The 129,865-nt window shown below is 39.4% G+C and overlaps 6 protein-coding genes across 8 annotated transcripts in view; 2 read left to right on the forward strand and 4 right to left on the reverse strand.

The window, feature by feature from the left end:
• The window catches only part of ctnnd2a (catenin (cadherin-associated protein), delta 2a), a 239,891-nt gene extending 227,994 nt beyond the window's left edge, over positions 1 to 11,897 (reverse strand). For both annotated transcript variants that reach the window (XM_085362997.1, XM_085362996.1), the window contains exon 1: positions 11,769 to 11,897. In XM_085362997.1, the coding sequence (XP_085219123.1) occupies positions 11,769 to 11,897 (129 nt within the window). The remainder of the gene's footprint in view (positions 1 to 11,768) is intronic.
• A 50,244-nt stretch (positions 11,898 to 62,141) lies between these two features.
• LOC146625798 (uncharacterized) lies at positions 62,142 to 69,162 on the forward strand. The gene is made up of 5 exons (XM_085362210.1): positions 62,142 to 62,306; positions 65,136 to 65,261; positions 66,621 to 66,704; positions 66,956 to 67,078; positions 68,854 to 69,162. The coding sequence occupies exons 1-5, from the start codon at positions 62,304 to 62,306 to the stop codon at positions 69,010 to 69,012; spliced, it is 495 nt and encodes a 164-aa protein (XP_085218336.1). The 5' UTR covers positions 62,142 to 62,303; the 3' UTR covers positions 69,013 to 69,162.
• A 992-nt stretch (positions 69,163 to 70,154) lies between these two features.
• zc2hc1a (zinc finger, C2HC-type containing 1A) lies at positions 70,155 to 80,978 on the reverse strand. 2 transcript variants are annotated; one of them, XM_085362483.1, is made up of 10 exons: positions 80,918 to 80,978; positions 80,187 to 80,260; positions 78,339 to 78,455; positions 77,783 to 77,809; positions 75,235 to 75,376; positions 73,947 to 74,089; positions 73,003 to 73,108; positions 72,800 to 72,875; positions 72,288 to 72,386; positions 70,155 to 71,688 (listed from the first exon to the last, which is right to left on the reverse strand). In XM_085362483.1, the coding sequence occupies exons 1-10, from the start codon at positions 80,931 to 80,933 to the stop codon at positions 71,553 to 71,555; spliced, it is 936 nt and encodes a 311-aa protein (XP_085218609.1). In that variant the 5' UTR covers positions 80,934 to 80,978; the 3' UTR covers positions 70,155 to 71,552. The 2 variants fall into 2 exon arrangements, with proteins under 2 accessions (XP_085218609.1, XP_085218610.1); XM_085362484.1 differs by lacking the exon at positions 77,783 to 77,809.
• A 1,385-nt stretch (positions 80,979 to 82,363) lies between these two features.
• pkia (cAMP-dependent protein kinase inhibitor alpha) lies at positions 82,364 to 85,361 on the forward strand. The gene is made up of 3 exons (XM_085362485.1): positions 82,364 to 82,406; positions 84,496 to 84,673; positions 85,285 to 85,361. Exons 2-3 carry the CDS (start codon positions 84,523 to 84,525, stop codon positions 85,359 to 85,361), a joined length of 228 nt encoding a protein of 75 aa, XP_085218611.1. The 5' UTR covers positions 82,364 to 82,406; positions 84,496 to 84,522.
• Positions 85,362 to 89,622: 4,261 nt separating this feature from the next.
• Positions 89,623 to 101,089, reverse strand: bco1 (beta-carotene oxygenase 1). Its single transcript, XM_085362486.1, has 11 exons — positions 101,020 to 101,089; positions 100,805 to 100,933; positions 100,552 to 100,681; positions 92,692 to 92,839; positions 92,449 to 92,599; positions 92,131 to 92,351; positions 91,751 to 92,008; positions 91,559 to 91,664; positions 91,330 to 91,418; positions 90,139 to 90,250; positions 89,623 to 89,951 (listed from the first exon to the last, which is right to left on the reverse strand). The coding sequence occupies exons 1-11, from the start codon at positions 101,081 to 101,083 to the stop codon at positions 89,803 to 89,805; spliced, it is 1,557 nt and encodes a 518-aa protein (XP_085218612.1). The 5' UTR covers positions 101,084 to 101,089; the 3' UTR covers positions 89,623 to 89,802.
• Positions 101,090 to 105,191: 4,102 nt separating this feature from the next.
• Positions 105,192 to 121,465, reverse strand: LOC146625802 (TLC domain-containing protein 4-B-like). Its single transcript, XM_085362487.1, has 7 exons — positions 121,149 to 121,465; positions 115,806 to 115,975; positions 114,916 to 115,005; positions 113,735 to 113,793; positions 113,419 to 113,513; positions 108,058 to 108,131; positions 105,192 to 106,781 (listed from the first exon to the last, which is right to left on the reverse strand). The coding sequence occupies exons 2-7, from the start codon at positions 115,958 to 115,960 to the stop codon at positions 106,463 to 106,465; spliced, it is 792 nt and encodes a 263-aa protein (XP_085218613.1). The 5' UTR covers positions 115,961 to 115,975; positions 121,149 to 121,465; the 3' UTR covers positions 105,192 to 106,462.
• Positions 121,466 to 129,865: the final 8,400 nt, after the last annotated feature.

The following is a 129,865-nucleotide window of genomic DNA, read 5'->3' on the forward strand; positions in this document are numbered from 1 at the left end:
GCCAAAAAAAGCACATCAGCACACAAACCTCAAGCATAGTGGTGGAAAGCTAAAAATAGTTTTGCAGCCACAGAACCTGCACCTTGCAGTGATTGAGTCATCCATGAACTCCTTTGTGTACCAAAGTATTGTAGAGTCAAACAGGAAACCATCTGTCCAAAGGATGAAGCTTGGTTGAAACTAGGTCATGCAACAGGGCAATGACCCAAAACACAGCAGCGAAGTACAGGCCTCAGCCCCACTGAAATGCTGTGGCAGGACCTTAAGACAGCTGTGCAAAAACAAATGCCCCCAAACATCAGTGAACTCATGCAATGTTGTAAAGAACGTCCTTAATGATGTGACAGACTGATGAAGTCATACAGAAAATGATGTTCTCTGTAAGACTTTGTTCAGATTCTGTATGATTGAGTTATTGCTGTAAATGACACTTCTGCAAGCTATTGAATCATGGGGTGTACTTAGAGTTAAGAATGAGCATTAGCAAAAGCTATCTGTAAAATTTTAGAATCAACATTACAGTTGGGCGCACCCTGTGTTAATTACTAGAATTTTAAATCCACATTAGGCTTTTGGCTATTCCATTATCATTCAAGATATTGCTAACAAGACTGCAAGCAAGAGTGTTCAATAGCATGCAGGCAAAAGCAAGCGTGAGCAATTTGATGTTCAGGTAGCATTTTGCATGCAAATATTGGGGGTGGCGGGGTTAACGTTATTGTTGGGATTCAAGGTTCAGCTATGCGACTAACAGAAAGACCTCTTACTTCACACATAGGATCAGCACTGGGCTTTGCTGTAGCGTTAAAGGCTAATGAAACAGTGCCTGGTGAGGGAGAGGAAATGACTGGAAGTGAGAAGGTAGAGCTGGCATGGGGGCTCTGTTATTGTGATCCTTACAGGTGAGGCTTGATCACATGCTTATAATTGGGGTCTCACAATTCTGCTCACAATAAATTCATGCAAAGATACACACACGCAAAAAAATCCAAACAGCTTAATTTTTGTTTCATGCAGGTGCGGGCATATGGACGCTCAGTAAATTCAATTATGTAAAAAGTAATCACAGATACATAACCACAGCACACATCTCACAGGGTTGTGGGATTTTGGCAGGAACCAGTCTGTTTATTTGTGGATTTTCCAAGGTCTCTGTGATTAAAATAGCTCCAAAGCACTCCTGACACTCCATTACCCAGCATGCCCCGGGTGAGGCAGGATCGTACATATTGATTTCATGCCTCATTAGACTTCCTGTCTAACAATGCCATTGTTCTTCCTGGTTCTACAGGATTCTGCATCATTCAAAAATGGCCACATATAAATCTGGGTGGGGAGAGTGGGCACATAACAAATGAATACATTAATACTGAGTTAGGGCTCATTGGGAGCATCATGGAGCAACCCTTCACAGGTTATAGGCTTCTGGCCCAATTTTCAGTTAAAGTTGTTAACAAACTGTTTCTCCTGTCACAGTGCAGCCAGATACTGTTTCAAAATAATCTATCAGCACAAGTTCTTTCACTTTGTCTGTAGTTTTATGACCGAAGTCATCATGACCCAGGAAAATGGGCCAAGAATCCACTGTGTATCAAAATAATATGAAACAGATTCTTTCCATTTGTTTTTTAAACAAATATCTTGAGTCTTCTAACTCATTAAACCTCGTTTAGATACTCAAAAAAGCTACAGCTACACGGGAAATGCAAAGTGTCGTCTTGTCAGACACACACTGCCTTCGTGCTCTGTTAGTTCTGAGCATGACAATTTAAATGTAAATGAGATTACCTGATTGATTGTGAGATGAGATTTTTTTTAAAGTTGGGCTTCATGGTACATTGCTATCATTTTTGTTACGGCTACAGCTTAGCAGTTCTGACTGGGATCATACATGTATGTCGACAATCAACACTAAGTGCTCTCAGACTTGCGTTGTTGGAGTTTCCAGGTGTGAAAGAGCCATGCCTACATCCTTACTGTTAACAGACGAAGCAAGACAGTGCTCAGTCAAAAGTATTTCTTGTCTATTTTATGATCAACATGTTTATTTTTATAAAATATTATTACATTATTAATATATTATTACATTTAGTGTTTATTTTTGTGGCGTTGGTAGTCTGTACAGTGTCTTACAATATTTATTTATTTTATTTCCAACAAAAGAGATCGTTCCTTGCGTATTCAATGGCTGCCACTGAAAGGTAAGTCTGTCTATATTCAATCTTTCATATCCGCTCTTCTATTTTTTTCAGACTTTCTCCTTTATCTACCAGCAATAATATTCTCCAAGCCTTTGCATTTTCTCCTGTTGCTGTTTGTCTTTTCTTGTCTCTTTCTTGCAGCCCACATCTTACCTCTTCTCACACCCCTTCTGTTTGCACTCACAAACACACACTCTGCATGGTTTTCATGTTTCATCTGATATTTGTTGCTCATTCTTTTTGTTCTTTCTAGCTATCTCTCTCTCTGTCGCTCTCTCTTTGACCCAAAGCAAGGCTGCTGCAGTAGCATGCAGCCTGCCAGCTGCCAGTTACGATGATGGTGACAGTAGTGGGGTTGCTGGCTAAGTGACGTTGAATAAATGGAATATTCCACCTCAACTAGCAGACACAACCTGAACTCATGCACACACACATACAAGAGCCTACTTGGCCAACTTTTCCTATGGCTACAGTACTTATGAGTTAGTGTCAGGCAGCCGAACATTACCCTTTTTCTGCCCTAGTCTCCCACAAAGGCTCTTTCCATGAGTAAATGGCAAGGGGATATTGCTACTGTGACATACCTCCTACTCAAGCTTGCATCAAAATCTCTTCAAGTCATCTTGGCAGCTTTTAGCTTCATCTAAAAGCCACAAGTCATTGTCAGGAATAGGCCTTTCACATTAAAACTGCAGCTGGCATTTGTGAGTGTGTATTGAAAACACACACACACACACACACACACACACACACACACACACACACACACACAGTATCTGAATATGTGTTTCCCTTTCTTTTTTTGCTAAATATGTTTATTAGCAGAATTGAGACACTTTCCTTTCTACCTCTAACAATCATTTTGAAGACTGTAATATACTTATAAACATGATTTACACCGTTTACATGCACGCCGAAGCAGGCAGAAGCACATACACAGCCACACTGAATGCACCAATGAGCATATGCAATCCATGCAATCTATTACGTGCACTTAGTTCAGTCATAGATACAGTATTCACTCACCAAATGTATGCAGGCAAGCTAATGTACTGTTTTCACATGGCACTGTGACAGAGATAATGATCAAAGTGCAGGACATTAAAGGTACACATTAAAGTGAAACATGCATCAAATCTAGTTTTGAGAGTGAAAACAAGAGAGGTTTGAAGGTCACTTTAAGGCTAACTCTATTTAATTATATTACAGCAGTATACAGCTTTACTGTTTACATGTTTCTGAATTAGTTAAAAGGTTCTATAAGGTTATGATAACTTTATAATCAATATAAACCAGAATATGTTTTTTACCTCTGACTAATTACACCTTACAATTTCAGGAGACAGAAGGTTTTTAATCAGATGCTGCATTTGATAGTTTTGGGTGTGGAAGAGGAGTCATTCATTTCTTCCCCATCATTCTGCTTCTGAATGAGAGTTAATTTATACCATCTGCAAAATACAGCTGCCAACTTCAGCAGCAGACAGGGCATCGATAAGGGGAGAGAACATGGGGGACAGAGATGGAGGACAAGGAAGAGAAGCAGAGAAGTCTATTAGGATACACAAATGGCACACACCTACAGAAATTTGCTTTCAGAGAAAGTTGTAAAAGGCACACAGACACCTACACAAAATCTCTTTTCAAGGAACTTCTATAAGTGTTGGAGAGTGTCAAAGTGTAAAGAATATGCACAGTCAATATCCAGAGCCCTAGTCAAGCTTAGTGAGCACACACAAGCAAAAGGAAAGTTTTCAGCTCACTCTAAAGGCCAATGAAGTGCACTCAAACTGCAAAGAAAGGGAGTTTGGAGAATAACCATCAGTCTAGAGCAGGGCTGCCCAATCCCAGTCCTCGAGAGCTACTATCCTGCAGCTTTTAGATGCATCCCTACTCCAACACAGCTGAATCAAATGAATGGCTTGTTATCAGGCCTTTGCCAAACACGATGGCATGCTGAAGAGGTAATCAAACCATTTGATTCAGCTGTGTTGGAGTAGGGATGCATCTAAAAGCTGCAGGACGGTAGCTCTCGAGGACCGGGATTGGGCACCCCTGGTCTAGAGGATAGAATATATTACCCTCTCGGCTCTGTAAAAGACCTTGTTGCTTTCAAATACACAAACTGCTTCCATCAGTTGTGAACCTTTGATAACCCAAGTAGTTTATGGATACTTTCAGCTCAGATTCAACAAACTCAAAGCAAGATGCGCACGCCGTAGTTCAACAGCATGAGGGAAGAGGTGGTGTTGTGTTTTCTAGATGAGAAGGAGGAACAAAAGACAAAATGATAATGATGAGGACTATAACTACAACAAAGACTGGGAATATGCTATATATAGTTAGTCTACTATCTCATGTTTTCCATTCATTTACTATATGCTATGGAAGTTCAACCATTTGTCTCCACAAAAATGTCAAAGCAAAAAGTAGATCCACATTTTCAAATGGATTGCAGCCATATTAAATGTTCCTTGCATGCATTATTACAGTCTATTATTTTAAGTTAAGAAAAGAAAGAAAAGTAGGAGAATATCCAAAAAAATGTAATAAGTACTAAAAGCAATCAGAGTTCTCCATAGCAATAATAACTAAAGGGTAATAAAAGCACCAGGATAATTGCAAAATCAAGGTGAAAGATTGATCTAATTTCACTTTATTTAACCAGCATCCAGCAATCAGCTACAAATCAAAAGTTATGTTCATTTAAGTCTTGTCTTGACTTAAGTCAACCAGCAGGATCTCGGGAATATAGCACACTGGAATATTTAAAACATCCTCCCAGCTCCCATGAGATGTTTTTCTGTGACTGCAGAATCACTTAACATCATTTTAGCCTGTGGCTTTTGTTCTCACTCATTTTGTATTGTGTTTTTCTGGCTATAAGGAATATAAACTCCTTGCCAGCTCATTACACAAAAGACCGTAATCTATCACTGATAGAATGTAATTTGAAAAGATTAAATTGGCTAGATTCTAAACAGGCGGAATAGTACAAAGCAGAAAAGATTAATTGGCTACTGGTTGTTTAGAACAGCAAATATAATCAAACTCATTATTGGTGGAATCATTAAATCGGGACATCAATCAAGGATAAGGCAAAACATGATAAACCAGATTATAAATTAACAGGGAAAGTTGCATTTCCAGGGCTTTTTCCAGAAACAGAACAGGACATTAAATCCAGCTAAATGAAAATATGTGGGAAACTGATTTCAGAGCAACTCAGGAATAGGTAATTTGGTCTCTGTGGAGCCCTCCTGAGGCAAGTTAAGATATGATGCAACTCGGTGCAAAACATTGAGAGAAACTCAAATGGCTTCAACTGAGGCAGCCAGGGAGCCATCGAATCTAAAAATTTTAACATAAGATAGCCAGCTGACATCCTTCTCAGAATGCAAAAGAAATCTGCATGAAGAACATTTCCTGTTGAGCTTCCTCAATGACGTACATTCAGCTTTTTATCAACTTAAATAGGATAACTTAAAAAGGATGATCCCCAAAATGTAGCCCTCTGCTATTCAAATACTGAGTGTGGACTTAATTTGAGAAGGGTGTGACAGTAATAGAACATCGCGAAAAATTGAAAAGAATATTTCAACACTGGACACACATTTTTTAGAGTCAGCTTCATCCTGAAAATTTTTTTGAAAAGTTTTTGGACAGAGAAGTAACCTGGGATAAGAGAGAAGGTCGTATAATAAGAAGACCTTTCATTATATGCAGGTCTCAGGAGGAAAAGTTCACTTATGCTAAAACAGTATCAGGACTACAGGAATACAAGCTTTAATACTGTGTGTCTTAATGAAACCTCAGTGTCTTTAATAAATATTGCAGTGAATCTGCACCCGCAGTGAGTTTGGCTTTTTTAATGTATCTCTGTGGGGAAAGTTGCACCTACTTTTTTTCTGTGATCAACACACATGCGCTTCTAGCAGACCCCCGATGTTTTTAAAAAACAAACAAAAAAACTTATACAAAAAGTATACTGTATGTCCTCTAAGTTGAACTCAAGTTAGGTCATGCTAAATCTTTAACTTAATATGCACTCAAATTGTGACAGGAAGTGCTTTTTCAAGTCTGTAAGCATGTGGAATAAACCTCAAACCAATACTATTAAGAAAATGTTTAGATCCACCTTAAAGTTTTATTAAAGCTAATGATGCATTTTGTTCAACTTGTTGGTTTGAGTTAATGTGGACAAGTATTACAATTGTAATAATGATACTGACAGATGTAAAATGGACAGTGGGAGTCATTTTTGACTGATACATTTTAGGTCCTATATAATTTCTATGGGAATATAAAATTTGGGTCTTTATAGACACAGGGCAGGACACAGTTAGGTATATACAATGTGAATAAAAAATCCATAATTGTAATTAATTCTCTCATGTGTTGTTTGTATATTTGCTGTTTCGCAGCGAGTGGTAAATGATCTAATTTTTGCTGCCACTTAACCCTGGAGGGTCTTAGAAAAATGCATACACTATCGGTCTTAGAGCCACAAATCGACCACGCCCAAAAAAGTGCTATAAAAAATTTATATATTAATATTTTTTTCCACTTTAAATTAGCCAATCTTTTAGACCTACTTCTCCTTGAAATATTCATGTCAAGTTTTAATTACATTTCGCGGATTTTAACCCTTTATATCCCGGTTTCGTCACATGAGCGCACTGCTTTTTTTGCCCCAAAAAACAAAAAACTTGAATATTTTCCAAAAAAAACATTTGAGGTAATATTCAATTGTTATTATAATTAGGCCTTTAGATGGACTAAAGATTGGCACCAAGAGTCATTTCGATCGCCTTTTATTTTTTTTCCAGGAGCGCATTTCATAAAATGCACACTATCGACCACGCCCAAAAAGTGCTATAAAAAATTTATATATTAATATTTTATTCCACTTTAAATTAGCCAATCTTTTAGACCTACTTCTCCTTGAAATATTCATGTCAAGTTTTAATTACATTTCGCGGATTTTAACCCTTTATATCCCGGTTTCGTCACATGAGCGCACTGCTTTTTTTGCCCCAAAAACATAAAACATAAAACATAAAATATTTTCCAAAAAAAACATTTGAAGTAATATTTTATTGTTATTATAATTAGGCCTTTAGATGGACAAAAGATTGGCACCAACATTAATTTCGATCCGGTTTTAATTTTTTTTCCAGAAGCCAAAAATGTCCCCAGGCGGCGCTGCTGCTCCTGCTCCCCCGGGGAGGAGTGCCTCTGCCGCGGGTGTGTTTCGCGCAGCGCCGGAGCATATGGTTCGGTTCCCGTGTCTGCAGCACACACTTCCGCTACCACGTGAAAACAAATACGTCATTTCCTGTTGATTAAAAAAAATTAATGCACCCTCAAACGATCCTAAGGTCAGAAAATGGTCCGGAACGAGCAGCGGGCCAAGCTGCTGCTGTACGCGGGAAATTAGTCTGCCTTTTCCGGGTATCTGTCTCGAGCAGGCCGCTGGAGAACATGTGTATGTTCCAGCAGGCGTCACATGTGGAGCAAGGGCGCCACCCGGTGGACAAATAAAAAAATTACAACTCTAAGGCCAGTACTGCAAGCGGAAGCGGAAACATAACCGATCACGATCGATTTGACCGTAATTTTTTTGCCGTGAAAAATAGCGTTTATAATGGGTTTCAATGGGGCACAAATCGACCACTAGGACCAATAGCGTAAGTTTATCGCTAGCTTAGCCACTGAAGCTAATTTCCGGAAGTCATACTGAAATTTTAACAGTAAATGTGACCGAACTTTTTTTTGCAGACTTTCGCTATATTCCATTCAACACTGTGCAAATGGCATGTAATCGAAATTTGAAAATAGCCACAAATCGACCCAAGACTCTCCAGGGGTTTTAAGCATCAAATATTTCATTAAGCTACAGGTATCCTGCTATTTAGTGGTATTGTGTTGTGCGTTTAATGTGCTGTTTTGTTTCTTCCGTGTGTAAATAGGTAGCATTATAATTATATCAGCAACAGCTGTTGTTCTGTGAATATATACTTGAGAAAAATCACATGTTCACCCAGTTAGTTTCCTCTGGCAGCTTTCAGAGCATAAAGAGAACCATTAAATGTTCAGAAGCACCATCGGCTACAACTCAGATCATTGTGTTTCACAAATTTCCAATTTGTGGTGAACTAATTGGAACAGATAGCAGCAAGAAGACCTAACTAAGCATTTGAAAGTCTTTACGCTTACTTAATAGCATGTTATTCAACCTTCCAACTCCTTGCTGGTGTCTCCTAAATGAAACCTAAGCCAGAGTGAGAAACGTGTGTGTAAGGCATGAGGGTGGGTGTGCCATAATGGGAGCAAAACTGGTCAGTTACTGGAGCAAATTACAGGGGAAAAAAAACTTAGACAAACACGGGCATTGACACAGGCATGTCAACATAAAGCAGAGAGAGAGGGCGATCTCTAAAGAGTCATTCTGAATTAGTGCTAAAGTTTCCAGTACAGTACATAACTAGTACAGAGCTTTTTATGTAAATGCAATTGAGTGTGTACTGTGAGAACATTCAGCACTATGGAGATATAGTTCACCCCCACAGCTCTGCTAGGAATCAGTGTGAGCAGCTCTGCAGCAGGAGACTGTGTTCCTCTAAGCAGAAAATCTACAGCAAATCCAGCTGCATTAAAAACTGATAGCCAAGTGTTTTGATTATTTTTTGAAGGACTATATTTACTGGCAGTCTAATACAAGCACAAAACCTTCTTTTAGCTTTAAAAGACTACTGTTGGGATTTTCTAAACATTTATTTTTAACTGTACTGCACATGTACTTGCAGAAGTGCAACTTTCAGAGGCACAAAATGTTGGGAGGAGAGTATTTGAATGAATCACATACAAATTATTTAAGGTTTGAAGCGAGCGATTTATTGGCAACTGTATCAAATTTAACTCTGAAAATTGTCTTATTTTGTGTATGATGAGACGGTGTGATAATTTCTGCTAGAAGTGTCAACTCATCTGGATTGCCAGAGGGAGATGTTATCAGAACAAGTGTATGATTGGCATCAGCGGATTGCTCAAGCTGTGAGCACACCAAAACTCTAGGCTCTTCAGTGAGTTCTCCACTATTTAGAGCTCAGCCCTGCATGTTTCTGGTCCTCAGTAACGCTGATATGTTTATGAAACAGAGCAGAACTTAACTTCATGTGAAGCATCAGAGGGAGAGGGAGAATCCCAATACAAGATCCACGCAGAGCTGTGTGATGTTTTGGGTAACACACACAGCCATGTTACTTTTTAAAGTAGTGAATCGGTTTGTAGTGTTTTAGGCTTTTAGTCACAGAGATCCGCCATGGAGTGGTTTCTTTGTGTATTTTGATTTTTCTTCCTCTTATTTCTGATTATTTTAAAGCTCTCTATCTTGCTACTCGTGGACCAGATCGTGGACCAGTATGCTGGATTTAAGTCAAAATCTAACAATATGTAAAATTAACTTTAATTAAATACCTGCAGCCCTGCATGTCATGCAGATAAAAATACCAGTGTGCACACCTATGCATGTAGCAAAGCAGCAGTAACTTTATTAACACATGTACAGCTCAGGATCTGACGATGAATGAAGTTTTGTGTTGTTGTTGTTTTGTTTTTTTTTACAAATCCTACAGGACAGCTGTATACCGACAGTTTTCAGTTTTATGCAGTGAGATAGTTTGTTGAAAGCAGCGCTCTTCTGGATTAATCGTGCATTCCAACTGAGCTGTCAGATTTATCCAGCGATCACACACACTTATCCGTACAGAGTCCTCAGCTATTCCTAACAGAAGACTTCGCCTTTATATCAAAATATATCCATTCTCCTTCAGCTGCGTTTCCTTAATCTGAACTGCCATGTTGTTTTTCTGGAGAAAACCTATATTATAATGTATTATTTTGGTAACCAGATTGCCCTCACCCTTGTTATTTATTATTGAAATGAACTGCCTTTGTCTTTGCTTATTAATCTGGGCCCATGTATGTAAAAGGTCTAGGTAAAGAGTTGTATAGTGTAGGTATTTTTTTTAATCCATTGCACTTTATCAATGGTGCATTAGCATTTGTGCGTATTAGTGTGATTGCTGAGGTTTCTTTCTAATATTGTAGCATCTTTTTCTGCCTTGAGGCGACTGTTGTTGTGAATTGGCGCTATATAAATAACATTGAATTGAACTGAACTGGATCAGTAAAGATGAATGGATCTGACAAAATCAGGTGTGCTCCAATGAGTCAGCAATGAGAGCACAGAGATAAATGTAGTCAATCCAACTTCTATCTAATGTGCTGCTATGTAGCGCTGATTAGAGCTGTTGTCAGATAAAACTTATTGTTTCCTATTCCCTTTCAATGACTGAACAATTCATTTGTAAAACAATTGTTTTCCTCAGGGGAGGAGATTTTAGAAATGTCGCACTGCAGAAATAAGACTTCAACAACGGCTACAAGTCTGTGATTTATCCCTCTTATGGGTAACTTCTACTACATTTGCTCTCCCAATGGGAGGAGGAAGAGCTGGGTTCAAATCTAGTCTGCTGCAGGAATCTGACTAAACACTGCGCGCTTCACTGATTCAGTAATGTGAAAGCACTGAGAGGGTTTCTGGTCTAGCGAAAAAAACACACACACACACACACACACAAATGAATGCCATTTGCAAAGGGAAAAAAAGCTTAAATTGCTATCAGCACTTGTCCTTGACTCGGTAAGGGTAAATGGAATATTTTGTGGTATTAAATTAAGGAGAACTTCAGAGTCAATGCAGATTGGCAAAATGATAAATCTATGGTGTATTGCACTTGCTGATGAGCCAAATCCAAAGGAAACAGCATTCCATTACACAATGGAGTAAGTACAATTAGTATGAACTTCACTTCACTCAAGAATATCTTTCCATTGTGAAGAGAAACACATATTTTTGTGCCTTATAAGTTGCCTAAAACATAAATAAAGTGCTAAATATATAAATCAAGAGGTGTAAAGATCAATCTGTACAAAGCTACACAACATACGTACATAGCAAATCTCTTGTGTACTTCCTATTCTTGCTTTCTCTCACCTCTTCTTAATCTAACATATCAAAGACTAAAATATATTTGCATTGCACTTATTTCCCCTCATCATCACCTAAGCCAAACCTGGAGCTGTTTCGTCTACCATCCCCTACTTATATATTATTTTCTTATATATGATTTTCATGTTTGTTTGTTTTTTTAAACAAAACCATGCAGCATCATTGCCTGCCCTCCTGCAGCAATGCAGTTACCACTCCAGCCCTCCTTCGTCAAGTAACGGCCATGATTTTAATGATATTTTCCAGCTCTTGCTCCATAATCTCCATTACTTCCATCCATTAAACTCAACCAATCAATTGTTGCTTTCGTTTAAACATTTTATAACAGTGGGATGCTGCTATATAACAGCAACAACTTTATGAGCTGCCTTATATTAGAGCTGTTTATGGACAACAAAGTTACAATTTGGCCTTTTTAGCCAAAAGTTTTACATAAAAAAGGCTTATCATAGTTCAGCACATACATTTATGGTATATGGAGGACTTCCTACCTGCTCTTTGACAGAGGCAAGGATAGAGGAGGTTGTCTCTGTCTCAGATCTGTCTCCATTGGAGGATGGCATCACAGGGGGAACCATGGCCCCCTTCTCCTGCTCTGCAGGCTGATCCGGCACTGGCATGGCTAAAATTAACACACATATATAGAAAATGATGTGACAAAACAGTACGAAGAATATGTCTCATTTACATGTTCTTTTTTATTTTTAAATGTCTTGATTTTAAGTGTCAAGAAAGTCAACTTTACAACTTTACAAGGGCAATTCATTAAATAAAAAATCTATATATTGATTTTCGAAGTGACTTATTTCTTCACATAAAATGTTACTTAGATATTTTTATAGATGTAACACAGCAGAGGAAGAATACAGATTGTGCATTTTTTGATATAACCAAATAAAAAAATACAGATTGCAGACAGATTCTTTGGTTTTCTGTTTAGAATTTGTGTATAACTGCTTCTAAAACATTTTGCATTACATTGGAGATTAAGTATTGGAATTTCACGAGCGAGACCACCCCTCCAAACACGCTCCTTCCGGTTGTCATCTATATGGGTTCCCCCAGTTCTGCAAGCTGTTCATTCTCGTTTACGTGCCCCACCCTCCCTCCCTCCCTCCTTGTTCTCCATTCTTCAACTTCTTCACTTCTATTTAGTGCATGGGGATCTGCCAGGCCCGGGAGCCGTCGCCAGTCCCCTTCGAGGCCTTCCCCAAACCGCAGCTCATGTCCAAGCATTCACCTTTACCTACTAAAACGCTGTCATACCTAAAATGAGGACATGGGCCCAGCTAGTGAATGAACGTTTATGAACCACATAACCACAGTGCCATACCTTTTCACTGTTCATTGCTGAAAATAGGTTACTCAGTTTCTGTCTACACTGCTCAAAAATTTAGGATCAGGGATTAGGGAATCCTAATATCACACATCAGATCCTGAGGAACTAAATATTAAAGTAAAACATTTTTATTTATACATACTGTTCAATTTGTTAAAAACAAAGTTATATATGATCATTAGAAACCATTATTACCAACTGTTTGAATACAGGATTGAAAAATCACTTTAATAAGTAAAAAACTGAAATCACAGGCTGATTCAACTTGTATCCCAGTGTCGATCAGTAGTGTTCGTGGTTCTTCATAGACACTTTGGCAATGAGCCCAAGTGTTGTCCTTCAGGGTGAACCCAGAGCTCACTGCAACCATATAAGACAATAAGTCTGATGATCTTATCCTGGTACCTAAATGCAGTCAGGGCACTGTTGGCTATCACACGGAAGTCTATTTGACCCTACAAGTGAATGCCTCCCCACACAATCACTGATCCACCGTCAAACCAGCCATGCTTGTTACAGCATCCCCAGATTCGTTTACGTCCATCACATGTGTTCAGTGTGAAACTTCTCTCATCTGTAAAGAGAATGTGCACCAGTGCTGGACCTCCCAGTTCTGGTGTTCACTGGTGAAAGCCAATCAAGCTGCATGGTGTCCATAGTGAGCACCAATCCCACTAAAGGACATCAGGACCTCTAACCACCTTCATGCAGTGTGTTTCTTGAGATTTTGGTCAGAAAAGTGCACATGAGTAGCTTTCAGGAAGGTAACTTTGCAGGGTTCTGGTAGTCATTCTGTTCCTCCTCAGACAAAAGAGAAGATACCAGTCCTGCTCTTCCACCCTCTTGAGACTATTCTGGAAGACTCAGCAAACAATCTCCTGATGGCACATGCACATGGGTCATCCCAGAGGAGCTGAACTATTTGTGCAACCTCAATGGGCTTCAGGTAACCTCTCACCTGCTACCAGTAATCACGAAAACAGTAAAAGAGCAAAACACGGGAAAAAACAGTCAGGAGAGATAAGGAGTAGGCAACGGTCTGTGGCCACCACCTACAAAACCAATGTAGTTTTGAGGGTTGTCTTGTTATCTCTTCAATGCAACTGTTACCACTTTCATCAAAACAAGTGGAATGGATTCGCAATCATCTTTTGCTATATACAGACTTCAACTATCTATAAAATACTGTTGTTTTCTTCTCTTATAAGAAGATTGGAGAATCTAATTCAGTTAAAACATCACTTTGAACGTGCCAGCCAGTCAATCAGTCAGGGCGCCGATGAGCACAATACTGGAGGACAGACTGGATGTTTGTGGTGAGAGAATAAATACTAAAAGCAGACTTAATTTAAAAAAACAAAACATAAAGCAAATAAATCTCAAACAAGTACAAACACAGTGGGATTTGCCACTTCCACTATATTACTTCACAAACACAGGGTCTTGTAGACTGAGTAATGAATGTATTCAACTGGAAAAGACATGCATTGTTCATCAAACAGCACCTTGACAACTAGCTTGACAAAGTTAGCATGAGTCGTGCATGGGTTTTTTGGTTTGTTTGTTTTCAACCAGCATTCATCTTAATCCCAGGAAGTACTAATAGATGCATCAACATCACTTGATGCTTCTAAATGAAGCCATCTATAATATGAAAGCAATATTTTAACAACAACACCTTGCACTATTAACATGCTAATATGTTTTCTGTTCCATGCCCTAATAATTTAGCCTTGTATTTTACCTGAGCAGGAAAACGACAGGTTAAAGACTTCCTGTCATGCATTACTAACACTTTCTGTCACCATTTGTGTGACCACCATTTTCCATGAAAATCAGTGTCACAAAATCCATTTTCATTTTTTTTGTGCATGATATGAGAAACTATTCTTTGGTCTGTTCTGACTGGGCACTAACTGAAAAGAAACAAATTCACTTTCTGCATAAAGCACACAGTACTGCAGGCCAGGGTATACACAATATTGTGCCCAAACACCAGACACACAAATGTGAAAGAAAATTCAGGGACAGCTCAGTTTCAAGCAATACAAGCAAGCAGTAGAAAATCAATATCAAAAATGAAACACAATGAAATCACCTTATTTCTAATTAACTGTAAAGGTTTTAAATCATCAAACATCTGCACATTTTTCCTGTCTGAGCTGAAAGTACATGGCGAGAGAAAGAAAGAGAAAGTGTCTTAGAAATCAGGAAATTGGTTGGCAAGTTTTAGAGTGTTTTAGAGACCATAGGGACAGGATTTTGTCAATACAGAAGTAGAGATGGCACGATACCACTTTTTTATGTCCGATACCGATACCGATATCATAAATTTGGATATCTGCCGATACCGATATGAATCCGATATAGTGTTTTTTAATCAACAAAACTGTTTTTTAAAATATCTTGCTGCATTTTGCAAGTCTGCAAGTTCATACTCAAGTTTAAAACAACAACTACACTAAAGCTATTCTGTTATACCTGTATACAAAAAAAATATTTCATAGTTCAGCAATACTGATCAATCTAATAAACTTAAACCTACACCATCCTCCCTATTCTGGTATTTTAAAGAGTACTTAGCGTAAATATTAAGCAACCTAACTAATAGGGTTCCAACTCCCAGCAACAAAAATAAAAAAATAAAAAATAGGGAACCACCCCTCACGCTCCACCTCATGATGCTTAATCGACGTAATCAACCTTAATTTGATAAAGTGTGAAAAAAATGCACAGAAATCAATTATTTTTCAAGAAATATTAAATAGATTCAACATCTTTCTTCAACAAAATTGCAGACTGCACAGATGGTACCTTCCCAAAGGAAAAAGTACTATAGCTTACTAGGGTATATATATTAGACTTAATAGTCACTATATACAGTCATTGACTTCTATTCATTTTACATAAAATTAAAACTTTGGGTGTCAGATAATTATTTATTAAAAGCTCGACATTTTAAATGAGAATAAGAAAGAAAAGTATGTCTTTGTGCCCCCTTTTCCCTGTTCATGTCCTATCGGCCCCCCTGGCTAAACTTTGCTAGATCCGCCCCTGCACAGTTACAGCCGTAAGCTATGTAGAAAAAGATCCTCGAGTAGAAAGTAATATTAAATACATTCTAACAACAGCTGATCAAGCTTAAACGTGCTGCTGTTGTTCAGCCGCTGGTTTCCTCTTTCTGGTGCAAAGTGGGCCAAAAGCAAACTAGAGACACGGACTCGCGACAGAAAAGCCGATCAGCTGATCGTTAAGCAGTTTCATGATTGAAGTAGCAGCAGGAGAGGCAGTCGCTCCATATATCGCTTGTTAAGCTTAATGCAGGAATGCTTTACAAACATTCAGAGATGGACTTACACACTTGCTTTACTTCTCTCGGGGATAACTTTGTCGGAGATGAAATGCCGGGTTGCTAGCGAAGCTCCACATGCTATCCAGACCACCTACAGGTCCCGCATGCCACAGCCGCTCTATCACGTGATGCATACTGCTCCGACTGCTAACGTTCTGAGGTGAGTTACGGCGTGTTGCAAGTTTTGTGAGGTGCTTTCGTGATATTTAATGGATCGGATTACATTTTTTATTTTTCTCCGATATCCGATCCAGTAATTTAGGTCAGTATCGGACCGATACCGATACGTAATATCGGATCGGTCCATCTCTATACAGAAGCCCAGACTTCAGTAGGAGACTAAATAATGAACTGCCTGAGTGTGGGATTAAATCATGGAGTCTCTTACTTTACAGTTTCCTGCTAGTCTCAGGCATTTAACATTTGATCTGGGGATTTAAATTCATGCCTCTAATTTTAGTTACAGGGTCTGCACGTACATTTCTGCAGCTTGGATTCTGTCATAGATTTTTAAAATGTGTGATATGTTTTTTAGAAGTATTCATCCAAAAGATAGAATGAGACAGACAAAGAGAATTAGAGTCAAGCGCATCGGTTACCTTACAGAGACAGTACCTCAATGAGGATCTAGACAGTGTGCAAAGCAAACTTCCACTCATTCTATTAGCCAGTCAGCTAGCCATCAGACAGACAGCCGGCTAGACAGGGTGGTGTCTGTAAATAAAAGATGCTAGTGAGATGCCCTGCAGATGGTAATTTTCACTCTCACTGACAAATACCACTTCTGTGTCTGGCATCTCCCCTCCTGAGTGGAGATGAGTCACTGGAGTTTGGCTCCTGAGCAACCAGAACCCCAGCAAAGACCATTTTACACGCGCTGGCTGACTGCCGCAATTTCTCTTGAATGCGCCAGCCAAATGTGCAAGTCAGTGGGAAGAGGAAAGCCTCATCTCACCTTCTTTCTGAACTCATATAGATGTTTTTTCTGCTAGTAAACACCTTTTAAATTGGAGCTCCCAAATAACACAAAAGAATGAATATGTGTCCCATCAATAATTTGACATGTGGCTTCTTGGCCAACAGTTTGTGTGTTTGTGGTCAAGTTTTCGTTCCAAAAGCTATCCAGTTGTGTCTGTAGCAATATACTATAGTTTGAAATAGGCACAATACCCCTTTCTCATGGCAGGAAAATCACAGGTGTGACTAATAACATTAATGATGGTTTTATTCCATTTTGCTGTGCCAATAAGCAGAGCCAATGTGCCAACATGTATAATGCCAGAGGCGTGGCAGAGGCATACTGAAAAGAAATGCAGCTGCTATTAATTACACCTGTTTTTTTACAAGTAATAATGTCTGCACCCACTGGTTTTGTGCTTTGTAATACTTAGTACTAAGCCCGAATAAATGTACAGCAAAGGCTGATTGATTGTTTTTGCAGACAGAAAAGAGTGTTGCCTTGCGGCATTAGCTCATCAGATAATCTCTTTGCAGTTTTTGACATAATATTCCCAATATACAAGAAACTAGCATATACAAACAAGTGCAATTAAATTAAATAGGCAAACACGCTTCTGAGTGACTTTGATAAGTCGTTTCTCATACAGCTGAATGACTGAAGTAACGAAAAAAAAACAACTCTAAACAGCATACAGCACGGCACATAACAAAGACATTGCTGTGAACCTGTTATTGCCAGAGAAAGCCAGTAATCATGTATAGAGGAGGCACAAACTCTTTGTAATTAGTGTCCAGCAGGTGCTGTCTTTAGAAAATTGCAAAGGTGGCTCGCTGTATATTGGCTGCTGCAGAGATAATCCCAGAACACATTTGCCATCAAATGTCACAATACTCCAGCATCCTATTCTATTCTTTCCAGGTATTGTCGCCAAGCACAGTCGAGCTGCTACTGAATAGATGTGTGACACTCTGCAGGGTGGAATGTAACAGGAACCTCAGCTTAGAGGAGGCCTTTGTAGCTCTGGGGATGAATTTAATTGTAGTGCATTCTGACTGGTTTGAGCTGTGAGCTGTTTCACAAAGAACTCAGAAGGAATGATGGTATGACATTTCATTTGGCTCAGCCTGAGATAAGTAATGGCAAGCTCAGAAAAAGCCTTGTATGGTTGAGGACCCAGCATTTAATAATGATCCTTACAAAACAAAGTGTAAACAAGCTAAAGAAAAACTCAAAAAAAGTGCATCACATTTCATCTCGTCTATAATGTACGAGATGAATTTTGCGAAATCTCGCAAAAGTTTGTCTTAATTTTTTTTCTCCCATGTCCCTTGCGGGGCTCCGTAATAATGTACGGTGTGCAAAAAAGCAGCTATGGAATTACTCGATGTAAAACCATGATATGCAGTATGCTGGTGCATGCTACTCTCAAATACCCAGGTTACCAAATGCCATTTCACAACTTTTCAACTTTTCACACTGATTCCAAAGTGTCTGCGTGGGTAAATTTCCACTGTTATGTTCACAGACAAAATGTTGGCAAGTGTCTGAAAGTGGTGAATGGGTCCAAAGTGCATGCATCCTTGTTATACCCCTATCTGGTCTCTAAAAGGAGAATTTCATATATCTTCTCTTACTCCTGGGGATTTTTTTCTCTTCCCACTGTTGCCAAGTGTTTTCTCACAGGGGCAATCTAAATGTTGGGTTTCTTTCTTTTTACATTAGAAGGTAATGTGCCTTAAGGGAAATTTGGTGCTATATTTGGTGCTATATAAATACAACTGAATTGACCTTGGCCTTTACTGTTTGCTCACAATTTAAAAAAAAAAAAAACTCCATGCACAAGCAAAAAACACACCCATGCATATATAAAAACAGAGGTGACTCACATTCTATGCTAGAGGATTTTGCAGTTTAGGCACTTCTGAGCGCTTTTCACACCTGCTCTGACCAAACAAAACACACTTTACATGCCCATGCCTACAAAATGACACATAAAGAGACTCACACGTGTACTGTATGAACAAACCTTTCTCTGAGATCCTCCCCTCTATGACTTCACATTAGCTGACTCGCTGATTTCATGATGTGTTGTTACATCCACTCTGCTATGCTCTCACTCTGACCTTATTATGTTTCTTTATCCTATTTTCAAACTTTTTTCTCTTTTACTGTTACATTTAAAATTGTGCAAGTTTATCTGACCTGTAAATTGGATCGAGCAGTGTCAATTGCTCCCTGTACAAAATGAAAATACATTTTTCCTTAACACTAATCGATAATGTTAGGAGACCTACAAACCAGTTATTAATGTTTTCAGTGTATCTGAAGCAAAGTAATCACAGTATTTTTTTTTTTTCAGCTTTTTGGAAATTGCCTTTCGGCTTCAATCTTACCATTATCACTGTAAAAAAATACAATGAGATCATTTTTGCTAACAATGATGTTTTTCAAATTTCAGAACAAATTTTTTTATTTATTAACTTTTTTTCCTTTTTTAGGTTCTATCTCCTGTTAAATCTCCAATTCAGGTCCCAAATAATGCATTTTGAACAGGAAGCCATTATCCCCCTCCGCATGTTTGAGTGGGTGGCTCCCCTAAGGAGCACAATCAAAAGCGTATCTCCTTCTCACATAAAATTACATTGTTGAAATATTTAAAGGGGCTGAAAAGCAATCTGTGTGTGGTGGCTTTTATTTGGTAGAGCTTGAATCCTTCAGCAGATCCAAGCTAAGACATTTAACATCTATATTTCTCAGGGATGACATTGTATATATGCTAATAAAAAGCATTAGAAGTAATAAACTAATGAAGTTAATGCACCATATGGGACTGTGAGAGCTTCAAAATTAGATCAGAATATTCCAACAGAATTGGTAACAATGACATTTCTGACCAAAAAGTTCAAAATTTGTAAGCAACTTTTGAACTTTTTTTCCAATGCTTGCAGGCAAGAGCATTTATAAATGTAAGTAAAGCGTTTTTTCCATCCTTATTTTTCAATGTCCTCCTTGGTGACGACACACTACCTAGGTCAGGGGTCAGCAACCTTTAACACCCAAAGAGCCATTTGGACCCAGGTTCCACGTAAAAGACAACACTGGGAGCCGCAAATACTTTTTGACATCTAAAATCAAGATAACACTGTATATATTGTTTTCTACCTTTATGCTTTGTGTGAACAACTAAGGTGTGTTGCTTATGAAATCCATGAAGTGCTACAGAGAAAATGACATTTTATTTATGTAATTAACACATTTTGAACTCTTAAAGAAATATAACAAAAGGAAAGACACCCAGCTGAACTAAAATGATCCATGTAGCAAACAAAAACTGTTATATCTCCTTTGGGCTTTTGGAGCCTGACTTTTAAAAATAATTGGAAAAAAAGCACTATGTTGCTAAAAAATGAAAAATAGATATTTGCAAAATTCTGCCTAAATATGTATTTTACCTGGTTAATGTGTGTGGCGGGGTGTGGTCTGCAGCGCCGCTGCAGGGGGGGCGGATGCACCAGAGCAGCACCCGCAATCACGCCTCGCCGCCTTTACGTCTGTGCCATCTAAGCTGTTGTGATGGCGTGTGTCGGGCTGTGAGCTGTATGCGTACAGCAAGCGTGTGTGAAAAGTGGTCAATAAGCCGCAGGTTGCCGACCCCTGACCTAGGTGCATGCGGCAGCAGCATAATAGTCAAGTTATAGTGACATAACAATATACTCAATGAGCATAAGTCACATGTAAGTACAAAAGTATCCTGGGTAGTTTTTTCCTTTTAAATTTTAAGTAAAAGTATAACATAACTACTTTAATTTAACAATACCACTAAAGTAAGTTAACTGTGGAACTTTTCATCATTCTCTACAGTATTATCATTTGACAGCGATCACTACTATCACACTTTCTCAAGTTTTGCCCTCACTAAGTAACCTGACCCTTGGAATTAAACATTTCCATGGTAACAGAATCTCCACCAATCAGTTTATTTCAATTTGTAGGAAGATGGACACATGGCTGTTTAAACTTTTTAAAATCATGGTTATAATCTTATGGCTCATAACCAAAATTCCTATGGAATATGTTTGTGATTGTAACTTCCCTCTTTCACTGTATTATTTTATATTTCAACATGAAAACAAAGTAAAAACTGTAAAACCATATGAACCAAACAACCATGAATGAGAAATGCAGTATATCTGTTTTACTTATATCTGTTTTTTCCCCTCATTTTATATAACAGCAAGGAAACAATGTCAGTGAAGTTTCAAATTTGCAGCTGTGCCAAATGTAATGCACCAACAAATCTTACATATGTTTCAGCCAAAGTAGTAGTCGTCATTGGTCTCATCAGTGAATGTACCATGTTGCTTGGCAACAACTACAAATGACATCAAATGCACTTTTATAAGAAATACAACCAGAACACAGAATAGGAGGCTCTAGGGAGGAAGAAGTTATGAAGCAATTATTACTGTCAAGTAAAAGATTTCCAGTTTCTTCCCCACACTTAGGAATGCAACGTATTAATTTAACACTCAGTATCAGCAGATACATAAAGCTAATGTATCTTTTTTTTGTGACAGGAACAGATATACTGTGTCCCAGATACACAAAAAATGTGTTTGATTAAGCAAAATATTTTATAAAAATACATTTATTTATTCCCTGTTAGTGTTCTACTATTATATTTAATGTTCCTCTTATATTTAATCTTGCATTTTGTGTGTGTTGCATTTTACTGCTGTAGATGGTGAAAGTTGACCTCATTTTAACTGCTTTATGTGCTATTAGGCAGTACAGCAAGGCCATGTATTCCATCGCATAACAAGCAATTAAAGCTGTCAGACAAATATAGTTAGGTAAAAAGAAGAAAATGTGCCTCTGTATAAGTGTAGTCCGGGTTGCAAAAATGCAAAACCACAATTAGCCTACCTACAGTTTATGGTTAAGTACAGTACTTGAGAAACATAAAACTACTAAAACTAACTCACTTTAATGCTACCTACAGTAGCACACCTTCACCACTTGCTCAAAGTACTTTCTTCTAACATTCCTAGTGTTTGCACTGTCACACATGCACACAATCACTAATTAACAACCTGGATATAACCTGAAGACCAGCATAATTATGCTAGCACATATTTCTGCTTCACATAACCGTATTGATAATATCACTAACTAATAACAACTGGAACTTACTTCCACGAGACATCGCAGTAAGACCTGTTATCAACACAACAGCTTCACTATTTAATTTTTTTGAAAAATAGCAAAAGCCATTATAGCACAAGAAGCTAGCCATATCTGCTAGCCCTTCCAGGTCGAAACATTTAACAACAAATCATAGGCTACATTCATTTGAGCCCCACAGTGCTCAAATGCAAAACTGACACTACCTCGATCAATAGAACCTGCTGCAGTTTCAGCTAAAGTCAGTAAGTTATTTTTAAGCTTTAAGTTCTTTGGAGCATCTGACTTATGCTAATTACCTACTCAAAACAGCTTGTAAAGCAGATGTATTTAATGAGTAACAATCATGGCTTTTAATGAAGGCTATATAGAAATTTAGTCAGTAACAGTAGTAACAGACATGCACTCTATAAATATACACAAATAAAAAAAAAACACAAAAAAACAAAAGAAGTCCATGGAAAAAATGACAAGTGCAATATCACTGAGAGATACTTGATAGATCGACACATAGACACTATATATAGATAAACAGTGTCTACCGTACAATCAGAAGAAGATGATTTTACAATCTATATAATGTAATCAATATAGTCTCTATTATAATGAGTCTTTTGCGTAAGTTCAGTAAGCAAGATCTGTATTTACCCATCTGCCTGCTTTCCTAGGTGTTCAGGCTATTCAGTCTATTCTTTACATCACCTCCACTTTCCCCTGCTTTCAAAATGACATCATTACTCCAGTCCAGTCATTTTCTTGCACACCTTCTATGATCCAATCCAACTTATCTGTTAATCTGTCATTCAGGCATTCATGCAACCCGCCTCCTCCCCATCTTTGCCTCACCATGGACTCTCAGAGCCCCATCCAAGCATCCAACTTCATATTCACCCCCACCGGCGTCTACACCCTGGGGGGTCCTGTCCTGATTCCTATCATTTCTGGGTTTTCTTTCTGCTGCGATGTTTCATCTGGGTCTAATCCCCACATAGTTTTTATTCAAATTCTGCATCTCAATAAATCTTTTTCATTTTCATAATGTCATCTCATTTTTGAACTTCCATTCAAAAAGTGGTAACTTTAAGGGGTTGGGTTTTTTTTAGGTATAATGATGTAGTAATGCTAGTGGTAAATGATTTCCTAATTAGATATTTACTATTAGTCATTGAGGAGAGGTATGTATATATATATTAGTAGGTTAAAAATTGAATGCACTATTTAGGCAATTTTATTAATGTACACTAATTATACATTAGCTATTTGCATTCATTATTTTCCAAGTGTCACTTCACCTACTCTGCCTCACCATGCATCCATCCATCCATCCATTTTCTACCGCTTATCCGGGGCAGGGTTGCAGGGGCAGCAGCCCTAGCAGAGAAGCCCAGACCTCCATCTCCCCAGCCACCACCTCCAGCTTATCCAGGGGAACACCAAGGTCCTCACTCTAACTTTAAATATGGCATTTATTGACAATCCTCCATTAGCCCGGTCGTCATAGTGTGGGCAAAACACTGCTGGCGGTTTGCTAGAGTCTATTTGAGGCTGAGGAGCTAATAACTCATCAGAGATCCAGGTTTAATAAACTGCTACTTTATTGTGTTATCTATGATATAATAGTAACTTAAAAGGCAAGTTAAAGTAGAAAATTAGGTTACTCTAAAACAGTCCATATTCTGCAAACCTAAAGTAAGCTACAACACAAATGTGAATTTAATTATTTTAAAGAGTTAAAGTTCAGTCTTTTCTAAAGTATGCTTCATAAAATTTCCAATTTTAAATTGAGTGCAATAATTGCATCATGAAATTAGCACAAAAAATCATCTTACAGTATCCCTTGGAACAGTTTTTTTCTAGCAAAGACAAAGACATTGCTCAGATACAGTGAACACTGCACACCCTCTCTCTCGCCACGATCTGCCTGTAATCACCTCTGTTCGTTACACGTTTAATCTTGGGTGTAACCATCTGATCCATCGATAATTCATGCATGTTCCTGAGATACACGGATATAAGGGATTCACTAGAGTCAGGCTCACTTCAGTTGTTGTTTTTTGTATCGAATTATTCATGTCTGTAAAAAAAATAAAAAGCAATGCTCAAGATGCTAGAAAATGAGATTTTATTCTTAAGAATAAGTGAGAGTCTGTCTTTTCACGTAAAAGGTAACTTGCCTTGCGGCTGCATTAAACCGTTGAGCAAGGAGGACCTGCCAGCTTTCTGTCTTTTGTCACGGATTACTCCCGAGGCTGTTGTCAAAATCAGATCTTTACCGCTGATGGTTCAGATAGCTGACTTTTATTCTGCTCTCAAGCACAAACCTACTGTGCCGGATTTGAGATGTGCCATTTGAACCAGTCATTGTGAAACAGTGTCTAAAAAGCAACAAATACATCATAAGTGTAATTTTTTTAAATAAAGAAAAACAGTATTATTTTCCATCACACCATACTCCTGATAGGTGATTCTACGCCATTCTTTGGTTGCCTGTCACACGCATTTATCTACTGTATTTGGGTATGCACATATTAGTGTGAACAAAGAGCAGCTGTCAGAAGTAAGTGAATAATAACAATCCTCTTTTGAACTAATTCTTATTCAAAATGCTTTCTTGAGCCCACCCCCTGGAGGTAATAGCTTTAATAAGGAAAATAAACGTTAAAAGAAATCCTGTTGTGTACTGGATACCATCAGTATTCCGTCAGTACTTCCTTTGACATGCTTAAATTAGCCTGAGAGGAGCTAATACGCTGTGTCACATTTCAAAGACAAATATTTCTAAAGTGGCTCAGTGTAACACGGCCATTCATGCATATTAGGCACAAAGCCATTCTCTGAATATTATTGTTCCTCTGGGGAGTCTCTTGACCCTGCAAGCAATCAAGGATTCAAAGAAAGAAACACACATTTAACCCAACGCACGCACGCACGCACACCCACACAAACACAAACAGGCTCATATGGGCACGCAGCTGTTAATGACGTATTCCACTGGGTCTGTGTTTCATTGCTGTGAACCATGCACGTTTTATTAAAACTGACTTCTGCCAACCTGTTCATTCTTCTCAGAATTTTTAATACAACTATACGACTATGGGACCTGTAGCTCCGAAACTGTTACTCACAGTCTGAATGTCGAATATGTAAGTTAGACTTGACAGAAATGTCTGACTTTGGGTGGTTTGAATATGTTGTAACTCATTAGCTGTGTGCACCTTGCCAGCATCCTCAACAGCTCAAATAATAATCATCTCTAACATATGGCTAATAATGCTAATGTCATCAGAATGAGCCAAAGCTTGGAGAATGAAGAAAATGAAGAAATAATAATTATAATTTCCATACCCAATTTCCCCAGCCAATCACTCTTGACTTCCAAAGGCTGCTTTGCCTTTCAAAAATCATTCTCATAGTCTAGCACATATAAATGTCTTGGATGATTGATAGCTCTAATTTACCTCCATGTATCGTCTAATATGAAACTCTGAATAATGCATAATTCAGTTAGCAGCGCTCAGAGACGGAGGGAGTGCACGTGACGTTGCAGGCATCAGAGGAATGCACATGCACAGCTCATCACAACTGAGCGTAAACAGTTTTACAGGTTTAAATATGCAGACACTCGTGGCTAAAAATAGGTACAGTATTCTCTTGTAAAGAATATTCTGAACTGAAAACATGCACTTCAAAACAAGACTAACAAATATAAATGGATGGTGTTATACATACTTACAAAGGTTAACGTGAAAAATAAAATATAGAGAAAGAGAGTCTTTCCCGGCTATCACGGGGAAAGGGGCGGGGTACACCGTGGAAATGGTGCCAGTATAACATAGGCTTGTGCCTTATAAGTAAAACCCCAATTAATAAATCATAAAACATAAATCCATATTTTATTCACAATGGTATGTAGAAATATCAAATCTTTACACTTAGAAAAATGTACCATTTCATGAAAAATATTAGATCGTTTTCAAATTGATGGCAGCAAAAAGTTTCAAAAAAGCATCCTCGCTTCTTTTAACAGTAGCCTAAAAACATTTGGGAAATGAGGAGACCAGTTCTTGGACTTTTTGGGAAAGGAATGTTGTACCTGCTCAACAATCCTCGGTCTTCTTTGTCATGTTTGTTTTCTTTCATTATGCATCAAATTAATTCACTTGTTCAAAGGTCTGGTCTATAGTCAGGCCGGTTCAACACCTGTACTCTTCCACAATGAGGCAATACTGTTTTAATAGATGCAGTATGAGGGTTAACATTGTCTTGATCTTCTATGCTCGCGTCATCTTAACCTCCTAGGACCTGGTGTCCACATATGTGGACATCGCATTTTGGATTTTCTAGACCAAATTACAACATTTTGCTCTATAAAGGCCTGATATCTCTTACGAGGACATTATACTGCTGCTTTTCTATCAAAATTTAAAACAAATGTCCTCATATGTGGATATCCAGCCCTTGTAGAGCAAAATCAGGTAAAAACATAATTCTTTGTTTTTACATTCATCACGTCTCAATCAGCCCAAATAGCAAAGAGTAATTAAAAATGCATGCCATGAAATAGTTTGGATCTAAGGAGGTTAAAGGGAATCCTGGTGGCACAAAGACAATTATAAAAAACTGACTAATGACTGAAACACTGAGCTATCAACAATGGGTGATTGTGGTTCAGCAGATCCTGGTAATTGAAACACGCACATACAGACTGAAAGTGTCCCAGTCTACAGGAAATGATTATTATACAAAGTGAAGTAAGGACATGAGTAACTTAAAAAACATTTACGCTGACATTACTGGCTTGGGACTGTTCAAATGTTCATGTACTTGTTTTTCTACGTATAAACAAAAAAAAAGTAATATAGAAGCTCTTCCTTGAAAAATTGTCTAGCTGCTTTAAAATCTGTATATATTGTTCAACATGAATGGTGCCTTTCAGACGTGCAGGCTGCCAATTCCATAGGCACTTACACACCCCCACACCATCAGAAATGCAGGCTTTTGAACAGAGGGCAGATAACGAGCCAATTTTGATTGGCCTGACCACAGAACAGTTTTCCACTTTGCCTCAGTCCATTTTAAATGGGCTTTGGCCCAGCAGCGTTTCTGGATCATAGTCGCATATGGCTTGGTCTTTGCATGACAGCCCTTTAGCCTGCATTTGTGGAAGGCATGGCGAACTGTGTTCACAGACAATGATTTCTGGGAGTGTTCCTGAGCCTGTGCAATGATTTTCTTGACACAGTTATGCTTGTTTTTAATGTGGTGCGACCTGAGGGCCCAACGACCACAGGCTTTGATATCTGCTTGCATACAGAATTTTTTGATGTGACATAATGTATAGTAGATGATGCGATATTTAAATCCTTCATAATTTTAGATGAACATTAGGTAAATAAAGGAACATTATTCAGAAATCGCTCCACAGCAAACAGTGGCTCACTATTTTTGTCAATACAGTATATTTTTTGTATAACCTGTATATTACAGTTCCAGCTTTCCATGCAAAAAAAACTGTAATAAACTCAGCAAAGATTAAGGTAAGACTCCCAAGTGTGTTATGAAGACAAAAAAAATGTTAATTAGAAAACATTTATTCAAGTTAAGAATAAATATTAAGAACTCCATTAAACGTGTTGAATGAAATAAAAGTCTTATCCTGAAGATGGTTTGTCAAAATTATATTCCTCCCAGAGGAGTGGACAAGCGCAGATAACCCTCCAGGAGGCAATACCAAACCACAGAGTGAGACTGCGGTGGGTGTGGCTTATGGCTCCAGAGCCTCAGTGATTCAGGAAGCTGGTCACAGACAACTGTGATCTGATGCCTGAGGTCTGTTTTGCTTTCAAAAGCCCCAATGCAAGCAGTCAACAGAGACAGAGCCATTGATTATTTCAATCAATACGTAGAGCTATTGCAACTTTAGCACTTCTGTGACACAGACTAATGTATAACTCTACTGTAAGCACACCTATAACTTTGAAAACCTCTATGGAGGTAGCACAGCATGTATATTTAATGAATTTTTCTGTAAGGCGCAAGATATAAAAATGTATTTTACTTTTTTTTTTTTGTTGTAGCCTGGAGCGCTAAACATGCACACACATATATATGCACACAGTTCAGTCAAGCAGCTGGGAAGCAGCGAGATGGTTGACCTAGATTGGGTGCTGGGTTTGAAGACATGCGGGAGAAACCATCTGCATACAAAGTCAGAAATCTCTAGGCCAACAACCAGGGAAACCAAGAAAGAGGGTTAGAAATAATTACAACTTTTTCCTACTACAGAATACGGTAAAACTTCCTCCCTGTAACATGATTTTTTCTATATTTATAGCAGAGACAGGAAAGACAATGCTTAATAGCCAAGAAGAACACACGCCCTTTGAGGAGAAAATCTTATTTCAAAGTTTGTTTATTGCATAAAATCTTGGAATGTCTACTTTATACACATTATGACTGTTTTATTGTGAAGCATGCCTTTCCCACTAATTTCAGTCAGATATAAATCTGTCTCAAGCTTCATCAAATTTAAAAAGGAATAAAATAATTTTACTTTCAATTGTTTTGGCATTCTCATTAGATTGCTGGTAGCGCCCTTGACTTGAAAATCATTTGTATCCAAATCCCGATGATTGGATTACACAGTACACCAGTAAAAAGTCAGGTCAATGCGACACACAGGTAATGAAATAAAAGGTGAATTTGGTCATTAAAAACAGAATCAGCCTGGAAGGAATTAAGGCTTATGAGCAGATTTTATCACCTTGTCTAGCAAGCTTATACATACTTTGTATCATTAACACATCTGAAACAAAGATGTCACCTCACGGAACAGGAGCTGTCAGCAGAAAGCAGCAAGTAACAGATTCTACTGTCACCTCTGACAACCAGGATGTGAGACACAAAGGAAGCTACAGTAACTCAACCCTCTTAGCAACAAAGATGGAGACTATGCAGTGTGGAGAAAAAAATTCAATATGTGAGCAAGTGAAGGGAAAAAAAGAGCTCAAGAATAGAAGAAGTGAAGTAAAAACTGGTTTTAGACAAAAAGAAAGAGAATGAGAGGGAAGATCCAACGCAAAGGAACAAATAGGATACAAAGTGAAAGAACCCAGACATATTCTTTCCTGGGCTTCACTTCTGTCTTTGGTCTCACACCTCCCTCTGATTTTCTTCACACCTGTCAGAACAGTGTGATACCTGTTAATCACCAACCAGCACCGTGCTAACCGCACACAGCCACAAAGGATGCAACGAAAAAGACTAATCTGATGTAGAAAGTGGAAACTCTCAAGAGAAGTGAGCCAAAAGCTGTGACGACATGGATAAGTAACCATTTTTGTGTGAATTCAAGTTTAAATATGCCACACATCGCTAGAGTACCCAGTTTTTCAATGATTTGGACTTTTTACACTTCAGTGACTGAAATATGTGTAAGACATGGTTCATTGATGGTGTACAGTGTTCGTGGATTAGCTCTAAGTTCGATATTTTAACATCACACAAGTCACTCAGCCAGTGAACCACTCTGTTTCTTTTAATAAGTCACTTTCTTAAATCTAATCTAATCTTGAGCAGAAACCATATTCACTTTTGCAAAGACATAGTACAGACTTCTCCCACAAAAGCCTATATATTTCATTTCTGTCACCACTGTAAAGTAAGTACGCATAATAGTAGCCTGGATTCCAAGCCCACTCATTCATATATATATACAGTGAAGGAGTCAGAGCATTTGTAATGACATATTGCGTGAGCAAGAACCCAATCCTTCCCTGAAGTATGCAAATGCATGCATGTAATGATGTATGATATCCTAAACCCATTTATAACAAGAAAAATATACTGTAGTCTGCCTTTTAAGAAAAACAGAGATGAAGTCTGATATCTAACAGATGCCTGGGGGAAGGCTACTCGTGGTTCCCGCTGTTTCTCTACAGCCAAAGACAGCTCCCTGTAAATCTCAGAGGCATTGTCCTTCATAAACAATCCTGTATGGACACACAAAGCAATATGCATTTTAAAGTGTTTTTGAATCTTTATACATTTTCCAGTGAATAGAATCTGCCTTAACTGGCTTTAAAAGTTTGACTTTGCTTTCTGCTTTCTGCTTGACTTTTGTTTGAAGTCTTGACTTTGTGAAAATTGTAGCAGAGCAGCATAATGTATGGTTTTCTTCCAGCCCCTGGGGTGGTATATATTAATACCTATATAATTCATATTGCTATCAAAGTTAGTATTTTTCCCTGACTCGCCATGGGAAAAATATAACATAACATATTGTTATAAAACACACTGCTGCTCCTCTCTTCGATGTTAAGGATGTTAACAAGCTATAGAAACCACAGTCAGAACAATCCTGGTGGACCTCTCTGTAATAGCCTAATTACACAAAGTTTTTGCTAAAAAATTATTTCATTTTTCTATTGTGTGAAACTATACTTTTGAGCTTTTATTGGTTTCACAGAAACACAACACACACACACAGTTTAAAGTATTGCAGCAGTGTTTTTCAGTCTTCTTTTTATTGATTGGGTCCAGTTTCAGCCACCTGCCTTGATGGGTAACTGAAGCATCACTTGCCCAAAAGCACAGCTGAATGCCATTTGCTCAGGCAGAGGCCACGTTAAAACCTTCATTAATGTAATTGAAAGAAGAGTCTAGTTTTACCGCTGTGGGAACTTGTTCTAAAGACCAACTTGGTAACTTTGCTATTTGGAAAACTGACAGATGTTAATAATGAGCCTGTAGAGGAAATCAGGCTGGTGATAGCCAATGAAAATAGAAATTAAAAACTGCTATTACCAGCTATTTGCGCTGAAAGCAAATCTTGGAGCTGTCCATGGTGCTTAAAAAAAGGCTGCTCCCCCATTTTTTCTCTCCTTTTGCTCACAAAGTAGAGATATGTGACTATAAGTCAGTTTTTGCACTGTACATAGTGTTGCGCACATGAACACTATACACAGCTCAAGGTCATTCATTAACTATTTACTAAGTGAAAGGCATCTGTCTTTCTCTTCTGAATAGAGCCAAAGACCAAACAAAAAATGTAAAATGACCTTCTATATAAAGCTACTGTAAAGTCAAATACAGTCTGTGTGTTTGCATGTGTGTGTGTGTGCATATTATCCACTGAAAATCTTGTAATTTAGGAAGAAATAGCAGCATGGCTCATGGAAGTCATTGTTCACCCAAATCCGAGCCACTGCCTTTCATGATAACTAACCTGCTAATGCTAAAGACAGGCAGAGCAGAAGTGTGACTGACCTGAAAGTCATTCTTCTAAGAGCCACACAGACACAGCAGTTTGAAACACTTAGGGACACTTAGAGGAAGACAGAGGAGAAAATGTGAGGAAAAGGAAAAAAGGGAAGAAGGCGTTTCTCAGACAGAGAGCAATGGCGGTATGGTGGGTTCAGATGATAACCTTGACCACAGCTGTCATCACACGCTGTCTTGTGTGTGAAGATATGATTGGCATTCAAAGGGGCCAACATTTACCTGGCTGTTATCTCTGAGACAGCAGACCTGAGTCAGCCTGTGATCTAATGAAACAGTCCATTCCTCTGTGACAAGACCAAAGGGGAAAATGAGATATAGCAGGTGCAAAAGAAAAATGGGTGGCCATTTCATATCTGACTGTTTTCTTTGGCAGTTTTGTTTTACATACTGTCGCAAAAGTGAGAATGTTCAGAAACAAGCAGGAACTGTGACACACAAACAAAGGGATTCAATAAACCCATCCCTTTTGCTGATGCCTGACTCCTTTTGAGATAGCTGTTGGTGGCGGTTGGGGTTTTTTGTGGTTGTTCTTCTTATTTGCATTACAGTCTTCCACTTCCAATTTACAGTGTGACATCAGCCTCCCCCCCCCCCCGCCCCGATCCACCACCAAAAAAATAGGGCAGCTACTTGGAGAGTGGGAGATCGAAGCTCACAGGTCAGTATTCTAAATTCGCTGGATAGACGGAGAAAAATATAAAAAGATGCAAGACATGAAAAGAACAAAGAAACAAAGAAAGGACAGAGTGAGAAACACAGATGAGCAGTCTTATGATCTTGTGGGGGTTCTGTTGCTCATAGACTCAAACACACACACACAAAATGCACATTTAAATTGGTTACATAACTAGCTGTTTGACAAACAAAAATAGAGACATAGAGTATAAACTGCCTCACTGGTTTTAAATCAGCTACCAGTTAAAAAAGTATGGGTTGGAAGCTGAAAAGCTATTTTTACTTGCTTTTGAAGCAATGCTTTGTTGACTTTGTAGAGGCTCTGAGTAAAATATGATGTTTCATTGAAAAATAAATAAACCATTAAAGATTCAATTTTGTCATGTGAAATGAGTGCCAGGAGAAATGTTGACACATTTAAGGTTACTGTAACAGGCAGAATTTGATTACTCACAATATTTTTTTTCCTCTCAAGAAAAACCCCCCACTATCAGTGACATTTTAATACTACATGATTAATTCTCAGATGTCAACAACATGTTAAACCGCTTATATAAAAGATACTGTGTGTGCACTGACTCACAACTTGTATCTTGTGACACTACACTCCATCCATTCTGGTAGTTTCCCGTTTATAATGCAGCTTACCACAAGATAAAGTTTTATTATTTCCATCCATAGCAGAGGCTTCTGCTGGCTGTAGAGCTCACCGCAATATGAAACCTATAAAGCCACAATGCAGAGGCTGCGCTGTGGTGTGACAGGAAGAGTATACCCCTGAGACTGGGATAAGAGAGGCGAGGACTGTGGCCATCCGCACATCCTATCTCTCAGTCTCGACACTTCGTAGATTTATAATTTACATGAAGCAACAGCGCTTGCAAGGACCCACCACACGGGCTTCCATCCAGATTTTATTTCTTGAACGCTTTTCTGCACTTACAAAACCACTTGTTGAGTAAATATCTGACTGCAGTATGTTCCAGATTCACTGAATGCTTCTGTTAGACTAATAGATTTTTTTTTTTATATAAATTATCCAAAAATAATTAACTTATCCGGGGACTGATTTGAATAACAGCAAAAAGTTCTGAATGCGTGCATGATTAATGGGGAACTGACTGTTTCCCCTCCTTAAAGGTTTCTAATTCTGCCAGTTTGTAGACTGCACAACTTTGAGACTGGTATTAAAAAATACCAAAGTAATACTACCCACTTGCCTGGAGGGTTTCCTGGGAAACCGATATGGCTGAGCATTTGATTCCCATTGTGGCCAAGTCCAATAACAGGTAGAGTTTGCAGCATTATTAGAGGTTTGACACTTTTGGAAATCCAATACCTAACACATTATCCTTTTACGATCACTTATTACAATTATCATTATGTCACTTTATCAAATGCACCCTGCCTCTCGGTGCATCATTAATTAGCTTTTTAAATAGACACTCATCAAGTCGAATGTGACTGCCTTTTATACGTGAAATATGAAAAAAAAAAAACATCATTATCTTTACATTAATTGTTCTGAATGGATTCTGAATTGAGACCTTCTAATGGGTGACGCATCCATCTGAAGAGGTGACACCCATGCACACAAGCAAGGCTTAGATGTTATTTTAATGCTCTTCCAGCTGCTCCAAGTCTGAAAGTCTGCCTGTTGGTTGTGTTTGATCCCACTGAGATGCCGTACATCTGTCACAGGCACGGAGATCCCACTGGGACTCTGCTGCCTCGCTTCTGTCAGTATGATGTCATCCTCTGGCTCATTCACCTTGCCTTCTCTCTCACTGTCACTGCCACAATGGGTATTTTGTCCAGTATTCACCAGCCTGCATCTCTCCGCTGCCTTCCCTCTTAGTCCTCATTCTCCCTTTTTCCCTTTTTAAAAACTAATGTTTCCGTGAAGGCAGCTTTTAAACACCTTTCGCCATTTTGTAATGTAAATAAACTGCATTATAATTCTAATTTCTTTTGTGACATGTTTTTCTGCGTGTGTGTGTGTCTTTTGCTGCCACACCCATTATGCAGAGCGCGCTCCATCATTACCAGTAATAGAAAAGCTTGACTATTTAGTCTGACAAGAGAATGTGTGTGAGCATATGTGTGTGAAGTGTTTAAATGTGTGGGGCAAGCGTGAGTGTGAAAGAAATGTTGCTGTGCTGGCATTTCTGTTCTAATGTTGTTGTCATATTCTCCTCCTTATCAGCCACTGAACACATTCCTCCACACCAACAGATGCTTGGTGCATGCACCGCGTTTCGCCATAATTTCAACTGTTTGTTTGGTAGTGCCTAAATATGTGCGGCTTGTGTGCGTGTGTGTCAAAGAGACAGGGAAATAGAAGGAGATAGGGCAAAGAGAGTGAGATAAATGCATTCAGTGCTCATTCTCTCTGGGTCCAAAGCCCTTGGGTGGCACAGAACAGTTTCACTGTGTTAATCTCTGTGTAATAACTGAATCACAGCGAAAACAACAGCGCTCTCTGTCCCTTTTCACCAGCCAAAAGGCCTTGGGGGTGCTAGTTAGTCTGTCTAGTTGTGAATAAAGAAAGTGTCTGCATGTGCATGCGTGCGTGCATACACGTTTTTGGTTCAAAAATTGAAAGCCAGACACAGAGCGCTCTATCTGATCTGAATAAACTGAGCAAGGTTAAAAGATACTTCCGCAAAAAGAAAGACACGTAAACATAGACAGGACAGAGACAACATTGGATTCATTATAAACCCATTCCACTGTGGTGCAATGCAAAAAGGGAGACGAGTGAACTGTGTTCAGGATGACTTTCCGAGATGCTGTGTCAAGCCCAATCCATAACATTGTATCTTATTTTAAGGCATTCAGTCGCTCCTCTTTTATATCCACCGTTCCTCTGAGGTGTGATCAGGCACTTGGCATCAGCTGTTACTACAGGAGACATATGGGACGTCAGTGACTTCCCCTCCTGGCTTGATTGTGGCCTCTTACGGTGTATGTGCATGTGTGTGAAGGTAACAAATGGAATCTGGGGAAACCAAGTCATCAAGGTTATCTGAGGGTTGACTGTGTCTAATATATCAGGTCTTCTCAAGCATCTGATAGAAAGACAGCTTGAAGTTTTAACAAAAGGACTGATTGCAAAAGCACGATACCCTCATCTGAAGACCTCAATAACACTAAGCACAGTGCATTTTGTTACATTTGATGAACAACCGTTGAAGTGTGTAAAAAATGAAAGAGAAATTAAAGTCCAGATAAAAAATGTAAAAGGTCGATAAACTGGATAATGGAATTTAAGCAATGATAATTTAAGTAATGATTAATGATTCAATACCAGGAGCATAAAAAAGAAAATGCACAAACCTCAGTTCAGTTATTTCCACTGCAATCGAAAGCAGAATATGTTCGTCTGCAGTCTTTTGTATCTGACAGACGGCTCAGTTTTAAAACATCCCAGACTTCCCATGGGAAGCCACACAGGAGAGGCATCAGCAAGATCTCTACAGACCGACCATCAGCGGCAACAGACAAGACTCTAATTAGGTCAGACATAACATGAAAAGGAGGAGCTGGGATTGAGGTGGGTTGCGAACTGTCTTGCTGATGCAGCCACGGGCGATTGTAGCTCAAGAGTTGGGAGTTTGCCTTGTAATCGGAAGGTTGCCGCTTCGAGCCCCGGCTTGGACAGTCTCGATCGTTGTGTCTTTGGGCAAGACACTTCACCCGTTGCCTACTGGTGGTGGTCAGAGGGCCCGGTGGTGCCAGTGTCCGGCAGCCTCGCTTCTGTCAGTGTGCCCCAGGGTGGCTGTGGCTACAACATAGCTTACCATCACCAGTGTGTGAATGTGTGGATGACTGGATGTGTAAAGCGCTTTGTGGTCCTTAGGGACTAGTAAAGCGCTATACAAATTTACCATTTACCATTTACCACAGAGATCATCATACATGCTTCTATCTAGATTTGATTACTCAGATTCATTTAAACTTACCTGCTGGTCCAAAACGTCTCTCTATAACAAAAAAAGCAAACACATGACTTTTATTTAAGCTTCTCTGCAATGGTTACCTTAATTTTAGAATTGATTTTAAGATTATTGTTAACTTTTAAGGCCCTCAGTGAGCTCATGCCACAGTACATTTCAGATCCCCTGACACTGTATTCCATCCTGGTTGGGACCTGGGCTCCTCAGCCAAACCTCACAATCCCACAATCCCATCTGATCAGGGGGTTTTTTCTGTCAGTGCACCCATTCTCCCTGAGGAGATCAGATTGCTGAGTTATATCTATGATGTTCCATCCATCCATTTTCTCCTGCTTATCCTTTTCAGGGTCGCGGGAGAGCTGGAACCGATCCCAGCTGCCTTCTGGCAAAAGGCAGGGTACACCCTGGACAGGTTACCAGGCTGTCACGGGGCTAACATATAGACACAGACAACCATCCGCACCTATGAGCTATTTAGAGTTTCCAATTAACCTACTATCCCCACTAACTTCATGTCTTTGGACTATGGGAGGGAGCCGGAATACTCGCAGAGAACCCAGCAAACATGGGCAGAACATGCAAGCTCCACGCAGAAAGACTGATGATGGAATTAAACTCAGGACCTTCTTCCTGTGAGGCAACATGCTGCCCATTTCTGTGTTTTCCTTCAAAATAGTTGTATTACCTTTTCCTATTGTTCATTGTTACATAATTTTCTTTAATCCTCACTTTTAATCTCTTTTTGTTTCATATTAATAACTTTGTAACTTTGTTTTTTAAAGATTCTGTATTATTATTATTATTATTGAGGAAAGTTAAAGTAACTAAGTCCTTTATTGCATGCCATGCAAAGCGTATCAGCTGAGCTAAACGCTGATGTCACCTGGCACTGAGATCAGCTGCTAGCGGCTAATCTACGACGACTGTGGGCTGAGCTCAACTTCGTAGCCTGTCTGAAATAATGCCGTGCCAAATTTGTTACTATGGGTGCCATCTCGTACTTTCAGCCTTGCTGGGTTATAAACAGCATTACCGGGATGTATGAGAAAAGCAGTATGCATGAAATTTCAACAGAAACAGAAATATGTATTTGTCTATACAACTGTATAAAGATTTGATTATTTTCATATAATTGCACTGTTTATTTGTCTAGCTGTTTGCAATAATCCAAGGCAAATATTAATATGGATAATCCCAAACTTTTTTCCATTAATCACTGACCAACAGTAAGGCAATCTGTCATGTAAACTAAAATAATCAGATTGTAAGAGCTGCCAGGCAAGCATGAGAAAGATGTTTGTCTGATGGGAGAGATTCAAACTAGGGGATGCTGACTGCCAAACCGCTCTTCAGCCATTTGTCTTTGTTTTTGCTTCTTCTTGTCAACAGGACTGAACTGCAGCTGGTAAATATCTCTGCACATTATGAGATCTAGAAGAACCATTTATTTTTAGGAGCCATTCTGCAAATGTTTAGAAAGTCACGCTACTTTGTTGGCATTCGCAAACACACTGAGGCACACAAGCATGCAACAATGCGCTGACTAAAATATTACCAGCCACTACAGGAAAAAAAAGGTAGCAGAGAGGCAGCAGAAATAACCTAGAGCAAAAATTAACAACATGATGAATTTTTCACAAACTGTGATGCAATTTTAATAATGTAAGAGTTGTGGATTGACTTTGACTGGCTACATGGTGTTCATTAGATTTGTTTAACGTCAGGTTAAACTGGATACCTCTGAATTAATGCATTTGCAAGATTTACATCAAGTAGCAGATTTTATGTCAGTCTATACAATATAAATGGCAAGCACGGACATAATTGTACTTCAGCGATAAATTAATCAAATTCATATTTTGTTTACTGGCCCTGCATCAGAAATTTTAGGAGACTGCATCACAATCGGTTATATCTTAAAGCCACCGTTATTCCCACACCAGGATGTTAATGGCAGCTACACACACAAAAAAAAACAGCATTTTAAATTCACATTCCCTTTGCGGGAGATGAAAATGATGCGTATAGATACAAAGTTAATGAGTCTGCATATTTGCATAAAAGAATACCTGAAAAAAGTAATTTATTGATTAGTGACTACCATGAAAAACAGTTATGAGAAGCTATGAAAATGAGACAAAAGAAAGGAGATTAATAATAAATTCCTATCTTGTTGTGTAGAAGAGCAGTTTGCTCTGCAAATTCTACTCCAAAGCCACTTCACTACACCTGCACTACCACTCCATCCAGCATCTGAAGCCTTATTAGTCTATTCTTGATCAAACAGAATTGGTACTTTTTCTCCCCGTACTTTGATGTACACTTCACAAAGTCTAATCCCCTCCCTCTACCATCCCATTATATTACTTCATGCCTGCAGTCAGCCGGTAATATCTGCGCTGTCATAGCAACCAAACCAACAGAGCTAATAGTTACCATGGTTTCTTGACAACTGGACCTTGATGGTGCCATAATTCTTGCCTGTAACCTGCTGACCCTCAATTTACCCTGCAGTGTTTGGGACAAAGGCAGAAAAAATGGAAAATGGGTGTATGTTTTCTTAACTGACTCCTCTGGGAGACTTTTTGTGTGCATGTGTGTGTTTGTCTGTGCATGTCTGTATATCATAACTACACCTACAGTAGGTGTATGAGCGAGACACAGCATGGTGCCATCTCCATTCAGCCCCCACCAGCCAGCCAGCCAGCCAACAAAGAGTGTCCGCTGCTGGGCATGAGGCTGAGGGTGGCAAGCCTCCTCTGGAGAAGCTGGTGGAGACCTCTATGCTTCTCTGGCCGCCTGCTGTCTTACTGAATGTGCCATAATGGCAGAAAGAGTAACACTGCCTGACTAACCATGAGAGAATGAAAATTCAATTCGCTGCACAGTGTGAGAGCAGAACATCCCACGCTGTATACAAAACAGAAAAGTGTGCATTTGTGTGTATACACGCATATCCACGTGTGAGGTCCCGATGTATGACACGACTCCCTCGCAAAATTTCCCATCACTGACCCATCAAAATACCTCAATATGAGGGGAAAAACAGGAATTGACTGCTCTTAAAGCAGGGTTTGTTGCAATACTCTCCTGGAGGAAGACATGGAAGTGATGTAAGACTTTGAAACACTTGACGAGATCTAAAAAACTTCCACTCCTGGCTCCCCCTCATGTCGCAACAGTTTAAGGCTTGGCGCGCTGGCGGGTTAAGAGCCTCCAAAAGATCAAAGTCAGACACCTCACTGCCTGTGGTTTCATTAGACCCTGTGATCCCAGATTATTCAACAGTTCAACTTGCATCAATGAAGAAGAGGTCGAAGCCTTTAGTTCGTTTTTTTCTCCTTTTTTTTTGCAGAATAAAATTAACAAAAACAATTTAAAATTATTCTTTCTTTTCTTTGGACAAGAGATGTCATTTCTTTATAAAGACGCCATTGGGTGTGTGGGTTAGAATAAAAAATAAACCAAGCAGTGTGCCTCAGTCTTCTGACATTCTCAAATCATAACCTGTGCAATGGGATTCATAAATGGTAAATGCCATACTGTAAAAATCACAACTATCATTTATATGTGACCTTTCGCGTCTGGAAACAATAACAGTGCCCATCTGCAGAAAGTAGGTGGGCAGGTGAGGTAGCTTTCCTCTAATAAATGTAATTTTGCTCTTTGCTTGCCATGTCTGTGAAATCAATATCATTTTATTTTTTCTATTGGAGAGAAATACACAGTCTCTTTTTCGGTATGAAAACCTCTGAGAGCCAAAGGTTCCGCTGAGAAAACATCTTCCATCATCCCATGTCTGCAGTGCAGGTCAAATTATCAGAAGTAATGTCACATAGGCAAACTGGAAGCAGTGCAGCAGGGAGGTACTGACCCAAGTCTCCCTCCTCCACAGTTTTCTGGCAGTGGCTTCCTCTTCACTGCAGCCTATGTCTGCACACACGTGCGTGTGTTTTTGTATGTGTGTGTGCAGAATTCCCTGGTTGCAAAGTGGAAGTCTGTTGCGAATATAGAGTATAAAATCAACTGTTTGTCTTTTGGCTTTCTTGTCTTGCCTATCAGTAGCCCACAGAGAAAAGGGAGGAAAGAAAAGAGAAATGAGAGTGACAGAAACTGTGTGTGTGTGTGTGTGTGTGTGTGTGTGTGTGTGTGTGTGTGTGTGTGTGTGTGTGTGTGTGTGTGTGTGTTCTTCTGTTAATTTAAAAGAGAACATTTTGTTGACAGGGATACTGTATAACAAAGGATGCCCCCAAGAGGAACTGGGCATAAATAAAAATGCTGAATATCAGAATAGAGCACACGCAGCTTACTTGGAACAAGTACAATGTGTAGCTAGACAGAAAACCTGCCTTTGTTAGCTCTGGGACTGTGAAATGAAATCGAATAATGTGGACAGCAGGGGCTAGGGCTTGACTGTGGATGTAGCTCTCCAGTGTCAACACACATCAATAAACAACCTAATAAAACGCCCCATGGTCAAAACATTATTTCAGCTGCTGTTCTACTCTTAGAAATGCTCACAGCTAAATCCTCCATCTTCTTTACAAATCATGCTATGTGGTCTGCGTTGTGCAGGTGGCTGCTGCCTCTGCTGATGATGTCACCGGCCATTTTTGTTTTTCTCCAAAGTACCTCTAACCTTCTTTCTTCTTAATGTCAGCCTCCTCCTTTCACTCTCCTTCTTTTCTCTCCATTGATCCAAGGGGACACAAATGCACACACACATAAGCCCTGCACACCATAGCAATAAACTGAGAAGTACCAATCTATAAAGGGGTCATATTTTTCTGATTACTATCTCCTTATGTCTCTGTCTTTCCTGTCATTTCCATCACATCCCTTTCTACAGATGTAAGAAAGTGCTTGACGGACGGATGGAAGTAGCCACAGCAATGCACAGCTGATAAGGATCAGTATAGGCTGCTGATGGGCTGTCTGCTGATCCCACCACAGGCATCAGGCATGGCATTTATACCACTTGGCTGCCCTCAAGCTTTTAAGAAACACTACTGTGTGTGTGTGTGTGTGTGTGTGTGTGTGTGTGTGTGTGTGTGTGTGTGTGTGTGTGTGTGTGTGTGTGTGTGAGTTTACCATTTCTGTGCATTTCTGGAAATCAGCAAGCATTTTTTTTCTTTCAGTCCTTTTCAAAGCCATCTTTCTGACACATAAAGACTTTCATTCTAAATCCCTGGCACAAGCCCAGAGCCAGCAGATTTTGAGCCTAATTGGCCTAAACAACAGCGAGGGGTATCTTGTCTTTGCAAATGACTTTAGTTTTTCATAAAGAACGTGCGGGTGGAATTTGTCTGGCTTGTTTAAAATGTTCCCCCAAAGCAAGCGAGTCTCAAAACTAGAAGAAAAGGCACATGCTGCACAAGCCAACAAAAGTTAAGCGTTATTACAAAATTGCAGACAGAACAAGTTAAAGACCAGATGGCATTTTAAAATACCAAGTCACCATTACTTTGTTACATTTTATTAAATAATTGTTGTCAGCAACCCACACATTTTCAGTTTCCTTATCTGAGTGCAAAGCTAGCTGTTGGTGAGAACAATCAAACCTCCTCTGCATTTCTGTTCTTCTCTGCATCAATGGAGCTTCTGTCAAATCTGTACCATCAAACAGATGCACCCAGTGTTTTTTTTTTTTTGGTTTTGTTTTGTGTGTGTGTGCGTGTGTGTGTGTCTGCTACCGAGATACAGTACCTGACAAATCTCTAAACACACCCAGCAGATTCCATCCGTAATTGGTACACTCAACAGTGAGGGGCGGCTCTGCTTCAGGAACATTTCACGAATAGCCTGTGGGCCACTTTTAAATCCATTTCATGACTTAGAACATTCCAACACACAAAATGTTTTTCACTCCATTTCTCGCAAGCAAGAGACAGCGGAGCTGATGTACTGCTGCGACGCCACTGTGTACATACATCGTTAGAAATTCATGAGCTGCACAATATCTAAGTTAATTTATATGCGGATATCACCAGAGAGTTACTTGATGAATTATACATCGCAGATGCAACCCACAGAAGACAGATGAGTGAAATTAATGTGCACTTGCATTTCCAGAGCTGTGCAGATCATAGCTGCGATCTGCACAGTACAGGAGACATCAGAGAGAATAAAGAAGTAACGACAAACGCTATTTATAAAGCAATTTGATGCCAAATGCGCAACAACAACAGTCCCCTTGCTGTGGTTTTTGGTTTCTTCTCTATACATTTTGAAGAAAACCAAAAACAAGATTTCAGAGTGAATCTGAGTGTGGTCTGCCGGAGGGAGTACAAGCCTCCAGTCAGCCTATGAATATCATTCTCCAGTTTTTCCTAAGGAAGTTTTAGCTGGCTCCACTGGAAATCTATTAACGCTATTATAATAGTAAGTTTACCCCTTCAAATCGTGTAATTAATAGTAAGGTGTGAATTCCTAAATTTTCTAAGTTACACCCTCTAATTATTCTTCTTATATATTTATATTTTGCTTTAAATCTGTAACTGCTTTCCACAAAATAACACTGTGAAATTACCATTATCTCCTGAACAATTTGGCTTTGAACTGCCTTTCATTTATTTTCATCTTGGACTGAGCTGCATGTGCATACTTTGGTTGCTAATAGAACAGTGTGTTGTTGAACATTCGAAAGCGTTCGGAGAAGGTGTGTTGCTCATCCTTTGGAAGACAGAAGGGGCAAATTAAGGCGCGTGAGAACATAACTCTTTAATCAAAAAAATTTTAATGATTAAACTGACATAATAATTAATAATAATTATGCACCCAGCTCTTAATCGCTTAATTTGGAAGTAAAACTTATAATTTGGGACATTTTTTTTCAGCACTTTTGCACTGATGATCTGCACATTTTTGCAGAAGATGTTTGGAGTTCAATCAATCAATCAATCTTTATCCCATTATCCATCTTGGAAAACTCCAGCTCCTGCTTACTTAAAAACCTGATTAAGAAAAACTCCTCTGTAAGAGTGGGGCTTACAGGCCACGTCCAGCAACACAGGAAGACATGCACCTCCATCTTCATCGACGTGCCCTTTGCAGGCAACGAGAGATTCACTCTTGTTTTAATCGAAAAACACCCAACATACACAGCCACTCTGTATACTGTTAATTTAAAAGAGAACATTTTGTTGACAGGGATACTGTATAACAAAGGATGCCCCCAAGAGGAACTGGGCATAAATAAAAATGCTGAATATCAGAATAGAGCACACGCAGCTTACTTGGAACAAGTACAATGTGTAGCTAGACAGAAAACCTGCCTTTGTTAGCTCTGGGACTGTGAAATGAAATCGAATAATGTGGACAGCAGGGGCTAGGGCTTGACTGTGGATGTAGCTCTCCAGTGTCAACACACATCAATAAACAACCTAATAAAACGCCCCATGGTCAAAACATTATTTCAGCTGCTGTTCTACTCTTAGAAATGCTCACAGCTAAATCCTCCATCTTCTTTACAAATCATGCTATGTGGTCTGCGTTGTGCAGGTGGCTGCTGCCTCTGCTGATGATGTCACCGGCCATTTTTGTTTTTCTCCAAAGTACCTCTAACCTTCTTTCTTCTTAATGCTGCTGTCTTAGTAACCCTGGACCTGACAGCAGCCTTCGACACTGTTGATCACAACATACTGCTATCCCGCCTTCAACATTGTGTCGGTTTAAAGGGCACTGTCTTAAAGTTTTTCCAGTCCTATTTGAATAATAGGAGTTTTTCTGTTCACCTTGGTGAACTGTCATCTCCCAGAGCTCCTTTAACCTGTGGCGTACCTCAGGGGTCCATACTAGGCCCCCTGTTGTTTATTCTGTACTTGCTCCCTCTGGGCGATGTGCTCCGTAAACATAATGTGTCCTTCCACATCTTTGCCGATGATATTCAGATCTACCTCCCTCTGAGGTTGAACTGCAATGTTTCTTTGCAGCCGCTACTCTCCTGCTTGTCTGACATTAAGACTTGGATGACTCTTAACTTCTTACACCTTAATGAAAGCAAAACTGAAGTCATTGTGTTTGGGCTTCCTAAAGATCCCAACTTCTCTCTTGACTTTTTGGGACCCCTAACCTCCGATTGCACTTCTTCCATTAAGAGTCTTGGTGTTATTTTTGACAATGCTTTTAAACTTGATAAACAAATTAGCTCTGTAGTTAAGGGATCTTTTTATCATTTGCGGATTTTAGCCAAAGTCAAGTCTTACCTTTGCAGGAACGATCTAGAAAGAGTGGTCCATGCTTTTATTACTTCACGGCTAGACTACTGCAATTCCCTCTATGCTGGCCTAGATCGTTCCTGTCTACATCGCCTTCAACTGGTGCAGAACGCTGCCGCTCGCCTGTTGACCGGTTCAAAAAAAAGAGACCACATCACTCCGGTTCTCTGCTCTCTCCACTGGCTCCCAGTTGCCTTTAGGATTGATTTTAAAATCTTATTGCTGGCTTTTAAGGTTTTAAATGGCACTGCACCTTCTTACCTGTCAGAACTCCTTAGTACTTATCGCCCCAGGAGATCTTTGAGGTCAGCCGACCTGATGCTTTTAGATGTTCCCAGGTATAAATTAAAGACAAAGGGAGAGAGGGCGTTTGCTGTGGCTGCACCCAGACTGTGGAACAGTTTACCTCCTCACGTCAGACTCTCCAAAAGCCTAGAAACTTTTAAAACCGCTCTTAAAACTCACCTCTTTTCATTGGCTTTTAGAAAGGTTTAATTTATTTGTTTTATATATTTTTATTTTATTTTTATCAGCGAGGTGTTATTACGAAATTGTGTTCTATTGTATTTTTATCTGTATTTACTGTACAGCACTTTGGTCAGCCTTGGTTGTTTTTAAATGTGCTCTATAAATAAACTTGACTTGACTTGACTTGACTAATGTCAGCCTCCTCCTTTCACTCTCCTTCTTTTCTCTCCATTGATCCAAGGGGACACAAATGCACACACACATAAGCCCTGCACACCATAGCAATAAACTGAGAAGTACCAATCTATAAAGGGGTCATATTTTTCTGATTACTATCTCCTTATGTCTCTGTCTTTCCTGTCATTTCCATCACATCCCTTTCTACAGATGTAAGAAAGTGCTTGACGGACGGATGGAAGTAGCCACAGCAATGCACAGCTGATAAGGATCAGTATAGGCTGCTGATGGGCTGTCTGCTGATCCCACCACAGGCATCAGGCATGGCATTTATACCACTTGGCTGCCCTCAAGCTTTTAAGAAACACTACTGTGTGTGTGTGTGTGTGTGTGTGTGTGTGTGTGTGTGTGTGTGTGTGTGTGTGTGTGTGTGTGTGTGTGTGTGTGGCATCAGGATTACTCAAGACGAGAAAGTAAGAAAAATCTATATGTTTTTTGGAAAGGACAGTATCTAGTTTATTACACAGTTAAATATGATGTTACAGCTGCAGCTGTTATACAGATGTAGGACAGCTGTGAAATAAAGAAAAGTGCATTTAAATTAATATCAAATATTATTCTTGCATACTTCAGTAACGCTTTTTCTGCCTTGCTAGTGATTCTAGAAAATCAATATAAAATATTTAACGCTTGATTTCTCAAACATCTGCACTGCTGTTAGAGTGTCAGTGTTGTGTTTATAGTAAAACTACTGAAGAGCACACAACTGTGAGAAAGAGACTTTTTTCACGCTGTATTTGACAAGCAGCTGCCATGAAAAAATGAAAGTGATGTGCAAACTGATTGTGACGTAAGTTCCCGTAATTACAGTAAATATGAAACCCTGACAATAAGCAACAACATGAACCTTTGATGTTTTGAAAGAACTTACTTACCTTCCCTCATCTGCCCTGCGATCCTCTCTTTACTTGTAAAACTTCTGCAGGCCAGCCAGATGTGTATGCCATTGAGAGTGCCTTAAAGTTACAGTGTGGAATATCTCACCGCTAGATGTCAGCAGACTGCAGTCAACCTCTTTTTTTCTCATCCCTCCCAATTTAAGTGCATAATCCTAAATACAGTGGCTGCTACAGGACAGAATTCTGGCTGCTGTTCATCTGTAGTGAGTATAGGCTGTCAGACTGCTGTTTACCTCAGCTATCAATATGTGTCCAGGACTTTTTATTATGGAGGAGCCTGTTGGACTTTGTGAAAGGATTCTGATGCTATTCAATGACTCAGTGAAGCTTCTGTAAGGTGACAGTGATACTGAGGTCAGTTGTTGAGGATATCCTGAAACTTTCTGTAGATAAGCACTGCTGATTTTGCCGCTGTTAGCTCCTGTCAGCCGGCGTTAGGTACTTTCTTTTAAGTGGATCTAACACTGTTGGACTCAGGTAGTTAAACCCTCATACACTATGAGAATGTAATCAAACTGTTTATCAGAGGGAAATTGTGATTTTGCATATGATACCATCTGTAGCCACATACATTAAAATCCAATTACAATGACTGGCGATGTTCATCTCAGTCACTAGATTCAATATTCACAATATAATTTTTTTTCCATTAAATAACTGAAAAATTGACTGACTCTAAATTTAAGTTTACAATGTTTCCAATATCTTTTGCTAACCTATAAATCTACCAATCCCAAATGAAGGAAATTAAAGAAAGTTTCATCCCGGAAACAAATAATAAATCAAATTAAAGCAATAAAGTATTTTCTTTTAATCCAATATTGTTTTATGTTGATGTATGTTGATGTGTTTCTATTCAACAGATAATAGTTTTCTGCTTGCTGCACATACACAGACAATTTCACAATTTGCTTAACTTTGCATAGACTAATTTAGAAACCAGGTGATTGCTAGTCCTTGACATTCACAACCAACATTTGCTTAAATGTTGCTTAAAATGAATTTCATGAGATGAAGGTTAAAAGAACAGATGAGAAAACACACACACACCTAACTCTTGCAATCAGGCACAGGTGTTCATATCCCATCAAACATGTTATTTCCCACTTGACAAGCAAGAAAGATAATAGTATGTTGCTGTGCAGAGAAACTATAGATGAAGCCAACAACAATATACCTCCCTGCTTCCTGCCACGCAACATGTCATTATCCTAAGTCTTTTTCTCTCCAGTGAGGCGCCACATATGCTCTTAACAACTGCCGCACTTGTTGCAAAGTGCATCTCTTGATATCAGACCAATATATGTCTCTCATCCTAATTTCACACCATGATTTTACCCACAGGTTCAAAGTGCAGGTCTCTCCAGGAACAAAGCTACAATTCAGTGTTTTAGTCAATAACAAGCCAGCAGAAAGGACCAGGCAGGTGGTGAAACTGTAATGCAGGCAACCTCATTAAAAGAATGTCAAGGAGCTGAACAAAACAACAACAACACACACATATGCACCCAAGGACACGCAGCAACAATGAGGCATACACTCTCCACCCTCTGAACAAATACGAATCCTAATGACAAACCCCCATACATGTAATAAAGGTCACAATCACACACGCTGACACACTTGTCATACATGCACAAGCCAGCTCCGGGCTTCATTTTGGCCCAGGGAAATCAGGATGATCTGGGCTCCAGCTTCTCTTTGATGCTCAATTACCTCTGGCAGACCTGGCTAGCTGAGCCAATTAATTATTCAGCCTAGCACAGTAAAGTGTGGTAGGCACAAACACGATGTCACAGCAAGGTAACCGCTGACATACGGCTCACTGTAGGGCCCGCGCTAAACACACATCGTTAGGTTTTAATATGCAGCATTTTCATTTTTGACACTAAGAAGTACAGCACGGTGCCGTCATGTGGCTTTCCTTGTCATCCTGTCATTCTGCTGGGCATTTTTTTCTTCACACTATCTGTCACTTCTTACATTTGATGATTCCCGGTCTCAGCTTCCCTGCTTCTTCCTCGTCTCAGTGCTTATAATCCTCTTTCGCTCTTCAAGCTATGCCACTAGTTCTCAATTTTTTCCACCACGTCATCTTTTCACCCACCTCACCTATCTTTTTTTTAATCTCTTTATCTTTTTGCCACTTCCCTCTTCCCTAACCTGCATGCTTGACCCCCCACGTCTTTGTGCTTTTTTCTTGTCACATCACCCATTTCTTTTATCTTCCCTTTGGCTTTTTGACTTCTTAATTTAATTTCTTTACTACTCTTTTGTTTTCTCATAGTAAAGAGTAAAGGAAAAGAGGGAGGATAATGGAGTTGAGGGGAAGAAGGAGGGCAGTGGGCTGACAGAGGGAGTCCCATATGCAGCGGGCTCATTAGAAGATGGGAGGAGAGTCAGCGGCAGAGACACACTAGCAGGTATCCATACCCACCCACCCCCCTCTCTCTCTGTCTGTCTCCCTCACACATATTGCTGGCTTCCTGGACTCATTCCAACACTGACATATCACTATCTTCTCTCTCCCTCCCTGTCTCCTTCCTGCTGCGCTTCTGAAAGTCCTGCTCTCATTAATCACCACCGCGTACAATACACAGCAATTGGTGAATGATTTTACCTTTTACCACCTACCTGCACTATGAGGCCATATATTTTTACTATATGTGGCATCAGTGGAAATCGAGCCATAAATCCGAGGCATTGTTAAAATTGCACGTTTTTTTTCCCCTCTTCTTTTACAGCAAAAAGAGAAGTGTGTGATTGAGGAAGACAAAATGCTCAAGGGCACTTAAGAAGCCTCCATGCCTATCTGCTGCATGAGCTTGGCCCAGCTTTCGTAGGTAATTCTCTAGTCTCAACACCCATCTCCCAAAACGGGGAGAAGCCCCTACCCCACCCCACATTCACCTTTTTTGTCAAAATGAAACTTTTCCATATGGAGTCAGAGAAATGCTAAGTAGCTATGAGAAGGTTGAAACAGGCAGATTATGTCAGTTACTCGGTCCAGCCAAAGCTGTAGCGGCTTAATGACACTGTCCAGTCCACTCACCTCCAAACTGCAAATTTTCTCCATCTTTTCCCAGCTTTAATGCGAAGGTCAGCAGATGGTGAGGATACATTAACCGTGCAGGCAGGCGTGGAAAAAAAAGGAGGCCGCGTCACACCATCAGAGTCTGGTGATACTATCTCAAAAAATGCTATTCCCTGGGTAACCATTGATTTCCCGTGTTTAATAGTTGTTTTGTTTTCAACAGAAAACACTGTCAGTACCTTCCTTTCTTTATAAAAAGGCCAAAGCCTCAGTGACAAACTGAGGTCCTTCGAGCTGTGAGGTACTCTGTGTCCTCTCTGTCCTTGTCAAGGACACCCGAAGTAAGAAGAACAAGGTCTTGAAGTCAGACCTTTTAGACCGTGCACACCTACATTTAAACACGAATCGCCTCTTGTTTGCTTTTGTTGTACTCAATCGGTTGCAGCCTAAGATCAAAGGTGCATTAATACATTAATTGTATTAATTAACTCCTTCCTTTAGAAATATTCCATCTTTAGAAATAAACTTCCAAGTCCACACTTTGTGTTTAAAGAAAACAAGAAATGACTTACTGACCAGCTCAATAACACAGCATTACAGGCAAAGGTGATCCTCTTCCTGATGGGGCAAACTGCCAATGTCACGCTGATTGATGATGAAAAAAAAAATTCTACTTTATGACTGACTTAAATGTATAAACTTAACTGCAAAGTATCATTTCTAGAACATCCATCAGAAAGCCATGTTGGGTGCACAGCATTGCACCCTTGAGGGAAAGAAGAGTTATGTTTTAAAGAGGAGTGAAAGTTTAATGGTGCGGAACATGTATGTGATCTTGTAACAATCCCACTGTAATGGCGACACAGTAAAATTGTCCATTAGCGGAGGCCCATCGGTGTTTTTTATGTTATTAAACGAGCTCATAAGCATCAAGTCGCCACCACGAGCATCAAGTTATCTGATCGATGAGCACAGTGTGGCTGCCAATTAGCACCGACCCTATTCCCATGAATATGCAAATGAATCGATGCCAAGTGTATATCAACTGTCAGCTAATTGCCTGAGGCCTGAAAGGTTCTGAATTTAAGGGGACGTATGCATGTTTTTTTCCTTCATGTTCCATATTTATCTGTCTTTTGCTTTTCTTTTCTTTTTTTGCAGAATGTATAGGTGTAAACCACACGCACAACACAGCTGCCATTCAGCATCGGGGCTTTTGTTACACCTCAAAGAGGGACCACCTTTAGTATGAAGCTATATTTATTCAGCAGGAGGAATGAAGGAGAAAGGAAACAAGCATTTAATCTCACTTTCAGTCATGTATGTAAGCAGTTCCCTGTTGAGGAGACAAACACTGTCTACTACTGTGAGGAAATGTTTTGACAGCTTTTTCATCTTGCCTACTTTAATATGGAGGTCAAAGGTCAGATTTAAGTGTAGAACAGAACCCCTGGACCTCTAACAGATTCATTTTCTTGTGAGTTGACAGGTGCTGTAGGTACTACTGGTGTCAGACAGTGTCTGAGCTCAGTACGCTGTCTCGCTGCCCGAGTCACATGAATTATGAAAGGTTCTGAAGCAGGTGAAGGAAAAAAAGATGGAAAGTGTCATCCTACTCAGACACCTCTGTCTCAATATTTATTTTAAAGTAAGAATAGAAAGCAACATTTTATTGCTGACACCAAAATTTTACATTGCAAAGTCAACAGACAACACTCGTTATATCGCGTCCTGTTAGACTTGACACACTTGGTCAAATATCAAAGCACATGCCACTGAGAGTTCCTTTCTGCTTGTCTTGATCCTGGTCTTCACTCATTTCATGTGCACAGAATTGACCTCGGGCACACCATGTGGGGAAAAAAACATACCTGATGTGGTTTACAATAGCCTGTTTGCTGTGCTTAGTGAATGCCCAAGTCTGAAAGTCTCAATATGGCAATATGGCACCTGTTCACCTGTTTATCTGTTGCATTATCACTGCTTTGCACAACCAACTTGCACATTCTGATGATAAAAAAAAACAAACTCTTAACACATACACTCTTTTCCAATCTTCCCTGACCCAGCTCTGCTAAAGAGAGCATAACTATAATTCAAACTCTTCCATTCACATCAGCACTACGTATAAGGCCAGCTCATCGTGGCAGCTTGTTGGACTGTCGTCAGCACTTCATCCTGTGGACGCCTGCCAGACAGAAGCCCTTCCGTCCGATCAATAGGCACCGGCGGCTAGCTTCCCCCCTTTGCTCTCTTTCGCTGTCTTTCCCTCCCTCTCTGGGCGACCACAGTATAAAGACTGTTCTGTTCTGCCAGCGCAGCATAGTGATTAGGCATTAGGCCTGTGCTGCTGTGTGAATTAGCCTAATCTGTGTCCGCGATGAAGGACGAGGCTTTTCATGGCCACTGGAGACATTCACTGGACATAAAAGAAGCTAATCTTTAGAAAACTTAGAGGGGATGGAGCATGTGTCAGTATCTGTGTGTATGTGAAGGATGGAGATTGCGCAGGAACTGTTGAGAGAGTTCCCACAGTGATAGATCATTTCTAATGCTTCTTATCCTTCAACAGTAAAAATAAATAAATACATTTAAAAAAATCTACTTCCTGAGGATGTGCAGCTCATGGGGAAGAGGAATGTTGTATTGTCATTTCTTAAAGTACTGGAAAAGTGGATAAAGTGCTGGCTGAAACAGATTGAGGCTGCCATCCATGTAGGGCGTATGTGAGGAAAAATATATTCCTTTATTCTTCAGTCAGTTTGAGGGGAATTAGAGGAGACTGAATTGTCACAAGGCTGCTTACCTGGCCACAGAGGAAGCTGCCTAAACCTGCAGATCTCAAAAGTTTTTTTGTTTCTTTTTTTTTGTACTTTTGCAGCAACGGGGGCTTTGATGCGACAGAGCAAATACTAGCACTTTTTCAATCCTTGTACATCCTTATGTTAGTTGTCCATCATGCACCTGCCCAAGAGTTGACTTGCAGCAGCCTGAACATGCATCCACAGCATGCCTACCAGCAGCCCAGCCCTCCTCCTGCTCTCCTCCACATCATCTGCTTGATATATTGTATGCCCTTGACAAACTGCCAGCGCCCAATCCCCCTCCTGCAAATGTCTATTGATCAAAGCACAAGTATGGCTGTGGAAAAGGTATATAGTCTCACCCATACTCTTATCTTTTTATTACCTCTGGTGAGCCAGAAACTTACAGAAAAGGGGGAGTTCCAAAAAAGAAGGGAAAAAAAGTCGATTGATTTAGAAGTAAAACGCAGTAAAGTCCAGACAGCATGAAGAATATAAAAACTTTATTTCTGGTTTTGACTTTCAGCAGTCTAGCAAATAAAGAGCACCTCTATCTCTTTTGCCTTTTTGCACCTTTGGAGTACTTTTACGCACAACCAGTGGTGAATTTAGGTCAGCAGCCAGCTGGTGCCAAATATCTGTTATGTGTTGGGTGATCTTTGCACAGCAGGAGTCTTGTTCCTGCGATGAGCTTCACAGTAAGCTCGCTGTTAAAAGCAGGACATCATATTTAACTCAGCCAACCAGTTTCATAAAAACATACACGAAGGAACCCAAAAGTCATCTTCACACCCCCTGCGCATTCCTCCAATATGCAAGTCGTACTAAAATGAAGGACCAGAAAGCACGGGCGTCTGTGGACCCGACAGCTTCCACCTCTCTGCCCGATACTGTAAAGGGGAAAATAACGCGATGACTTACCGAAATGAGATCCTGGCCACTGTCAGGCGTCTCCTCGTTTCCCTACTGTCCCTGGTCCGCCCCTCTTTCAAGTCAATCCGCAGTGTGCTCAAATCAGAACGGAGCTGTGAGCCTTTTCGCTGCGTCCTGCGTCCAGAGTTGCCGGGGATGGAACAACCATTTGCCGGGATGCTGGGGCGGGGGTGCAAGGCTGAGGCATCCGCAGGGAGGAGGATGAGAGGGATGTGGAAGAGACGGGTGAGAAGGAGGAAGAGGCGAGGTACAAAAGCGAGGAAGGAAGAGAGAGAGAGAGAGAGAGAGAGAGGGCGAGCGAGCAGCAATGCACTGCAGCGACAGGGAGGCAACACCACCGGAGAGGAGAGGAGGCAGACAGCAGCCCTCCGTCTCGGTCTCGCGCTCACTCGCACATGCGCGCGCACGTGCAGTTCTCTGTTAATAGACAGATATAGAGCGCCATCTTCAGGTTGACGTGTGGTAGGAAGGTGTTGGGAATCGAAATCTCGTATTAAAAATCATCTCTTGCGTCAAGTGTACCATTCAGTTGAAACCTCCTCCATAAAACGCCCTTTATTCCCTCGTCTCTTGTGTCCCACCATCTCCGATCATATGTATGCCCAAAACCAACTCTTATCCTAAAGCAACCCAAAATCTAAATGAGACCCTTAATCCCACTGCTGCTGCACACACACGCTCCATGGCAACCAGGTCCCTTTGGGGGTTATGATGATGATCACCTCGCGTCGGTCCCCTTTTCCTTTCCTGCTGTTGCGTCGTATAAGTTTCCCAACGCCAGAAAAAACGGAGTATTTCTCAGATGTGTAGTTGTATCATGAGTTAATTGTCCTGGATTGACTGAGATGAGGACTGAACCTTTTATTTCATCTTTGTTCTTTATCTGGCTTCTAATTAACTTCCACCTTCTTCCTTTCATTCTTTTGATTTTTTTTCTCTGTCTGTTTAAGAAGTCAGTTGTGAGAAATAGCTCTAATTAGCCGACGTGATCCTAATTTCTTTTTCAGTGTTGAAATGTCAAAACTGTATTAATAGATGTATACCACCACATCACTATTCATAAGTAAAGGCTTTTGCATTTATTTCCATATTATAAGTTTATTTTAGATCGCATAAGTTTAATGTGTGGCAGTATCGTAACTCTCCAGTTCATAATATTTTATATTAAATACAATTTTTTCTTCAACAACAGTTGTGGCATAAGTTCCTTTTTTCAGAAGAAGTGCAAAGAAATTAAACTACCCACATTAGTTTAATGACTGTAATGTTTGGGTCAGGATGCTGTTTTGGTGGTGAGATAAAAATAAAAATGCAGATTTAAAACTCACTCTAATGAGCTGTGGGGCTTTAATGCCTGTTTTTGGTCTTTTGAATGGCTTTAGAATAGACAACATTATATATATATATATATATATATATATATATATATATATATATATATATATATATATATATATATATATATATATATATATATATATATATATATAATGACAATCTGTTGTGCAGTAGTATCATTATGTATTTATTGTGATTATTATTTTTTTAAATGTCTTGTACTTTTCCCCTGAAGACAAATAAGCAGTTACAAATTGAACTGAACTCAACAAATAAGAGCTTATCTACCAATACCAGACACATTTACTTCTTTAATTCTTTTATTTGAATTTAATCAGATGGCAGAGCAATAGTCAACATTGCTCAGTGAAAGTAAGTAGTAAATACAGTTTGAGATTCATCCCCATGACAAATGCAGGTAAGCCTGACATCATGTAAGGTGCTCTTTTATTTTATTTTATTTTTTAAATTAATTGTCAATCAAAGTGAAGGATTTTGGCCAAACGGTGACTCGGGATATCGATCCCAAATATCTATTTTTTTGTTTATTTATTGTCAGTATGTGTGTGTGTGTGTGTGTGTGTGGGGGGGGGGGGGGGGGGGGGGGTGTTAATAGCATCTGAGCAAGATTTTTTGAAATTATTAACAAGCACAGCCACTGACTCACCTCTCATTAGCTTCATCTCGCAGCTACGTCAGAAAGACAGGGAGGATGGTGTTCTCTCGTCACTGCAGACAGCCACATTTCTCCCAGACAGCAGCTGGTGTCATCATAAACAGGCAGAGTTGGGAAATTCAATACTGGAAACTGTTCTGTTCTTTTCAATCCATTTTAATATTTTTAACAACTTTATTTGCTGAACTTCAGTCAAGTCTATGTTTAATTAAAAGCATAGATCAACTTTCTATTGTAGCTACTGGTCTGCATATGTGTTCCACTTTTGTCAAGTTACCACAAAATGTTTTAATATTTCACTTCCTATGCCTGTTCGCATGCTTTTCTTTTTTGTGTGTTCTTTATGCGCTCTAACGCCATATGGAATCGTTTTGAATTTGTTGTCTTCATCTTGCACATATGGGCAAAACTAAGTTGCACTATCATCCCATGCTGTAAGCCAAAATGGAATTTAAACGCTAAACACTAAAATCTCTTACATATTGCAAAAGATTTGCCTTTATTCTTCTGAATATCTCTGCCTGCTGCTTACCAGTCTGTTTAAAGACCAGAAACCGATTTTGGTGAAGCTGGAGAAGTTAAAAAATATATATATAAAAAAACAAAAACAAGGTGAATAGGGTGAGTTCAGTTTGTCTTCTGCCTCTTACTTCCGCTCCCAGAGGATCACGAATGGAACGCAGAAATGCAGGTTTAAAGATTTACCACTAGGTGGAGCCAGTGAACTTATTTGTCACCCAAATAAGTTAAAAACCATTCATATTCAAATGTTTGCGTCTCTGATATAGATTTGTGAAAGATAACGACACGTGTTAATGTTGCAAATTTAAACAGATTCATATTTTGGAGGATTAAATTGGCTGATTGAGTGGCCAGCTGTGGATTGAAGGAATGACATTGCTTTAAGCATTACGTTTGCAGCTTAAAGGTCATGCTGGCTCTGTTAACAGAGGCTTAGAAGTAGTTTGTCAATTACATGCAAAATATTTACCACGGTTGTGTCCCTAGAGATGTTTTACATAAAACATTGCATAATTCTTTCTTCTTTTTTTTGGGTGGCGTGCCACAGTGTACAGTCATGTCCCTGGCATGCCCGCGAAGTGTGTTAAAGTCCACTCGTTGCAGGAAGTGCTGATTTGCCCTGTGTTGAAATACATTTCACCTACAGTGGACTCTCACAGTTACCATCAAACAGGCATATTTTAAACCATGTATCCAATGCCATTATTGTCTTTTATTCGGTCAAAAATGTGACCAAAGTAACCCACCAGCATTTGTTGGGAGAGAAAAACCCACACAGTGTTTTAACAATGCCTGACTTTATTAATGCACGGGAAGCTCAGAGACAAACAGGTTTTATTCAAATGGACTATGAGGTACAAGGAAACAGCTTTATTGGAACTAAAACCAAACAGCGTGCCCTCTTCTTGCTGATCTTGGAAAAGAACTCGCATAGTCTGTGCTGAGTTACGAGAAGGACAAGTTTGGCATCACGTTCTTGAAGTTGGCTACGAAAAAACTGCAATGACTTCCTTAAAAAGATGATGACACGGATTGGTCCCTGCCCATCCGCCTCTTGAGAGCTGAAAGAACACGGACCTGAAGGGGATCCTGAAGACCGAGGTGGAGCATGTATTTAGCACACTGCAGAAGTGAAGAAAGCAGGATGAGGGGACTAAAGTGAAGAAATTTAGAGATGAGACTTAAGTTGGAAGTAAACAGGCCGAGATGATGCCAGCGGCGTGTCTAAAGTAGTGCACAAGCATTAATTGTATTGTTCAGCCCATTTGCTGCTCCCTCTCTAGTGTTTGAAGATAGGTGACAAATAAAAGGAAAATCTGAAGCCTGGTGATTCAGTGACTCTGCTATGCAGTTTGGAGGCATGCTTTTATCCTGATGCGGGTGTTCTCTTGGATGTAAACGCTCCCATTGCCAGTATGAAAATGATGTGACGTCACTGGATTTGTCTGGAACACAACCGAAAACCTGTGAGGGATTTTGGATCGACTCTCCACCACTATCATCAGGAAATATTCTCATGTGGCATCAAATACATACGAGAAACAAATCTGCACATAGATCATAGAAAAAAAAGAACTTTGACAAAACTACAGACTAAACCACTGTGGATGCAGCTGTGCTGTTAAGCTGAAGTTGTTTACGTGTGTGTGTGTGTGTGTGTTAGAGATTTTCTACATTATACATTATAACCAAATCTCTATAATACAATATAATCAAGTAAGCCTTATATTTTAACCAAGTATGCCTTATATTTTGTGTGTTCATATATTTTCACATAACCAAGTCTATTGTTAAAGGAAAACTGATGCATTCCTTACCTCAGTGTCTGAGATGTTTGACAGCATGATATAATGATGCATTCTTTTCCTTCAGTGTCTGTGATGTCAGATAAAGCATGATATACTTCTGTATTCTTATCCCAGTGTGTGAAAGATCAGATAAGCTGATTTAATGTTTAACCTCTTCCCTGACAGTTAAAAGAGGAAGTACTATGTAACCCATTTTTGCCTTATAAATAAAGCAAGCGAGCCTGTGCTCGGTGTGTGTGTCTTCTCAGAGAGACATTCACCCGTGCGCACGTTTTCTAATTACACTCTGAGTCGGTCTGCAGTTGTCTCATTTCTCTTACTTGTGTTTGAACAAATGTCTACCCCTGACAGTGTGTGTTTGCAAGTGTGTGTCTGGGTGTGTGTGGTATTTCTGGTATTTTTGCTATGACAACAACGATATCAATAACAACTTATTCATTACATTAATGAAAAACTGCAATATAGAGAGAACAGATAATCCATCTGATCTCTCCATATTACAGGCCTCAGCGAGTGCAGGCCTGGCAGGACCAGGTCAGGTAACCAGAATCCAACTAGCACCCTCTGCATGTTACCTGTACACTGTTTTCCCGTGGAGGGCTTTTGTTTTCTTCTCTTCCTACTGAGCAAGTAATGCATTAAAAGAAGCAGGATGTCCAGTATTGCTGAAAACTATGACAGAGGTTTCAGGGGACAAGTGGCCACAACCCAGGATGTTGTGCCAAAAATTCTTGTCTGCCTGCTGAGACCACAGGGCGAGTCCAGAAGTAGCAACAGTAGCAGTCCACCTACAGTAATACTGATCATAACAGACACAAACAAAGAAGGCTAGAAAAAGGAGAGAAAGGAAGAGAGTCCGAGAGGTGAATCAGAACCGAGACATATTTCCCATCTGTATGTCTAAAATGTAGATGGGAGCATTAATAAAATGAAAAAAAGAAAGAAATATGCCAACATGTCTCTATTTACTTCTAACAAAAGACTGAGTAATATTCACGGCAATATTTGTGAATATACTTTTAAAATTATTAAAATAACAACAACAACAACAACAACAACAATAATAATTTGAGTTTTGTAAAATGAATATAATATGAAATACTAAAAAGTTCCACACATATTACCTTAACCTTGTTTATATGTATAGGGCTACAATAAACCTAAATAATCCTGACACATGCACAGCGAGCTGTTTGATGTGCAGCTAAAAGTAAGACACTTTCTATTAATTATGATTTAAATTTATTACCCATGTGAAGGCAGCTGGAACCGGTTTTAACATGCGTGTTCATTGTCATGTCACACATTTCTAGCACTCTCTGCACTCTTTACAAGTGACACATAAACTCTACACAAATGCATTACACTTTCATGTAATCTGTAAAATAATGGCCCTAGAATTCTAACTCGTGTTTTTTCTTGTTACTGTTTTGCTGGAGAACTGAAGAAGCAAAGAGTTGCCTCGGTTAGTGAGAGTGCTATAATCAAAGAACTTCCCTAAAACGGAGGATGTAAAAATGTAGCATACGGTAACAGAAAACCCCACAAGATGAGTCTTTCAGACAAGTTAAACCAAGTTCCTGTTTTTAGTTCTCTCTTCTTTTTTTTCCTTTTCTTTTTTTAAAAAAAGAAAAAATCACAACTCTATAGTCTGTCTGCACTTTCATTCATAAAATGTGTTGCGACACAGTTTTACAAGAAATGCTGTCAGTAATCGGTTTTCATTTAGGAATATTAAGCAACCGTGTATTCCAGGATGTGTGTGAAAGTCACACCCTCATGTCAGTCTTTCACTGTGAAAACTGGCCACAGTACATGCGGGTATGCATGCAAAAAGAGACTGAGACTGCAATAAAGAGCAAAATGGAATAAATGACTCTGATGTTTACATTAAATTTGTTTAATGGTGCAGTAACTGCAGCAATTCATCAATAGTTGTCAGACGGAGATAGCGGCATAAACACAGAATGACTAGATAAGATTGCATGCAACAGGTCACGTAATATTCGCATGTACACATCATGAGAGACAAAAGCAAAAGCATTAGGTCCAATTAGCATGCAGCCTTATTGCATTTTTAAAAATATGCGTTACAATTAAAGAGGAAACACAACCAAAATGATCCCCAAAATCTGACAAGAAAATAATAAAGCAACAATCTAACTACCAGACTCAGAGTTTACCTTAAGCCTTATGTTTGCTAACAATGCTGAATAAAAATTGAAAATTTTATTTACCTAAACATGGAGAATGCAACGTTCCTTACTCCACCTTGGTTTCTGTTTGGTGACTGACAGTGTGTGACACATCCATTCTTTCATCTGGGCAAGGCCACACGTGAACTTCAGCAAAAGGATCACAGTGTTCCCTTAGCTTTCCCACGGACGCTTTATACTTCAGTGATGTGATGCCAAAAATATGCATATCGTACAATAAAGCAAATCTATCAAGGTCAGCATACAGTGCATGCTGTGAAGTGAGCTAAAACAAGCAAAAACACTGGTGTGGACCTTTGATGATCCAAATCAGGTAAACGACAACACAGAGAAAAAGCCACTATCTCCCCGCAGATCTGACAGGTGTGGAAATATTTTTTTAAGAAGAACGTGATTAATTACTTCTAGTGACTAACCTACCCCTTTTTACGAGGCAGATTTCAACAGCACACTTTAAGCACATTAAGCCACATGCAGTATTGTAAGAACAAGATCTTGCATTTTATGCACTTTTTTTGCAAAGGCCTTGAGTGCAACACTTTGAAACTCCCCCACTACGCTTGTTGATATTTTTCATTGTACTCTAAGACATCAGCCTGAAAAACTAATTGCAAAAAAAAATTTTTTTAAATTAAAACTCGCTAATCCTGAGGAGTATTTTCTTTAACATTTATATAACTCTTTTCTTATTCTCACACTATGATTTACTCACAAAAGCTGCCACCTTTGTATTTTTCTAAGACAGCTTTATCTTTGCTCCAAGATCCTAGAAGGCCTGAATCATGCTTGATTAGCTTTTTTCCATTTTACCAGTAAACAATTTCCCGTAAGAAGGAAGTGATTTGGTCTAGTTGGGTGCAGGTGTCTAAAAGGACAGTAAATAAATCCTGTCCAGCATGCATGAAATACTTGACTGCATTCCTCAAGCAGTAAGAACGTCATTGTAGCCACAACAAACACCCGAAGTCCTTAATGCACTTGCTGCAGTGCTTGATGTGCAACCTTAATGTAAATGAAGGATTCGTAAAATGAAACGCTTCGACTTGCAGCTGACTGCAGGCGACGACTTTAAGCAACTTTATTGACGGAAACGTAATGATTTAAAAACATATGACATTGTGTGTCTCGGTTTATCCCACACATAGTTTGTCAGTGAATCAACAGAAACAAGATGAATCTTGCTGCGGAACATCATCAGCGTCTTTGATTGCTGTCTTGGATGCACTGGTGAGGTCCCACGATGCATTGCTGCCTGGCAACACTGTCATAATCTGATGGATGTCTTTAATTAGTGTCAATTCCACCACTGTAGCAGACACGTGCACCCACACATATTTTCCTTTACTTTAAAAAAGCCAGAAAAACACTATTACTGGGGCTAGATAAACTCTTACTGGTAACAGGCAGCGCCACTGTCAAAATAGAGTCAAGTGAAAGAGTTTGCAAGAAATTCAGTCCTTTTTCTTTTAAGTGTTTCTGCAATTCATCCTTAAAAAAAACAAAAAAAAAACAAAAAAAAACAAAAAACTCAACAAACCAAACCCAACTGGTTAGGAAGTGGAGCATTGTTAAGGTTGCAGCAAAAAACACAAAACAAAACTGTGGGAATTGATTGTGCAAGTAGTTTTTTCCCACAGTTTTTGCCATGCTTTGTTATATAAAGAGATTTGTTTGCAACAATTCCGAATAAGTTGGGTGCGTGACCTGAAATGCTACATATTACAGAGTTAACCTTTGACCTGGCTGCATTAGAAAAAAATAAATCATCATTGCAGAGATCTAATCTTAGACAGAGTGAAAGATGCTACCCCCCAACGAGTTTAAACAAGTTCTGTGTTAAAATTGTTTTGTGTGGTAAATCCATTTTGAGCCTCAGCTGTTGCCCCCTCCCACCTGTTTACAATGGAACAAAGCATCTCAGGTGGATTATATATTGGGGTGCATATGGCAAAATGTGCTTTTGTTTTTTATTATTTAGCTTATTCAGAACTGCTGTGTGTCACGTGGCCTTACCAAATCTTTAATCCTGACAGTATATTTTTGGGGAAATCCATGACAGTACCTTTAATATCTGCTTTTCACAGATCGTATTTAGTCTTCTACTTCTTGGCCACGCAGGCTTGAAGGGTAGGAGAATAATTGTTTGACAATACTATGCCTATCTTCTCTGTCTTTTTGCAAAATCAATCTATTCACATGCATTATGCGGTATGTCCATATAGGTTATAATGGACTGGATGTGCATTTGAAAGCTCTAAAAGCATATTAAGTTTAAAAAAAGAGAGAGAAATGGGAAAAAAGAAAATATAGTTTTGACTTTAGCAAAAAGGGAAATGTCTGTTCCAGAAAGTTCACTTGTAATTGACTACACTGAGAATTATGTAGGGAGGTAGCATAACTACTGTAGATACTTTTAATAGATACATTTAAAAAGTAGTCGACCATGAAAATCAACGCGCATATAGCCTCTGGGAACATTTGTGACACAGCAGATTCTTCTCAGTAACATTTTCTGCATAGTGCTTTCATAGTACATGAATGAATGAATGGACAAAGTGGAAACGTTTAAAGATGAACACGTGTGACATTTGGGTACAGAAGGTAATGACTAACATGCCATAGACGCAAGAAATAAGGAGGGCAAATTACTGATAGCGTGCACTACTCGGATTTGCCAGATTAAATATTAGGTCCATCAGCTTGGAGCTATATTTGGCAGTTTCACGAAAACATGAAAGCCTGCCCACAGCATGAGCTAAACAACGTGCACGCATCCTGCACTCTTTACCTCCACTCTGTCACAGCAACCTTTGGCGTCAGCGTACATTTTGCTATTTCGAGGTTGAATCTTTTTTTTTTTTTTACACGTTAATTTATGTTGAAGTAAAGTGAAACCTTAGCGAGGACGGAAGTAATGTCACATGCTGCGTAAGGCAGGACGTGATTCCTGCGTGATTCCTTCGCTCAAAAGCCACAAGAACCGCGGGAATAGAGGGAGGACGAACACGTATAGTTTCAAACTGTAAAGCCATAACTTTGAAGAATTTCAGCAGCAATGAAGACGCACTCGATACTGCCCGCTTCCAACATTAGCCCGAGGTGAATATGAATGAAGAATGACCAATGGTAAGTAATAAAGCATGCCACTTAGGTACACGCAAATGGCCTACGATGGTGACGCACTGAATTAAACTCACTTAAAACCATTAAATCGGTGACAAGTTAGCGCTGATATCAGGTCAGTGTTAATGCATGAATGAAAATGCAAACATGCAAAGCCAGTACCAGGTAAAGCAGCGTAGTCTAGCGTATTCGAAACTTACCGGGAGCTGACTACACGCGCATCCGTCTCACTGCCTTCTCCGACGAGCGACTGGCGCATTTACTGTTTAGAGACTTCAGAGTTTTCCACATAGGGGAATTCCGTGCTAATAACTTCCCATGTGCCAGTAATAAGGAAACTGAAATAGAAATAGGATTTACGGGAATTAGCTCATGGCTTACAGGAATTGGTAGATTAATGAAAGACTTCTTGAAATCCCACTCAAGTTTAAGTTCAGTAAGATACCAAATCATGCATTCGTATAAACACGCGCAAACCTATACATATGTTAATAAACTCCATACAGAAAGAACACATTGACTGCGCTAGAACCCAAGTCAAAAACAAGATTTCAGTTAGAGTACAGGTGACTAAAAAAGTAAAGTGATCCTACTGAATAGAGTGTGGAGTTCAGTACTTGACTAGTACCTGCTCATTTTAATTGTTTGGTTAGTTAAAAGTGTGTCAATTTCTAACTTCTTAATAGTATGTGGAGCAGTTGCTTTGCATTGTATTAAATAGCATTAACATGATTTGTTTTCTTTAAAAAAAAAAAAGTACATAGACATGTATAGTCAAGTAAAATGTGCAAACTCCTCTCTGAAATCGAGGGAAGTTTAAAGTAGTGTTGAATGAAAACTTTTGAGTACAGTCACAGTAACTCAGAATTGCACTTGCGTCAATGTACTATCAATATTTCAGTTCGAGGAAAAACTTCTGTGAACCTACTGGAATTACCAGGAGTTTTGCTTTCGTGACTTGTAAAATGTAGTTGGATCATCGTCAAAGTCTCTGACTAAATGGGAAATAAAGAAACTTTTTGTGTCCACTCATGGCTGCTTCTAAAGGTACTTCGTCATAGTTATTCCAGTCAAGGAGATAAGATTTGGAGCATAGTTGTGGAGGTGCCCCTCCCTATTAATCGAGGGATACAAAGTCTATAATGTCAGTGTGGCTCTTCTGAAAAACTATTGGTGTGTCACCATTCACAGGACCTTTGAGGAACTGCATTGAAAAGATGCAAAAAGATGAAAAATGTCTCAAAGGTTTTTAAAGTCCTGCGTTTCAACAGTAAAAATAAATTACCTGTAAAATACAGAAAATTCATGATTTGTTACTACTTGAAAGGATCATTTCAAGAAAATGATCTACAATCCTGAACAGGTGAACTAAAACACAAGGGCAATAGTAGAAGACGTGCAGAAATCTTTACAATTTGCTAAAGCATGTGTTCACGTGTGAGAGAAATGCTAGTGCTATTTCCTTACTACTTCTACGGCTCACCTCTGAGGAGAGGTGAAACTGAAGCTAAAATCCCAGCGCTACACTTGGAGCAAAGCCTCATCTGAGTTGTGAAGCACGGTGGAGGGACCATCATGTTTTAGGGTTGCTTTTCTACTTCAGGGTCTCAGTGGCTTGTACTCCCTGAAGAGATCTCAAAATAGTACAAAGAAATTTTACAGGTGGAAATATCGACAAAGTTCTATGACCAGAAGCATAGGAATGTTATAATTAAATAGATCAAATTTTAGAAATATTTCATTAAGTAATGCTGGTAATTCAACAGGTTCACAAATCTTTACTTGCAACTCTGTGTAGTAGGTTTATGTGTAACATTATGACAATTATTTGATCGTTGCTTTTGCTTTTTTTGCAGTGTTTGGCTGTGGTTTAAAAATGTTAGGTGCATTAGTATGAACTGAAAAATGTATATAGTATTTTCTTTGTCTATCATGCAACCAGAGCTGTAAGCAGAATAAGAATGATCTCAGCTTTGGAGACACTAAATCGTGGTGCCTGGGAACCAAATTGTCCTAAATGTAATTTATTGTCAAGTGTGACGGAGGTTCCTCATTTGCTGTTAAAATGTCAAGACTGAATGAACATTTAAGCATTTCATTCATTGCTGGAAGGGTTGGCCACAAATTTCGGAACTGAACTGAACTCTGTCCGAAAACAACAGAAACCTGTTTTGAAGAAATACTTAATCCATGAGAAAACTTCTGCCACCGAGTGTCAGTGTTACAAACTCCTCAAGGCTTCATTTAAGACTGTGTCATTTTAGCTCATTACGTTTAATGTGACACTTTGGTAAATATACTTAAATCTGGAGAGATTAAGATTTGCTCATAAAACACTAACAGGCGGGACATGTTTTACAAAATTCAGCGAAAGATTCCATCCGTGACACACACAAATCTAATTCGACTATAAAAGAACTTGTTACCTTTTTAATCATTAATCCTAACAGTAGTAATCGCTCTTCTGTGATCAAAGGGACATTGTCATGCACCCACATATACTTGATTAGAAACCCTATTGCTACACATGTAGTGCAACGTATCTTCAACCTCATTTGGAAAAAAAAAATGTAACTCTTCTGTCTCCTACACATAGTCGAGACATATCGGGTTAAGTAATCAGCAGCATGCATTGTTTTTCTTGTGCATAACTCACGATGTGCAGTCTTTCCAGATTTGAAAGTCACCTGTGCATTTCACAGAGGAGGGCACAGCTGGTTGTTTAAAATGCTTTTTATGCAAATATGTTTTAGATTTTTTTGGCTGACCGCTATGTTTCTGTCTCACTCTTTCTCTCCCTATATCCCCCACACTCTGACCCTAAACCTTAAGCCTCTTTTTTGCATCAGTTTCCTTGTTCTCCTTCTTCTACCTCTCTCTCTGTCCTGTGGTAGTGTACAACTTGATAACATCAGAAGTGATTATATCACCATCATTCAAACGGAACTGCAGAGGACAGTAAGTAAGACACTGATTCTATTTTTATGCCAAGTTTGTTTTAGATAACTATTTGAACTTACCATGTAGACACGCTGCTTAACCCCAAACATTGTGTGCTCAGTTGTGACTCTGTATGTATACAGATATATATCAGCTGGGCTAAAGGTCTTTGTTGTAATCTAAGAAAAAAGCATTAAATCTCAGTTACAGCTCAAAGGCTAATTCCCCTCTAATACAGATGGATTGATGTATCCCAGGATTTCAGTATAGATCATATTAACTGTACAAAAATCATATAGGTGTATATATGACATATGATCACCAAGGACGAGATGGAAAAAGTGTAATAGGAAGCAGCCAGGTTACAGCAAAAAATTTAGACACTGGAGGTGGGAATGGTGCAAAAGGAGCTGCAACCTAATATTTGGCATCAGATGTTGGACTTTCACCTAATCCTTTTTAAGTACTGGCAAGAAATATCTGGAGGCAGCTGTACAGGGAGAAGGAAACTAAGGCAAAACAAGGAAAAGAAGCTGGTTTGCGTGTTTGGCGTGAAACATGAAGTTAGAAAGAGTCACTCACATGCTATTTTAAGGTCAGCTGTGCAATTAAAAATACACGTTTAAGCCAGCTCACACTTCCTGTCAGTCTATAAATCTAACAAGTGGTCTCTGGAAACTTCTTTTCATACAGTGCAAGGTTACTACAGATATGCACTGTAAATAACTGCCATTTACTGTAACTACCTACTATTTACAGTATATTACAGTATTTACACACACATATATATATAGCCTCAAGCTCCCAGGCCTCTGGTAGAGGACCCGAGCTTGAAGGATAAACCGCCCGCAGGGGCGTGCTGGGTGCTTATATATATATATATATATATATATATATATATATATATATATATATATATATATATATATATATATATATATATATATATATATATATATATATATATATATATATATATATATATATATATAGACACAGTGCAAACCCACAACTACAGTTGCCTCTCTGTTACAATAATAGAAAACCCCAACAATCAGACACCCCTTGAAAGCAAGCACTCGGCGACAGTGGGAAGTAAAGCAATTCCTTTTAACAGAAAGAAACCTCAGTATTTACAATTAAGCAAAGTTTGGGGGGGGGGGTTGCCTTTAGTTGTTGTAAGGTTTTGATCGGAAGAAATATTGCTCAGCATCAACATTTTTCTCTTCTATCTATGGACACCACCAAAAATATTAAAAGCAATATGTCCTTCCAACATTCTGAAAAATAACAAAAAACACTAGTTGCTTTTTGAATGTTTGAACAATCTTTAGTGGTATGACTAACATTGACTACTTCATGTTTTGTTCATTCAAGACAGAAGAAATCACAAGCTTGCTGCAAAACTCAGACTGTTCAGTATTCTCACACAAGCTACGCAACTGCACACCAGGCAACGCAGTGAGTCATAATTATTCTGTATCTATCAGATAAAATGCATAATGATGATACATTTAGAAGGTAGCCCTTTTTAACATGCACCTGTTCACCACTGCTCTAAACAGTCAGGCATTGCATTACCATAATCATAATCGTAGCTGGACCCAGGTGTTTAGCTATGCAGCTTAATAATCATTTCAGATTTTGTAGTCGCTGTTTGTACTGCATAGAGTTCATTGTTAAGTTTAAAAGGTCTCACCTCTCTTCTGCAGACGTCTGTGCGTACCTTACATAACCTAACCTGCAAAATGCGGAGTTTACCGTTTCTCCAGATGACTCTACAACTGATCACGTCCGTCGAAATTTCGATGAGTTGCCATTGTCGTGAGAAATCAGTAAGTCTTGACTTTTTACACATTATCTGATGTTAAGAAATTTACCCCAAGCCTAACCCAGCCACACTATTAAAACCACCTGCATGATATTTTGAAGGTCGCCCTCATCTCGCCTCATGTTACAGCTCTTACCATTCAGTATGTGCACCTGTCCTCTGAGGGTGTCTGGCACTGAGGTGCTCTGGGTTGCAAAGTAGGTCCTCTGTGGATCAAGTTTATTCTGTACATGAATGCTCAGTTGGATTGGCCTTAGATAGTCAACACCTTGGACTATTTGGCCCATTTTTCAAACTCTTTCTGGTAGGGAAGATTACTGCTATGATTTTTGTTTCTATTGCAGTCATATTGCAGTGCTTTGCACTCTATGAGTTATTCACTTCATCTGACATCAGCCTAAATGTTGTAGCTGATTGGTGGAAACATGCAGTTTAAGTTCACGTTTGTACTTTAAACCTTGGAAGTGACCAGCTTAGGAAAGTATTTCTTTCAGTTTCTCTGACTGAGATGCAACATTTAACATTGACAACTGACGGAATGGAATGTTGGCTGGCTGAAGCGTTTTATCTTGCCAGACAGTGGATGACTCACTGACAGGTGATGAAGCTGCCCGGCTTTAAGAGTTAATTCAAACAGAAGACTGTTTGTTTCTTAAACTACTTTACCTGGTAACAGGGTATAAGAGTAGGAGAGACTCGAAAGAGGCAGGAACTGCAGATTGGTCTCTCATTGGTTATGCTTGTGGTAATCTCTCCTCACCTTACTGAGGGAGATAATTCAAAGAATGCTATAGAAGGTTTTTACACAAACTATCATGGGAAAAAACAGCCCAAGTAGTTCTAGATCAGTGACGCACCGTGTTGTTCACCCAAATTAAATTTTAAGAGTTGGATCAGAATCAGATTATATGATTCAGATTCATTGCTGAAGTCTGAGTCACACAGCAGAGCAAACCGCGGACTCGCAGAGTGCACCTAGTCTGACCAGACAAGCTCATGCTTAAACATAGTGGCTCACATTGTGACATATTTGATTTGATTTATTTTAAACAAACTTGCATTGTGCAGAGATCAGCCACTTTTCACTCAGTTCTTCATGATGCAGAAGCAGGGAAACGGGCACACACACAGCAGCTCTTGTGGAGTGTTCCCAGCATGCAGTGGTTATATACCTCACAAAACGTGGAAACATTGGGTCCTGGCATTTAAGCCGGTGTTACTTAATACTTGCCTAAACAGTTTAACATGGCAACAATAATACAGGAATACCACAGTAAATCTTCGAGATGTTGACTTGGGCTCCAAATCCCTTGGATGTGAATCCAACTGAGAATCGTACTGAAAGTTTTTCCAAATGAGTGAGCCTCACATTTCAGGACTATAAGGACCTGATGTTATCATCTTGATGTCTGATACTATGAAACGCCTTCAAAGGATTTGTGAAATCATCTCCGTGATAGAGCTGCCTTAGAAGTGAGGGAGACCTATGTAGGTGTTCGTAATGTTGTGACTGATGTGCTTTGAGTAAACCTCACATACATACTGTGGCATTGTATGGTGATTGTAATCTACGCTTCAGTTTTCTGTGCAAAGAGTTAAGTTGGTGTGTTTCAGTTCACAATAAGGGATAAATAGTCCTCAATAACGTGCAGGCTACGTTGCTGTGACAGTACATATTTGCTAAGAATGCCTTCATAATTTATCATTGTAATGCTAATTCCTTACCTTTATCCACTTGACTCAACAATAATTAGCATGTGTCTGTGTTTTACTGACTAGATCAAAATGCCCACTGAGAGTTTAAAGAGGAGAAGGGGAGCAACAAGACGAAGGAGGAACGAGGGGACGAAAAACAGAAAGCAGACTAAAAAACTGTGCAAAGCCAAGGCAATTCTTTCCGCCATGACTGAATGCTACCAGATGCTAAACTCTCTATAAATGGATACCTGAATCCAAACTCAATCACAGCATGAAGCTCAAAACTTGCATGCGCTGTCAGTTCCTCTGCAGTATGCATTGCTTCGGTGGATTATGCGAGGAGGAGCTTCCACTTCATTTAGGCTTTCCTGTCAAGTACCAGTATATTTCTGTAGCAGCTGTTTCAGGTGTTGTATGACTACTGACTCTTCAGATAAGTTTCCCAGCCACACAGAAGCAAAATATTCAGTCAAGCGGAAATGAAATTCCTAAGTCTTCCTAATATCCTGATTTCCCACACACTAAGGACCAGCTGCATATACAACCTTTTATGCAGCATCATGTGGACTACAAACAGTTTAAGGTGCATGTTTTCTTTTTTTATTATCACAGCAAAGCGTTTTAATAGCTGAAGTTGTGTTTAGCTATAAAAAGTGGATATGATTAACTTTAAAGGTGCTTAAACTGAAACTTTGTTTTCGAAGCACTTGCTACGACATTAACTTGCACTTAGTAGTGGCTGCTGAAGCATGACTAGGAAATATTAAGGTGCTCAGATATAGTTTTGCTTTCACTTTGGATTGGAATAACTAGCCCTGGCAGATCTTTTTTATCTTGGTTATCTAAAGCTCCTCAATTTTTGTTTTTACTTTTCCTGTCCGGGGAGTTGTTTTAGGCTGTGTGTCAAGGTACGGTCTGAGATGACACTGTGTTGATTACTCATTGACAATGATTTATATATTAAAAGCATGCTTTGCCACAGTTATTTAAGCTCAGGTCACAGACCTTTTTTTTCCTATCCTGGGATATAGCTACAGTACGAGCTTTTACTGTCACAATCAGTTGGTGCTCTGATTAATGTTATCTACCTAAAAACTTTTTTCCCTTTTTACACAATTATAGAAAATATAAGCATGCAACCTTTGCTACATTTTGCAGCTATTTTCAGCACAGCAGCTATTTGTTTCCCGTCATGTAGCATACATTATGTACTACATAACATTATGTTGTTATGTAGCTAACTTCTGTCTTTAAACTGTATATTTAAGCTGATGACTAACATTGTATATAACATGGCATACTATTCAAAAAATATATTTATATCCCAAACAAAGATAAGGTGTGTGTTACTTATTAGTCAGACTCACAATTACAGCTGTCTTCAAAGAGGTTTATTGATGGTGGATGTACACGGCATTTGGTGCACAATCATATCCAGTCTAACAGCTGACGTTATCATTACAGGAAAACGCAGCCCTCCAGTAGGCTTAAACCTTTCTCGTGACGTAACGTGAATATAGTTTGTTACCGGGAATAAATGCCCTACTTAGATAATTAATCATGCACCTCAAGGAGAGATTTGTCCCCGCTCTTCCAAGTCCCACCATAAAATAACCTATGTGGGGGTCATCAAGCAAAGGTCGACAGCAAAATTACTTTAGTGTTGATTCTAAATACCTTAATGCACTGAACACTGACTCAGTAGAAACACTGTTGAGAAAGGGGAAGAAAAAAAAAAGCAATTTCAACACACTGAGGTGTGTTTTGGTTTCACACAATTCCAAATGAAACCTATTTTAATTCTGTAGAACATAAAAGAACAAACAAAAACCATACAATCACTGTTCAGTCAGTAAAAATGAAAAGGAATAAGAAAATAAATAAATGTATAAACCTAGTGGGAATAAAGGGAATGAGTAAATGCTACATTTGGGTATAATGTATATGGGATAACAGGTTTTTCCTGTTAAGTGACCTTAAAGGGAGCACTGACCTGTAACCACTCAACCTTTTTTGGATTGGTTCCTAAGAAAACAGGGTGATAAGATAAAAATTTGAAGCTATTTTCTTTTTTTTAAAAAATAAAAAAAATCACACTGCTTTCTTCAGTAGTCGTTATTATTGCACATCAATGTGGAGACAGGTGGGGTTGAGGAATGCACTTCAAATCAAGGGCTGAAGAGCGATAATGATGCAGGGCAGTTAATCTCACCTCTAATCAGCCACCCAACATGTTTCCTTTCTTTTTTTCCAAACCCACTTTTAATTCATCTTTCCTCTACTCCCTTCTAAAGATGCATAATATTTAATAGCTTCCTTCCAATGACCAACCACCTCTCCTTTGCTGGAAATATTTATTTCTCACAAATTCTTAAACCCTCTATGACCTGTAGTTTCATGGCAGTAATGCTCATTTTATAAGTGCATGGAAACAGCAGCAATGCTGTGAGCAAATGAAGCAGTGAAAGAGAAGCTACTTACGGGATGTGCTTGTAAAAGCCACATCATGATTTAAACCGATTAATCTGTGTACCAAATCTGTTCGGCACAGAGATCAACCGGTCACTAGTCAACGCAAAACACAGTAGCTAAGTGCACTCCTTATTGTAAGTTATGCAATGAAATTTGGATAATATTCAGTGTGACTGCACACACCATCTTTACTGCCAGGAAATAAAATCAGTGTGGGAAAATAAAGATGGAATTAATTACTCTTTCACCTTTCCCTCAATTCTTATTACCTAAATCCTAACCCTGCTTTCGTTTTCTTCTGACTGCTATCAAATACACATCCTCCTGACCCCACACTCGCAGCAGAATTTGGCAGATTCAACAGGGTACTTTGTCCCACAAGCGTGACAAAACTTGCTCTTCATTCCGCCGTTCCCAACATCGTTCGCGCCATCTATATCATTCCTGAGAAAACAGAAAAGACAGCAGCAACTTTAGAATTTGTGCAGACAAAGTTGCAACTAGTGAAACGTCAGGGCAAAGATCTATTTGGATTTTACACGTCTTTATACGAATGTCAATGCCACTTAAGCCGATGCCAAGTAAGCTGGATTATCCCATATTTCCCCTCAGCTTGATTAAATGGGAAATTGTTTTGCTCCAAAGCAATAACGATAATCAAAGCAACCAGAAGCTAGAGACGTATGGGTGGCAAGGTTGATATAACTGTGCATGCAAGTTTCTTTTGTTTAAATGAATGTGCAGGTAAGACTCATCCCTAATTTTTTTTTTTTTTAAACTTTCTTAAAGTAAAATTGAAATTTGCACATTCTTAGTCAAATTAGAGGTAGTATATGTAATATGTCTGTGAAGGTTCTCAGTCATCCAGGTCATCGTAGTCAAAGGAGCTTGCAAAGAAAAGCGTCTGGACTTCTTTAAGTTGCTTGAAGACGTTTCACCTCTCATCCGGTAATACTTCACCAAGCCACCAGAGGTCAGGAGAGGTCACCAATTGATTTTCTCCACTCTTTCTGTGGAGGTTATGACTTAAGACGTTTATTCACCTAGATATGTAGGAGTCTACTTTCTTCTTGTTGAGTCCAGTCTGAGCGTTCCTCACAGATCCATAGCCAGAACTTGCTACTCGGGATTTACTTCCCACACTGACAGAGATATCAGAGAAAAACAAAAAGAAAACCAGGACAAGGATGTTTCAAAGTTATTCATTGAAATAAAGGCTCTCTGTCGAGACACCGCGTAGACATAATGTCTTGGATACTAAGAATAAAAGTGAGAAAGCGAAATGAAACTGTTGTTTTTTGGCAGCCTTGCTCTATTCTCGGTTCTGACGTTGCATTTTGTTTTGACTCACATTGTTCGAAATGACACTTCAATCAAAATAAATCCGGGCTGTAAAAACATGTACAAAGATTGACTGTTCCAACAGATATTTGAATAGACACAGCTGAATGCACAATAAAAGGTAAAAAAAACAGTACCCACTTGACATCAGTAAATAAAAACCTGTCTGGACTCGCCCACAGTATTTAAAACACATCTGCGTATGTGTACTAACCCTGACGGTGGGCTTGTGAGCCCGGAGGGATTATTCTTCACTGAACCTGTTGAGGAGGCCTTACTAGATGGGATTCCTTAAGTGAGAGAGAGGGTGACACAAATGAGGACAATGCACATATTAGTTTTGTTTGATGCAATGAAGTCAGTCACAAATTCACAATATGGGGGGGGTGATGAGGAGTACAGCACTGTGTCTCGTACCAGTGGGCTGTCCAAGGCCTGATCTTTGGGGTAAACGAGAGGAAGCTGAAGGGATGGTTGACACAACGGGAGTGTTGGCCTTCTTTGCAGCAGCAGGAGGCTTGTACTGAAGACAGAGAGAAGGCAATAAAAATAACTATTTGGTACAAAAGATCAGCTATGGATATCATGGCTGAAAAGTCATTAACATAGTTACATTAAAGATATACAAAAACATATATCATATCATATCACTATACGACCACATAAGCAGAACGGCTTGTGGTTGTAGTGTTTGTAATATGCACATTGTGTCAATGCTTGGCTCTAAAACGGGTTTTAAAACTGCGATCTGGAAGAAAATCTCAAAGCTATAAAAAAGAACTGCAACACATAACAAATCTAAAAACACGACACAGCAGGGAGGCTCAGTGACATAACGATTAACAACTGAAGGCTTTTTATTACAATGGGGAATCAGAGCTCTTAACCAGAAGGGTTTAAGCCCTGCTGTTTTTATTGGCTACCAAATTAACTCCCTAGCTATGCACCATAGCTGTTGCTAAGTAACTTGTAATTCTACATCTGCTGCAGAGTGGGAGTCCCACCATGGTAATAAAAGACAATGATTTAAAAGGAAAACTTCTTAATTATCAGCAATTAGCCATAACACAGAAGTGCCACACATATCGATCATCAGTATAGGTTTTGTAAACCTACCTATGAGCATTTTTTAACATTTTATGTTTAAAAAACTAACAACAAACTATTTTCTGTTTAGATCCATGCTCAATCATCCAGGTAAGGAAATCCCAAAAGACTGAAGAAGTCACTTGAATGAGTGATGAAATGTTTCTCCCACTTAAAATGCTATGTCCAGATGAACAGAATCAACTTTTTGGGAACTATTGTCTGTTTAATTTCAAATGCAGTCCCCTCTCCTATCCGTGCGTGCGTGCGTGTACCTGTGTGCGACCTGGAGGCTTTTTGGCATCTCCTGACTTGCTTTTGTTGGGCATTCGGGCAGCCTGCTCCTGGCAGAATTTGATGTGTCTGTCAGCTGCACTCTCGTTGAACCTCCGCTGACAGTAAGGACACTGGATATAGTCTAAAGGGAGACAAGGTAGTGGGAAAATATACATGTAGCTTTTGTAATTGAATCCTGTATACAGAAATACTACTATCTGATGAAGTGGTGACTTGAACTTTTCATTTGCAGCTGTCACCACAATTACAGCTCGACTTGTATAGGATTTATACGAGCAGTAATCGTGCTGATATTTAGTCATTTAAAATTATTTCTTTCCTTTTAGTGACACAAAACATTCTGAATATTTCTACATTAATGTTGTTATTCATGAGTCCTTACTACAATGACAGTATACTTTAAAAAGTAATATTGTTTGATGGTTGCAACAAGTTTTAGATTACTCATTTGGACTCTGCCCATGGTAATCCAACAGTGAAGTTGCAGCGTGCCCTCTGGTGGACAAACCATACATCCTCAGCACTCATCAACGCTTCAGTCATTGAAGGGTGTTTCTGTATTGCCTTCACGTTTTAAATTTTTACTTACAACATGTCAGTCAGCCTCTACATTACATTTCAGCATTTAGTAATAACTGTCTGCAGTGTCAAGTCCATTTTGCTAAAAATTTCATTGCAGCGACTCAACATGGTACTCAGTAGTTTCTATGGTCACCATGTGCTTGCATACAATGTTGGGGAATGCTCCTAATGAGATGACAGCTGGTGTCCTGAGGGATCTCCTCCCAGATCTGGACAATGGGAGAGCCCCCGGACAGTGTTCGGTCCTCCAGCAACTGCCTCCATACTCTCGCTATGTGAGGCTGGATATTATCATGCACCAGGAGGAACCCAGGGCCCACAGCACCAGTGTAGGATCTGACATTAGGCCCAAAGATTTCATCCTGATACCTAACTGCCAGTTGAGCGCCACAGTGCCTTGCAGTGAGCACAGGGCCTACTAAAGGGGCCACAGGCCACCCTCATAGAATAACCGCCTGTCTCCTGGAATCTCCACTCTTCAGGCTGTGCTGGGAGCCACAGCCAACTTTCAAGGAATGACGTGTGGACGACCTGTGCAGGGTCCAGGTAATCACCTCATGAAATTGATTAAAAAGTGCTAATTTTTTCGAGCAGTGTATGAGACTTTTTCACAATTCTTTTATTAAGATACAAAATCTTTTTTTTTATAGTTTTTCCATTTGCTTCTAGATAACTAGATGTTACCTGGGTCATAAGTAGGAGGAGGAGGCGGGGGTAATGGTCCTCCATCTTTTATGACCTGACCGATGGTCTTTGCAGCCCGGATGGTGGCGATGAAGTCCTCGTGTTTCTTGCGCCAATTTGACGGCTTCTTCGGGGGTTCTGCCTGACACGACAACAACATGAGAAAAGAGATTCTCTGTTACAGCTGTTTGCTGCTATAGTTTGACAATCTAATATTAAGAAAATACGATTAAGCTACTCTCTTACCGAATGTTTTAACTCGACAGGTTTCACAGCGAATATGTAAAGATTGCATACGCTTATCTAAGCCTGCACTTCCCACTCTTACCCAAAAAAACCCCCAACAACTATGTTTCCATAACAAAAGTACAAGTCTTATCTAGAGCTGGGCGATAGAACGATAACGATATGTATGGCGATATAACTTTTACTCGATAGAGAAATTAAGCTATCGCGATAGACCTCGCCGCTCTTGTCCTCTTAGGTCAGCCAATCCAAATCAAGTAGCGCAGAGCCGAACCAATCACAGCCGCAGTGTCACGTCGCGTCACTTGTTACGTACAGCACAAGTGCCAAGCCGCACGTGTGTTTGTTTGGGAAGCAGCCAGCGGGTAATGGAGCCAGCGCGTAATGGAGGAAATGAGTGTGCCGACTAGAAAAATCAACCGAGCGTGACCGAAGAGAAAACAGATGATGGTTCCAATGCCGGAGAGATTGTCGAACGGAAGAGCCATAGAAGTTCCGTAGTTTGAAGGTATTTCGGCTATTTCAAGTCTGACAAAAAACAGAGTAGCGTGCACTGTAAATTGTGCCGAAAGCAAGTCTGGAAATACAATAAACTGGTGCATGCGTCACACTGTGCGCCACGTTATTGTTTCGGTGAAATGAATTTCTACAATACTGTTACTGTTAATTCTACTCTCTGCAGTGTTTAAATGCTTACATATACACACAGTTACTGTCCCTCCACACATACGACTCGGTTCTGCTTCTATGCCCCAGCTTTGTTTACTTTTTCCCACCGAGGCTTCTAGACTTCTGATTGGCCAACATTTCTGCACGGTTAGGAATCTAGCTCCACCTGCTGCTTTGGCATGTTCATAGCAGCGTTTTCCTTCATTTCTCCCTTTATGTGCGGACGGGATTATTTTTTAAAACGAAAACGGAAAATCTCCGTTTTCAAAAATACCCGTGTACGCGTGGACGTAGCCTCAGTCTCTGACTGGAAGCGCTAATTCGTCATTCGGCTTTTGTCAGACTAAAGTAACTGTTAAAACTGTTTGAAAAGCTCAGCTATACAACAAGGAGAGATTGAGAATTTCCTTTTAGTTCTCAGTTTATTTGATATTGACAAAGGTTAGTCAGTTTTGTCTGTTCTTCTGTAAAACAAACTAAGATTTATTTTTAGAATTAATATTTTGTTTCTAAGTGGAATTGACAATTTAGTCTGTTTCATTTGTTCTATTTTGAAACTTAAACGCTTTAGCGGCTGTCTTTTGTGTAGTTTGCAATATTTGCCTTTATTTATCTGAAAAAGTCTCATGTTCCTTAAGTACATCTACCCTGTTGAACTTATTATGGGAAATAAATATTTAAAAACAAGCTGCTGATTATTTCACATTTTACTTGTGAGCAACGGCACATTTAAATCTTACAAATATAGTTATTTGGCTTATATCGTGATAGATATCGTTATCGCCTGAAATGAAAAAAACATATCGTGATATGAAAAAAATCTCATATCGCCCAGCTCTAGTCTTATCTAAAGTTGATGATTAGCGACAGAAATAGTTCAGTGAGTTCAGTTGTCTAAAGTGGATCTGAGGCAACACGACAGCCTCTGTGACTTTCTATTTCTCCTGTGTAGTTAAAGCATTCAGACACGTTTGTCTGACAAACACAGGTGACTTGGAGAGAGCTAAAACTACATTTTATTATATTTTCCTCTTTCCTAAACTGCTGCCAAAGAAAAACTAAACAAAACAGAATTTGTCGCATAACTAGACGTTTGTCCTGTTCATATCACAAAGCTGAAAATTCCAGTGGGAGCACAGAGTGAGTACGCAGGAGTTAGTTGAAGCCAAGACCATCTGAACAACAGCCAGGCAACAGACTGGGCAAGATTACTTCACTGACTGATACTCATGAGACAGTTTCTCACAGAGAAGAAATAAACGAAACAAATACAGTTTTTAGTTGTTAAAGAGTAATCTGAAGGTTCAAAGCAACCGCAGCAGCTGAACTAGAAAATATAGCATTAAGGCTGTCACGTTAAATGAAAGAGAAAAGAACACTGGATACAGAAGGATGCCAGTTAAAGACAAGAGGTATGAAAGGATTTTTAAAATTAATATCATCAACATGACTTGGCACACCCACAGACTATTCAAGCCAATACTTCAAGGCAAACAAAGTTTTTGTGTAGCCAGAAAAACAGTGAGGGAAAGCCTCGCGGGCTTCAACAGATTATCTGTGCTGCTAAAAATAATATCTATGGAAAGGAGGGACAATTGAACAAAAAAAATAAAATAAAATAAAAGCAACTTACTCTTTCAGTAGCAGATGAACTTTGTGACTGAAATACAATTGAAAGTTGTTTACATTGTAAAAATAAACTGTCGACATAATACACTGAATGTGCTGCATGGAAATGAAAATTCATAGGCGCCACTCAACACCATAAGCGCCAAAATGCTGTGTACATTTCAAAGGCTGATTCTTTTCTGGGTCCTCCCTGGAAAGCCTTCATGTGACCTGGATTATAAAAGGTTTATCTGGATAACTTGTTTGCAGAGTAATATAGAGTTTTCGGATAATTAAGGAATATGAACAGCATTGTTTCCTTTAGGTGTTGTATTATTGGATACAACGCTGAATAAATAACCTCAGATTAAAAACAGGTCATTTTTTAATAATAAAAGCTGGACGTATTCATGAATGAATAGATTACCTAAAAAAATGAACAACAGCGTTTTAAGCAGCATGTGAGATCCAGCTAGTTTTCTGACTTTAGGCAATTTTTTTTCAATCCTGTCAATAGTCAAAATGAACCACTGCTGACAATTTATGTGGATTTCCATCGCTCTGCTTAGGTGAAGGCTTACCTTTGGTTTGATGGGTTTCAGTACGGGGATGTCTGTTCCCTCAGCTCTTTGTCTGCTGGAGTCAAAAACCTTCCTCTTTTTAGTTGCTGATTTTTGGCAGATTTTTGAGTGCTTCTCCTGTTGAAGGAGGACAATGTGCACAAAACATGACAAAACATTTTTATTTGTTTTTAACACCACTGGCATGGCATCACTTAAGATTTGTATCTGTCTTTTACTATAATTTAAGTTTTCAACTATGTTTTCCTAAATGAATTTCTTGAAAGAGGAGGAAACTTTCTTTCAAACATTTCAAGCTCAAATTTAAATGAGTAACATTAACAACACCAGTAACCTCCTCAAAGCTGCAGCCAACTCTCTGAAGCACACTAATGTCTTCCTGATGGAGACCCAAACCTATATTGCTATACATATCTAGAATAATACACCATGCTTTAATGCAGCCATTATCTACTAATGAGGCAAAGTGCTTGCATAAGAGCACATATTTGGTTGTTTACCAGAAGATTCTCTTCAAATTAAACACCAAAAACCTTTATAGCTTTGATGTATTAACTCTGTAGTATGTTTTAGTCATTTCAACACAATAAGCAAAGGAACAGAGGATTTTGGGGGAGTAAAAATCAACTCATATACACTCATTAGCGACTCTGTTAGGTACACATTAGTACCAGGTTGAACCCACTCTGCTGGAAGCATAATAACATGCCATGTTATAATCAGAATATCAGAACATGTCATGTTATCAGTAGATGGGTACACTGTGGTAATAAAGATCAGGAACAACACTCAGGTAGACGGCTGTATCAAAACTATGATATCCTCCACACCATTACCAGCAACCTGAACTGCTGACACAAGGCAGGATTGATCCATGCTTTCATGCTGTTTTAGTTACTGATGCCTTCCTATCCGGTTGAAGCAGCTGGGCCTTTCCCCTTTGATATCTGACATCAACGAGGCATTTTGACCCAGATAACTGCCACTCTGTGAATATTTTCTTTTTTTCTGTCGATTCTCTGTAAGCCCAAGAGATGGTTATATGAGAAAATCCCAGTAGATCAGCAGTTTCCGAAATACACAGATGTGTCTATCTGTCACCCATAACCATGACTCAAAACCAGTCTTTTCGCCTATGATGATGATAATAATAATAATAATAATAATAATAATAATAATAATAATAGATTGCATTTATATAGCGCTATGACACCACCCTTACCTGCATGTGCTGCAGACAGTGCTGAGAGTACTGTATTGCTGAACATGTGTGAAGCCATCCTTTCTAAACAATCTCCATTCACTGATTTAGACAATCAAGTGAAAGAAAATGCTTCACATGATACAGTCCAGTTGATACTTGTGCTGCAATTCATCTATATATAAAAAATGGCCCACTATGAAATTAATTAAATAATTAATTAATGACCAATATTTCCAACTCTGCTTTATGGGAGAGCAGTACTACTAGAGACGTTTCTTAGTGAAATTTTTAAATCAGAGTCTTGAATATCACAAATTTGTTCAAACAAAAAGCATTTCTGCTTTGATAAAACTTTCAACTCCCCTACAGAGCTCTTCACAGGACCCTGCTAGCTATCTGGATCATAGACACATTATTATTGAACAAACAGCTGATACCCTGTCAGCTGAGAATTAATGTGGTAAATACTGTCAGCCAGGCGGGTTAATCATAGTGCGTGATCAACACACCCCCAAACAAACACTTAAAGTGTCTGCGATTAAAATATTGTCCTCTTAAAACAGTGTTACACATTGTTTTGTTTTGTTTGTTTTTTGTATTAAGAAATGTCAGAAATGAGCAAGAGGTGGTTTGTTTTTTTTTACCAGGACTTTGGGGAAGAAAGATCTTTTACAGATATTACACTGAATCCGATCGTCAACCAGAGAAGCTTCGCCATCTGCAAGAATAACAGAACAAATTCGGTGAAGGTTTAAAGGTCAAAAATGGGCCACAACGGGACTAAACAAACATGGGAAGAAAAATAATGACCCAGTTAACATTTGATACAAGGTAAATACTTTCGCCGTCATAAATTGTGTTCTTCTGCCACAGTAAAGGCAACGATGTTTTATTGTTGCCTTTACTGCTCATTCTACACGGATACTTCAAATTTCCTGAAAATGGCTGGAGGAAAATAGTCAGATTTAGCTAAGTTTAACGTACAGAGTCAAACACTTCGAAGTATTACTGTACACATAGAAACGTATTTAATATTAAAGGTAAGCAGTCTCCGAAGATTCATTGATATACACGCTTTAAACCATTCATTTAAAAGTGTTATTTGTTAGGAGTTTGCTGGTTAGCCGGATAGCTCCTCTAGCTAGGAATCGCACCCATTCAGATAGGAGGAGCAGCTAGCTTCATCTTTGGCCCTGACGTTACCTAGCATTACTTGGGCTAAAACCCAAACAAAAAGGAGGTCGCTATACAAAACTGTTCATCTAAAGGAGCCGCGAACCCCAAAGCGTCCCCTTGGCAGATAAAAACGAAATGCTGAAATCCCAAATTTGCCATAAAAGGCTTAAGTAAACACACAAACAGCAATATCGCATACCTTCAAATTCTTCCATCCTTAGGTTATTCCTTATCTGGTCCTGTTGCCGTTGTTCGAAAACGGCCAGACGTAGACGGAAAATACAAGATGAAACCCCCTCTTCATTTCCGGCTTTGCTAAAACGGGAGAAATGTTTTGTTTTTACCCATTTATCCTGTAAGGAAAATTACTTTAATTTACATATAAATTTATTCTGCAGTGTATTGTGAATTACTGATGTCCTGTGTAGATCTACATTTTTGGTTTGTCATTTTTTTGTGTTTTGTTTGTTTCTCTGTGACTTATGTCGACACTACTGGGACGTCCTGTTCCAATTCCCAATGGCAGGTAATTATCTTGACACTACTGATCTTTGGCTACCGATAGCAACTGGGTTGTCCGATGCCGCTCGGTGAGCTAACATGCGAGTATTTCATTGGTTATTACTGCACTGTTTCTGATGGAGTGTTCAAGTATGCACTGTTTATTTTGGACAGCAGGTGGCGCGTGGGAGGGAACCTCTGTCATGTTTCCCAGTATTACTCCTAACCATCAATTTTTGGGGGAGTTTGCGTAGCTCAGTTTTCGCTGGAAACTAGCAAATGTTGCTGTTACTGGGACGAAATCTTTTTTTTTAATTTTAGCTATAGAAATAAATAAAAAATGAAATGCTATTAGTTATTAGTGCTGTTATTGATACAAAGTTATGTTAATGAATAAACGGGCTGGTAGCTTTACCTTGCATCTCAGCTTTGTTTGGGGATGGTCATTTACAGAAACTCATTATATCAACCAAACAACAAAACTAGTGTGCTCCTTTGCTGCTTTTGTTAGCTCAAACACTTGCGCAGAACAAACACTCGGAAGTTCCTCATTTGCCATACTGACAACATGTGTCATCTGAATGGAGGGATTCATGGACAGATGCTAAGAGGGCACAGCAAACATGTGCCTTTATCACAAGAGGGACGTTGTTTCAACACTGACTCCCTTTTGTGTGATCTCTCGCACCACACACACGCCCAAGCGCGATGCCTTTTCACCATTTCAAATTATAGCAATGGGATGATAACCATTCGCTAAGTCCTAATGTATCCTAACCTTTAAATAAGGTAATGATTTTACACACACATTCACGGTTAAACAATGCACTTGGCATTAAAGTTTATGGCTCTCACTTTGTCAGATATTAATTAATGAATGTGGTGCAAGTATTCCTATTAGTAATCCTATATGTGTATTTATTTATTTATATGTATATTTATCTATCTAATAAAATAAAGGAGTATAGGTAAAGTAGCTGGTAATGAAAAACTTTTCTGTTAAGCGTCCCTTCAAAGTAATGCGGTTTTATTCTGAAAGTAATACTCGGAAGTAGCTTTGGTGTGCTTGATTTGCTTGACGTTGGTAAATTCTCTTTCATGAGCGCATTGGGGAATACCGAAATGGCAAGATCCGAGCCGATGTGATTGACCCCTGCGAATATTCGGAAGCCATTTATTCCAAACAGGTAGCATACCTTGTTGATCATATTAAGAATAATAACTGCAGGTGCAAAGTGCGCAAAGCTCGTAAATGCATGTGTAATGTTAATATCATGCAGGCTACGTTTACTGACACTGACCTGGCTCTGTGGGGGTCTTTGTCATCAAAGACAGACGTATGGATCTTGGTTTTAATAATGAATTTAAACATTCAGATTCTCCTGCAACCTTAAGCTCGTCTGTATTGAAAGGTTATATGTCTTCAACAAAAAAGAAAAGAAAAAAACTAGCGCTTTATTATTTAGGACGCCAATGCGCGTGACTGCATCGCTTTAGTAGGTGATAAATTGTCATTTTGGACAAATAGTCTTTGTGGAGTGACGTCACACTCGTGCAGACTCGCGATGAACTTTTAAATAAATCACTTAGCTAAGATTGCCTTAAATGTGTACGAGCTGTAGAAATAACAGTAAAACATTTGCACGCTCTTACAGGGAGGGTGTTGACAGCTGCGCGTGAATCCGTGGTTAAGGAGAAATTGTTTACTTTTGCGCTTGGCACGGTGATGTTGGAGTATAGCATGTCTGTTTGTGTGAGACCTGGCATCAGTCCCAGGTATGCCCAGGCCACCTAGAATAACTCTGGCATAAGTTTCTGGGACTCGTTTATGTACTGCCTTTATCACTGCTAATATTCTGTTTGGCAGCATAACAAATCAAACAGCTGCAAAGCAGGAGTAGACTTCCCCCCCCCCCCCAAAAAAAAAAACAAAACTTCATAGTGAAAGACAGAGACGGTTGGCCTGTTGTATTATTCAGCGATTTGATCATTTGTTTGGAGTCTGTGCTATGTATATTGTTGTCCAGGCCAGCTGAGCTCTGCTTCCCACATGGGAGTACACACACTGTACACACACATATACACACAAACACACAGCTGAGTTGCCAATGTTCTAATTCATGGGTACAACAGTCTGACTAAATTATGTAAACTGGCAATTAATATTTCATAGAATATGAGCATAGGAAAACACATCGCAAAATGTCCTGTCACTTCTAACTTCAACTTCTAACTTCAAATAAAAACACAGCTTCAGTGGAAAAATGTCTGCACGTACAGATCTGTAATCCAATTAGATTCACTTATGTTCTATCATAAGACAGGTTCTTTATTGAAAGGTGTGGGGAGGAATTTTATATCTCATTTGGCTCTACCAGGACATTTACTCATGCAAGCTACATTCAGATGATGACAGAAGAGGTTTCCAAAAATAGCCACAGTCCACCACAACTTTCTCTAGAAATAGCCACAAATGGATGTGAAAGTGAGGCATTTTTAATATATACTTATATATAATTTAAAAATCCTGCATTTGACTTGGGGAAAATCAAACCAACCTTCTTTTGTGACTGAGTATTGTGATGTCTTCTGAGGGTTTTTTATTTTCCTTGAAAATTTTAAAGTAGTGGCAGCAAATAAATGCAGATATCCAGACTGATACAGCCAAAGAAATCTCATCATAGCAGATTTTAATTGAAAGAAATGTGACAACAAAGCCTGAATCTGCTCAGTGCTGAAGGACAGCCTCAGCCAGACAGATTGCTACAAAGGGCTTGAATATAAGCAGAAGGATTTAACCTAAATCTCCGGGGCAGCACAGCTCCCATCATACTCCATGTGATATGGCAGTACTTTCCTCATTCTGCTTTAATGACCTCTTAGCGTGCTGTTTGGTTGAAGTAATGCATCAGATTGTCTGTTTATATTTCCCATCGCTCTCCTCGGCATTTCTTCTACTGAATTTGCCTCCTCTGTATCCATGGTGTCGCCTGTACCCTAGACTGAGATTAAAATAGATTAAGCAGGGATTAGGTCATAAGATAAGCGGAGGGAGGGATGTATTCAATGAGTGTCTGCATAGCCTGCTGCGTTACATTCTTCTTGTCAACAAAAACTGGTGTTGCCATTGTGTAAAGTTATTTAGGAGAAGCTGCACAAACTCTGTCCATTTCAGCGATCTTTCCATAAAAGCGGTGCAGATTCCATTGTCTGTGGATCACTGTGCACCTGTGAAACTTGAAAAGGTGTGTCAGTGTGTGCTGCTGTGTGCGGCAGGCCCTGCTATGGTGAGGTGTGTCAGCGATGACGGATGTGAAGGCGACCTATGAGGACTTCATCACCTCTCGACGATCCGGCCGCAGGAATGCCATACATGATATTCCAGACGCTCCTGGAGAACCGGGCACCACTGATCTGTCGGAGAGTCTGGCACAGCTCAACATCAACAAGTCAGGTGAGCAACATGATGAAGAACGAGAACATATTTTGATGGCGACATTAATAATTCATCAGGGTAGCAACACATGGCCTCCACTCTACTTGTGTTGAGTTGAATTCTCTGGATTTTCCAACAGTGGAGAGGAAAATCAAGACTTCATAGCTTAGTTCTGCAGCATGTTTGGAAATTGTAAATAGAGCTCAAAATCACAGAGCCACTAATCTTTGGCTCTCTTCCAAAGTGTGTCTTTTGTCCTGTCTCTCTCCCAGATGGCTGCCCCTCCCTTGGTCTAGTTCTACCGGAGGCTTCTTCCTGTTAAAGGGAAGTTTTTCCTTCCCACTGTCACCAAGTGTTTCCTCATAGGGAGGGGGGGGGGGACGACGACATTTGATTGTTGGTGTTTTGTCTCCATTATTGTGGGGTCTTTACTGTACAAAATAAAATGTCTTAGGATGATTGTTGTTCTGATTTCACACTATATAAATAAAATTTAATTGAAGTTCTTCAGTTACATTTTACATATATGTCTTCTTTGGTGACTTAGTAGCTGCATCACTGACTTCCCCCGTAGTTAAATGTCCATGAAATCGACTGTCCCACTGTCCTCTTTCTTCACTGTTTTCCAGGTGATGAGGGAGAAGATGCTGAGAAAAGCCAGAACTCTCCATCTAAAGAAGAGCAGACTCAAGCTGAGGGAAGCTAAGTGCCACCGGACATTTATGGACTCGAGCAGCCACTTCTTTTAGTCTATCTGCTCCCTGTATGCTAAGCCTCTGACTGGCCAGTTGCATCTAATGACTGTGAACAGCAAAATCCTCTATTGCCACTATCCTGCCATCAGGAAGTCATCACTATGGCAACCACAGCACAGTCTCTCTCTCGCTTGTAAAAACCATTTTTCTGCCAAGGCAATATTGTCTTTTGCTTTGCTAATTCAGGACCTGGACTACTTGCCATAATTGATGGAACCACAAATTCAACTCTTTACAAGAAAATACAGAAAGAGAACCTCTGCCCATCGATTTGTGGTCCAAACTTCAAGCACACTTGGGTTATTGAGTTGGACAGTGTTTCAAAACACACCAGCAAGTCCACCTCTGAATAGCTTGAAGTAACAAAATGAAGGTTTTGGACTACTATTGAGATGTTTTTCATTAAAAGCACTGTTCATGCTCATAAAACCCTCCAATGTGGCTGAATCAAAACAATTCTGCAGAAAAGAGTCACTCAATGTAATAATAATAATGGATACTTTATTGATCCCCATGGGGAAATTACTTGTTTTTCTCTGCATTTGACCCATTCACTCAGTGAAGCAGTGGGCAGCCCACTAAGCAGGCGCCCGGGGAGCAGTGTGTAGGGACGGTACCTTGCTCAGGGGTACCTCAGGGTAGCCGTTAAGTGGATTCGAACCGCCGACCTTCCGATCATGGGGCGACCACTTTACCTACTGAGCTATCCCTGCCCCCAGGGATTATGTGAATAACTCTTTGCCAATACTTGCAAAACCTCTTGCCTGCAGTTCTTATTACCAAGGCTAGCACAACCATTTATTAGGCTTAGGGGTCATGTACTGTTTCACACAGGGCCAGGTAGGTTTGGATAGCTTTTTTTCAATTAATAAAAGAAATCATCATTTTAAAAAAAAAAGGAATTTTGTTTGCACTCAGGTTATCTTTAGGAAAATACTTTTTAATGACACTGTAAACAATGAAATTGATTGGTTGGAAAGTAGGATTTCACCCTTACTGTACATCTTATACTTTAATAACTGGCCTCTCACTGTCTGCAAATGTGTCCAGTCTAACTTGTGATGGCCTTGAATGCAGGAGTTCTCTCCTTACATGCAGGGTATCTACACACATTAAGTGGTTATCCCACAGTTTAACATTTGCACTGCCATGTATTATACCCAAGTTTGTAATTTGGTTGTGGTGGACATCAAGGAAAAACATTTATTTGCTACTTAAGATTTGGAAATTGCACTACTGAGTGTGGTTTATTAGCGTGTGCTGTATGTGTAAATTTTCGTAGATGAGACGACTGTTAGAATAAATATTATGTACTGGCACACTGCCTGTCAGTTTTGCAATTCCCTTTTGTAATCTGTTTTCACAGTTTCCTTTTAACACCATTACTGTACTCTGTCCAATTTAGATCTACTAATGAAATATGTGGGTATGCATTCTAAAAATGCTTTATTACTTTGTTATATCTGACCAGCTGATCATTTTGTTTCTTTGTTTAGTTACCTTCACAAAGGAGGTTATCTTTTTGCTACTGTTTCTAGTTATTTGTCAACAGGATTATGTATCTGCAGCTACCTGGATGATTTTCAGGAAACTTGGAGATAACGTGGAGTATGGGCATATAGGAAGAAGCTGTAAAAATTGGGCGGGTGGACGGTGGTTGTAGTAAATCTTTAGTTTTAACCTGTTAAAGGGGATTAGTGCCATTTTATAGTGCATCATAGGACTAAGATAACTTGTACTCTGAGTCCAGTGTAATGTGATTTAATGACCGGTACTGTTGCAGTTTCGGTGAGCTATAGAACTCAAGCTGTTGTTCCATTCTCACTGTTATTTTCAGTATTTTATAAAAATTCTCGATTTAGTCACGTTATTGTGTTATCAGAGGCATTACTATGTAACATACTCATTTTTGACTTTGTCTATTTGGTTAGTTTTGATGTGCAATTAAATTTTACTAGTGAATTAATCGAAAGTGTCAAGACAAATTAATGCATCCTCAACAGAGAAGGCTCAATAAGCAAAGTCTTTGTCTCCCCCTGGTGGTCAATCTAAGCTATTCCATTCAACAACGGAAAGGCCCAATCACTGAGCGCTTCTGTTTTGTAATCGATATCAGACGATGTAGAACGATGCAATAGATAATGCAAGCATTCACAAGTCAGTGAGGTCATGTGCCGTTAGTTAAGGTCAGCTTGATAGAAAGATACTATGATGGCTAGCTCACGTGAAGGAATTGGTACTCTCCTATAATAGACCCACGCACTGTAAAAAGAAAAAGGAAAAAATGATGACTATGTTTCTCTTCCTGATTAGATTCTGATTAGTCAAGTGCTAGGCAGTAAACACGGTGGTTATTGACACGCATTGATGGTGGTAAATAAATTGCATTGTGTGCAGAAGGTCATGTCAAACCGACATGACCTTCTGCACACAGTGTAACAAAATTGAGCTGTATCATATGGTAATCAGAACAGTGAGGACTCATTTCACTGATACCAGAGTTGTTAATGTTGAAGATAAATGGTACATGCAACAGAGCTGTATCTGTAATGACAGAGCAGCTGAGTGATTATTGTTGTTATAGGCCTTTGAAATGCTACAAGGCAACTTATGGGTGGAGCATTTTCTTCAGTTTTTCTCGATTACTTTCATTCAGTCTTTCTTCCTTGTTCTGATGCTCGGTTTGAACTTCAGCGTGCTGTCTTGACCATCTCTACATATCTAAATGTTTTGAGTTGCCGCTGATGTGAAAGGTTGATTAGATATTTGCATTACTGTGATTATTAGGTACGCCTGCTCCACTGCTAAAGTAGTTGCTAAATGTATTTAGAATGACTTATGTATACATTTCCTTATTTTTTTTCTGATACATTTAGTTTAATGAGTATTATGTTTGCTTTTCTGCATTTCATCACTTTTGTAAAGTTAAAAAAAAACCCTTCACAATTCATTTGTTTCAGAAAATATTTTCTTCTATATTAGGCCTATTTTGCTGATTTTTTTCAAAAGTAAGCAAGATTATGAGGGAAAAAACTAAATTTTTTGATGTTTAAGTCTTCAAAGGCTTGTGAAAGTTGTTTATTCATTCATCACACAGTTAAAGTGACTGACTGTTAATGTTTTGGCAAATGTGAAAAATCCCTTAATTTTTTTGAGAAATACGAGACTAGTGAGAGTGACTTTCCTGCTGTGAGAATGGCACCAGATTGATTGAGAAACAGTATGATGTATGAAAAGATGAATAATGGATGTTGTAAGATTTTTATCGTGATGATGTTGGAAAAAGTGTCAGCCTAAATTAAAAGTGAAGAATTTCTTTGAAACTTTAGAAAACTGCTGAAATCGAGAAATGCTAAATGATATACGTGAAAGTATAAGCATTAGAAAACAGGAAATGGAAATATATACTATGAGAGAACATTCAGCAACCACTTTTGCATCTGCTCAGCTGCTTGTTAATACAATTATCTAATGAGCCAATCACATTTCAGTAATCCAAAACGTTAAGTCATGTAGATGTGATAAAGACATCCTGCTGAAGTTCAAGCTGAATGAATGAGGACGAAAGGTGAGTGAATATGTCTGAGTATGTCCAAAACTACTGATCTACTGGGGTTTTCCCACAAAACGATCTCTATGGAGGGATGATTATACAGAGAATGCTCCGAAAAAGAGAAAAAACCTTCTTGCATCTCTGAACGCACAATCTAGCTGACTGTGCTGCACATGGTCTGCAGCAGCAGAAGACCACACTAGGCTCCACTCCTGTCATGTAAGAACAACAAACTGAGATTACATCTCGCACTGACTCATCAAAATTGGACAATAAAAGGTTGGAAAAAATCTCAGAATAATATAATAATAATGCAGCGTGCACAAAAACAACGACAAAGGTGCTATTGTGGGTGGGAAGTGTTAAGAGTAGTGAGACTGATAATTCTGATGTGAGAATTGCACCAGAGCGATTGAGAAACGCTGTACCTTGAAACACAACAATCATATTTCACATGGGAACAATTGTTTACCATAAATGTTTACCTAAATCTATAACCCTATGCCTAATTGAATGGACTTTACTCCTTTGATAACTTATCTGAGATTTCTATATCTTCAGAAACAAGTAACACTGTGTCATGAAGGCTGTATTTGCTCAGAGACCTTGACCTTGTGTACATAACTCTTCGCCATGACACCACAAATATGGAGCATTGGTTGGATTTATTCTTGTAATATCAGTAACATTGTAACATTACAGTACGTGTTTTGTTTAAATGACGAGGTTAACTTTATACCATATACCAGTGATAATACAATGAAATGACTTACGATACATGCTTGTGCCACATGTGCTACTGTGGCACAGTTCCCTTTCTTTATTTTAAACTTTTATTTTCAATGTGGGATGAAAAATCCATGCATGTCCTTGTTCAGCTCAGTATTCACATAGGCTCGTGCTACTTCCTTGAACGTTTTCCCATCGAGAATCAGGATGAAGCTCGACTGGCCTGGATTGTAGTTGATGACTGATGTTAGGACCACACCTGCAAATGGAGAAGGAGGTTATTGTATCACAACTTTGTCAACACAGATTACAGGCACAGATAAGTGGAGGGAGATCTGGTCTAATCTTTGTAGACCTTCTTATTGACTTGAACTTCAACTTGTCAATAGAAGCAAATACAGAATAAATGTCACGTCTTTGCACACCACATTCACTTGTATTCATACCATCATCTTCCGACTCTCCGTTTGGTCTGGGGATGAACACCGGCTCCGACGGCAAGCACTTGTCTTCATCCCAGTACACCATATTCTTGGTTTCCATGTCAAACTTTGCAACCTACAGTGAGTGAACAGATGAAACACACTCAACAAAGACGTCCATGCAGGTCAGAAGTTATTTACGGACACAGAAATACCAATACACAACACAGCACAACTGGCTTATCAGCCCGTTTAGTACTTTGTTCTGTGTGCAAATATTAGAAAGAACAGTAAAATTCTCATATCACATGAGACTGCCGGACAATATGATGAGCAGCTGATGTTCTCATGGATGCACTTTGTACTTGATGCGTGAATCAAGTCCTTTTAATGAGCACAGGTTGGCATTTTTGCTGGCATGGCTTTGAGGCGTGTCTCCTATCAGGGGGAAACTTATATGGTAATTAAAAAACAAAGTTCCTCTGAGGGATCACCTTTATTCTGTTGTGAGATACTTTGACATCCTCTTTTTTTTAGGGAGGGAATGTCCTCATTTATAGGACAAAATGATGAAAATCTCCTCCATCATATGCTTTGGCTTCAACAGCCACTAAACCTGACCCAATTTAACCCCCCACAGAAGATAGTGGAGCACTGAAGAATCATTGCAGAGGTACATTCAACCTGTTCTGCCAGCACATGGGGGTTAGACACCTGATTATGACACTTAACATGTTTTTTTTTTGTCTTTTGTCACCTCTATGGTTCAAGCAGAAGCCAGCGCTCTCTTCCTGTTTGTTTTTAGAATTGATTGTCTAGTGAGGATTAATAAAAAAAAACATAATTGTCTAATACAAAATATTTCCTTTTATGCCTTCCTGACTTTATGCCTCTTGTTGGAGGGCTGAGCTTTGAAGTCTTCTTTCCATTGTTTCTGATATCTTGATGTGCACGCGTACCCAAAAGTGCCATGAAGGGGATTGTTGTTTTATGGCGCAATGTGTAATTCACACTTAAACAAAAGTTTTACTGCTACATTTCGCTTCAAATGATTATTCTCAGTACTGTAGTTTTTCACCCTAGTTTTGTAAAACAATACGTCCAGGAACAGCCTGCTTCCCCAAAATTTAAATGTCTGTTCTGGAAGTTAAAGGTCTCCATAGGCAAATTATATTTATAAAAATGTAAGAAATCTGAAATGTCGGATGTTCCCACCACTTCTGCAGAATCCCCCACGTAGTTCCCATAGACAAACTGGTGCCTCTTCCCATTGATGTCATAATTGATTCTGGGTAATTCCAAGCCTGATGGAAATAAAAGCACAGTTTTTGCTCCTATCTGGATTAACTTTAAATGACAAACAGCAATTTGAAAAACAAAAATAAACAAACTTCATTTGCCTTGAACCACTCAAACAGACACGTTTGAGTGGCGTTGGTTTTACCTTCACAGAGCACCTCTGCTTGGCACATGAATTTGCCTTCTTTCTCCTTCACAGCGCTGGCTGTCGTGTACTTGAGTTTCACCATGTTCCCTCCAACTGGAACGCTCTGCGAAATCCAGTCGACATGTGAAAGCCTTTAATGTGTGAGCCGTTCGATTGCAGGACCAAATGAATTACATGAAAACAACTCACTTTGTCAGCGTGGATGGGAAGGGCAAATCTCTTGTAAGCTGGCTTGGAAACCCTTTTTTCATCAAACTGAGATTTCTCCTTCAAGTTGCTCAAGTAGAACATGTCATAAAGGCTGTTGTCGGTGTAGGCAATGACATCAAAGACCACGTGGCCATCGTCCTCAAAAGCATTCACATGGTGGTAGAGGACCATCGCTCCTGTGTAGTACTTTGTCTCAACTTCTTTGCCGGTCTTTCTGTCTACCAAGTGGATCAGAGTCTGATGGAGAAACAAAGATATAGATAAAAGAGTCAATCCCATTTTTTTCTGAAGTGTTGAACACTAGTACACCCTTGTCCCCGGTCTATTAATCCACATTCATTAGCCTACTAACTCCTTACGTTTTCTTCAGGGCAGAACTTCAGGCAGCTTGCCCAGCTGACTCCTCTCATATAGGCAGTAGCCATCTTGAGGATGTCCAGCTTGAAAGGCATCTCGACAAAGATGATGTAGTTATCTGTCATGCCAAAGCTGTGGTAGTAGCTCGGCATGAGAAGGGAGCGGCAGGGGACTGAGCAGATCACCTCTGCATTTTTCAGTGCAGGGCCTTTCTTGCCTTTGTCTGAAAGGTGACAGTAGACAGCACAAATATGGAAACGCTGTAGGTGTTACTGTTGAGTTTAGAGGTTTAACATAAAACACATGAATCACTTATAGACCTTTGTCTGAGACAGCAGGAACTTTGAACAGTACGTATTTAGTTTTGCCCTTTGTCGCTATTGACGTTCCAATGTTGTAGGCATTGCCCTCCTTGTCATAGTGAGGATGGCACGAAGCTAAGTTTACAGGCAGGTACTTCAAGTAGTCCACCTGTGTGAGATATTTCAGAAACATATCAGGTCTGAAGCAAAGTCTTTCTTGGTTTTGAGTTCACACGTTTCAAGGTTAACCGGCAGCGTTACCTTTTCCAGGGTTTCCAGGGTCACGGGATCAATCTTGCTGATGTAGTTGGTTTCAGAAGTGGCATAATAGTCATTTCCATACTTGATGAAGTTGCTCGCGCCATTGTCGGTGAAGTCAGGCATTGTGTGGTTGAGAAAGGTGATTGCCCTGAAAAGTAAAAAGTTTGGGGGTTTTGAGTGTGATATTGATACAGGAAAGAGAGCGCCTCCATAGCGCACTAGTTAATGCATTTGCTTAACATGTAAAAGATCCCCAGTTTAAAAGCAGGAGGAGACACAAATCCTTGGGAGAGCTGTGCCAGGAAGCGCGTCCGGTGTTAAAAATCTGTGCCAACACAAATATGCGGATCCATCTCCTGTAGTTACCCCTTGTGAATAAGAGAACAGATTAGAAAGAAACCTGATTTCCTGTAAATGTTTGCCTTATGTGAATCTAAGTGAAAAATTCACAGCAGTAAGGGAAACAGCCCCGAGGTTGTTCCTACACAAAAATGATTATAACTGTGTCGCAGACTCGTAGTCCAAGTGACTACCCAGATTTTACAAAAATGGCACCGCATGGTCTTATTTAATAGCTGCACTACCACAAAACTTAGAAAAACAAACAAACAAACAAACATGTATAATCTTCAAACATACAAGAAACCATAAACATGGATACCTTTGAGAAATATTATGACACCATATATTTTCTCAGGAATATACACAAAACATTTAAATTATTCACTCTGAAAAAGTTTTGGGAATAACCAGCCAGTGCTCAGCCAGTGTTCATCTTCAGCATAGTTGTCAAATAATAGAGAACAGCAGCATTTCTGTAGCACAAATCACTTAAAGGAAACTGAAGACATGCAACCATAAAATAACATATCGTCTATGGAGATTGCAATAGGAGTAGGGATGGGTATCGTTTAGGTTTTATCCAATACCAGTACCAAACCGGTACTTTTGAAACGGTGCCGGTGCTTAAATGGTGCTCGAACCGGTGCTTAAAGAATGGAGAACACAAAATTGGTCCAAAAACCTCTCATGTTCAGCTGTTTTTTTGTAAAAAGATAACAATGTTAGCCTTTTCTGCAGCTATAGGGGATTTATGGTATCACTCTTGGCTGGAAGCAGTGCTTAAACAATGCAAAAAACAAACTTTGTCCAAAACCTCTCATGTTTAGCTGTTCTCCACTTTTTCTTTGGTCATTTTAGCCTTTTTGGCCAGGGTGAAGGGAGTATCTGCCATCAAACAAGAGGACAGCCGCATGTAACTAGATGGTGTTTGCTAGTTCACCTTACATGCATTAATTTAATAACGTGGTTAGCCTACTCAACACGAACAACATTAAGCTACTCACGCAGAGAAGAACGGCTGCTGCTGCCATCATCATCCCTCATCATTTCTGCTACACTGACAGGGCTACGGGCCAGGACTCTATTCTTCGGGTTTTTGGGGGATGTTGCTCCGGGTCAGATATAGAGCTGGGCGATAGAACGATAACGATATGTATCGCGATATAACTTTTACTCGATAGAGAAATTAAGCTATCGCGATAGACCTCGCCGCTCTTGTCCTCTTAAAAAAAAAAAAAAAAAAAAAAAAAAAAAGGTCAGCCAATCCAAATCAAGTAGCGCAGAGCCGAACCAATCACAGCCGCAGTGTCACGTCGCGTCACTTGTTACGTACAGCACAAGTGCCAAGCCGCACGTGTGTTTGTTTGGGAAGCAGCCAGCAGGTAATGGAGGAAATGAGTGTGCCGACTAGAAAAATCAACCGAGCGTGACCGAAGAGAAAACAGATGATGGTTCCAATGCCGGAGAGATTGTCGAACGGAAGAGCCAAAGAAGTTCCGTAGTTTGAAGGTATTTCGGCTATTTCAAGTCTGACAAAAAACAGAGTAGCGTGCACTGTAAATTGTGCCGAAAGCAAGTCTGGAAATACAATAAACTGGTGCATGCGTCACACTGTGCGCCACGTTATTGTTTCGGTGAAATGAATTTCTACAATACTGTTAATTCTACTCTCTGCAGTGTTTAAATGCTTACATATACACACAGTTACTGTCCCTCCACACATACGACTCGGTTCTGCTTCCATGCCCCAGCTTTGTTTACTTTTTCCCACCGAGGCTTCTAGACTTCTGATTGGCCAACATTTCTGCACGGTTAGGAATCTAGCTCCACCTGCTGCTTTGGCATGTTCATAGCAGCGTTTTCCTTCATTTCTCCCTTTATGTGCGGACGGGATTATTTTTTAAAACGAAAACGGAAAATCTCCGTTTTCAAAAATACCCGTGTACGCGTGGACGTAGCCTCAGTCTCTGACTGGAAGCGCTAATTCGTCATTCGGCTTTTGTCAGACTAAAGTAACTGTTAAAACTGTTTGAAAAGCTAAGCTATACAACAAGGAGAGATTGAGAATTTCCTTTTAGTTCTCAGTTTATTTGATACTGACAAAAGTTAGTCAGTTTTGTCTGTTCTTCTGTAAAACAAACTAAGATTTATTTTTAGAATTAATATTTTGTTTCTAAGTGGAATTGACAATTTAGTCTGTTTCATTTGTTCTATTTTGAAACTTAAACGCTTTAGCGGCTGTCTTTTGTGTAGTTTGCAATATTTGCCTTTATTTATCTGAAAAAGTCTCATGTTCCTTAAGTACATCTACCCTGTTGAACTTATTATGGGAAATAAATATTTAAAAACAAGCTGCTGATTATTTCACATTTTACTTGTGAGCAACGGCACATTTAAATCTTACAAATATAGTTATTTGGCTTATATCGTGATAGATATCGTTATCGCCTGAAATGAAAAAAACATCGTGATATGAAAAAATCTCATATCGCCCAGCTCTAGTCAGATAACAGGCACCACACCCGCAGTAGATGTGCACGGTGTGAGGTCTCGCAGCAAGCTATCAAATACGACTGCGGTCAAGTGAGCCCTCACTTACGAAGTCGCAGTCAAGCTAGCCGCCCCGCCAGCCGCACCGAAAATGTGGTTGCACTACTCTTACGTATATTACGGTATGGGTGAAGACCGGCTTAGAAACGCAGTGTTTTGTGTCCTGACACTATTTTATTTCACAATCCACTCCCATTTTTAGTGTATCTCCACTTTCCCCCCTGTGATCCACAGCCCAAATTACTGTATGATTCAGAGAAAATTAACAATAAAATTTACCCAATTTACTCAACTATACTTTTAATGTCCTCATCTTTGACCTCAGATTACAGGAAAATTGTAAGAGGTGACGCAGATATTTCACTGGATTCTGACTCTAGGCTGTCGCCACTCTTCACCCTGTGATCCACAGCCAAAATTACTGTATGGATTTTGAGAAAATTCATAGCAAAATCTTCCCATTATGCTTTACTGTACTCCACATATTGACATCTTTGAGCTCTGATTACAGGAAAACTGTAAGAGGTGACACAGATATTTCACTGGATTCTGACTCTGGGGGACCCCCACTCTGCACCCTGTGATCCACAGCCAAAATTACTGTACGGATTTTGAGAAAATTGATAGTAAACTTTGCACAATTTACTCTACTGTACTCTATATATTCTCATCTTTGAGCTTAGATTAAAGGAAAACTGTAAGAGGTGACGCAGATATCTCACTGGATTATGACTCTGGGTGACCCCCACTCTGCACCCTGTGATCCACAGCAAAAATTACTGTATGGATTTTGAGAAAATTCATAGCAAAATCTTCCCATTTTGCTTTACTGTACTTTATACATTGACATCTTTGAGCTCCGATTACAGGAAAACTGTAAGAGGTGACGCAGATATTTCACTGGATTATGAATCTAGGCTGTCGCCACTCTGCACCCTGTCATCCACAGCCAAAATTACTGTACAGTTTTTGAGAAAATTGATAGTAAACTTTGCACAATTTACTGTACTATACTCTATATATTCTCATCTTTAAGATCAGATTACAGAAAAACTGTAAGAGGTGATGCAGATATTTCACTGGATTATGAATCTAGGCCATCTCCACTCTGCACCCTGTGATCCACAGCCAAAATTACTGTACGGTTTTTGGGAAAATCCATAGTAAATATGCACAATTTACTCTACTGTACTCTATATATTCTCATCTTTGAGCTCAGATTACAGGGAAACTGTAAGAGGTGACGCAGATATCTCACTGGATTCTGACTCTAGGCTGTCGCCACTCTTCACCCTGTGATCCACAGAAAAAATTACTGTACGGTTTTTGAGAAAATTGATAGTAAACTTTGCACAATTTACTCTACTGTACTTTTAATATTCTCATCTTTGACCTCAGATTACAGGAAAACTATAAGAGGTGACGCAGATATCTCACTGGATTATGACTCTGGGTGACCCCCACTCTGCACCCTGTGATCCACAGCCAAAATTACTGTACGGATTTCTGATAAAATTAAATCCTATTCCATTACCAAACAAAATGAGTTCATTGAAGTATTTGCTTAACTACAAGAAATGTCTTTCCACACACAATTTAAATTTTTCAAAATGTCATTCACACACCACCTCAAGTATCAACTTCAGTTTTAGACATTATTTATTCAGTGCTTAATCACAACAATAGTCAACTTAAGGCACTTACATAATAAGTTAAACCTTACAATAATACATACAGAGAAAAACCCAACAATCATATGACCCCCTATGAGCAACAGTGGGAAGGAAAAACTCCCTTTTAACAGGAAGAAACCTCCGGCAGAACCAGGCTCAGGGAGGGGCGGCCATCTGCCTCAACCGGTCAGGGTGAGAAATTACATTTCTCAGATTGCTGATTTCTCATATTACTACTACACAGTTTAGATACACTCAACAAAAATATAAACGCAACACCTTTGTTACTGCTCCCATTCCCCATGGGATGGACGTAGAGACCTAAAATTCATTCCAGATACACAATATAACCATCCCTCCCAAACAGTGGTCACAAATCAGTCCAAATGTGTGGTAGTGGGCACATCTGCCATATTGAGATAATCCATCCCACCTCACAGATGTGCCACATCAGGATGCTGATCTGACATCATGAGTAGTGCACAGGTGTACCTCAGACTGCCCACAACAAAAGGCCACCCTGGAATGTGCAGTTTTGTCTCACAGCAAAATGCCACAGATGCCACAAGCAATGAGGGAGCGTGCAATTGGCATGCTGACAGCAGGAAAATCCGTACAGTAATTTTTGCTGTGGATCACAGGGTGCAGAGTGGGGGTCACCCAGAGTCATAATCCAGTGAGATATCTGCGTCACCTCTTATAGTTTTCCTGTAATCTGAGGTCAAAGATGAGAATATTAAAAGTACAGTAGAGTAAATTGTGCAAAGTTTACTATCAATTTTCTCAAAAACCGTACAGTAATTTTTTCTGTGGATCACAGGGTGAAGAGTGGCGACAGCCTAGAGTCATAATCCAGTGAAATATCTGCGTCACCTCTTACAGTTTTCCTGTAATCGGAACTCAAAGATGTCAATATGTAGAGTACAGTGAAGCAAAATGGGAAGATTTTAATATCAATTTTCTCAAAATCCGTACAGTAATTTTTGCTGTGGATCACAGGGTGCAGAGTGGAGATGGCCTAGATTCATAATCCAGTGAAATATCTGCGTCACCTCTTATGGTTTTCCTGTAATCTGAGCTCAAAGATGAGAATATATAGAGTATAGTACAGTAAATTGTGCAAAGTTTACTATCAATTTTCTCAAAATCCGTACAGTAATTTTTGCTGTGGATCACAGGGTGCAGAGTGGGGGTCACCCATAGTCATAATCCAGTGAAATATCTGCGTCACCTCTTACAGTTTTCCTGTAATCTGAGGTTAAAGACGAGGATATTAAAAGTACAGTAGAGTAAATTGTGCAAAGTTTACTATCAATTTTCTCAAAAACCGTACAGTAATTTTGGCTGTGGATCACAGGGTGAAGAGTGGCGACAGCCTAGAGTCAGAATACAGTGAGATATCTGCGTCACCTCTTACAGTTTTCCTGTAATCTGAGGCCAAAGATGTCAATATGTAGAGTACAGTAAAGCAAAATGGGAAGATTTTGCTATGAATTTTCTCAAAATCCATACAGTGATTTTTGCTGTGGATCACAGGGTGCAGAGTGGGGGTCACCCAGAGTCATAATCCAGTGAAATATCTGCGTCACCTCTTACAGTTTTCCTTTAATCTAAGCTCAAAGATGAGAATATATAGAGTACAGTAGAGTAAATTGTGCAAAGTTTACTATCAATTTTCTCAAAAACCGTACAGTAATTTTGGCTGTGGATCACAGGGTGAAGAGTGGAGATGGCCTAGATTCATAATCCAGTGAAATATCTGCGTCACCTCTTACAGTTTTCCTGTAATCGGAGATCAAAGATGTCAATATGTAGAGTACAGTAAAGCAAAATGGGAAGATTTTACTATCAATTTTCTCAAAAACTGTACAGTAATTTTGGCTGTGGATCACAGCATGCAGAGTGGGGGTCACCCAGAGTCAGAATCCAGTGAGATATCTGCGTCACCTCTTTCAGTTTTCCTGTAATCTGAGCTCAAAGATGAGGACATTAAAAGTATAGTTGAGTAAATTGGGTAAATTTTATTGTTAATTTTCTCTGAATCATACAGTAATTTGGGCTGTGGATCACAGGGGTGAAAGTGGAGATTAACCAAAACTGGGAGTGGATTGTGAAGTAAAATAGTGTCAGGACAGAAAACACTGCGTTTCTAAGCCAGTCGGCACCTATACCGTAATATGCGTAAGAGTAGTGCAACAACATTTTAGGTGCGGCTGGCGGGGCGGCTAGCTTGACTGCGACTTCGTAAGTGAGGGCTCACTTGACCGCAGTCAAATACGGCGTATTTCTCGGCTTTTAACAAAATGCTATACGTCGCCAGGTGTTTCATCAGATTCGAGGTGTTACCTCCTTTGCACAGTATCACCTTAAAGCACTTGTTGCAGGCTGCTGAGTTTGCATCTTTTGCTGTGAAGTACAGCCAGACTTCGACCGCTTCGCTTTGGGCATTTTTAAGCTCTGCTCTAAAAGAACGTATGTACCTGGGCCCGCCTACTACGCTCGCAAAGGTAAAATGATTGGCTGGAATCCAAAGGAAAAAAAGTACCGAAATGTGCGCTGCTTTTCGGTCTGGTTACTACCTTTTATGTCAGAACCGATACCGGTACCCATCCCTAAATAGGATGGGTACCGGCCTGTATTTGGCCAAATACAGGCCTGTATTTGTATAGCGCTTTACTAGTCCCTAAGGACCCCAAAGCGCTTTACACAACCAGTCATCCACCCATTCACACACAGGTGATGGCAAGCTACATTGTAGCCGCAGCCACCCTGGGGCGCACTGACAGAAGTGAGACCAGTGTCCAGCGAGGCTGCAGGATACTGGTGGCACAAACCGGGCCCTCTGACCACCACCAGTAGGTAACGGGTGAAGTGTCTTGCCCAAGGACACAACGACCGAGACTGTCCAAGCTGGGGCTCGAACCGGCAACCTTCCGATTACAAGGCGAACTTCCAACTCTTGAGCCACGATCACCCCCTAACTAAATAAAAGTAGTCTGGCATCCAAACAGTTTGCAGTATTTACCTGTTACGTTTATATTCTATAAAGCACAGTAACATAGGGTTTATCTTTACAGCAAAAATATTGCTGTACACTACAATAGACAGCAGAAAAAACAGACTAATGCTGGCAAATCTAGATGCCAGGGAAAGTTCTTACAGTATATAACGGCACTGTTTGCCAAATAAATACTGCAACTGTTGATAAAGAATTACAAACGAAGACTACTGCAGTTATTTCATGAAAAATATCAAATATGCTGAATTTGCCTGTAACAATAAAGAGTATGCTCACTTGAAGATGAAGTTCTTGCTTGGGTCTGGATAAGCCATCGTCCCCATTTCGGACACAACAATTCTATTTGCTTCCATGTTAGCTTTATAGGTGTCACTTCTGAGGAATCTGCTTCTATGGATTATTTCACCTGCAAGGAAACAAATACTGCGTCTTTTATCTGTGCGCTTTACATTTTTTTTGTTTTATTTATGTATTTTTGCAGCAATTAACAGATTAGCAGCTGTGCACAGGTAAGAATTGCTGTACCAACCGTCTTTGAAGGTGAAGCTACTCATTAAGGCCATCCCATCAAACCAGTGGTTGTAGTTGGTGTCGCCCACAGTGAAGATGCCAGGGCCATTTCGGAGGAGCGTTCCTTGCAGCCAGCTGGGAATATTCCCTATTTGAAATGAAATCACAGTCTTCACAGCAGCAGTTTAAATCTGAACATTTGTTGGCAATACAATTGTATAAAACCGGACCCACCTTTAATTTCTGCCTTACAAGGCTCGGGCCTCTCTGTTGCGTTCTTAGAAAAGTCTACCGACATGTTCGCTGACAGACCAGTGAGTGCGCCAGTGTCAGAGTAAGTTAAATACTGTGGGAGCACAAACCACTCCCATTTGTTTTACTGGGGTGTTATGAAAGGGCAATTTATCTTATCTGTCTGTACAGCAATCCCCTTCCTGTGTGGAGGTTTCACAGAAACATTGAAGCTCAGTACCTTCACCGCAGGAAACTTAATGACCCCATCTGCTGCTGTTCTGTCCCCTTTTCACCTTGATTTTTTATTATTATTTTTAACTAAAACAAAAAAGATAACTCTTTTTCATCTAGTCCTCAGGCTTGCTCTTTGAGTATTTACGTGGCTATTCTGTGATCAGATTAAATAATTGGACCCCCCAGCCATGATATAGACATAATAAATCTCAAATAGGATTAATTATGATTAACCCTTTGGTGCACTGCTGCTTTTATTTGCTGTAGGTCATTTCCCTTTTCTGGTGGCCTAGATTGTACCTGAGAAGCATGTTGATTTTATAAACTCTGTATATAAGCATTGAATCAATTTACGTTCAACCAGGAGTTGGAACCTGTCCTAACTGACAGGACTGAACAAACTAACTGAAACGATGTTATAAAAGAGAGTGGGCCAAGATTACTCCACCCTATGAGATATGAGAGGCCAATAAAGTCATACAGAAACAGTATGTCCAGGTGCTTCAAGTTATTGCTGCTGAAAGTGGATCTATAAGCTACTGAATCATGTACGTTTTTTCATACATTGTTTATTTATTTTAAATGTTAAAAACAAACAAATAAATAATAAAAGGGTTTAATGATGTCATGTGTTGTTTATCATCCCAGTAGGTATTTCAGTTATTTTAGAACCTGCTAAGGAGGTGATTTTTTTAATACATCCTGATACTTAAGATTGAAAGAGGGTGCACATTTATTCCTATACTGGTGCAAAGACATGAAGCTGTGAACGCAGTTCATCTCAATACTGAGCAAAATAATTATCACCACGGTCATGATTGTGCAGTCCTTGTCGGTGGCATACGATAATAAACGTGCATTATGTTGAATACGCTTTTCCATGGAAAGCACGTTTGACATATCTTTAACCTTATCTGGATTCACCAACCGCACCTTAAGCAATCGGGCCACTAATTCACACCATGGTTGTTTACCTGAATATCAGCGCAAGGTTTCCCGGTGTGGCGATCAGCGCACTCACACTAAAGGGGCGGTGTTGACTGCATGAGCAATCACAAACATCGATGGGTCTACGAGCAGCAGACTGTGTTTTTCAACCAAAGAGCAAAATTCTAACTACAAAAATAGGAGTAGATCAAATGCATATAGTAATAGAAGATGGAAGCAACATATTCTGCACTCACTGCACCGTCATCAAGGCACTAGATCTGACTGTAATTATAGCCATGTATCCCACAAATTAATGGGTTGCTTTGTGAGATAATGTCGGCCTTATTTTTGCATCTGCAAACCCGGTGGTATAAAACAGGGCTACAGTCAAGAGCAAAAATAAAAAGAGAATAAAACCCGCACAGAACTGTTTTTACTGGATGCTTACTTAAAAAGGGAAAACAGTGAGCATTTATTATTAAGGCTTGTCAGATTAAAAAAAATCTAAAATCTACTGGGCCTCTTACTATTTGGGGCAATGACAGCACACACATCCCTGTAGTGAGACCACAGTGAGTAGTAATACAGTATAACGCTCATCTCGTGGCTCATCTGACACATTAGCTCTCATGGCCAGAGCTTCTGGACTCTTGATCCTAATCAACCAAAAACAAAATAAGACAGATGTTCAATTTTTCCTGTTTTCACCAGCAGGGGGCAGAAATTACACTGTTGAGGCATAAGTATGTCATTTTATGCTAGACCTTTTGAAACAATACATATTTTGATATCTTTTATTATTATTATTATTTAGTATTTGTATTTATCAGGTTGCATATCTGCTTTATCCATATACGCTTTACCATCTTAAGATTTAATGGTATTGTAAGACATGCAGGTTCTTTGGAGCCTAACAGGCATTTCTATTGTATCCAAAATAGTTTTCACTTGAAATGGCCACTTAGTGTGCAAGGCATGCTTGCAAAAATCATGAAAAACTATGTCACTGAATATGCTAAGTCTCCATCAGACACTTAAAATGAGTTAATTTGGCATTTATTGTTGAGAAAAAAATAATGTAAATGACAAATATTTCTAATCTCCAGCACATCCACAGAATGTCACCACACACTCCATCTACTCACATCTCCTCCAAACATTGAAAAGAAACGTCAACACATTTTAAAATAACTCGCAGCAGCACCAGGCTCTCTCGGTCACTGAAACGTCTCCTTCGTTCATATTAATAAATTAAAGACAACTGTCCACATACAATTCATGATGCTCATAAGATTAATGTTTATTTGCACTGCCCAAACTGTTATAAACTGTGAGGATTAGTATTCAAGTATTCCCTTTCCGTTTATTTCTGTGCTGGATATTATCCTAAATATCTGGTTCTGTGAGTTACCTAATGTGGCACAGTACAAGAATAACATTTAAGTAAACATTATGTACATGTACTAACAAAAAAGAAATAAAAAACAAAAACTTGCAAATGTATATTTGCTTACAGTGCAATCCCCATGCAATTCCACATGCAGTTATAGAAGATGCCTGAAGAAGACCTTATTGATCATGCATGAGCTTGTGGCCTGCCATCCAAATAATAATGTATTATTTCCATCCAATTTCAGCGAAACATCAAATGACAACCCCTCCTCATTTTATGGTAGTGATATTCACCTGCAGAGAAGATGACGTCCGACAATAGTTTGCCAAAATAAAAAAATAAAAAAAATAAAAAAAATATTAGCACATTAAAAGAATCTCATTCCATCACAACAGGACAAACCAAACCGGGCCTTGCCACTCTGCAACCAGCCACAGCATGCAGACATGGTAATGTAAATAGAATCAATCAGAAACATGGTTGCAAATTGGCACAACTGTATACAAAACATTTTGAGGGAAAATGGACAAATAAATATTGTAACCTCATGGTGAACATCTGCATTTACCATGGAGTAGCAATGGTTTAAGCACTGGCACAAATAGATCAACAAAAACAACAACAACAACAACAACAACAACAACAAAAAGCACACAAACAACCAGCCTTAACAAACCTCTTAATCTGTCATTTGACACTATATAACAAATGCCAAAAAACAATCACATTAGACAGGCGTTGGTAAAGGAAAACAAGTAAAAATCACTGAAAAGCAACATTTTTTTCCAGTGGTGTCAGCTGGGTGTAACAAAGTCTTCACTGTGCAATCATGTTATTTTAAAAAGGCAACAAAATCAAATGCCGAGCATAAAAAGGCAGACTTTAAAACTAACATTCCCTGTTTCTGTGACATAAAACATGACAGAAGTGTTTGATGTATAGCTCATGTAAAAGGTGCAACAAATATTCAAGTAGATACCACAAATCTTCAGTGAACTGCTATGACTTAAACTGAGCAGTTGACCTTTGCCAATTTACCGAAAGATTCCCAAGTTCTGTATTGTATGATTAACATAAACGAGTTTAAGTAGAATTATGTTAAAAACAAACAAAACACATTGTTCAAATCTTTCCACTTGAGTGAAAAATCCTTGTAGCGATCCAATAAACAGGACCCACAACACCATGTATGGGACCCTTAGGAGTGAATTGAAAGTCATACATGACACAAAAGCTATTACCATTAACACAAAAATTTTGCCACCTGAAATACTGATTGTCGTTGACTTTACGTTAAACTACGGCTCTGTTTAAAAAAGAAAAGTTAAAAAAAAAAAAAAAAAAAAAAAAAAAAGATCTTAAACGTCTCCTATATGTAAAGGATTTGTATCTTCCTGGGTGAATAAAATCTAAACAAAAATGCCGAAACTGAAAATTATTGTGTTATGCTGTTACAAGACTTTTGCTCTTCACGTCTCAACTTTTGAAGTATTTCGCTGCCATCGATTCAAGATTATTCAGTGTCTACTTTTGATGTTTTGTTTCAATGTGCCAGCTAAAAATGTACACTGCAGGATTGGCAACAGCTAGAAAAGTATAGAATTAAGTTTGCGGCAAAAAAAAAAAAAAAGAAAAGCCAACAAGTAACACTCGGAAGGGCAAACAAACATTAAATGTCAGGTCAACTAAAGCGTTAAAACATTTTCTGTGAAAATCTGGGTTTTGTTGAATTTGTCATATTTGTCCTTGGCCCTGACTCAGTTGAGTTTCACCTCTCTACATTCATTTCATAATGCAAAACTAAGAAAATGTGGAATAAAACACTTCAGCAACACACTTTTTAAAAGCAAAGTGATCAGTTTGTATACATAACTTGGCTGGATTAACATCTGATGATGCGCTTGAATTTCTTATTGTACAGACACCACCAGTAACATTCACTTTCCCTTTTAGTATTTCTAAGGTACTCTGCACATCTCCTTTTAAATAATACCAGTTAATTAATATCCTATGTATCTTTAAAACCCTATGTACTTTGACTCCAGCAAGACAAAAGTAAGAAAATGCATATATGTACCGATTCGTCTTCAACCCTACATTTAAAATGAACATATATGACTTCTGTTATTCTGATAGACTTTAAATGCTGGTTTGTATCTGCGCATTTTGGCACTCACAAAAGAACATCTCACTCTCTGGAATTTCACTTCCTGGTTAAATAAAGGTTAAAAAAAATTAAATTACAAGGGGTTGAGTGATTTAAAAAAAAAAAAATTTAATTTAATTAAAAAAAAATAAAATCACAAATTCTTCTGAGACTGCACTTGATGGAATTTGATTATTTCTTAATCACATATCCCTCAAATGGCATCTAACAAGGATTTTATGACACTGACCATCAATGTGGATTCACAAAATGCTTTGGAGGTTTCCTCACATATTTACCTCACCAACACCATCTATTTCATCGTTTTCATTCTGCGACTCAGACAGCAGCATTAATACAAAAGTCTTTTGTTGATCACGAAGTTCGTAAAGAATGGTAAACTTTTTGACAATTTGTCGTTGGGCTAACAGCCGCTTTGTCCCGGGATGACCTCTTCTGGTAAATCCTTCACAAGAAAAATAATTGGCCATGCACACAGTATTGCTAAGAGGTCATTTCATGGCTTTGGGATGGCCATTTTAAATGGTCCATTGGTACATCTCGGTCACTGTGCCTGCTTTCAAGTTCCCTCACTGCATGTGGTCTTGTAATCTCAAGTCCCAGGTAGGCTGCTAATGAAGCAGCCTTGCATGCCAGGGTCCAACTTGCTACGAGCCACTGCACATAGTGTTGTCAGTGTTTCTGCTGTGGCATGTTCTCACCAGTGACACCTGGTTCTCTTAATCCGTCTTGCCGTTTTCCTGAGGTGTGCCAGCTTTGCTCCGGTGTGCTGATCGTAGGACCTTGTAACATCCACGGGCGATCTTATGCATCCACATTATGTTCATAATGTCCAAGCAGATGCTGGAGCAGATCCAGGCTACACGACCACCCCATGGCACCAGGTAGAAGGCCTCAGTGCCATAGACCGCATACATGCGACTGTAGTAGACTGGCATGACACCGATGCGGACGAGGAAAAACACCACTGCCATGGCAACGCCATTTGCCATGTTGGGCCGGGAGGACTTGGGATAACCCAACACCTCAAAGAACCAGCTGAAACAAAGCACATTTTTTCAGAAAACAATAACAGTATTCAATTCAATTTTAAAAGACAGTAAGTACCTTGCCACATTAAAGTTAAAAACAAAAAAAACCTCAATCTCAAAGAACCATCTGAACACAAAACATGTAGACAGGAAATTACCATGAGTTCATTCAACTTTCTAGTAGAAGACCTTACGATAGGCAATCCAGACTTAATTTTTTTTTAAATAAATTAACTAATCCATTAAGTTTAAGAACCAGTAATAATCATTTGGTTTACCAAAGATCTTAGGTAAACCCAGAGATGTTTTATCCTGTGCTCTAGCACGATAAATATCTGACTTTAAAGAACTCGTCTTAAGTAACTTTTTGGAAATATTTAGCAATCAGTAAGTGTGTGCGTGGTAACTATACCTTGGCCAGCAGGGTATAATTTCAATATTAGTCAAGTCTAAGCCATATGTGATCTTCTTTGTGCCAGAACTCAGGTTAAAAGGGCCTCAGGCCTACAGAATGGCCTACAGACTCCCCTCAGAATCTCCAGTCACTGGGGAAAAACCTTGTTGATTTTTGTGGGGGCCAGTGATTTGTCTAAAAGACACCAGCGCATCTGTGAACACTCACCATTTATTCTCCAAGCTGTAGTGTAGCTGTGAAACCTGCAACACAAACTGGAGCTCATTCACCTTCAGGGTAAAACTTTCAAATGTGCCAGTTACAGGGGTAAAGCACAACAGCTTATGTTGCTCTTTTTCAGTTCTCACTACAGCTTAGCAAGTAGTTTCCAAGTGTTTGCAGACAAGTAGGTATCTACCATCCAAACTACTGGCAGCCACGACAACCTTCTAGCAACTAAAGCAATTGAAAGGTGGTTTTCAGTGCAGCGTCACACATCTCTTGGTGACCAATAACACTTTAGCGACTGCTAGAAACCTCCAGAAACCACTTGAGGAATCTGCATTTTTATTTGACAACTGGTGGTTGACTTGCATGACTGGGGCCTTAAACTGAGTTTTCTGTCAACAGGTGGAGATTTGAGCGCCTAAACACACACAGTCATCCATATGATAATCCTAAATATAGGCTGAAGGAAGACGCAAAAGTAGAAAAGGTATACCTTTTCTACTTTTGCGTAGCCACAGTTAAGAATATCCTATAGGATATTCTTAACTGTGGCTGTCACCTGAGATGCATTCCACTTGCTAATGACCAAGGTAAATATATATATAAAAAAAAAAGACCTAAAGATACCTGAAAAACAGGTCATAAGCAAGCTAGTACATACCGCTGGTTTACACACGGTGTAGAAAACTCAGCTAGCAGGCGGAAGTTAGCAAAATAAGGCAACATTCCTTGGCCCTGGAAAAACAAAATGAGGACAGGAAGACAACAAGACATGAGAGGAACAACAACAATTCCACTGAAGAATGATGGGCATGATGCTGGTGCACCACCGGGTCAACACAAACACCATTTCTTACCAAGACTGAGACATCAGCAGTTATATGTATTAAAACAAAGATTTAAAGAAACCACAGCCTTAACCATGTGCAACTATGTTTAATATTGTCCTAAGTAGTTCAAGGTGTTGTCCCAAAAAGACAGTCGTCTCCTTCAGAGCAGAAGGGTATTCCTTTATTTTTGCAGTCCAAAAATTACACTGTCACCTGAGTCTATTTCACAGAGGAGTCCTTCCTTATTGTAAAAAGAAACTCATCATAAAGAGATAATAAAGAATGATTATACAAAATAACAATCTTCTGTTATTTTGCAGTGCAAATGGATTAAAGTTACAGTGGTCAATTATTTCTTTGGAATTAAAACTGAGAAGAAAAAAAAAAAAAAAGAAAAAAAAAAAAGAGAAGACTCCCTCAATCTGGGCAGTTACTCTGAGCAAAATCAGATTATATAGATCATCCACAAAAAATTAGTTTAGTTTCTGTTAAGACAAAAATATTTTAATTTGCAACAATATCTTTATTATCAGGTAATCCTTAAAACCCAAAATAATAGGCGATATATAGAAATGCCCACACAAAATGTAGCATTTTTGCATTATCTGAGTCACCAACACAACAATCATTAAAAAAACAAAACAAAAAAGCATTGTAGCATAAAAGGCCGTTCATCTAAATAACAACAACAACAATTAAAAAGAGCACATATCAGAAACAGGACTTGATATATATACACTGTACAACTATAAAAACATTCAGCCAGCCACTATTTCAAGGAGCAATCAGAAGCCATGCAGAGTATAAAGCAATACATTTGACTGCCAAACATGTCATTACAGGATTAGGTGCTGAATTCTACTATTTTGTGAAACGGATGATCTGCAGCAGGTTTCAACTGCTACAGTAGTTGAAACCTGCTGCATCAATATAATCATTGGGAAAGTTAGAGGCAATAATAAGGGAAATATTCAAATAAATGTGATTCATGATTGAGAAAGTGCATTAATTAGAATGAAGTGTAATGATCTCAATCTCGATTTCTGCTGCAATAAGACTGTTTGACTCAGCAGTTTGAAAACTATTTTTTTTGTTCCCGACTGCTGGCTACAAACTCAGCACAGAACACAGCTCAAATTAAGGATGCAGAATTCAAAGTTATTTGGCCAGCAGCCTAACTTTTACAGAAAAGACTTACCGTCAGGGCTGTAACAAAAGTTGGTCAAAGAAACATACTTACTGTGTGATACAAACAGTTTACAATTACAAGAAAAGGTTTGTAAACCCTTAGGAATTCAACAATAATTACTCATAAAAATGTGGTTTGATCTTAATCCAAGTCACACTTAACAAAAACAGTTTGACTAAACTAATAACAACCTATAAACTGATTCTGAATAATAACTCAAGTCCAGTCCAAAAGTAACTAAATTTAGTGTCTCCTAGAACCTCCGTTGGCAGCAGCCATCTTTATCAAATGTTTCCTGTAGCATGATAATGAAGCTTTCTAATCGATTACCAATTTTCTTCCATTTATCCAATTTAGGGTCATGGGGCCTGGAGCCTATTCCTGGTGTCAAAAGGTGAGAGGTGGAGTACAACCTGTACAGGTTGCCAGTCTACCACAAGAATAAACAGAGAGAGGCAACCATTCACATCAATGACCAGTTGCCAATTAACCTAACAAGCATGTCTTAGGCCTGGGGAGAGGTCGGAATACCCAGAGAGAACTCAGGAAGGCACAGGGAGAACATGCAAACTCCAAACCGAAAGGTCTCTGCAGTACAGTGGTTATGAACCCAGCGCCGCCTTCCTGTTAAAAGTCTGTCTGACTTGGTCATTCCAAAGCTTGAACATAATGAACAATGACTGCAATGTCCAGTCACATGGTAAAGAAGCCACAACTCAAAACTAGAGCTTTCGGATAAGCACTTTTATCACCATATCCAATGAGTTACTGTTCAATAAAGCTGTGAAAAGCATAGCTGTTTCTTTATTAGTTTAGTCATATTGTGTTTGCCTGCAATTGTGACTTGGATGAATATCACACCACATTTATGAGAAATCAATGTAAAATTCCTAGAAATCCTTCACAGATTCATAAACCTTTTCTTGTAACTGTATATTCCCATCTAGCATTAGCATGCTAGTACCTCTAGGAACTGGTAAGTCCATACTGTGACTGGGCATCATAGCTGCTCAGTACAACACAAGAGCAATAACAGCAGACAAGACAGGAATAAAAAAAAAGTCCCCATCTAGATCAAGACCTGCTCTGGGTTTCTAAATGACAACTTTTTGGTAGTTTTTGCATGAACGGAGATGACACAACCCAACTTCACCTTGGTAGTTTTTGCATGTAAGGTTTGAAGAGGGGCCATTTATGTTAAAGTCAGCAAAGGACAGACAGACAGATATATTAGAAGGAAAGAAAAAAATACAATGCCACAACACAAAGCAAAGAAGAAGCAACACTTACAACACTGAGAAAAACGAAAGCATGCATCCAATATTTTTGAGAAGCTACGCTTAACTTTTAAATAAGCACAAAAGGCTGCCACACAAAGTAATTAAATTACTTGAGCAATATTTGTGATTGGCTACTTAATAGAAAAGCATAACAAAAAAAAAATTACATTTTGCATTTTTTTTACTAATATTTCTCAATAGGAGTCAGTTTAGCTAGAGCTATGTGCCTTGTGTAATGTTTTTGTTTCATTGGAGTGCAATGGTTCTGAAAACAATCCACAACCTTGTTGGCCCATGATGCCCTATCCATTGCCCCCACTGTTGAACTTCATTATGTTACAAATGGAGACAGTGATAGGATATTTTAATAAAGGTAAGGTTCAAGTAGCAACAGAGAAAGTTAATGCAATGATATTATTAAGATTACGTGACAGCCATGGCAGATCTGAAGGCATTGCTACACTAGCTTCATCTAACTTTGGGGACATTTCGGGTGTGTTAGCAAAGCTTTGTGGTGAAATAGCTCAACTGTAAAAGCATTTTTAGAGTGCTTATTTAGTGTAAAATGCATGTGTTTCGGTAATGTGTATGTGCAATGATATGCTAATTAGCCATGTGCTCATGTTGCATAAGCTAGTTAGCATGTGCAGCAGTTATCTCTCAGTCATCCTACAAAGTATGAACTGTGGAACAGTGGATTTAGAGTTTTGACATAAACAGTTCCACATAAACACATTCAACACATTTAACTAATAAGACTTTGACAACATATGACAAATCTGGGTGGGAACAAAACTAAATAAAATGAAAATGACATCAAAGGTTAGCCAACTTTTTGGGGGTGATTACAACTAATTTATTACGGCTACATTCATGCTGCTGTTCCATGTGCATTTCAGATCTAGTCTGAGAAACAAAGTCATGAGTGTCCAGTAACAGTATGGCCTACTTCATCTCATTTACCGAACTGTTTTAGATACAGTCGTTCCGTTTCTACAGATACGACTAGATTTACAGTCAGTGTTAAGTCAGAATCTTAAACCAACCATATGACACCATTTTACTGCCATTACTAACACAATTATTGTTCAGATACAGAAACACGGAAAGGTAATATTTCTCATTAGCAATGCTAAAAGATGGAAAAAGTAAATAAAATGTCTGTCAGATTAAAAAGAGAAAACATAATCCGTAAATCCAGCCGCGACTAAAATAGACAAGAGCAGGGAGTGAGACGTAAATATGTAGAGTGTAAGCTTTACACTACATCTATTAGTGCCAAGTAATTAAAAACATCTTTTTAGAATTAAAAAAAAAAAAAAAAAAAAAAAAAAAAGCAGCTTGATTAATTGGGGGCTACTATCAGAGTGATGCAAATTCCATGCCTTTCTGCGTTTTTGCTCAATATAGAGAACTGAGAGCATTTATTTACTGTAACTGTAAAATAAAGTTCATGTAAGACTTTTTGGAGCACTAGTTCATTTTTATCCCCCAGACTCCTAGAGTAGACCCTTGAGAATACATTCAGCATGGTATTTGAAAAACGGGCCTATATATTATGCAATGGACTTTATCATCTTGGCATGGAGTGTAAGAGAGGAGCCAGGACTAGGCTCTGGCACAAAAGACAGACAAGCAGAAGCCAAGGTACTGTAGATAGGCAGGTAAGTAATTAAGAATGGTAAATACTTTTTGTTTTCATGCACAGTAACAGGACAGAAATCTCTGCCTGTGTAGAGCGCGTCAAAGCTATGAGCATGCACACAGTGGTTACAGTTGAGCATTCAGTTGTGCTAAGCTCAGAAAAGTTTAGCTTACACCAGAGTCACACAACATTTAAAGGGGGGGTCAGTAAAACAAAAAGCACAGAAACTGTAAGGGCAAGGTGAGGGGGGAGGGGGGCAGGGAGAGGGTCATCAGCCAGTACTGTCACTGAGCATTCCATGCAAAAAATACCATAGTCATTCATTTCCCGTAATTATGCGACAGATCCTGGCAACCTAGAGGGTTTCAGATTGAACCAAGAGTGAACAGTGCCACCTACAAATGCTGGATAGAGTCGCCATTGGCACACCAAAGTGTATGGCAGCAATGCAGCATACACAAGTTTTTATCTTTAATTGAATTTTTTTTTTTAAATACAATGAGCACCACTGATACAAGATCCAGCTTGCACAACAAACAGCTGATTTATTGTTTTATAAGGTACATCATGGCCAAACGGAAACGTCAAACTGAACTAAATCCCATCAAGACTATTACTGTTTTTCCTACAATTTTCACAACACTATTCAAGGTGTTAATGTGCCAATCAGCCATTTTCAGGAAAGGCATCAACCACCAAAGAACAGTTATCTTATTACTCGCACACTTGAATAATGCCAAAACTGAATGTTCTGCTATGGAAAAATAAAGAAACTAATACTGCTACTTACTAACTGATAAGAATGCTTTACTTTCTCTAGCACCTTTCCCCTTGCAATAAAATAAATAAAGACAGAGCTGAAGCTTTAACTATCTGAGAACTTATCTGATGTGTTTGCATGGGATTGATGTATCTCTTACACAGACCAAACTGGCTCTCCCTCGTAAATATTAAGCTCACCTATGACTATACATGGCTATGTATCACACCCAGCTGAAAAAGGACATAGCTGTTCACCCTTGGTTGTCTCTTTCCCATCTTGCCTGCACGTTCTGCTATTGGGCAATAGGGCACTCACCAGTACATAGTAGTAAGCATACAACGCTGCCAGATGATGAACTACAAAAAACTTGTCGCCTATTGCCTTCCAATAATAAAATATCAGCAGCAAATCTGGAAAACAGAAGAAGAGGGCAAAGAGGGACAGCATGTCATTGGTGTAATCAAGGCAATCTAAGTGCATACAGAACTATTTGGAAACAGCAGCTGGCACAGTACGGCTGAACCACAAATGTGTCATCAAGCATCAAAGTTTATCGCAAATTTATTATGTGCATGTTCTTTTTCACTCACTTTAACAAAATTATGCTGACAAACTGAAAGCTTTCTCTTACCCGATATGAGGTAGCCTGTTGTAATTGCGACGTTTGTCTTGACCAGTGTAGGATCTCCCCTATTGAAAAAATAAGAAATTAATTTGTACTGTGTGTGACTTACGCTTGATAAAATAGATTCTGACACAAGATGCGCAAAAGAATGAGTCTACATTAAAGTGTGTGTGTGTGTGTGTGTACACATGTTGGGTGCAGTATTGTGAGGCAGAATTCACACTTTAGCCTCAGTCACATTGAAAAAAAGGAGAGAGGGGGAAAAAAACAAACAAACAAACAAAAAAAAAAAAAAACCCAACATGTCCAGAGGTTAAATGTACAATACCTTCGAAACCACTGAGCAACAACACGTGATTGCAAGGCAACTGCACAGGTTGCATGATAGCAACCTGTCTCCAAATTTGGACTGAGGTTAGCTCTGGTTTAGGCTACTTGTCTAGCTGTTGATTTTAGCATAGTACATTGTAATACATAACGCTAATAATTCTTTGTAATTTTTTAAATGGTATAATTGACTTTACAAACACATGGAGATTCAGAATTTCTAACTAATTTATGGTATTAAAAAAAGAGAACAAAAAAGAACAAGCAGATGTTAGCAACTCAAGCTAGCTAGCAAGTTAATGCTACCAGTAACTTCTATAAAAACAAAAACTGCAAGAAATTTAAAAAAAAAAAAAAAAAAAAAAAAAAGAGTTCCAGGTGAATGTACAGTTATAGTTACAAGTTATCTCAATATACTACAGCTACCAATGTTTCACTTTTACAAAGGAAAAGAAGACTGTCCTTTTACAAACCTAACACTAGCTTAAGCTATACACAGACTTGGCTTCCAACACTAAAGAGTAATTCCAGTCCAATAAAGAGCAGGGCAGGGTTACTAATAGTATAACTGATACAGATAAAAACTCAGATAAATAAGTTTTACACATTTAGCACAAAGACTGTAGTAGGTAGGTAATCGCCTGATTAGCCAAATATTGTAACCATTATAACTTAAAACAATTATGCTCACTATTTGATATTGACACAAACCAGAAGCTGTCTCCCTTGCACACCTCTTCAGTATTAGGCATCTTTAACTATGCAAAGGGGACATTAATGCAGAAAAACATAACCTTCATTATGAAATAAACCAAAACTTTTGAGAAAAAAAAAATTAACTTCCAAGCCAAAACTCTTACCAAACTGGATCTTCATTGACAGCATCATCAAAAAACAGAATGTAAAGACAGAATATTCCCACCAACAAGGCGTGAAACGTTGATACTGTCCTGAAATAAAAAGAGAGAAAAAAAACATACAGCCTTGATTATCTGCTCATCCCTGAAAAGGGCAGATGATGACACAGTAATGGATAATATACTTTCTATTCATTAAAAGTCCCATGAAGCTGGTCTGTACTTCAGACAGAGGAATTTTTAGTACTCACCGTGGATCAACTGATTGCCTGTCACGACTGCACACAGATTCAGACCAATTAAACTAAGAGATTAAACACTGCTGAAGGGTCAGACAGAGCGGCGCACAGTCCCATTCAATCACTCAAACAGTGAGACAGTCCACAGCCCTCAGCAGTCAGACAGACCCTGACAGCCCCACTGTATAAATACAATACTGTGAAGTCATGGAATTTAAGAGGGATCCCTGAATTCCCAGCTTGTATCCCTTTCCAGTAATAATTCATTTTGATTTCCACTTTAAAATCACGTAGCCATTCTGCTTTCACAAGTGCTCTCACGGATAATGAACTCAGCAAAAACAGGACATGTAAGAGCAAGATTCATGGAAGCTGTACCAGGCTAGTTTAGTCTGATCATTCGGAATACCAATCTAGTTAATCTCCCCCATGTTGCTGGAACCTTACACAATAGCTGTAGAGAAAATACCGCAATGAATCCTACATGTGAGTCTTCTCTGAGTGCCACTGTAAATATGTGGGTTTAATGTTAGTAGACATGTTTGGACAGAGCTAAAACAAATCATCCTCTGTTAAACATAGAACAGTGTCACACTCCATGCAGCCCAGTGGAAGTAAATACTCATGACCAAGTGAGAGTAAGACTTCGGTCACCTCGAGTTCCATTCCACCTTCTGCTTGTCGCTGAGGCCAAGGAAGCCAGGACTGATGCGTACAGACAACCAGGGGCTGACTCTGTGGAAGAGCCACTGGAAGGTGAAGAAGCTGGTCACCGAGATGACGAGAATAAGCTGGTTGAAAGGGTCCATGGCCACCCAACCTTACTGCAAGAGAGAGTGAAGGGTAATGGTTAGACAATATGAACAGTTAGCAAAGTTATTTTTTAAACAACATTAACCTGAGGGAAAAAAAAAAAAAAAAAAGGAGAGAGAGTATGCAATGAAATGTTGCACCAGTATTGACCATGTAAATACACCATCACTTGAAGCACCGAAAACATGCCTACCTGAAAATCCACAACTAAATACATCAAATCAAACCTGTCAGTAAGGCTCACAGGTCTTAAACAGAAAAGGTGTCTTAAACCTTGAGGAACAAGAGAGAAATGACCATGTAGCCACGTTTTTGACTCCATCTACTTACTAATTCTCAACTGCAAACCTCTTAAGTATAAGTAGTCATCAAATCCGTTTCATCTACCTTTTCAAATCTTCAGAGCTTGCACTGAAATCTGAATGATTAATGTGAATTTCTGAATGGCAGCCCAATGTGTAACGACACAGGAACCGCTTCAGGCAGAAGCAGAAACTTTGGGTAGAAGGCAAAAATATAAAGACTTCCTGTGTGCGCGCTGACATCAGACTTTGTGGTTTCAGCACATCCGTATAAAGCCCAACACACTTTCTTTTCCCTCAAGTTCTACATTACAGATGTGTATCTATTGTAAGGCTTTTAAAATAAGCAGTGACAGAGAATTGGAAATACACAATTTAATTGGCTTTTAACCGACCCCTGACTTAAATCGCCCCTATTTGGAGGGCAGGGATAAGGAGTCATAAAAGCCATTTACATACTATCCAACTTTATGCTGCAATATAGATGACATGCAAAGTGCCATACCCGACACAATCCATTCCATCAAAATTCCCCTCATTATTTCTAGCATCTTTTTCCGCGAGCTGCACATTGCAAAGCAGTTACACTGAAGCATTTGCACAATTGCATGACATGCATGCATTTTCATCTACACTACCTGGATTTGCTTTCATTTTTCACATTACAACGGATCAATCAAGTACCTGATATATTTGCAGAATCAACAACGCTGTTTGAATTAAAATCCTATCAGTAGTCGTTTCTAGCTAAGACGTTTATGATGAGTATCTAGAACTTCCTTTTCTGGACCTGTTTGTCCAGTTTGAACTCTGTAGGTTGGATTGAAAATTATCCTTGGATGTTTTTTGTATTTTAATTTAACCCCCCAGCCTTGACAAATGTCTCTCCACCAGCATCAACAACAGTAGCACAATTTCTGCAACTGGATCTATGAACCCATTAAGGATTTCATAATAGAACGTGGTAATGGCTGCAACAAAAGTATAACAGTGACTACAGATGGCCTGATGTGAAAGGGAAAGGACTGTGTGCACTGACGAAAAACAGACACAGCCCGTTGTTTATTCACAGATCGGCGAATAAATGACAAGCTTGAAATCAAGTATTCAAAACGCTCTGATAGATATAGTTGCTGCTGAATATTCTTTCCCTAAAGCTGGCCTCATTCTCTGGGAGATGAATCTGTGAATGTCACTGAATCACTCACACTCACATTATGAATAATCACCTCTACACAGGGAGGAAGCGGGACATGTCCAGAGGCAAGTGCTTTGTGTGGGATGTAGGTCTCAGAAGCACTTTCAAATACAGCATATTCATTCTCCAGCAATAACAGTACGTGGCTTAAACGTTACAGCTCTATGGAAGTGTTTCAACAAGCAATGAAATGTTGCACCATATACTTATGTAGCCAGAAAACTAGGATACTGATTGATAATATTTTTTGAAATTATAAAAGAGATTATCAGCATGCTCACAATTCATCCACAAGGGGACACTGTCGATGAAATATTTCTTAGCAATGTAAAGCCTAGCAGCTCACAAAGGTCAGTGTATTGGGCAGATTGTGTGTCACGCCACTGGATACGTGCAAACTTTGACCTGCTTGTAGGACCAAAGGGAAATTCAAAGAATGACCAATAAAATGTATCCATGAACTGTTCGAGCAAGAGTGACAACACATGATGCAAGCGATTCTATAGTTGTCAGACAATTATATCACCAGCGCTTCACATCAATATAATTTCCCTGCGCTGTGCAGAAGAAAACTGTAAAGAAAGAAAAATGAAGGGTCACACTCTAATTAAATCCTATGACACCCATATATATCAATGTTTAAAATACCCTCTGTTCTTTTTAAACACACAGATAAAACACAAGAAAGCATTAAAATACTATATTTGGTTCCAAGACATTTCAAATCAGACTTAAAGCAAGGCCAAACTTGACAATAAGTCTTCGTTTCAGCAGCTCACTTATTCTACACTGACCATGGCACAGCTCTACAGCATATGATGCAATTTTCCTCACGGGATCAGTATGCTGCAACCTACCACTTTGCAAGTCCAACTGCTACTTCCCCACTTCAGCATACGCTTCAAGGCCCCTTCAGCTCACATAGGTAACTACCCAAGCAGCCAACTCTTACGCCCCTCCACCAGCATGCTCTTGTGATCTTATCAAACCCCACACAGGCTCTGTGTATTCTGGCCATCTCTTTCTCCATGAAAACTGAAACCCACGTCAACATGTCTGCTTTCTTCAAAAACCTCTGACATCATGTAACCTGCTTTATGGGGCCAATCAGAAGGGCTTCCTGGAATCAATGCTACTTTGACCCACATAGTGCCAATGAAACATTACAACTCACCTACAACTTTTTAAAGGGGAAGTTTACTCCCTTATTTTGGAAAGGAGGTCAGGGAATTCAAAAACAAGAACTTCACAGAAAAATGAAATAAATGTCAGCGAGTCCAGACCACTGAACTGCTTTATGTTAGATTTAAGATATTTGCATAAGGCCAGTGCCAGTCGTTGGTAAGAAGCAAAGTCAGTTACATTTGAAAGGCATATTTGCATCCCCCAAGCAACAAAACAGAGCATCTCCCAGTACAAGCACGCAAAACACATATCTCAGTCCCAGGAGCTCTGGCCTTGGTGATTACATACCTGCATTTGTTTCTGCGTCACGTCAAAGAAATGTTTGAGGGCAAACGGTGTGCTTCACTAAAGCACGATAGTAAAAGTGGAAAAAAATAATCACAAGGGAACTTAAAGGCCAAAACCAGAATTCTCTCCTTTAGGTAGAAGGTCGAAAGACTTTTGTTGCTAAAGGGACGCTTGAAGAGCCAACATAGTGATGATGGCCCCAGAGATATTTAAGTAAAGCTAATCCCTGTACTTCCTACAGGGAGTGAGGATTGTTTTTGGTATACACATGCATGTTTGTGCCCTACCCATGTCACACAGGGTCTTGCTGCCAAGGCAAACGGTTACACATATAAATGAGAGTGAAGCAAAAAGAATGCTGTGCAAATTAAGGACCGCACAAAGCACGAATAAAGCTACTATTTTTTAAGCAACAAATGTTTCCTTTGCAATTACAGCACAACAGAAACACTGGTGTATAGATTATGTCAACTTGAGGTGCATATTCATGTTCATCACAACCAGCATTTTATTGCATTAGCTTAACCGACAAAAGCCCAGAGATAACAGGTATCACAGTAGCGCTTATCAACTTTCTCTGTTAAACCGGGTTTTCTGCTTCAGGCTCTGCACACTTAGAGAAGCGCCTTCATGAGTTTCACACCTCATTTGACTGATTCTTATGGGTTTAGCCAATCAAAAATTGTATCAGCTGATAATGATGATGGAAAAGCTACTTTTGGTTGTTCCCTTGCCACAAGGAGTCACAAAGGGGGTGGCTTTGTTGTGATATGGCATTTTTTTAAGCCGGCTGCCCTTTCTGAAGGAACCTGGAAGGTGATCTGTGTCTCCAGCTGAAACTGGCGATGCTGCCATTAATGCGCTGTTGATAAAATGGTGATAAAAGATCTACACCGAGTGTTGAAAATATAACAGATATGCAACACTGTTGAAAATAAGATGAGAGATTAGTGCTGCAGAAATTCATTAATCTGGTGCTTTACCCACAGGGCAGTAAAATAAATATTTTAATTTGAGTTCATTATTTTAATGCCGAGTGCGCTCTCAATGCTGCTGTGTATTTCTAACATGACTGATACACATTAAAGCTCTGAAACTTTAAACTGGATACATATAAACATTAAGTGTTACTGTCCCACAGCCTGACAGGAGACGTGGAGATGGCTTTAGTTTGTTGGGAAATCAAAAGTGAAAATGATTTTACTCAGTGAGATTCTTGGCATGTTTTCTGTTTTCTAGTAGCTGCAATCCCAGAAGTGTGAAAGAGACTCAGCAGCAAATTGGCAACAAGTATAGACATCTATACACTTCCTGCACCACCAGATTAAAACACTGGATGTTTACGGATTGGTGGTTTTAGTTACACATATAAAATGCATTCCTCCAGCAGAGAATCTATAATACGCTTCAAAAAGAAGAAGCAGTGAAAACGTGGCGCTCCCGGCGGATTTTAAACAGATTAGTTACCATGGTGGTTATCATATGTTACCATGGTGACTTAGCCAAGTAAAATGACAGCCACTTTCGTAACAGAGAAAACTCTGACTTTAAGCTCGACATAGCCCGATAACCCACTGATCTCGCTTCACTACGGGAACCTCTGGAAATGTGGCTTGAATCACTTAAGCAAATTAAGCCTTCTGCAGCTCCAGGGCTATTTATTCCTTATTTAATGTTCTGTGCCGTCAGCAGCTTGGACAGAAAACACCAAATCGGGGCCCGCCTTCAAACTGAGTCTTGCCTAGAATTTCTGGGAAATGAAAGACACAAAACCGGAGCAGGTTTCTTCCTGAAACACAGCTATGACAGTCCATACGTTCCTATAAAGACTGGCGTATGCGCTTGCGTAACACGGCTGAACCTCTTTTTTTTTTTTTTTAAAAGAGGAAAGAAAAAAAAAAAGGAAAGCGACGAACCAATGGCACCACGAAAATAACCTGGGTAGTGCTGCATCGCCGCAGGATCGTCTGCTAAACATACAGTGCATGATCAAATGCCCGAAGCAAAGATGATTTTGACCAGATCTTCATTTCCTTTCAAACAAAGACGCGGGTATAAATAACACCACTCACAAGGCCAGTTTACGCCGCACTGACTGCATGCCTGGCCAGCTGCTGTAGCGTATGGAAAAGAAATGGCAGTGGCCTAGCCGTGTCATCGTATTGTAGCCTCGTATTTGACAGCAGACAAAATCATCCCAAACGGACCTACCTTATGACGTTCATTAAGATATCTGGCGTCTCCCCCTCTCTCAGCTCGTTATGGTTTCTGGACTCGCCTCCATAAGCGCTGAGCAAACGGCACAGCCGTGTCGAATCATTTTCTTGATAAACAGGACAGACCGCCTCCTGCTCCGCGCACACACTAGCTATTTGTGGGGGATGCGAAGGGGCTGGAGCTCTGTGCCTGTGCTGTGTTTACCGAGAATTCCCACCGACACCAAACGCGCATAATGCAGAGGTGCAGATCGTGCAGCTCGACGCTCGATTACAGAAATGATGGAGGGGGCGGTGTTGGTGAGCGACTTCTCTAACCAGCTCCCTCTCCCCGTCTCTCTCTATATCTCTCCCTCGTTCCTATAGGGCTCAAATTGCAGCTGAATTCTTAAAGAAACACACATGCTCACTAACCACCACAGTAGTCTGTCCAGAAACACTCACTGGATCTATTTATAGCCCGGGTTCGTTGAACTGATACAGACAAGATAACCAGCAAAGCGAAACTGCAGGCATGGCCTCCTGGTCTTTACTGGCTGCAGAGCTTCCGTATCGAATAATCTGAGCGTGCCATGGGAGTATTTGTCACAAATTACTGCAGATTAAAATCACAGCAGATAATTAGATAATGCACAACTGCAATTCACCATCTTACTCAAGTCACTCGTGCCTGCAGATGCCAGCTATACGCCCATAAACAGAGGGGCCGATGACAGCTAAAATGGCCCGTGATTGCAAGGGTAAGCTGAACGAGGAAGTCTGGCTGTCTGCAGCCTAGAATCTAGATCGCTGCGAGCTGATTTGCAGATCAAATGGTCTAAGGCAGAGATCCCGAGAGCTACTGTCCTGCAGATTTTAGATGCATCCCCAGTCCAACACAGCTGAATCAAGTGGTTGAATTATCTCTTCAGGGTGCCATCAAGTTTGGCAAAGGCCAGGTTACACGCCATTCATTTGATTCAGATGTTTCGAAACAAGGACGCATCTAAAAGCTGCAGGACAGTAGCTCTCCTCTCGAGTACTGGAGTTGGAGACCCCTGGTCTAAGGTGTCACTGTTATATGCACTGCAACATTACACCAGATAAGAATTGGGCTTTCCACATTTCATCGATTTGAACATACACCTCTTAAAGTCATCAGTCATACCGAAAGGCATTTAAAAGCCGATTAAGCGAAGGTTTACAGAGGTTTCCGGTTACAGCACGTTTAACAGGATCGTCAAGCATCTCTGTGTGGGCAGAGTACAAATCCATCGCTAATGTAAAGGTATTTCTTGGCTCTTGTTTGTCAAGGGCTGCCATGTTGGATCTCCGGGCTATGATAAACCCCCATTTTAATAACCTGATCAGGAACAGTTATTAAAAGACACATTGTACAATGATTAACCTGCCGAGTTTAGCTCGTAAAAGTTTGGTCTGTACCGACAGCGGAAGCCTTGTCGAGAAGGAGCCGATGACCGGGCTTTGTGTGGTGCACCTACATCTACTATATATATATATATATATACACTTTTTACACTTTTTTCATATTGCTTGGTCTTGTAATTTTCCTATAAAAACAGTTCATGCTTTGTGCAGAGAAAGTCCTTTAATAAATGTCCGAGACGACACTTACACTGGCTCAGACCTGCCAGTGTAAGTAATGCATGTGATCGTCACAACCTATCAAGAGCGTCTATTCTGCATAGATTACCCTTAGTTCATTGCGAGTGAGAAATGGCTCTCAGAAATTGCAAAGTTTGTGAAACTTTTTAACCCAATGGTGTCATCGATATCACGCTACCCAAATCACTTAACTGTAGATTTAAAGTCAAAGAAGACTTGCATTTGAACACCGTCATGTAACCGGGTATGTGGCACGCGACGTATTTATACTTTTTACTGGCAGAGTGCGTGTGGTTGGTCCGAAGGCGGTACAAATGAAACAAACAAAACTTCCCTTCACCAAAATTGGTGGCTGTGCAGTTGTGTGCAGTCATTGGTTTCGGCCAATACCGCCAGATATTGACCAGCTTTTGTTTACATATATATATATATATATATATATTTACAGGTCACACAATTAACCCATTCGTTCATTGGAAGTTTCCAACGATATAATGTGTGAACCCATATGGACAGACTTTAAAAGAGTGTAAAAACGTCAATCATGGTCTGTCAATCAAATGTTGCTGTAAAGATAAAAACAAGTTCAGTTCACAATTCTTTCTCAGAGTTTTATTTAATAATTGCGCATTGAGGCTGACTTCCGTGTCATAGACAGGACGGTGTCAGGTTTTCCATGAGCCATTGAGGGTGTAAAATTACCATAAGTAACTGTAAACTTTGATTCATACGTTATTATTTTTCATGTTAGTATATGGGAAGTGATCGAGTCTAGCTTTAACAGCTAGAAACAGCATGGACCAAAAATTAACTACCGGTATGTAGATTTATACGTGGAAGAGGCGCGATATAACAGGTCTGCACTACTGGTCAAAATGGTTCATCCGACATGAATGTCACCTAAAGGGTAAAAAGTTGAAGGGAAGTTACAGCTGGCTGACAACCTTAACACTTTCTACTGCAGATTTGAAAGACAACCATTCACACCTCCCATCCGCTCACCCACATTAAAAGACTACCTGCAGCCCTCACCCCTTCCCTCTGACCTGGGACAAATTCCAGGACACTGTTTGTCAACTTCAGCTTGCCCTTCAATGCCGTAATCCCAGACATCTTCCACCAGAAGCACACTCAGCTTACTGTGCCCACCTCCACCTTTGAGTGGAAGCTTCCTGATGGACAAGCAGCAGCAAGCGGAGGAGCATCACAGCCCACACACCAATGACAGGAGAGTTATTTGAGAAACTCCCAAAGTTTACAGATGACATATTGGTTGGTCCTGAACAATGACGAGTCCGCGTACAGACGAGAGGCGGACCAGCTGCTGCAGTCAGAGCAACCTAGAGCTGAACCCAATCAAGACTGTGAAGATGACGGTGGATTTTGGGCAGAAAACACCTCTGCTGATGCCACACATGCTGGATATAAACCGTTTAAACGGCTGCCTTCAGGCAGATGCTGCAAACCACTGTTTACTAAAACCAGCTGCCACAGAGACAGTTTCTTTCCACAGGCTGTCACTCTGATGAACACTGTGAAATAACCCACTGTCACATCAGCCATATATCCATATGCACATATGGATATTACACTCAATTTAGCATTTATAGTTTGTACTGTGTATGTTGTAGAGTTTATCAAGACTTTCTGTAACTTGCTTTTTCTTAAGAAAAAACTTGCATGTAAAGAGTACAATGAATTAAAGTTAGATTCTTTGTTTGTCTGCACAAACTTGGCTGAATAAAAATTATTCACATCCTGATTATTCTATAAAGTTTCTGCAATCATGTGCACAAATTTTTTTTCTTTGTTTTTGTTATTGTCTTTTCCCCCTGTGTTGTTAAAAAAAGAAAGGAAGAAAAAAAGGCTTGTCAATACCGAATGTGAACATAGACAGAAAGTGTCCCGTCAACTTTGTGGCTGGGGCTTTCAGTCTACTAACGTTCACTTTCCTCGGACCAGCCTTGCTCTTAACTGTGTAACACGATTTATAAAAAAGTGCCCTGCTGACATCTAAGTTTATATGCTGGTGTTTAATAATGACATTTATTTGGCTTTTAATACTGGATTCAAGCCACTTGCACAAACTGCCATCAGAGAGAACATTGTGTAAAACAGTCTTATATCATTTTCTGTTTCTCTGCAACATATATCTTGAGTTCGGTTCAGGCTGGTGGAGTAACGCAGGTGGACACTTCACTGCTGGATTTGGGGCCCACCCCCTTTTAAAGCAAGCCCGTTTTATTATTTCTTGTCTGTATAATTTGTGAACAAAGCTAATGCTGAAACATCTTAGCATTTGGCCTGTGACAGATAAATACATCACATACCTCTATGAAAAGGCTGGTCAGTATCAACAGGGAAGGGGTGAGGATGGGAGAATTGTACGCATACTGCGTAGGTTAGACTTAAGACACTCTATATATTAGACTTTTCATACTGGGCTTTAGTGAGACACGGCGTGTTCCTCACTGTCGTCGGACCAACCAGTTTCTCCTCTACGAGTCGCGGGTTATAAATAGGTCTCTGTCAACATGTCAGGTTGCATATAGTTAGTCAGGCTTATCCTGCTATAAAAGTTTGCCTACTTAGCCTAAAAATGTTTAAAAAGTCTTTCATAAATACCTGCACCCACCTAACCTTGAAACCAAATTAACCGTCCGAATCCGATCACAAAGCCTTACTCGTGATTGTTATTATTTTCCTATTCTGTCAGTTTTACAATCTTGACTTGCAGTTGTTTGCCTATCAAGGTGAGTTGGGCCTAAACATCGGGGATAAAAGACTGATTTGCATCTTCGTTTTTAATGTTTGTAAAAATTTGGCAACAAACTGATATTTTGCAATAAATTTTGCCTCCATGTCTATTATGTTGTGATGTGTAACATCTCCGCCTCCAACACCTGCTTATGAGTTCACCTGGTCAAATGACTAAAACACAAAGCATCTAAGTGTGGCACAGTGACAGCTAAAGACAGCATTTGTTCTCTGAAACCAGCGAAGTCTAGTCTATTATTAAGAAAAGGCTGGTCTATACCAACAGCGTTGAACGTGAGTCAGACATACGCGAGCAAAGTTTCGTTCATTTCATTGTCAGGTACAGCAAAAATAGCACTGCGTGAAACAGTTTTACAAATATCACAATTTGCCTGGCGCATTTCAGGACCCGCACTGAATCATGGGTACATAGAGCTGTTGCACTGGCCGCTGCTATAGGACGATAAACCAAGGAAGCTGCGATGCTGGTCAGGTCAAACCACGCCTACCCAGTACAGGTGTGCAGGAAGGAGATTCAGGAGACTTGTTACCGGTGGTCTAGCGGGTGAACAAAGAAATCTTTTATTTTTGGTTTATGTGCATCAAACAGAATCGGATCAACTATTTGTTGTGCTGTGCCAGGTGAACCTCTGTAGTCTTTGTTACTCAATGATACAATGCACAGCTACCACCTCTGGTATCTTTGTACCAAAGTGAACAGCGTGCTAAACTGACCTACAAATTTTGCTGACTTCTTTTATATCCACATTGAATCACATGGAATGGGAAAGCTGCATGAAGCATTGAACCTAATATATAAGAAGAAAACCTGGATTACACAATCTGACATTACAAATGAAGTACCATATATATAGTAGATTGTCTGCTATACACTTGTTAGTGATGAGCTGTCAGGTGAAAAAGTCTTCTGTTATTTCTGGTTAATGTCCATCAGATGAAATGTTGGGGAGGTTTGTTGGACTGTGTCAGGTGAAACTCTTAAATACCTGCTTTCTAAATTCAACAGCACTGCTCCCTCTAGCGGTGGCAGGTTTCCCCAACTAGATCATACAGCATGACTTTCACATAATTCATGCAAATAGGACCATCGAGCACGAGCAACATACAAAAATGTTTCTATAAGTTAATGTCACTAAATGTTTACAGCTTTGAATTTTTAAAGCAAATAAAAATTCTTAGGCGTCAATTGGTGATATAATGATACATTATTGTGATGTTCAGAGAAGCTGTTGTATTGCTACTGTTAATACAATAGAAAAAGTTAGTCAATACCGAAAGTAAGGTAAGGGTAAGTTAAGAAGTCTTGGATGTGTTCCTCACTTTCATCGGATGAACCATTTTGACCAGTAGCGCAGACCTGTTATATCGCGCCTCTTCCACGTATAAATCTACATACCGGTAGTTAATTTTTGGTCCATGCTGTTTCTAGCTGTTAAAGCTAGACTCGAACACTTCCCATATACTAACGTGAAAAATAATAACGTATGAATCAAAGTTTACAGTTACTTATGGTAATTTTACACCCGCAATGGCTCATGGAAAACCTGACACCGTCCTGTCTATGACACGGAAGTCAGCCTCAATGCGCAATTATTAAATAAAACTCTGAGAAAGAATTGTGAACTGAACTTGTTTTTATCTTTACAGCAACATTTGATTGACAGACCATGATTGACGTTTTTACACTCTTTTAAAGTCTGTCCATATGGGTTCACACATTATATCGTTGGAAACTTCCAATGAACGAAGGGGCTAATTGTGTGACCTGACACACACACACACATATATATATATATATATATATATATATATATATATACATAAACAAAAGCTGATCAATATCTGGCGGTATTGGCCGAAACCAATGACTGCACACAACTGCACAGCCACCAATTTTGGTGACGAGAAGATGCGTTCGTTCGTTTGTTTGTTTGTTTGATAGATTGATAGGTAGGTAGGTAGGTAGATATAGTACCGCCTTCGGACCAACCACACACACTCTGCCAGTAAAGAGTATAAATACGTTGCGTGCCACATACCTGGTTACATGATGGTGTTCAAATGCAAGTCTTCTTTGACTTTAAATCTACAGTTAAGTGATTTGAGTAGCGTGATATCGATGACACCATTGGGTTAAAAAGTTTCACAAACTTTGCAATTTCTGAGAGCCATTTCTCACTCGCAATGAACTAAGGGTAATCTATGCAGAATAGACGCTCTTGATAGGTTGTGACGATCACATGCATTACTTACACTGGCAGGTCTGAGCCAGTGTAAGTGTCGTCTCGGTTTTGTATAAATTCTACCACCCCCCACCCCCCGTTTAAAATATCGTTCCTGTGGACTGTATAACTCATAGGTCTTTTTCATTTGGCTTTACTAAGATAGAAAAGCAATCCTGATGGGTATATCAATTCAAACTGTTACTCAGACTGTGTAACAGTACAGATGGCTGCCACGTGGCGGCACTCGAACTCCTTGCTCCTAAACCCGGAACGTTTGGGAATTCAAATCAGCTTGAAGTCACTTACAGTGAGTCAGTGAGGTAAACTGAAAGCTGACTAAAATAAAATAAAGTTGCTTTAGTAAAAAAAAATTGTTAAATTTGCGAGACAAATTTTTTAATTGTAGCTGTCATGTCATAAACGTAACTGTTCACTGGCCGGTATATTATCATTTTAGCCTGTCACCAGTAAAAGGCTGATCAATACTGACAGTGGCGAGACAAACAGGGAGCACAGCCATCAGTCGCTGTAGGGCACTGTCTACAGCTACTGCTAGTTAAAAGTATTTTAAGATTTTAGTGCAGGACTCAAAGAAGTGTGAGACAGACTGACACATTTTTACCATCTACAAAGTGACTCCTTTCACAGCCGCAATGGCTCACGGGTAGGCTGTGCAGTACACCTTAACCCCCAACCCTTTATTGACCGGCCCTTCAAATTTACCTGTAAAATGGGCCCATGGTCAATAAATAGATAAAAGTACACACTGCATCCAGATTTCATGGGCTGCCTGATCTGAAATCACAAAGATATGATGATAGTCTATATGTGTAACAGTTTTGCGATCAATAGATATTACAGGTTGTTGTTGCAATGAATGACATTTCAATAATGCAGTCTGGTAAAGCCTCGCCTCTTCCTGCAGGTGCACAGGGAAACGTAGTTACGATTAGTTAAGGCAGGGGTCGGGAACCCTAGGCACACGTGCCACAGTTGGCACACGGAGGGTTAACTGATGGCACGACCATAGCTGGACTGGCCGTCGGGCATACCGGGCATTTGACTTTTTTTTTTTTGTAACGGTACAAACAATGGAAGGTGGTGGATTGGCCAGATGCTGGTCGGTGTGTAAAAATAACTCAGTTGTTTGGTGATGGCTATGACGGTGCTTCCTCAGATTCAGTAACATTAGCAAGTGGTGGAGGCCAGCAGGTGGATGAGAGAAAGGGGAGGCAGGAGGAGAGCCCCGAGGCAGTCTGAGTGTCAGGTGAACTGAACTTCAGGTAAGAAGTTATGACCTGCAGTCCATCTGGGTCAGATATAAACCAAGTTTAGGTGGAGTTCATTTTCGTTGTGCTGACTTTTTACAGTCAGTTACAATAACTCGTACTGTGTACTAGCTAGCATGACGGAGTTTCTATACAGCTGGGTGGGTGCTATGATGTTACTGATAGTGAACTTTATTTAATTCACAAGGTTAGTTAGTAGAGTTGCCAACCGTCCCGTAAAAAGACGGAATCGTCCAGCATTCAGAGAAATTATTATGCGTTTCGTGTTGAAGTGAAAAGGAACAGTTTGTCCCGGACTTCAGCTAGGATGGAAAAAGACACAAAGCTGGATTTATTCTGTCATTACGCTGCACAGCTGCCTCTTCTTCTCTCATTCTCTCTCCCCCCCTCTCCTGTTTCTACTTCAATCATGAAACTGATCAATGATCAGCTGATCGGCTTTTCTTTCTTGTTTGTTTATCGCTCACTTTGCGCCAGAAAGAGGAAACCAGCGGATGTCGCGCTAAACAACAGCAGCAGGTTTAAGCTTCATCAGCAGTTGTTAGAATTTATTTAATATTACTTTCTAGTAGTTGATGTTTGCTGGCGCTACAGCTGTAAAAGCTGCTGGTCATGATGTCGGTTTGTATATCTGGTGAGAGGGAAACATGAAGATGAAACCAGGAGATGTCCTTACTGAATCATCAGAGCTGAACAGGTGATGGAGAAACAGGTTTACCTTTTAGGTGACATGAATGAGTTGAAGGGAAGTTATGAACTGTTTCTGAGAGACAAATAACACCAGGATCCTTTTTTAATGTAACTGACTGCTGATA

The sequence above is a fragment of the Diplotaxodon limnothrissa genome, linkage group LG9, assembly GCF_057381915.1.
Source record: "Diplotaxodon limnothrissa isolate DT_005_m linkage group LG9, D_limnothrissa_male_GT1.1, whole genome shotgun sequence".
Lineage (NCBI taxonomy): Eukaryota > Metazoa > Chordata > Actinopteri > Cichliformes > Cichlidae > Diplotaxodon > Diplotaxodon limnothrissa.

Excerpts from the sequence above, each read along its gene's own strand:
- LOC146625798 (XM_085362210.1), top strand. Across the intron at positions 66,705-66,955 it reads ACTGCACACCAGGCAACGCA|ACGTCTGTGCGTACCTTACA; the intron begins GTGAGTCATAAT and ends TCTCTTCTGCAG. Across the intron at positions 67,079-68,853 it reads GCCATTGTCGTGAGAAATCA|ATCAAAATGCCCACTGAGAG; the intron begins GTAAGTCTTGAC and ends TTTACTGACTAG.
- zc2hc1a (XM_085362483.1), bottom strand. Across the intron at positions 75,377-77,782 it reads GTTCATCTGCTACTGAAAGA|GCAGAACCCCCGAAGAAGCC; the intron begins GTAAGTTGCTTT and ends TTGTCGTGTCAG. Across the intron at positions 73,109-73,946 it reads AGCCTCCAGGTCGCACACAG|TACAAGCCTCCTGCTGCTGC; the intron begins GTACACGCACGC and ends CTCTGTCTTCAG.
- pkia (XM_085362485.1), top strand. The coding sequence starts at position 84,523 with ATGACGGATGTGAAGGCGACCTATGAGGACTTCATCACCTCTCGACGA. Across the intron at positions 84,674-85,284 it reads GCTCAACATCAACAAGTCAG|GTGATGAGGGAGAAGATGCT; the intron begins GTGAGCAACATG and ends ACTGTTTTCCAG.
- bco1 (XM_085362486.1), bottom strand. The coding sequence starts at position 101,083 with ATGTCGGTAGACTTTTCTAAGAACGCAACAGAGAGGCCCGAGCCTTGT. Across the intron at positions 100,934-101,019 it reads TTGTAAGGCAGAAATTAAAG|GGAATATTCCCAGCTGGCTG; the intron begins GTGGGTCCGGTT and ends CATTTCAAATAG. Across the intron at positions 90,251-91,329 it reads TGGGGGATTCTGCAGAAGTG|GTTGCAAAGTTTGACATGGA; the intron begins GTGGGAACATCC and ends CACTCACTGTAG.
- LOC146625802 (XM_085362487.1), bottom strand. The coding sequence starts at position 115,960 with ATGGACCCTTTCAACCAGCTTATTCTCGTCATCTCGGTGACCAGCTTC. Across the intron at positions 113,514-113,734 it reads AACAGGCTACCTCATATCGG|ATTTGCTGCTGATATTTTAT; the intron begins GTAAGAGAAAGC and ends TCTGTTTTCCAG. Across the intron at positions 108,132-113,418 it reads ATGCTTACTACTATGTACTG|GGCCAAGGAATGTTGCCTTA; the intron begins GTGAGTGCCCTA and ends TTGTTTTTCCAG.